The sequence below is a fragment of the Pectinophora gossypiella genome, chromosome 12, assembly GCF_024362695.1.
Source record: "Pectinophora gossypiella chromosome 12, ilPecGoss1.1, whole genome shotgun sequence".
Taxonomy (NCBI): Eukaryota; Metazoa; Arthropoda; class Insecta; order Lepidoptera; family Gelechiidae; genus Pectinophora; species Pectinophora gossypiella.
The window spans coordinates 15154330-15274383 of NC_065415.1; the positions used below are offsets into that span (position 1 = coordinate 15154330).

Consider the following 120054-nt stretch of genomic DNA (forward strand, 5'->3'; position numbering starts at 1 on the left):
ATAGGTCCGTTTTTGGAATACGCATAAGAAAAAAAAAAATATTTATTGGGCTGACTATTTCCCGATTTTCTCATCCTGTTAGTATTGATAGGTAGGTAGGTAGTTCGAAAAAATATTTTTAAAAAATGTTTGTCGGAATGGACACATATGCATGCGTAAATACGACGCCAGTGCTCTCGATTTAAAAATGTAAATTATGATTTTTATGCTAGCATTTTATTTCAAGTTTTTTTTTTGTATAACATGGAAATCCTGTACTGCCTTTAAAAAAACAGTGTTTTCTCACACTAGTGTGCATGTAAATAGTATGTACTCAACGTACAAGCTACATATTTACTTAAGCGAGAATAAAAATGGACAATGAACAGTTAAAAAAAAAATTCACTATAAAATAATTCTCATTATCTATGGTATTCTCTTCAAATTCATAATTTATGACAATTATTGCTTATTCTAAACAGTATATTAACTAAAGCGATTTTTATCAGCTCTATTTTTTCATACAACATTTATGTCTCACAGGGATTGATTATACAATTAAAAATAAAGAAATTAATATAAAAAAAATATTCAAAACATGATTTCATTGTTATAATTCAGGCCGTTATACTTAAGATTAGAATGACGTAATTATACAAAATTACTAATTAAAAAATCGTTTCGTTCCTGCGAGACAATTTGTTTTAAATTTCATGTAATTTTAATTTATTTTATTAAATAAAAATAACATTTGCAATTAAAATAAAAAGTGCAATGAACACGGGTATAAGGATGATTTTAAAAAAAAATATATTAAAATACATGAAACCTTAAAAAAGCTATTTATTTTCCTACTACAGTACAACACATTGTTCATCTATTTTCTAATAATATTTCTAATGATAATCATAAAAGAAATTTTATGTCAGTCTGTCCATTTGAATATGTTGGTAACTTCAACGCGAATCTTCCATTTTGTTTTTGCTAAATTTAATTCACGTAAATGCGAAATAAATACATCCTCAAGACTAGTCGACAAGGTCTTTGGCTATGATTTTTTATTAAAAAATATCTTTTTTATTTTATAAAATATTCTAATGGTTTCAACATTCACTGGTGTTTCAAAGTAAATTTATATTCTATAGATTGGAAGATTTGTTATAAACTTATTTATTAAATCAAATAAGTTTGTTCTTTTAATAAAATTATTAATATTAGATGTTTATTATTAATATTTCATATCAATGAAAAATAATATCTTTGAAACCCAAAGAAATAAGTTGAAAATTCGAAACCATTCAGTATTTTTTAAGAATAACAATATTAAAACATGATAAATTATTAAAATATGTATCATCTAACAAAATTATCAAATGGAACGGATAAAATAATATCAAAAACTGTACTTCGGGAATAAAAATAATTAATTAAAAAAATATCAAAGGATTTTGTATAAAAGTGAAAACTTTGACTAAATGTAAAACTAATAATATTATGTAGGTCTCCAAAGTCGATATTTTCCTTTTAATAAAGCATTATATTTGATATTTTAAAAAATCTCACCTGACTCAAATTCGATTCAGTCGAAATTTCGTAGCGCATACAAAAAATATACGTTGCATAAATTATGCTCGCCTAATAAACTCTATTTTTTCTCATCTACCCTATTTTTCTCACTACGACATAATCGTGCGTTTTATACACTGGTAGAAATTTCAGTTAACCTTAAAACTAAAGGACTTTTTTGACTAATTGTACAATGTGAATCGTACAGTTGCGATGAAAAGTTTTTATCTTTTTTCCCAAGTATTTTTAAGCTCGACTAAAACTTCCTCCAGTTAATAATGTATATCTACAATATTAATTTATAATTATTAGGAATTTATCTTCCCGACACAAGCACCGATATGTCGAAATGGACTAATTACTACACATCTATTCATTTTCTAACTTTTAGAATATCATTTCATTACGTACCTAAGGACAGATGTCATCATTTTACGATAGATTATTTTTATATTATTACATTTAGAGTGTTTTTAGTCTTTGTCAAAATGCATTATCCCCGTTAAAAAAATATTATTTATTTGGTCTGAATATGAATACTTTGTTTCCTGACAGAGGGCAGCAGTAACTGTCAGTACTATTCAGAGGTGGAGCCCTTGTTTTTTTTTTTGCTTCATTTCATTAAGATCGTAAATTATTTAATACGATAAGCACTGGTTGTTAAGGTAGCGTTAACCAACCAGCTGGAGTATTTTTTTTTCGGTTAATAAAAAATAGAAACATATATTTTAATACCTGTTTTTTTCGTTTTCACTTCACGCTGGTCGGGTAATACATTTTGTCAAGGGCCAAAACAAGACGTTTATCAGTAGAATTGACTCAAACCAATTGGGGTTACATCCTACACTTATTGTCATATAAAATTATTCCTACGGCTCACGAAGTCACGAGTGCGAGGTAGTGGAATAAACGCAACCACAGATTGAAAAGTCCTTTTTAAATAAGTAGGGTGCCGGGTGTTTCAAGTTTCAAGGCCAGAGCGAACAGGCATCTTCTGGGCGAGCTCGCTCCATCTTAGGCCTCGTCAATGCCTTCGGGCAAGTCTGGGGCCAAGAGCAAACCCATCAAAGGTAAAAAAAAAGTTTCTTTTATATTCAATCTCAATAGTCTCAAATTCTCAACATATTCAAGGGCCAACGATTACAGATAACATTGCTCAGCGGGCTTAGCACCGTAAGCGCGCGAATCTTTCTCGCCTCGACATACGTCACCCGTCACTCTCTCACAGTACCGCACAGAAAGAGACAGACGATCTCTGTCGCGGCGAGAAAGAGTCGCGTGCTTACTGTGCTAGGCCCGCAGGAAACCATAACTCAAGATTTTTACGGGATTTACATACTTTAAACCAGATAATTTCTACTTTTTACAGTTTTTACTTTATCCGTGATAGCCTTGTTCGGAGCAAAAAGAAAGAAAGAAGATTTTTTGCTTGCTTTCTTTCCTTATTCGGAGAACGCGTGTCTTACGTCTTAGCGTCACGGCTTTGAATCCCGACTTGGATTCTAAACCACTCAATTCGACTTTGTGAGTTCGTATTCATGTTTGGATCATAGATAAAATTCACGTGGTTAACAGGATTTGTAACCGGTTAATGGCCATCAGGGGGGTTAAAATGGCCACATAGGAGCAATTCATCTAAGAAAGCAATATTGCTATTTGACATTTGTTTGCATTGCGCACTTAATTTTATATGCGCAAATGTCAAATTGCAACATTGCTTTCTTAAATGAATTGCTTCGATGTGGCCATTTTAACCCCCCTGGTCGCCATTTACGGGATTTAAACACAGCTAGCGAGGAGTGGCTGTACGGTCACGAGTACTAATATGTATACACTTTGAAACCATGTCACATTAACTTTGTTGACAAATTATACCGTAAGTCTCATTAAATGTCAAATACCTATGATAGTTCGACAGGGTTCTAAAGTGGGTACACGATATTGCTCATGACTGTACATACTATACACCTCTGCCTACCCCTTAGGGGATACTGGCGTGATGCTATGGTTGTCGTTGTTCACCCTTAAATAGTTACATTGATGAATGCTAGGGTGCGTTGCATATAAGGCTTTTCTACTTATTATATATTATCAGAAATCACGTTTATTCCACATGAAATACACTCGCTACGATATACTCAGGGTATAAAATAGATATGTATGTTTGAGGTCTCAAAGCGGGAGAAACTTAAAACTTCAAAATTGTCAAAAATCGGAAAAGAGAGTGCTTATTGGTAGAAGCTCGATAGAATCAAAAGGAGTATGGGGCAAAATCGCAGTATAAAATTGACTTCACATTAAAAAATAACATTTAAAGGCATCCTATAAGCTCACAACACAAATATCCACTATAATTAAAAAAAAAATGTTCTTACATTCAATCAAAATATAAACAAACCAACATACTTAAAAAGCATTTTGGCTTCAACAGTACCTACATGTATAGTTAGGGTGATAAGTGGGTATAACTAAATTAGTAATTCATGTCCTATAAATTCATGGCACGGAGAGGCAAGTTTAAAATCTCATGGTAATGTCAATAAAAATTGGCTTGTTAATCTGAGTTCCCCCAACTATACATAAAAAAATACATTTTAAAAAAATAACACGTAATATTGGAGAACAAATACACGCAGCATACGATTCGCATTAAATACTACATACCCTGGTTTTGGGGACGAAATCCCATACTTGTACAGCCTTCATTCAATATGTTATTGTCCATACCTCCTACATTCTTTTACATCCTAGTGCAATTTGACTTTTACATTCTAGAACATTCGACTTTTACCAAAAGCCTTTTACAACATGACTACAACATTCCATCCTTCGTCTATAAATAACTCAGCTGCCTCTAACGCATAATTTATTAATCATAACTTGTTCTTTACAAATACGGAATTCCGGAGTTCTTCTTTATACTTTAGGGGGTCAGCGCGGAACTCGACGGAATTGACTGCCGTTTATATCCGTACATGTACTATAATAGAGCAACAAATGCCTACGTATTTCAATTTATTCCTAGATATTCCCGATTTTCTCATACGATTTCCACATAATTTAATCTGCTGTTACAAGGCTCCTATAACATAATAACCCACTGTGGTGTGTTGTGGAACTCAGGAGTCACCTTCTTTATACTGTAGTGGTCACCACGGAACTCGACGGATTTTAGCGCCACATGTCCGTACATGTACATAAATGAGCAGCAATAGCTATTCGAACTTTTTCCACATAGTTTAATCTGGTGTTACAAGGCCCCTATGTCAGGATACAAGTGTGGAACTCCGGAATTACCTTCCTTATACTGTAGTGGGTCAGCACGGAACTCTACGGATTTGAGCGCCATATGTCCGTAGATGCTTGCGAAGCGGTCAATGCATGCTGAACGCTGGGACATATGGCCCGCGTCTGCTGACAGCATTTCTGTGTTCGTGCACTCGGGACATTTGAATTTCTTTCTTGGGGTTACCTGCAAATTAGAGAGAAAGGTATTTTTTTAGTTGAGGGTGTTGCTTCTGGAAAAAACCAGATCTGTCAAATCTTCAAAAAAATCCATGACGACTATCTGTTATATTGTTATATATTCGGAGAGAAAGACTAAATTAATACAAGAAAAAATATTTTTTTTAAATGTATATTTACACAAGCCTAAACCAATGATTGTCGAATTTGTTTTCGAATTCATGTTTGGATCATAAATGATTATCACGTGTTCAGCGGTGAAGGAAAACATCGCGAGGAAGTCACATTTCCGAGAAATGCATTTTCGGGAGTAAGTGACCTAATCTGTATTTAGCTGGGTTTCCCTTCGCGGGTTGGAAGGTCAGGCAGGCAGTCGCTTCTGTAGAAAACCGGATCCGTCAAGTTTTCAGGTTAGGTAAGCGGACCCTGTGAAAAACGGGATAATGCTAGGGAGATAATGATGAACTAGTTACCTTAATAGGTGGCTTCCGAGTAATATTGGCGACGAGGAAGTTCATGGCGATATCTTCACAGTTGAAGTTGTCGTCCACCCAGCGATATATGTCGCGCGGCATCTTGTACGTGTAATACCACGACCATATCTTGTGGTGGAACGCTGCGCCGGTTAACACCTGCAAATACATATTTAATCGTGTTTTAAATCAGATCGATGGATGTGGGTACATTCTCGGCAGTAAGTGCTTTAACACTTTCAAGGACAGGACGTCTAATGACGTTCCGATTCCAAGGTGTCATATTATCTATTAAATCATCAGCCCATTAACGTCCCCACTGCTGGGGCACGGGCCTTACCTATGGATGGATAGGGAGATCGGGCCTTAACCATCACGCGGGCCCAGTGCGGATTGATGGTTATTAACGACCGCTAATGCAGCCGGGACCAACGGCTTAACGTGCCTTCCGAAACAAGGAGGAGCTCGAGATGTTTTTTTTTTGTGGTCACCCATCCTGTGAGCGGTCTTTGCGAAAGTTGCTTAACTTCAACAATCGCAGACGGAGCGCGTTTTACCGCTGCGCCACCGAGCTCCTCAGTGAACCATCAATGACCCATGATCTCTGTCCGTGAAAGGGTTAACACCTAGCCTTAAAGCTTTATTTTATTTCGCCAAGGGTTGTGAAACACATGACAAGGCCTGGTTTCTTCATTTAGCCCAAAAGCGGGCTAAGAGGCATAATCAGGGTGGCCACCCAAGTATAGCCGACTCACAATTTGCGTGTCGAAAGTGTGGCCGAGTGTATCGTTCCAGGGTCGGTCTATTTAGCCACGAGCAAATTTTAATTCAAAAATATCTTTATTCAGTAGGTAACATAGATACACTTTGAATCGTCAATTTTTACATAACGAACGTCTCATCCGCCTAAAACTACTGCATTGTATCGCCGCCGGTTGTAATTTCATTTTAGAAAAATGAAACATCCTACTACCGTACCACGGTGTATGTTACCTACTGAATAAAGATATTTTTGAATTTGAATTTGGGGCAAGAGAGGTTATAGATGTCAATGTCAGATTGACAACGACACTGACAGATGCGTTTAACGTTCCATTATGCTGAAGTTTATTATTCTACAAAATACATACCGCTTTCTTTTTTTTTCTTTTTTTTTATTCAAAGTAAAAAATTGTACAAAAAGTTACTTAAAGCTAAATATGTCGCCAAACTGCAGTGCAGTTTGTTGGCGACGTATGCACTCAATTGTGACATTACGCAATTTAACAAAGATGGCGCAGACCACGGAGTCCCACTTACTACGATCCTAATACACCACATTCACTTCCGCCACTTCCCAGCAAGAACGATTTTAATTTTTTTCGAAGTGTCTTCTCAAACGGGAAGCGCCATCTCGAACCCCGGTACCAAACTTGCACCAATGAGTCATTAATTCATCTTAAGTGCAGTTTCCACTAACACAGTTGGCCTCACCCAGCAGGGTCTACATAATACCAGCGTCGTGGTTCACGCCGCGACTTGTGTTGAGTGAGGCCTATTTATCTCAGGACGTCCACCACCACCTTATCACCATTCTAATGAACATCCTCTATGCTTTTTTTACCTAATTGTTTAGTGAAAATTTTTAAGTGATGTTATTGTCTTGTCTTTGTGTGTGGCGTCCTTTTATAATAAACCATTTCTATTCTTTTCTATTCTATTCTACAGTTGGATCGATCATTATAGACGGCGGTACGGCTCACCACCTATCACGTTGGTCTAACAGAAAGCTCGGTGAGATATGTACCTCTGACTGTCTGTATGTGCTGTATGTACGTACCTACCAGCCAATATTTCGTAGCGGTATCAAAATAGCCTGTATTCAAAACAAACGTAACCCACATAGCTCACCTCTGATTGTTTTAATAAAACGATGCGCAAGAGCAACGTTACGCTATACATGTTTAATTGGTCTCAATTGGATACCAATGGACCCGCATTGGCGCATTCGAGTTACATTAAAAACACGTATTGAGTATTGACACGTATTGTATTAACCTCCGTGGCCTAGTGGTTCGAGCATTGGGCTCACGATCTGGAGGTCCGGGTTCGATTCCCGATGGGGACATTGTCGAAATCACTTTGTGAGACTGTCCTATCTTTGCAGTTGTGTGCAAAATATTATTTCTCACTTTTTATTTGACAGATTTTGAAGTCAGTTGTCTTACACTGCAAATGTTGCGTGCACCTATAATTGGCTTATGTAACAGTCTAATTGCTGATGTAACTTTTATTTTATTTAATGTTTTATTATGTAAGCTGTTGGTGTACCTTTTTATAAATAAATAAATAAAGTCGGTTGTTTTTTTTTTAATTAGTTTTTTGTTTTAAAATAGTAAGGTGAACGACATTTGCATCAACATTTGGTACGGCGCCAGAAGATAAGATAATGAAAGTGATTACATACTTCACTCACTGTTATTTTTACCTACATATATCGTCGCATAACATAACATAAGCTCATGGCTATATCTTAAAGTAGCCAGAGATACATTCATCACAAGATGAATAAAGTACTCAGCATTTTTAAATAAAAATAAATAAATAATCATCATCAATAGGGTCCAACCAACTAGTCAAATCAGTTACTTTTTACTAAACGTCAAAACACGAAATTACTATGGAATTTAAATGAAAAAGCAACCTGTGACGTCATAGAAAAACGTGACAAGATGTCACACTTATTATTACATTTTTCTTTATTAAAATTCATAAGTTAAATAGACAAAAGGAAACGTTTTTTGTCACCTTTAGATCTGTCTTTATTTAGTAATCAGAATTTCATGATTGGGTAGTTTCCTAGGTCTAAGATAAATTAAACAAAGAATAAAGAAAATAAAAAATTAAATAAAGAAAAATTTTTATTTTTCTTTATTAAAATTCGTTTCTTTATTAAAAATATTATTAAAAAGTGCGACATTTTTTCGCGTTTTTCTATGACGTCACAGTGTGCTTTTTCGTACAGTCATGAGCAATATAATGTACCCACTTTAGGACTCTGTCGCACTAACATATTTGACATTTAGTGAGACTTACAGTTCAATTTGTCAAAAAAGTTAATGTGATATGGTTCCAAAGTGTATACATATTAATGCTCGTGACCGTACCAATCATAAATAAAAACTAAATAAATAAAAATTGTTTATTTCTTAACCCGTTACACTTTAACAAATATTTTGGTTACTCCTTTTAAGTTAAATAAAACCGTTTAAAAATATACCTGTAGTAGGAGAATCCGCTCTTCCAACAGACATTTTTTAGGACCAGGTGTGACAAAATGAAAAATAGGAAAAGTAAAAATTAAGAAAAGTACCTATTTAAATTAACACAAGTCATTTTTGTGTGTCACTCTCTCTTCCTATTGTGTATGGATGTGCGTGTGTGTATGTGTATGTGAGAGAGAGAGGGAGAGAGTGTGTGTATGTGCATAGTGCGGCGAAATTCCATAGTAATTACGTATTTTGACGTTTAGTAAAAAGTAACTGATTTGGCTAGTAGGAAACCACCCTATTCATCTTTAACCTAGGAAACTACCCAGTTAGATGGTATGTATTGGAATCAGTACCAATATCAGTATAAATACTGATTAGTATACACTGATAACGCCACTAATATTTTATTTTTACTTATATGTACCATAGTATGTATATATCTATAGTATGTGTATAATATAAATATCTAGTATATATTTAGTATATATGATTGTGTATGTATATATAATGAGTCTATTATAATATTTTTTCTTATTTGCGCGCTACACTGCAGCTGTACAAATGTACCATATCCTTTGCCGAAGGTTGTCTGGAAGAGATCGCTCTTATAGCGATAAGGCCGCCTTTGCCCACCTAAGAATAAGTTTATCCTGTAAATGTTTTGTAAATTTGTGTGCAATAAAGTGTTTTATTATTATTATAACGTTACCATGGAGATCTGGTTGGTCCACTCGCTGTGGTAGCGCCACGAGTGGGTGGTGTTATCCCACACATGCAGCCGAGACGGGAATCCCACTATACGGTCCGGGAACTCACGCCATACGTCGAACCTGAAAGGAACATAATACTCGTGTTTAGAACAAAGAACCCGACCGACACCCGACCCCCGACCCGACCCGGTTATTAAACCGACAGAGGGATTGTGTCCTCTAACATGATGGACTAATGTTATGGGCGATATGCTGATCCCTTATCACCATAAGGTTCATCATATCCAGCTTATGACATCGTATCAACAGTGGCTGCAAGTTGTCTTTGATTACTTGTGGCTCTGCCCACCCCATTAGGGATAACGGGCGTGAGTTTATGTATGTATGTATGTATGTAGAACAAAGAATAGAATAGATATAGTTTATTATAAAAGGACGCCACACACAAAAACAAGACAATGGTGCTAATTCCTGTAAACACCATCTAATTTTATTTTAAGTTATATCTGTCATTTTCTTATCCGCCGAAAAGGATGAAGAATTTATGATCACATTTAAAGTTAGTGGGCACGGCCAGAGAAGCAGTATAGGATATTGCTCTTATCAAGGTCAGGGATGCAATGCGTCAAAGGAATTGTGGAATGGAATGAGAATTTCGAAATTTAAAATGATTGACGACAAGAAGGAAAGGCGTTAGGAAAGGATTAAGTAAATTAAATTCATCTTTTTTGGGGTTATGTATATACGTTTTTACAATAAAATACCAGATAATATTTTAATATTGTCAGAAAATAAATTTAAAGCTCATGTGAAGCTTACTTTACTAAATGATAAAAATGTCTGGTATTGAATGTGTTTCTCTAGTTATTAAATAACGCGCTCGGTCTGCGGATGTTGAAGTAAAGCAACTTTCGCAAAGGCCGGTCATAGGATGGGTGACCACAAAAAAAAGCTTTCATCTCGAGCTCCTCCGTGCTTCGGAAGGCACGTTAAGCCGTTGGTCCCGGCTGCATTAGCAGTCGTTAATAACCATCAATGCGCACTGGGCCCGCGTGATGGTTTAAGGCCCGATCTCCCTATCCATCCATAGGGAAGGCCCGTGCCCCAGCAGTGGGGACGTTAATGGGCTGATGATGATGAGCAGAGTTTATACTCTGCTACAAGTTAATATAAAAAGAAGAGAACTCACCCGAACTCCAGTTCATCCGGGGTCAGCATGACGATGTCGTCGTCGATGGTCAGCTGGCACTCCGTCTCGATCTCGTCGTAGGGGAAGAACCGGTTGGACAGCTTGTTCTGCTTCGTGCGGATCACTTTCAACGGCTTGTTGATCACCGGCCATTCTGATGCTGTGGAGAATGGTCAAGATAATGGTCATTCAAAACTCGGTTATCGGTACTCAGCAGGCGTTGGAAAGAAGACGGGAAGATGAGGTGGAATTGGGCCGGCCATGTTTGTTGAGTGCGCCCGGATAGGTGGGCCAAAGCGCTCACGCAGTATACTGTGACATATGGACGTCACAGCAGAGTCAGGCCCAAAAGACGAAAAGACGATATGAAGACGAATGGCGAGACATCTGCCTGGATAAGGAACTGTGGAAGAGGAGAGGAGAGTCCTTTGTTCAGTGGGTCACGATAAGTCAGAGAAAAAAAAATGGTTAATCGATGGAGAATCAGATCACGCATACATCCAGGATGTTAGTGACACCGTAACGACAACTTTGAGGGATGATTCAGACTATGATTCAGAGTTAATATCAAGTAGAACTTTCCATGGCAAAAATACATACATAAACTCACGCCCGTAATCCCTAATGGGGTGGGCAGAGCCACAAGTAATCAAAGACAACTTGCAGCTACTGTTGATACGATGTCGTAAGCTGGATATGATGAACCTTATGGTGATAAGGGATCAGTCTATCGCCCATAACATTAGTCTATCATGTTAGAGGACACAATCCCTCTGTCGGTTTTTACGACAAGCCCGGGAAGACAAGCAGCTGAACGTTTTCTATGTTTTTTATTTGCTCCCAGAACAGCATAGAAGCAAAAATTCCGACAGGATATTCCACTTGATATCAATTCAGAGTCTTTAAGCTGAATCATCTCCCTCAGTATAGTCGTTACGATGTCACTTACACCAACAAGTACGTAGGTACAGGTAGCTGTACGGGTACGTATGGCTGTATAAACCCGACGACCCGATTTCTCTAGCCATAGAGGCGGCCAAACAGCTCGGGACACCAAACACTACAGGACCCCGCTACCGATTTCCCCTAATCAGTGCTTTTCGCTATCGACCCACTAGGGTCGACTAATTCTTTCAAATATTCTTCCTCTCAGACAACGCCCTGAGCCGAGGTTCGCACCCAACTGGGTTCCCTCAGGCCTGTTGTCTTAAACGTTGTACCGGGTGAGAGCCTTCAGCGCTCCCCATTTGTCCGGCCAAGTAGTTAATGCCATCTGCGGCATCTACAATAAGTCACGTCAAAAAAAGGTATCTCGAAACATTCTTTGGCTTCTTGTACCCTCGCCGCCAAACCCTCAACAGAAATAAAATGAAAAAGTAATATAATAATCTTCTTCTTCTATCGTGTGGGTTGTGAGGTGGAGTACCAACCTCATCAACCCTGGTGTCAGGGTCACTATTGAGCCGCCAAAGGCCCCTGACGTGACTCGTGTAACGACTACTTACTTACATCAGTAAGTAGTAACCGGGACCAACGGCTTAACGTGCCTTCCGAAGCACGGATCATCTTACTTTTTGGACAATCACGTCTGATCAGCCTGTAATGTCCTAACCAAACTAGGGATCACAAAGTGAATTTTGTGATATGTCCCCACCGGGATTCGAACCTGGGACCTCCGGATCGTGAGCCCAACGCTCAACCACTGGACCACGGAGGCCGTTGACCAATTAAGGTCACCCTTATAGGACAATATTTAACTATTCCGATACCGTATTCAGGATACATTTAACGCAATTTCCACCACTAACGGTTACGTCAGCCAGTGCACTTATTATTAACCGGTACTATGTCGGTAAACACCGTCATGTTTACCCAAACGATACCGGCAATCAATAGCAGACCTGCCCTAATTTTACCCAATACTTTTTACCCGACTGCGATGAAGCAATAAGGAGGGTTATGTGTTAACCGCTTTTTTTGACGTGATTTATTGTAGATTTGCCGCAGATGGCATTAACTACTTGGCCGGACGTTTAACCGCTATGTATATATAATTGTATCATCATCATCATCAGCCCATTAACGTCCCCACTGCTGGGGCACGGGCCTTCCCTATGGATGGATAGGAAGATCAGGCCTTAAACTATCACGTGGGCCCAGTGCGGATTGATGGTTATTAACGACTGCTAATGCAGCCGGGACCAACGGCTTAGCGTGCCTTCCGAAGCACGGAGGAGCTCGAGATGAAAACTTTTTTTGTGGTCACCCATCCTATGACCGGCCTTTGCGAAAGTTGCTTAAGTTCAACAATCGCAGACCAAGCGCGTTAACCGCTGCGCCACCGAGCTCCTTAATGTATAATTGTATAATGTAATATGTATTATTAAACAGAAGAACCAGTTCAGTATAATTCATTATTGATTATATTTCCATAAGATAACATTTTATAATCGTCTCAATGCGCGGTAAGAATTAGAGCTAGTGTTGTGACGTTCATTAGCATAGTGATGTAGTCGATATTACGTCGAACGAGTCTTTTGTGTCTAACAGTATGAGTGTGTATATTATAATTAAAACACATAATGGTGCTAATTCCTGTAAATACCATCTAATTTTATTTTAAGTTATATCTATCATTTTCTTATCCGCCGAAAAGGAAAGGGACGGGTAATCGACAAGCATAAAATTTATGGAACACACGTCAATTTTAAGCACAAATCTAAACCAACCGTCTAAAAATTTTACATCAGTCAATAACCCGACACATTCATTTACTCATTCTTCCTAAAATTAAGAGCTGTGAATCATCCGTGGCTTTCCTTTTCGACGGATATGAAAATGACGGATATAACTTAAAATAAAATTAGGCGGTGTCTCCAGGAATCGGGGCCAATAACGGGTTCTTACCGCGTTTAAAGCAGGGATATGAGACTCCCGATATTTCGACACTGTCCAATCTCATCAGTCATCCCGGGATCATGGCACTTGCAACAGTGTCGAAATATCGGAAGTCTAATATCCCTGCGGTAAGAACCCGTTATTATGTGTTTTAATTATGATAATAACCGCGTACACTTAAAACAATATGTATATTATGTTGAAATATGCAAATTAAGCCCTTTAATTTGATACCTAACACAGCACTACTGGAAAAAATGTTTTTAATGTCCTCAGTTTACACCCTCTAGAGGGCGCCATATTGAATTTGGCGTGATGTCTTATAGCCTACAACCACCGGACAATCAAGACGCTTCTAGTGACACCTCATTTGTTAAATTCTGACAGGTGGTTTAGAAGTTAGGTTGAAACAGACGTGCATACACACCACACATACGATCACGAGCATTAATATGTATATATCGTGGCCATATCATAGAATTGATCATTTCATGAAATGATCGACCATTTCATGAAATGGTCGTATTTCATGAAATAGAACAACATTCGTTGGCCACATCATGATGTGGTTTGGCCAGATCAATGAACACAAAACGTTTAACGATATGACCAACTAAATGCATGATTACTTCATGATATGGCCAAACGTTAGCGATCATATCGTAAAATAGTAACATTATCCACCGGTAGTGGCGCTGGTGTCGCTTTGTTTATGTTTTGCATAATGGCGGCGGACAATAATTATTCTTGTGTGAACGCGAATAATACGAATAATAATGAGCAAATACAAGATAAAAGTGCATTGAAGCAATGTTTTGACACTAAGGTGAAAAGAAAAACTCGTATTAACAGTAGACAGCAACTTTATTTTTATTTTTAGGTTATATGGCAAGTAATGAAGGTCGAGTGACCACGCTACGTAAATCAATGGACTATTATTGGATTTTAAAATATGATATAATTAAAACTGCGGATGAAGAGATATTAATTTTAAAAAAGAAAAACATAGACGATCCTACTGTCCGTAAAGTTTCTTTTTTTGACGTGACTTATTGTAGATATGCCGCAGATGGCATTAACTACTTGAAACAGGATTCTATTAAAACGCATAAATGTTTTTGTCATAATTTAAATTATCATAATCCTTTTTTTATAATTTTTACAAGGCATAACAGTAGGTTAGGGTGCGGCGGGGGTGGCCCTTGGGCCACCCCTACGCCGCCACTATGTTTATCTTACACACGAAAAGTATACTGAATGATGGCAATGACCAATGGCATGAAATAGTGTCAAAAAATATGACGACGACTTCAAATCGAGATGCAGTTACGGCGTGACATATACGCCGTACATCAACACTCCGTTAATCGAAAATGACTTTTTAATTTTTAATTGACTTTTAAACATTTTTGTACTTTGTACTAGAGTAATACATTATTTCCTACCTTATTTCGCGTTTTTATTACACCACTTATCATGGACACCCTACATTAATGATATGGCCAAACGTGGATGGAAATATCATTAAACGCTGACGTTTAAACGATATGGTCAGTTGAAGTTGGCCATTTCATGAAATACGACCATTTCATGAAATGGTCGATCATTTCATGAAATGGTCAATTCTATGATCTGGCCACGACATATACACTTTGGTACCGTGTCACATTAACTTTTTTGACAAATTGAACTGCAAGTTTCACTAAATGTCAAATATGTTAGTGCGTCAGAGTCCTGAAGTGGGTACATTATAGTGCTCATGACTGTACAGTGTACATACATAGCGGTCAAACACATAACCCTCCTTTTTGCTTCGCCGCAGTCGGGTAAGAAGTATGAAACAAGAAAATGTTTCTCAGAAATTCCTCCGAATAGTCATTTTTAGGAGATAGCCGTGGTCAAATGCCAATATGTCCAAACAGTATCTCCTAAACATCACTATTCTGAAGAATTTCAGAGAAACATTTCCTTGTTTCACACTTTTGGGAGCGTGATTTTTCCGTCGGGTTTTAGTTTCCAAACTTAACTATTTTTTTTTTGCAAATAGCTCCCCTATTACCATAGTTATCTTGCATAAATATCTCACTGGGGTAAAATTAACGCTAATGTTGGAAAACACGTTCGTTTTACTCATAAATGCATGTTAGTTACATTCACTTTATGTTAATTTAGAGTATAGTAAAAAAGGACTGACTTTCGTAGTATTGAAGCCCAAAGATAGAAAATCGCTCTCTCCTTTACTCCTTAGCGGCTTACGACCATTTAAGACTAAAGTAAGATCCAGAGGGGTTAACAACTGAATCATAGTAGGCCCAGTTACCCATTATTTATCAAATTAGAAAAGGGAAAACTAATTGAAAATTAAGAATACTAATTGGGAATTGCTCTAGAGCAATAAGGCCGCCCAAATTGTACTGTATTCATGTGTTATGTCTGATTGTTGAAATTTTAGTTCTGTGCAATAAAGTATAATATGTATTTGATTTGATTTGATTGAAAACTCTCGATTGAGGAGCTCAGTGGCGCAGCGGTAAACGCGCTCGGTCTGCGATTGTTGAAGTTAAGCAACTTTCGCAAAGGCCGGTCATAGGATGGGTGACCACAAAAACAAAAGTTTTCATCTCGAGCTCCTCCGTGCTTCGGAAGGCACGTTAAGCCGTTGGTCCCGGCTGCATTAGCAGTCGTTAATAACAACCAATCCGCACTGGGCCCGCGTGGTGGTTTAAGGCCCGATAGGGAGATCGTATCCATCCGTAGGGAAGGTCCGTGCCCCAGCAGTGGGGACGTTAATGGGCTGGTGATGATGATGATGATTGAAAGCTCGCCCCTGGGCCCAGTTTAAGAGTGGGACGAGATGTCCCCTAAGTCGATACGAATTGAAAGAGTTACCGATCTACACGTTGCATACGAGTATTATCCGTTATTTTATGCTTATAATAAACCTATGCATATTAATTGACAATCAGAAACCCAATTACATTTATCTCGCTGTGTAAATGATTTACGTTCGTTTAATTAATTTAAAGTGAAATGTTAAGCCGACATGATAGTGCGTTTGAAATGAGTTTCACTCTCGACGGTTGCGTGCGTTCAGATAAACATATGTCATAGTATAACGATAACAGAAGCATCAAACAAGAGAGACATAAATCACACATGTGGACAGGACAATAAGGTCTCGTATCCACTAGCAGACATTTGTCGGGGGACATGTGTCTTCGGATGGCGTCACCAGATTTCTTGCTAGACTTCTGTGAAAACGGGATTAGCATTATCCCGTTTTCACAGGTCCGCTTATCTAACGTGAACATTTGACAGATCCGGTTTTTACCAGAAGCGACTGCCTGTCTGTTCGAATTACATACATACATACATAAACTCACGCCTCTTTCCCACTGGGGTAAGCAGAGACTATAGAATTCCATTTGCTTCGATCCTGACACACTTCTCTTGCTTCCTCCACATTCATCAATCGCTTCATACATGCACGCGGGTTCAGAGTAGATCGTATTAAACCTTTTTTAAGGACATCTCCAATTTGGTCAATGTAATCCTTCTAGGCCTTCCTCTGCCAGCCCTACCGTCAACCTTTCGCTCTTTTTGCTTTGTCTGTTCGAATTATAGTATTATAATATGTTCAGTATCAGATAGGTGATGGGCTGGTAACGTATTCCCGATTGGGCTAGACAGGTGTACGTCCAGCGCAAGATGAACTGAGTATCTAAGCTTCATCGAGTATTCTTTTTTTTTTTTTTTTTTTTTCATTTACAAATGTGAAATGTTTTCTCTTTGACAAATGTGATAGGCGCTACGCGGTGAGCCTTAAATAATTATTATACTGACTGGTATTACTGATAAGTGTATTCTGGTAACTTCTGGCGCTGCCTGGAAATACGAGCGTGCTTTATATTGCAAGTAGGGCTAACATGCGCAATGTGATAAAATTTTGTCGCGGTCATTTTATCGATTCTGACGATATAATTATGTCATTTTGTCGATTGGTGCTAATATGTGAACCCAAATTAGTCAAATCGTTCTGTCAAAATACGAACAAAATCACGTGACACGCTTGTTAGGAAAAGAACAACGTTATTGACTTCGACAAAATTTATTGTATCAATCGATAATTTTACAGGCATTTGTTCGAACTCGCCCCACTGTTTTCTTTTGACTACGCTACAATAATTGCACATCTGGTTTTTCATTGAAAGAGTATTTATTATTATAACGATAACGTACTGCTATTAAGTGATCCAGAAATAATTGTGTTTTATATTCACTTCAGTACTCTGTTTTTATTCTTTATGTATACGTTACGTAGAGCCGAATCTAGATTGTTGAACTTTTGGGGTTCTAAACCGCTGAAGTCGACTTTATGAGTTTGAATCAATGTTTGGATCTGTAGGTGCTGACACAGCGCTAGCGAAGGCAGCCCTTCGCCTCATGCCTTCAGTCTCTACGTGCCAGGGCAAAAGGGGGCACGCGTACTAATCCTTCCCACAGACAAACCGAGGAATTGGTTTTGCGGGGTTTTTATTGTACCAACATTTTCTGTATTTTTTACGAAAAGTAAAAATTTTACTTAAAAAACCAAAACCACTTTGGGATCCGTAGTTTGGTTAGGACATTACAGGCTGACCTGATTGTCCGAAAGTAAGATGATCCGTGGTTCGGAAGGCACGTTAAGCCGTTGGTCCCGGTTACTACTTACTGATGTAAGTACGTAGTCGTTACATGAGTCATGGCAGGGACCGTTGGCGGCATAATAGTAACCCAGACACCAGGGTTGATGAGTTTGGTACTCCACCTCACAACTTACACGATAGAAAATCATTCTTCTCTTCTCTATCATTCGTGTGAAAATTTTATATTCAAAATTGTTGTCTACCCTCGAAAGCCTTGTAAAAAGTGCGCGGCGCGTGGGATTTATTTAGGTAAGAAAAGTTTGTGACAAAAATTACGGAAGTTTCCCTGGAAATGACTTGCTAGAACTTTCTCGAAATGGTACCTATTAAAGTGGCACCCTGGCAAGCCGAGGACGTGCTCTACATAGATGTAAGGACCTTCAAGTAAGGCTGAAGACCCATGGAGATGATACATCATATTTTATCTGGTTTTACTGCTTGTCGTCAGTTGTGATTAGGGTAAATCCTCCCACTGACAATGTTTTGAGCAATGGAGGATAATGATGATAAATTACACGGGAACTTTTACGTACCGACTTGCACCAATGGTGCTAATTCCTGTAAATACCATCTAATTTTTTATTTTAAGTTATATCTGTCATTTTCTTATCCGCCGTAAAGGAAAGGGACGGGTAATCGGGCATAAAATTTATGAAACACACGTCAATTTTAAGCACAAATCTAAACCAACCGTCTAAAAATTTTACATCCGTCAATAACCCGACACAGTTAAGTAGACAGCACGTCAAACGGATTGCATACCAGCGACGTACCTTTTGATTCGCCCGGGTTATTCATTCATTCATTCATTCTTCCTAAAATTAAGATCTGTGAATCATCCGTCCCTTTCCTTTTCGACGGATATGAAAATTACGGATATAACTTTAAATAAAATTAGGCGGTGTCTGCAGGAATCGGGGCCAATGAGTTATTAATTTATCTTAAGAGCAGTTCTCACTAACACAGTTCGCTCGACTATTACAGACGGCGATACGGCTCACCGCCTATCACGTTGGTCTAACAAAAACGAAAGCTTGGTGAGGCGTGGGTACCTGCTTAGTTCATCTTGTGATAATTCTACGTCTGACTACCCCGATTAGCATGTAGTCGTGGGTTTATGTTATGTTGAAAACCAATACTAATATATCTATCGACGATTGATGTGGCGATTTAGTGTAACTCCTTTCCTATTTGCAAGACCCCGCAGTCGGGTTACTTATTAATTAATCTGTGGTCTTGGCTGCCACCCAGAAAGTAACCAGAAGCTCTAACGCTGCTTAGCTATAAACCTATGTTACTTTATAGTTAACTAGCTATCCGCCCCGGCTTCGCTCGGGTGCAATGCTGACGAAAAATGAATTTTTTTACGACATCACATTAAAAACCTCAAAAATAACAGTAAATCTCCGCTATTTAATGGATGTTATTATATATATAAACCTTCCTCTTGAATCACTCTATCTATTAAAAAACCGCATCAAAATCCGTTGCGTAGTTTTAAAGATTTAAGCGTACACAGGGACATAGGGACAGAAAAGCGACTTTGTTTCCTTGCATAATATTTTTTTTTTTTATTAATATTTACATGTACTGTGAGGTTAAAAAGGCCACATAGAAGCTATTCATCTAAAAAGCAATATTGCTATTTGTCATTTGCCATATAAAAATTGTGCGCAATTTCAAGAAATGTCAAATAGCAATATTGCTTTTTAGATGAAATGTTTCTATGTGGCCTTTTTAACCTCACAGTACATGTAAATATTAGTAAAAAAAGTTATATTTATTATGCAGCCGTTTTCTCCAACTGTTCCAGCCACGGTAGATATACGGTTACCAAGTCAGACATTCCGAACCAGCCATTATACGTCTATGTTATGTATCTATCTCTACTAATGGCACTCAATCACTCAACGCCCAAGATCCGCGCATATATTGTATCATAACATAACATAACATAACAAATACTTTATTGCACAAACAGGAAAAAACAAAATACAAAACAAAAGAGAAATAGAATTAGTACAATAGGTAGGCGGCCTTATATCTTGTATATCTACCCTCTGACGTTATAACAGTGACGTCAAATTATACGCGAATACACCAATACTACTACTACTGAGGAGCTCGGTGGCGCAACGGTTAACGCGCTCGGTCTGCGATTGTTGAAGTAAAAGCAACTTTCACTTTTGCGAAAAAAAAAAGTTTTCATTTCGAGCTCCTCCGTGCTTCGGAAGGCACGTTAAGCCGTTGGTCCCGGCTGCATTAGCAGTCGTTAATAACCACCTGGAACTGGTAAAGTAAATTGTAGAACACGCATACATACATCACGCTATTTCCCGTTGTGGTAAGCAGAGACCACTTACCACGATCCTGATACACCTCTTTCACTTCTTCCCCTCTCATCAAAGACTTCATGCATGCTCGCCGGTGCAGAGTACTCATGACCTGGCTTTTTTAAACATCCTGGATATTGAAATAGTAGATTAGTATGTATGGTGTACTAACCATGGGGCGGCGGTTTCCTCTGGTTGTTCCAGACGACGAGGATCTTGACGAGGCTGGGCGTGCGCACCAGCTTGCTGACCAGGGTGAACAGGCTGTCCACGCGGTCGTACGTCAGTATCACGGCGGTGAAGCCTGTCGCTTTGGACGCCGTCACAGGTAAGAATAGGGGGTTCGTTGGGCCGTACTGGGGACAAAAAGATCGCTGTTATATTTAAAGCAGGGTACACTTCTCATGCACACACACCTTTTTTATTTTTTAGGAACTTTTGTTTCCAAAACATGCCAGCTCCATCGAACCTTAACGAGTACTACAATCTATTACATATTTAAACAGAACAATTTAATTTATTTAAATTAAATGTTAAATGGATGCGGGCAGCGCAGGACCGATCGTCGTGGAGATCCTTGGGGGAGGCCTATGCCCAGCAGTGGGCGTCGTACGGCTGATGATGATGATGAAATGTTAAATGACAGAGCTTTCCAACGGAGTCCTATGGAGGGTCTGTTAGAATGCTCCGTAATATACCTGTTGGCAACCCCGATGTTGATTAGTCGATTAGCGCCATCTATGGAACGACGAATGAATGACTAGAAAAATGGAGGGGCCGGGTGACGTTCCGAGGTTATAAAACTGGGCGACACTGGCCGGCGGCCTCCTATTTTTCCGACTGAACTGGACTTGAGCTGTGTCTTTCGTGTAATATTAGATTAATAAATAAAAGAGGTCCAAATTATACTGTTTTCTTACTGAATATTACAATAGTTGTTTACATCAGAAGTGTTTCGAATCCTCGCTTACACAATGGGTAAACATAGTAAGCATAATAAAGGAAAAAAATCCCGGAAAAGACCACGCTCGAGCTCTAGCTCTAGTAGCTCGAGTAGTACGACCAGCAGCGGCTCCAGTGGGCGTGGGGCTCGGACTCCGTCACCTCCACCGCCAAGAAGGAAGTCAAAGGTATCACGTAGAGCTGATACCGGTAACGTGAGTGCTAACTCGTTTACTTTAAACAGTATTATTCCGGAGTTTGAACCCTTGAAAGATGACGTGAATGCATGGCTTAGTATTATTCAATCGTACGCTTCTACCTTCGATTGGTCCGACGAAATGACACGCTATCAAGCATTGAACAAGTTGAAAGGTTCCGCCAGGGTCTGGTACGAATCGTTGCTGCGTACCGAAGTGGGCTGGCCTTCGTGGAAATGGCGTGATTGGAAACGAAAAATCTATAGGAGTTTCCAAATTCATCGTAATATGTTTGACCTTTTAAAGGAAATTATCGAGAAAAAACCATCCGAAAACCAATCCCTGTACGAATTTTATTTCGACCAAAAGTGTAAAATCGACCGGTTGTCGTTGAATTTTTCCGAACTGGATATTATTTCGATAATAGTCGGCAATATTGGGGATAACGGCATAGGAGCTTCGATCGAAGCGAGTAATTTCGTATCGTGTGATAATCTTGCCAGTTTTTTGCACGGACGTGTTTATAAATCCAAAACTATAAAACAATTGAACACTAGTGTACGTGATAGTCAAACTAAACCCGTTCAGCAAACACAAAATTCTATACCTCAAACAAGTACGTCATATAGTCTGACAAGTAGTAGTACCAACTCAGTCGCGGCTTCGCGGTCGGTTCCATTCGGTCAAGACACAAGTCAAGTCAATCGTAAACAAATCAAGTGTTATATATGTGGTGGTAATCACAAACGAGCTAATTGTGAGTCTAATAAGTGCAATTTCTGCGGGAAAAGAGGTCATTCAGAAACGGTTTGTTTTCACAAAAAGAATTTGGAGAAACCTGACACCAAAGAAGAAACTAAATTTATAACTTCTTTTTCGGATTCGCGAAAAAAGTTTCTAAAGAAAATATCTTTAAACGAACAGTTTGACAGTGAAGCGTTTATTGATACCGGGAGTAGCTGTTCATTAATATCGGAAGCATTAGTAAACAAACATTGTCTACAAAACGTTTTGCTACCCACCCCCATTGTGTTGCAAGGTTTTTCCAAAGACAGTTGTAAAAACATCACACACAAAATAATTGCTAACTTGAGTTTAGATTCTGTGTTTTTGACTGATGTTGACTTTTATATTATTGATGATTTAGTGGATTGTGACATATTGATCGGAAGAAATGTGACCGAGCGGCCAGATTTGACGTATTCACGGGTAGGTGATAAATTACAATTCGATTATGCCGAATTATTTAATCAGTTTTGTAATACTGTTTCGGAATTGGAGATTGACGCGCAATTATATCAAAACGAGCTGGCGACACTGTTTAGAAAATATCGAGACTGTGTTGCAACAAATGTAAGTGAATTGGGTAAAGTTAAGGGACACTCGATGGAAATTAACTTGTCCACTTCTCAACCTGTACAGTGCAGACCATACAGGTCTTCATATGCCGATAGAAAAACGATTAGGGAAATGATTAGTGAATTGTTAGAGAATGGTATTATACAAGAAAGTAAGTCGCCTTATGCCAGTCCAGCTCTTTTGGTAAATAAAAAGAACGGTGAAAAAAGATTATGTATAGATTATCGATTGTTAAATAAAGTAACGATTAAGGATAAATATCCGATGCCTCGCATAGAAGACCTTGTGGACCGCCTTCAGGGGTATAAGTGTTTTACTAGCCTCGATTTAAAAAGTGGTTATTATCAAATCATGATGCACCCGGACTCTGTAGGAAAAACCGCATTTACCACTGAAGACGGGCACTACGAGTTTTTAAGACTCCCCTTTGGTTTGGCAAATGCTCCATCCTGCTTTCAACAGATGATGAACAAGGCATTAGGGAACTTGAGATTTGAAAATGTTTTACTTTATTTAGACGATGTTTATTTGGCAACCGAAACTGTGGAAGAAAATTTAAAATTGTTAGAACAGGTTTTGCAAATATTTAGAGAAAACGGTTTAACTTTAAACTTAAAGAAATGTCATTTCCTCAAAAGTGAAATTGAATTTTTGGGTTATAAAATAAAGCAGGATTGTGTCATGCCAAATAACACCAAATTGGAGGCTGTTAGGAATTTTCCCAGGCCCAAGACGGTTCACCAACTACGGCAGTTTGTGGGCTTAATAAGCTATTTTCGCAAGTTTATAAAAAATTGTGCTATGCTTTCTGCACCACTCACAAAACTGCTAAAGAAGGAAGCCGTTTGGGCATGGAACGCGACACACGAGGATGCTTTTCACACCTTAAAGGAGAAGCTTACGTCTGAAAGTGTTTTGGCTATATTCGATCCAAATAAAGAAAGTATACTTTATACAGACGCTAGCAGAGAAGGTGTGGCAGGTATACTCATGCAACGTACAGAAGAAGGTGAAAAACCTGTGCACTATTACAGTCGGCAAACGACAGATGATGAGAAAAAATACCATTCTTTCGAACTAGAACTGTTAGCCATCGTGTGTTCCCTACAAAAGTTTCGTTTATATTTGTTGGGTTCTACGTTTAAGATTGTGACAGATTGTAATGCTGTCCGTTATGCCATTTCAAAAAAGGAGATTATTCCTCGAATAGCACGATCAGTTTTGGCAACTCAAGAGTTTTCTTTTGAGATTGTGCACAGGGAAGGCTCACGCATGCTTCATGTAGATGCGCTGAGCCGGAACCCTGTGCCCTCGGGAGAAAAATCTGAGACCGAATTAATAATGACGATCACGGAGGCAGACTGGCTGTTGACGGTACAGTTGCAGGATTGTGACATACAAAACCTTAAAAATATTTTGGAATCAGGACAGGCCGACGATAATAGAGAAATATTTGATAAATATGAACTATTAGGGGGTAAAGTATACAGAAAAACGTCACGAGGTCGTCGATGGGTAGTACCAAAAAGTTGCATATGGCAAATAATCAAGTGTAACCACGACGACATCGGACATTTTTCTGTTGATAAGACGGTGGAACGTATCGGGCTTCTTTACTGGTTTAAACGGATGCGACATGTAGTAAAAAAATATATTCGGAACTGTTTAAATTGCATTTATTTTAAAAATAAAGGTGGACCAAAGGAGGGCGAGTTATATCCGTTGCCAAAATATGCACAACCAATTCATACACTACATATTGATCATTTAGGCCCGTTTGTACAAACTAAAAACAAAAATAAATACTTATTAGTAATAGTAGACGCGTTCACAAAATTTACATTTATATCGGCGGTTAAAACAACTAAAACAAGTGCAGTCATTAAAGAATTAGAAATTATATCTAAAATATTCGGCAATACTAGAAGACTTATATGCGATGCAGGTTCTTGTTTTACTTCTAGTGAATTCACGCAATATTGTCAAAACCGAAATATACGTGTACATACGGTGGCGACGGGTATGCCTCGTTCAAACGGGCAAGTCGAGCGTTTTAATAAAACTATTTTGGAGGCTCTTAAAACTTGTGGTGCTAATACTGACGAAGATAGGTGGGACGAATACGTAAAACCTTTACAACAAGGGTTGAATAGTACAATACATAGGACAACCAAGACAGTACCCAGTGAAGTGTTTTTTGGGTATAGACTAAGAACGGATGGTGATAGTTTGGCACCGGAACTTGATAGTGAAGCGTGTTTATTGGACGTAACAGGGTTGCGTAAGATGGCTAATGATAATATTAAGGCTAGTGCAGAAGTACAGAAGCAATATTTTGACAAATTAAGGACAAAGGCAAAGAAATACTCCGAAGGTGATTTAGTACTAGTCAAAATACAAAGCCAAAATAATGACGGAAAGAGTCGGAAGCTACTTCCTATTTTCAAAGGTCCGTTTCAAGTAAAAAAGGTTCTTGGATTCGATAGATATGAGGTGACGGATGTCAAAGGTAGCAGTAGACGAAAGTACACTGGTATATCAGCCGCAGAAAATATGAAACCATGGATCCGCATTGGTGATTGGGACTCAGAATGACACAAAAAAAAATATATATATGTATACTCCGTGTTGGCAACAGTAGGTATTTTATGCGTAACTTTTTAAACATCTATGTTATGTAAGATTATGAATGTATGCTTATGTATGTAGAAGAATGATGCAGGGAGGTACATAGCGAGTCAAGATAAAATAAGTCGTTCACGTCATGGTAATAATGTGTATAGTTTTGATGAGAACAAACTTGGTACGCTTAAGTGTGGCGAAATGCCCTTTAGGTGCAAGTTGTTCTTAAAATCTGGCTTCAGCAAACTTGGTACGCTTAAGTGTGGCGAAATGCCCTTTAAGTGCACGTTGTTCTTAATATTAGGTCAACTCGGTCTCTTAAGTGCGGCAAGTCCCTTTAAGTGCGAGTGACGGAATATGTAATTATAGGAAATCGTGACGTGAGCTACTGTTATCTGACAAGAGCAGTAAAACGGTAGATAAGTTAGGTATCTAACAAATATTCCATGTTTCAGTATTTTATCCAGACTCGTGGGGTGCTTGGGGCAAGCACCATGCAGAATGGCCGTGTTGGCAACCCCGATGTTGATTAGTCGATTAGCGCCATCTATGGAACGACGAATGAATGACTAGAAAAATGGAGGGGCCGGGTGACGTTCCGAGGTTATAAAACTGGGCGACACTGGCCGGCGGCCTCCTATTTTTCCGACTGAACTGGACTTGAGCTGTGTCTTTCGTGTAATATTAGATTAATAAATAAAAGAGGTCCAAATTATACTGTTTTCTTACTGAATATTACAATAGTTGTTTACATACCTGTGTCCATAATATTGATTTTCAGCATATTCTGAACAATATTCCTTTTATCTTTAATCTTTTGCACTCCATCAGAATATGCTTTACATCATCTAGGGTGCCACACAAATCACAATTGAGCGAGCATATATACCTACTAATGTTTAAAGAAATGTTTTCTCTCTCTCTATTATTGTAAATACGAAAGAAGCTAAAGCATATGTCTACACCTCTAAAATCTCTACATCGCTGATCACCCGATTGTCCGAATGTAAGATGACCCGTGCTTTGGAGGGCACCTTAATTAGTCGCCTACTATTTATTTAAGTATGTAGACTCAATACTAACCCTGATGAAGTCGGTCACTGATCTCACAACCTACACGAGAGAATAGATTCGACACTAATGACATCCTCAATCGTGAGTAGTTGAAAGAATTTAATGTTTTTTTTTACTTCCATAAACTCCCATTTTAGTGGAGAATTGAAAACTAAAACATGACCTTTATAAAAACGTAGTTACTGGAAACTACCCGTAACGCATATCTATGCGTTACGGGGTTACTGGAAATCTTTCCAGACACAATATTTAAACTAAAAATAAAAAATAAAAAAAAATATTCAAAATAATTATAATAATAATTTAAATATAAATATTATTTTAATGTGTGTATATTTTAATGTTGTAAATGTATGTGTTGGTTTTACCTAAATAAACTTTTTTTATATTATTATTTAAATTATGGGGTTTGGATATTAAAAGAACATTCGGTGTACTACCGAAATTCTCAAATAATTGCCGCTTCCGAATAAATCCCGCTCAGGGACGGTACTGAAAATATCGGCACCCGAAGGACGTAATATACGACCCTGACGACCCGATTACTCTAGTCATAGAGGCGGCCAATCAGCTCGCGACAACAAACGCTTTTTCTTTTAAACTTCTATTTTATTGTGCCCGAAAGGGTCTATGATGTCAAACTCATATGTAACTTACAAGCTTGGACACCATCATAGTATGCAAATAAAGAATATTGAACGCTCCAGAACCCCGATACTGGCCGGCGTGGTCGGCGATTTCCTTCATTTAGCGCTTATCGACTTTAAACATAGCTGGCGAGGAGTAGCTTAACTATACACATCTGAATTAAAACACATAATAACGGGTTCTTACCGCGTTTAAAGTAGGGATATGAGACTCCCGATATTTCGACACTGTTGTTGTTGTTTCTGTTGTTGTTGTTGTTGCTGTTTTGGTTGTTGTTGCTGTTTTGGTTGTTGTTGTTGCGTGATCATGGCACTTGCGCCAGTGTCGAAATATCGGGAGTCTCATATCCCCACTTTAAACGCGGTAAGAACCCGTTATTATGTGTTTTAATTATGATAATAACCGCGTAAACTTAAAACGATGTATACACATCTGTGTATCCCTTCGGGGGTAACGTGTATGTATGTATAAAAAACATACTGGTATGGAGCTTTGCTCGCGTAGTTAATCTTGTCGACGTGACAATTCCACGGGGATCCCATCGTTCATCGCAAAATAAAACAAAAAGTATTTTCACTCCACGTCCCATTTTCATAGTTATCACGTACGTACCACGTACTTCACACGACCCGAAGAACATAATACAGGGTGTTAGTGACAACGTACCCAATATTGAGGGGGATGATTCTGAGTCAATATCCTAATATTGACTCAGAATCCACCTGTGGAATATTCCGTCGCAAAAATATGTACCTAACTGAAAATTATTAGAACAAAAAAACAATAACATTTTCATATGTGTCTACACTCAGCGGGATCCCCTGTCTGGGAGACATAAGAGTGATGCAGAGAATTAGATCTGAATTTGTTCTACTGAATTATCCTGAAAACAGAATTTGTTCCGTTAAAAAAATGGAAATACAAAGTTTTCTAACCGACCTCCAGCCGGCGGGATATTTCCCAAAGTTAAGTCTGATGAAGTATAAATTGGTATTAACTTTTAGATCTGTATTTATTCTGTTCAACAAAACAAAAAAAACTACTTCTGACGTCCTTACTTCAGCTACAATCAAGCTGCAATGAAACCTCCAGTCAGCGGGATATTTTCCAAAGTTAAGTCTGATGAACTAAAAATTGATATTAACTTTTAGATCTGTATTTATTCTGTTCAACAAAACAAAAAAACTACTTCTGACGTCCTTACTTCAGCTACAATCAAGCTGCAATGAAACCTCCAGTCAGCGGACTTTTTCTCTCAATGACAATCTTTTGTAACTTTTACACTAAAATAATATCGTTCAAATTCTATACTTTTTAATTTAAGCACTAGATGTACGAATAGGTAATTTAAGTGAAATTATAGTCGTAAATAGGTAAATTTTTATTAGATTAGTGTAAAAGTTACAAAAGAATGTCATTGAGAGAAAAAGTCCGCTGACTGGAGGTTTCATTGCAGCTTGATTGTAGCTGAAGTAAGGACGTCAGAAGTAGTTTTTTTGTTTTGTTGAACAGAATAAATACAGATCTAAAAGTTAATACCAATTTATACTTCATCAGACTTAACTTTGGGAAATATCCCGCTGGCTGGAGGTCGGTTAGAAAACTTTGTATTTCCGTTTTTTTAACGGAACAAATTCTGTTTTTAGGATAATTCAGTAGAACAAATTCAGATCTAATTCTCTGCATCACTCTTATGTCTCCCAGACAGGGGATCCCGCTGAGTGTAGACACATCATTTTCATGAGTTTTGCGACGGATATTGAATCATAGTCACGGTCTGAATCATCCATCTCTGTTTTCCATACGAGTGTCACTAACACCCGTACGTGCCTGTGCGGATGGTGCTCTGGGTGTAGATTGGTTCAAAGTACATACTTATACATACATTCATAAATAGCATCACGCATGTATAGGTAGGCAGCCTTCCAGCGTTAAGCCGTTGGTCCCGGTTACTACTTACTGATGTAAGTACGTAGTCGTCATATGAGTCATGTCAGGGGCCTATGGCGGCTCAATAATAACCCTGACACCAGGGTTGATGCGGTTGGTAATCCACCTCACAACCCACACGATAGAAGAAGAAGGTAGGCAGCGAACCCCCGAAGATGTAAACAGAAGTATCTAGAGGTATATGAACTCCTCGCCAGCTATATTTAAGTCCCATGTAATAGCGGGCGAGCCTATTCCCACAATGAAACGTAACTAACTTTTATTTTTTTATATAATAAATAAAATTCTTTATTTATTATTTAAAAGTACAATTTTAAATAGATTCCTGCACAAGGGTCTACCCTGTATCGTACAAGCTCTATGATATACGGTCACGAGCATTAATATGTATACACTTTGGTACCATGTCACATTAACTTTTTTGACAAATTGAACTGTAAGTCTCACTAAATGTCAAATATGTTAGTGCGACAGAGTCCTAAAGTGGGTACATTATATTGCTCATGACTGTACATTCAGGTGTCATTATAAAGTAACATTATCACATTTGACAATAATTGTTTTTAATATTCTAATGTCCCACACATTAGAATAAGAAGAATTATTGTTAAAGGCGATGATTATAACCCTATAACCCTGGCTCTCTTGTGTAAGTTGTTTTTCTTGCGTGTTTTGATTGTAAGTTATGTGTTATTCCGTGTTTTGTTTTAAATTTGTTGCTCATGATTGTACATTTTTTTTGCTTAAAGATTATACAAACTTTATCCAAAGTATGAGGAAACATCATTTGTTCAGAATAATTAATTAGCCAACTTGCTTTGCACGTCTCGAAACCTGTTCTAATTTCTAAGTTTGGAATTAGGTTAAGCGGAATAGAGTAGTTCGGCTTATGTTCCGAGGGAAGATTGGCTTGAAATAGGCTAGGTCAGGGGTTCCCAACCTTTTCCCAAACGAGATTACGGAACACACCAAATACCTTATACTGCCACAATTCAACAACCCTTTAACCTCAAATCATGTGATTACGAATCAAAAGTAACCAAAGACATTTTAAGCTGAAGGTTATTAGGGCTGGCTGAGGAAGACCTAAAAGGACGTAAACTAGTGATGTCCTTAGAAAACGTTTAGTGAGATCTACTTCGAACCGGCGTGCGTGTACGAAACGTTTGATGAATGTGGACGAAGCGAGAGAGGTACGTCAGTGTCGAAGCAAACGGAATTTACAGTCTCTGCTTACCCCGGTGGGAAATAGGCGTAAGTTTATATATGTCACATGTTTATTATTTACTTATTTAATGTAATAAATGAAATAGGCTAGTTTCCAACTAGTCAAATCAGTTACTTTTTACTAAAAAAAAAAAAAACTAAACGTCAAAACACAAAATTACTATGGAATTTGTATGAAAAAGCACACTGTGACGTCATATAATAACATGATAAAATGTCGGACTTATTATTACGTTTTTGTTGATTAAAATTCATAAATAAGTTAAATAGCAAAAAGAAAATGTTTTTGGTTAGATTTAGATCTGTCTTTATTTAGCAATCAGAAGTTCATAATTTATCTTCAACCTAGTAAACGACTCAATTGTTTCAGTTTTATCAATTAATTGCTTTAGTTCGATGTTATGAGCTCATTTGGGATTTACCACGAGGCATGGGAGGAGCTCGCCGATGATCGAGACCTGTGGAAGAAGCGAGTGCTCGATGGACGCGACACTATGACCACACCTGGTTTGACACACTGTCGAGCAGGAGAATGAAACGCCATCAAACCAACAACAATCCACCAGTTGGAGACTTCTCCTGCAGAGTGTGCGGTAGAGTTTGCCGCTCTAGGATTGGCTTGCACGGCCATGAAAGAAAGTGCATTTATTCGAGGCAATGACGTCATGAATCGTCTGAAACAGACGTATAAGGCCAATGATGTCCAACATACAATAACTTCACGGTTACCCTGGTGACTTTTCTACGGAACCCCAACTTTTTCCCACTTTAAGAATCGCTGGGCTGAATGACTGGAGTTAAAGAATGCTAATCTAGAAGTAGAAGCCAGTCTAAGATGATTAAAAATCAATCCCATTTATCTTTATGACTGATTTACGATTTTTTTTATTAAGAATTACATAATTCATTTAGGACAACAATAAAAAAAAATATAACGCGACCATAAAGAACGAAACAAATTAAGCGCTTTTAAATACCTTCAACCCTAAAAATACATTGTATTAACACGCAAATGCCAATGTATTCGTACAGGTATGAGAAGACAAAGTAAGTCCTAGTTACCTATCTTTACGGTCGATATCTTTCGGACATAAAATCCGGGAACGTTTGAAATTGCTCTTATTGTCGATATGGCTTTATCGATACGGGAATTACAACTTTATCGGTATTCCATTGTTTCACAAGTGGAGCAATAGTGAGGTAGCGTGTCCACTAGAGGGGAATCGGAGCGTAGGGATTTAGAATTTACCAAATGCTATGAATTGTTGTTTTCGAATTCATGTTTGGATCATAAATGATTATCACGCGCTCAGCGGTGAAGGAAAACATCGTGAGGAAACCCACATTCCCGAGAAATGCATTTTCGGACCTAACCTGTATTGGGCTGACTTTCCCTTCGCGGATAGGAGTCAGACAGGCGACTGCCTGACTGCTTGCTTATGTAAAAATCCGGACCTGTCAAACCGACCCATTAGGGTCGATTAATTCTTTCAAATATTTTTCCTCTCAGACGACGCCCTGAGCCGAGGTTCGCGCCCAACCGGGCTCAAGCCTATTGTCTTAAACGTTGTACCGGGTGAGAGCCTTCAGCGCTCCCCATTTGTCCGGCCAAGTAGTTAATGCCATCTGCGGCAAATTTACAATAAGTCACGTCAAAAAAAAAAAAATATAATAAGCTTTTCCTGTACAAATAGGACGATACAGGACACGCTCTTTACTCAAGACCTATTAGCGATATTGAAAGGATCGATCGTCGACATCGCATCAGGAGGGATCGCTCGAGTGAATACCAAACAAAGGCAGCTCTACTTACGTGGTTCGCTTTACTACGTAACATAAACAGTCTATATACGTCCCACTGCTGGGCACAGACCTCCCCCTAATCAACCATACCCCCTGTATAGAGCATACTCAACCACGGTGCTCCACTGCGGGTTGGCGGAGGTGTTCTACGGCCAGGACCAACAGCTTAACATGCCCTCCAAAGCCTGGAATGTCCTTACCAAATAAAAGACAGTCTCACAAAGTGATATCGACAATGTCCCCATCGGGAATCGAACCCGGACCTTCCGATCGTGAGCCTAACGCTCCAACCACTAGACCATGGAGGCTGTTAGGGAAATTACCTGCTCAATTTTGTAGATTCCAAGTTCATAACCGATTTTAGACTGTATTATACTGCCTGTATCTTCCGTTCGGAGTTGTGAGTCTGCTTGCCCTAAAAGGCAATGCGGGCGTGAACCTACTTATGTACGTAGGTACAATATTTTGGGCTACTACTGGTTAAAAAATCCAGGTAAAAATTTTGGTCGAATTGTCACTTCGATTTGCAATAACATTTTTATCTTTGATTTGGCTGTTTTTATTATTTCAATTAGTGGTCCACTTCCTTAGAAATAGGTAAGAAGTAAAATAAAATAATTATAAAGGATAGCGACAAAATGATGATTTCTAAAGTAAGGTACAAAATGTAGAAATAGGTACAAAATGGGACATATTTCCTAAACCGTCAATAATCGCTGAACATAAGTGGGGTTGTTTCTGGTAGCCAATGAGCCGCTCTATCTATATTTTCATTTTGAACGTGAACCTTTGTGTCACCCTGTATATTAAAAGCGAAAGATCACTCGCTCACTCATCTTACTTTCAGAAAATCAGGTGATCAGCCTGTAATATCCTCCTAACCAAACTAGGGATCACAAAGTGATTTTTGTGTTTTTTGAGAGACTCACTCATTGACTGACTCACTCGTCTCGAAATCTCAGAAACTACAAGTACTAGGAGTGTCAAATTTTGCATGGGGGTTCCTTGTAGGTGCTCCCCTAGGCTTTTGCGAAAATCGACCCTTAAAAGGATAAAAAGGGGTTGCATACTTCGTATGAAGCTTTGTCATTTCTAAAGTTAGAAAAAAATTTCGTGGACGAAGTCGCGGGCGGACCAGTCCATAATATGAGTAAGTCATAACGTTTTCTTCTTTTGAATATTATTATATAAGTATGAAGCTCATAATCCCCGTCTTACGAGAGAAGAGGTCGCATTAAGTCAACCTTTCAAGTCAAGAGTCGCTGCCCTTTAGAAACGGAGCAATAAATACAAAAGTAGGTTATTATTCGGACCTATTTATTATAATGAGTCCGATCTTCGCGAATCCTCGCTCCCCTTTGATACTTATAAGTCCCATCGGACGTAACAGAAGTTCTTGAAATTATACGGTTCGGATCCTTAAGGTCAAATACAGGTCAACATCGCATAATGATAATACGAGTATTATATTGAACTTCATTTATATTATCAGATAAATCGCCACGTTCTTGGGACTAGAAAACGAATCAAATAGACAAGGTCATGAGCAATAACTAACTTGTTAACCAGTTTAGAACCCTGTCGCATTTACATTATTCATATTCAATAAGACAATGGTGCTGATTCGTATAGACACCACCAATGTTTATATTAATTATACCTGTCATTTTCTTATCCGCCAAAAAAGAAAAGGACGGATGATCAACAGCTGTTAATTTTAAAACCAATGAATGAAGAGGCAAGGCAAATTAAATAGGCATTTCGCTGGACGTATGCGACCATTTTGACGTGTGCTGTCAACTTAATTCTATCGGGTTATTGGCCAATATAAAATTTTGAAAGGGTTATTAAGATTTGTGTCTAAACTTAACGTGTATTCCATACATTTTATGCTTGTCCATTACCCGTCGCTTTCCTTTTCGGCGGATAAGAAAATGACAGATAAAACAAATTAAAATTTGATGATGTCTTCAGAAATCAACACCACTGAATTCTATTAACTTGGCAAATAACTAACAACTATCGGCGAAATTGGATGATTTAGGGGTAAATAATCGATTACAGATTAATCGGCAACACTACGAGTACCTTATTTGACAAGTTTGGCTTGGAAAACAATCGATTATTAATCGATATTCAGTCGATTATCGGGCATCACTAAAAGGCAATGAGATATGGAATTAAAGTGTATATATCCATACATATTAAGCTCGTGGCCATACTCGCGGGCAAACACCACATTGCCATTAACTATCAGATAACATTGTAGTCAAGCACAAAACTACTTAATTCCAATAAAAAAACAAAACAATATATAAAAGGAGGACGAACTGAGTGACATATTAATTAGCACTCAGCTGAGTAAAGTTGAAATTTTACTCAGAGCTTCCTTGTAAAATGTAGCTAAAATGTTCCGGGAAATTCACCCGCTATGATGCCACGCGGACAAAAAACTATTACCTAATCTGTGACGTGGATGCACTCGCCGGTATGAGCTAGTATGTTACACTGCTTTTATATTCTCGAAGTCCCTCGGCAATAATCGCATTTCTGAATACAAACGAATGCTAATTTCCATGTTCATCAATTATTACACAAGGTGTAATTTACACTGTAACGAATACTCAGGGGAAAAGGATAACGTATACTGGTATTAGCGAGCGAAATCAAAGATGACCAATTCAGTATTAACGTATAATAAAGAGTAAAAGAAAAAAAAGATAAAGAAGAGGTTAAGAGTCTTTTTGTTATTTTTTTTTTATAATAACAGCCTATATACGTCCCACTGCTGGGCACAGGCCTCCCCTCAATCAACCGGGGGGGGTATGGAGCATACTCCACCACGCTGCTCCACTGCAGGTTGGTGGAGGTGTTCTTACGGCTAATAGCCGGGACCAACGGCTTAACGTGCCCTCCGAAGCACGGAATCATCTTACTTTTCTGGACAATTAGGTGATTCAAGCCTGAAAAGTCCTTACCAAACAAAGGACAGTCTCACAAAGTGATTGTATTGTAAAAGAACACAAAATTATAATAAAGTAAAAAACCTTACTTTACACGCCCGTTGCTATGCGCCATTAATCAACAATTTAGGCTACGGGGGTTGCCAAATCTGACGCGAACTTTTGTGAATCATCCCCCTCAGTATTTCGGTGTCACTAGCACCCATACATACCTGTTATGGCGACCTGTACAGTCATGAGCAATATAATGTACCCACTTTAGGACTCTGTCGCAGCAGTGTTGAGACTTACAGTTCAATTTGTCAAAAAACTTAATATGACATGGTTTCAAAGTATACATATTAGTACTCGTGACCGTGCGTACTTGTACGGGGTGTACGTAAGAGACATCGTAAGGAATACTGAGGGGGATGATTCAGCTCATGATTCTGAATTAATATCTTGGTTTTAATATAGAAAATAGAAAAATATTTATTTCAAAAAAAGAGATTTACAAAAGTAATCTGTTACAAAAAACTGCACGGATATCATCAGTGTCCGAATATCATTGTTGTCTTTGAATAAATAAATAATATTATTTATTATTATTTGGTACTCATCTCTTTTATTTTCTGATTATATATTTTATTTGTAGAGCCGACTAAGGATAACAGATTACGAAGGCGGTATATAAAGCGAAGGTTGATGGTAGGGCTGGCAGAGGAAGACCTAAGGTTTAGTACGATCTACTCTGACCCGGCGTGCGTGTATGAAACGATTGATGAATGTGGAAGAAGAGAAGTGCGTCAGGATCGAAGCAAATGAAATTCCATAGTCTCGAATTAGGCTGCGTTTCCATTGACACGGAGCTGTGCGGAGAAAAGCGGAGATGTGCAGGAATCGACCAATCACCGTGAGGGAGAGAGTGACAGAGCGTCTTCGTTTTTCGCTCTCTCGAACGCTATGATTGATCAAATCCGCACATCTCCGCTCTTCTCCGCCCATCTCCGCGTCAATGTAAATCCGGCCTTACCCTGGTGGGAAATAGGCGTGAGTTTATGTATGTATGTATATATTTTTGTAACCTATAATAAGTTACTTAAAAACCTATCTACTCCATGAAGGGTCAGGAGCGTGTACGTTACCTACCTCTGTACGTTAATGACAATAGATTCGGCCGCTATTAAATGGGACAATCACCTGTGCCAACCCCTTCGAGGATACAGTCGTGATGTTGCGTGTGGTCCGAATAAACCTGTACAACAACCGAGTCCCCGCTTAATACAATTCGCAACATTAAACAACTTACAGTGGGAACTCTATTTCCGGACTTTAACTGTGTAAATTGTGTTTAAACAATTGAAGTTCCAATTAAATTGATTCAATTTATTCGGCTGTGTCTGTGTTGCTTTTGTGACAAGTTTTGCATTGTAACTGTCAGGACAATACATTTTCCTGAATATCTCTTTCGCGTATAATCTACAGCCTCCATGGTCTAGTGGTTAGAGCCAGAGCGTTGGGTTCGATTCCTAATGGGGGCATTGTCTAAATCCCTTTGTAACAACCTTTGTTTGGTAAGAACATTGCAGGTGCAACCCGATCGTCCGAAAAAAGATGATTCTGATTCTGATACTATTTATGATCCAAACACGAATTCAAGAATTCAAACTCATTAAGTCCCGGGCTCTGATTTGACTCTTTTTTTATCTTTTTGACGTGACTTATTGTAGATTTGCCGCAAATGGCTTTACCTACTTGGCCGGACAAATGGGGAGCGCTGAAGGCTCTCACCCGGTATAACGTTTAAGACAACAGGCCTGAGGGTGCCCAGTTGGGCGCGAACCTCGACTCAGGGCGTCGTCCGAGAGGAAGAATATTTGAAAGAATTAATCGCCCTAGTGAGTCGATAGCGATAGCGCTGATTGAGGGACCTGATTTGAACCCAACGAAAACATTAAAACTAAAAACCACCAATTAATGTGAACAATGAAAAACGTGTCGATGAAGAAACTGGAATAAAGAGAAGTAATATAAAACATTCTTCTTCTATCTTGAGGGTTGTGAGGTGGATAACCAACCTCATCAACCCTGGTGTCAGGGTTATTATTGAGCCGCCAAAGGCCCCTGACGTGACTCGTGTAACGACTACGTACATACATCACTAAATACTAACCAGGACCAACGGCTTAACGTGCCTTCCGAAGCACGGTTCATCTTACTTTCGGACATTCAGGTGATCAGCCTACAAGGTCCTAACCAAACTGGATCACAAAGTGTTTTTTGTGATATGCCCCCACCGTGCTTCGAACCCGGGACCTTGGGACGTTCCATTAAAAAATAAAGATACACAGCGCTGTACAGAGTTGCCTTAGTTAAGCTTCTAATAACATGGATAACAGACATAATGCATCTTTTATCTTTATTTTTGGGTGTAAATGATGACCCTTTTTATTACACCCAGGCACAATACATCTTCCACCCATTATCATTCTGATCAAAATAAAGAGAAGCAATACAGGTAGCAATATAATTCTATACATAATCTGATCAAAATATCAAACAACAATTATTTTTATATTTATGCTTCTGTCATTAGATTATATTTTTGAATAATTATAATTATGTACTCGAGTAATAGTCTAACAGCCTCCGTGGTCTAGTGGTTAGAGCGTTAGGCTCACGATCTGGAGGTCCGTGTTCGATTCCCGATGGGGACATTGTCGAAATCACTTCGTGAGACTGTCCTTTGTTTGGTAAGGACTTTTCAGGCTTGAATCACCTGATTGTCCGAAAAAGTAAGTTGATTCCGTGCTTCGGAGGGCACGTTAAGACGTTGCTCCCGGCTATTAGCCGTAAAAACACCTCCACCAACCCGCATTGGAGCAGCGTGGTGGAGTATGCTCCATACCCCCTCCGGTTGATTGAGGGGAGGCCTGTGCCCAGCAGTGGGACGTATATAGGCTGTTTATGTATGTACTCGAGTAATGAGAAAATAGGTAATTATCACGTCCGATTTTTAAAGCGCCACCTGTATTGTTTTTGGAGAACCTAGCCTCGAAAGTCCTTCATTGTAAACTACCCTTATGTAGCTTTGACGATAGTTTGAATTCAAAGTATCGATTTTATTACATACCTACAACGATTTACTTCAAACCTTTAACCCGCTGCTATTTTAGTTTAGATAAGGATGACAAGTTAAGTTTAGTCTATATATCACAGAAATAATGTAGGTAGGCTTTAGTTATTGTCTGGTAATAATTAGAAAATGTATATGGCCGTAAGTCTTCATCAAAATAATTAAATAAATAAATATAATACTGGCCCCGATTCCTGCAGACACCTAATTTTACTTTAAATTATATCTGTCATTGTCTTATCCGCCGAAAAGGAAAGGGACGGATGGCAGCTCTTAATTTTAGGAAGAATGAGTAAATGAATGAATAACCCGGACGAATCAAAAAGTTATCGCTGGTATAATGCAAACCGTTTGACGTGTGCTGTCAACTTAATTCTGTCGGGTTATTGGCCAATGTAAACATTTTTAGACGGTTGTTTTAGATTTGTGCTTAAAATTCCTTTTCGGTGGATAAGAAAATGACAGATATAACTTAAAATAAAATTAGATGGTATTTACAGGAATTAGCACCACTGTCGGCCGGTTTTAACGATATTCCCGGAATGATAATCAGTATAGAACGCATTATGTATTATCTTCTTTATAAAGTGTTGTCACAGAATAATAGTGCAGAAAGGTGACTCTTCGTCCCGCACCGCGTGTGTGTGTCTCTGCTTGGTTTAGGCCCGTGCTGAGATTCGAACCTGTTACCTCACAGTGGGAGTCAAGCGTTTTTACAACCGGGCTACCACAACTCTTATTATTGTCGTATTCATTTTATAAATTATAAAAGAAAAAATTAAACATTCTATTGGATATTGCCCTGTGGTAATGTGAATAATTGACGCGAGCAACTGTTCAACCCAGCATGTGCGACTTCAAACGTTCGCTAACTGTAAAAATATATGTGCTATGGTTCAAAATCGAAAAGGTTCTGTGAAACGAACAAGAGAAGCATGAATATTGATATGGGAGCGACCATAAATGCCACTGTATTTTTGTAGGTATGTTAGGAATGTTTTTACGTTGCTCCCGACCGCTGGGACGGGCAAATTAGCGTTATCCATTCTCTGTGACACGGGCATAGGGCAGAGAAAGTTATGGTAGTTTTATTTTATTTATACCGGTAGCCGGTTGATTTAATATAGAATATTCTTCTTCTTTCATGTTGGTTGTGAAGTCAATGAGGGGATTTGAAAAGGTCACATAAAAGCAGTACATCTAGAGAGCAATATTGCCAATTGATTGACATAGGGTAGTTTCCAACTGATCAAATCAGTTTACTTTTTTCTAAACGTCAAAACACGAAATTACTATGGAATTTTAATGATAAAGCAGCTTGTGACGTCATAGAAAAAGTGTCAAAATGTCGCTTATTATTACATTTTTATTTATTAAAATTCATAAATAAGTTAAATTGAAAAAAGAAATCCTTTTTGTCACCTTTACATCTTCTCTTCAGAATTTTATTATTTATCTTTGACGTAGGAAGCTACCCACTTGCGCCTATAAAAATAATTGTGCAATGCATAGACCTCGTATAAGGCCGGGTTTCCAATGATGCGGAGATGGGCGGAGAAGAGCGGAGATGTGCGGATTTGGCCTATTACAGCGTTCGAGAGAGCTAAAAAGGAAGACGCTCTGTCACTCTACTGGCTGGTCGATTCCTGCATCTCCGCTCATCTCCGCACAGCTCCGCAATCCGTTTGACGTGCTATATACTTAAATCTGTCGAATTATTGGCCGATGTAAAATTTTTAGACGGTTGTTTTAGATTTCTGCTTAAAATTGACGTGTATTCCATAAATTTTAAGCCTGTCGATTACCCGTCTCTTTCTTTTTCAACGGATAAGAAAATGACAGGTATAACTTAAAATAAAATTAGATGGCGTCTGCAGGAATTAGCACCACTAAGTAGATAACTTTCGATTAGGATTTTTTTCACAAATTGGTAATACAGCCATTAAAAAGTTACCCCTTCTGGTTTATTTACAGGTGGAAATAAAACCATAGATCAGCGATATCTAATATGGGTTTCGTAGAAAAGTGACCTGGAAACTTACAGACAACAACAGTAACTGTCAGTAGTATTCAGAGGCGGAGGACAAGAGTCCTAGTACGGCTTTGACATTGACTACTCTGGGCGCCATCCCACTCGCGTCAGCGTACTGCGGGGCGGAAGGCAAGAAGGAATCCACTGCCCTATTTTTCCCTAAAAAATAGCATGGAGAATGCTACACCGACAAAAGGGTGGCTCTTAAATTAGTGATGATGTGAAAAGTGGCTACGGTTATGCGACATAATTATTTTCGGATTTACATAATTATTAATTACACTGTCTTTGATTTGTAATCACTAATCATTTAATTTAATTCCCTCTACACCGCCGGCGATAGAGACAGAAAAGATTGTACGAGAGAAAGTGAGGACGTCACGACCCTCAACACGCAATTAATCCAATTAAAAAGTATCTGGTTAGTCTTGCATTATCATAAAAGTTTGGAACCTCAACATGAAGATTTTTTTTTTCTTGATTTAAACTACAATCAGTCCTCTAGACTATAAGCAGTTTCGTTGAGTGGGTAAGTGACGTGTCAGGAGCTACAACCAGTGTCACAGCCTCCCACTTTATACGACATGGCTTCTCTTCAGTGGTTTCACCACATTTACGAGGTCTATAAGCTCTGATGCGAGGGGATTCGGATGATCGGCTAGTCGCTCTAGATGTTTCTTTTGGTGATTTTGGTGATACGCATGAAGGTTGACGAAAGTTAAAGAAAGTATAGTTTTTTATTGACACCCGAGTGATAAGATAATGTAGAACGCACGACATCATACAAAATTATTATCATAAAATCGTGTTGCGTATAGCGTGACTATACGATAACTTATAATTATACAAAAAAAATGCTATAACATGTGCGAAATAAATACGTATATTTCTACGAAAAAAAAAATTACATACTTTTGCCTTCTACACAAAGCTGAGGCAACCCTATACAGAATGTTAGTGACATCGTAACGAAAACTTTGAGGGATGATTCAGACCATGATTCTGAGTTGATATCAAGTGGAATTTTCCGTCGCAAAAGTATAGAACTGAAAGTAATTTAAAAAACCACAAAGACAGGAAATTCCACTTGATATCAACTCAGAATCATCGTCTGAACCATCCCCCTCAGTAGTCGTTATGATGTCACTAACACTGTATTTTTAGAAGGCCTGTTCTATCCAAGAGAACTATAAACTGGTCCCATCTTGCTACTTGATGATGTAGGGTTTGTAACGGTCCACTCTCGAACTACATTCAACTCCCTTAACACAAGGTGTCTATTTATTTCACACAAGTTATACCTTAGTTTACTAGATACTCACCAAATGTACAGGCATATTCCAGTCTTCATACGTCCTCCCTGCTAACGGGAACACTTTCTCATTCAATATCTCTAAGGCAGTAAGTGTTATCTTCTCAATACTCTCAAAATACTTCTCATACACCCAACGCAATTGCCAGTATAACTCACCCCGTCTCTCACTACTAACCGAATGCACAATTTTCACTAAATTTTTAATATTATTCTCAGGTACAAATAACGCAATTCGCTGCCAGTCAATGTGGGAACTGAACGGCATCACTACGGAGTCAGCAATGATCACTGGAATGCATTGAGATGCTATTGCATCCATCAACACAGCTTGAATAAGCCTCTTGCTTCGTACAACTACGCAGAACATTCCCTCCTTCAAAACATCTGGATAGTTAAATATTCTCCCCGTAGTGTATTCACAACGTTTCAAGTGATGAACTGTCCCGTCTTCAGTCTTACATTTGTCTAAAAGTAGTAAATCGTTGGATGACGATGCAATGTTTTGTAATTGGGCTAAATAGTCATGCGGGATATTCAGTTGGCTGGATATTATAAGAAAATTCTTTTGATCGTGTTGTCTATTGTCTATACTGGCTGCGAGTGGGCTGTAAAGAGGCATGGATATGTCGAAGCCATATCGGAAGGACCACGTGTCGAAACCAGCTCCGGCTATAATGGCTTTTCCGGTGTTGAGATCAACAACGGTGTTATAGTTCGGAGCTGAACCGGGCAGCATATTGAATATAAGATGGTTCTCTCCATTGTTCCAGCTGTTGAGAAAAACAAAGATAGCTGTATATATGTATTTTTTTAATGATTTATTAACTTGCAACTTTTAATTGTTAATTATTTGATTAACAGTGCCTATGTATAGAACTTAAACCATCCTAACCTAGCATAACTTAGAGATTTTAATTATGTGATTCCACATTTTGTTTTATTTTTCTTTATACCTATTTATTTGTATTGTGTGCTTATTACAGAAAATAAGAAATACTTACTGTTTGAGTGAGCCCAGAACTTTAGAGACATGTTTGGTGGAGAAAGTCTGTTGGTTGAGGGTGTCAATACTGGGGACTAGCAGGCACGCTTCTTCAGGATCGGCAGTGTAGTACCGACTCCGTCTTATAGTATCAAGGATCACGTAAAACTCCTTAGACAACCGCGATACATGAACCCCCTCCTCGGACCGATAATCCTTCAAAGGGTAAATATAAATCGTTATCTTATCGTGGCCGCCTCTCCCACACCTATACACGTCGAAACACTCCCAATAGGTGCAATTCGGGAAACGGCCCTGCGCCACCGACCACTCATTTGACACTTTTATCACTTCCACACTCTCACTCTCCAAGCTTACTGGCTCGTGGAAGTCTGTCCGAGGAGCACTAGTAGAAAAAGCATTAAACACCACAATAAACACTAAAGACAACACTATAAACAAGAGTAGGCCAACGAAAAACCTATGAAACAAGATTTTTCTATACGACAAATATTTCGATTGCTTGCTCGCTTTTATAAACGACTCCCCGGCCATTTGTGATTTCGATGATTAAATTAATCTTCTTAATTTATGTATGGCACCCATTATTAGAGAAAATCAATTATTTCTCATTCAAAAATTCATGAATCAGTAAAACACTGCTCTTCAGATTTCAGAAGTGATTATATGACAGCCACCAGCTGTCAATCTTTGTGTGACTGCCACAGTTTAAAAAACGTAACGTTCGTTTCAAAATTGTATTTAGTAAAGTAGTTTAAATAAAATAAAAAATAAAGCAGGCCATACAATAAAAAAATATACGCTAATAATTTAAGTAAGAACCGAAGGATTTTTTCATTGTCACCTCATCGCATTTACTCTTGCTTGATAAACGAAATGTTCAGGAAACATTAGTTTAGCATCCGGATAAAATAAAAACCAACAACAACAGGTTTCAACGTTTCAACAGGTTTCGTAATCAAAAGTGGAAGGTGAATTAATAATGCTTATAGATGGGCTATCTACACGGTATTTTGGATGAATTGACATTTATTTCATTTACCTTTCCTGTCCTTCTAATTAGATGGATATCGACATTTTTTACCGAAAATGCCAAGTAGATTGCCCATTTTTAATCATGTGTTTAAAATTGGGCAATCCTATTAAAATCGGCCGCGGTTTTCATCTCCGTAACTTTTGAATTAATAAGTATTTGGTCTATTTACACTGTTAAAGTTTATAATGTTTATTGTTAAGTGTTGGGGACATGACCAATCCCCCGCCGTTTTGAATGGGCCACGACATTTTTATGCAATGCTATGAATGGCGAACAAAATTATGTCGACTACTATAACTGATTGTATTATTAGGTATATCTGTCCGTGAACAGAAAACTTTAAAAAATAAATTCTCATTAAACTATGGGACGAACATACCCTATAGGTGGGAGCGTTCATAACATCAATGTAGTTTCCTATTCATTACTCAGCGATAGTAGCAAAAAAGTATAAATAACTAAGATAACTAATTTATATTTGTTTGAAAAGTATTTTTATTGAGTATAGATAGTTTTTAATATCTTTTTGCAGACTATTTAATTTTCTTTTAACTATGATAAATCATTTTTCTAAATATTTTAGGAATTTGTCGAACATTACGAACAGAACCATGACGACGTAAACTTTCTTGTTTTTCTGTCAGTTTTGTGTTGTGCGTAGTTGTGGTTGAGTTTCTGATGGCTTAATTTAATTTTGTTATTATTTTATTTTCATATTCCGATTATACCTTTCGGTTCGAGCTTGACCAGAAATGGCTTTGCTACCTCCAGATCCAGTTTATACGATTAGAAACGTCGACAATGTGCCCGTTTACTCGTTGGCATTTAGCTTCTTACCGGGCGGTTTGGAGAGGTTACTAGCCGGCTCGAAAAACGGCTATGTTTATGCATACAACCTTCAGGTGAGATCAGATATTCCAAGGATATCGAATTGTTATCTTACTGGTGAATTTAAACTGCGTAGAATATCGATATGACGCCTCGAAACGGTTAAATGCGCACCTCCATGTTCCTTTGTTTACTACCCCCATTTTGTGACCTAGAAAAATAATAATCGGCGTCGGCTTCGCTTGGTGGTCCGTTATAGTAGAGCTGTTTATTGTTTCGTGTGTGGACTCAGCTGGTTGTACTTTTTGTGGTTATTACTCATACAATTTTGATATTCCCATAGCACGTTTTTTCAATAAAACTTTGTGATACCTACCTACTTTCTAAATGTTAAATATGTTTTTTTCAGACTAATCGTGTTCAGCAGAAGATCCAAGTTGGTCAAGCTCCCATTCTCCATCTCATCCATACCAGCAGCCACCTCGTCACCCAGGAAAAAGGCGGAAAGTACAAGGTCTTCAACCTCACCAATAGTGGCTACAAAGAACAAGCCGTCATCGAAACCGACTACCCTGGATTCTGCCGCTTCGCAACCAACACAAAACTCGAAACAATCTACGTACCTGACAAAGAATCCAAAATAAATATGTACAATTTTTCTGGAGAAAAAATGGGATGTCTGGAGCCGGAAGCTACTATGAAACTTGGAGATCCAATGTGTCTGAAATATCTTGAATTTCCAAGTGAGCGGCCATGCCTGCTGGCCGGCTACGAGGCTGGGTGGCTCCTGCTGTGGGATCTCAATACTAGTCAATGCATCAGCAAACTGCAAACAAAGGAATGTCCGATGTCAGTGGACTTCCACCGCGAACAACAAAGAGGCATAATCGGCAATGCCTCTGATGTAATTCAGATATTTAGCATAGGGAAACAAGACTTAAGCTTGGCACACAAGTTGGATGTTACTATTAAGAATCCTGGAATCAATAAGGTGCAGACTCGTATGGATGGAAAGGTGTTCGCTTCTGGTGGCTGGGACGGACACATTCGCATCTTCTCCTGGTTCTCCCTGCGACCACTGGTCGTCCTGACTGAGCACAAGCAAGCCGTGCAAGACGTCGTCTATTCCACTGAGAAGGTGTCACTGTGGAAAGCCCACCTTATGGCAGCTGGAGGTCTGGACGGAGCCATCACTCTTTGGGATTTATACAATGCCAAGCAGTAATGCATTTAAAGACCTACAACTTGTAGAATAGTCTTTCTGAGACAAGCTACTTAAAAAGAAAAAGTATTATAGATTTTTTCTCTTCTAGTGGTCTTACCCAACACGCCATAATTGCCTTTAATTAAATTGTTTATAGATGACGATGCATCTACGATGCTTTAATTTGAAGATATATTTTATTACAATGCAATGTTTCAATTGGATCTCAAGGAATGTACAAGAAAACAATAATAAAGGCACGTCCCAGTGCCCAAGCTGTTAGTTGTAAGGTAAAATGTTGTTAATTATAGCAGTGAATATTTTCCAAGAATGGTTTCTAGCAATGTTTTTTTGAAGGTCGAAACATTAAATCTGTGAAATTTTACAAAATCTTTCATTGCATTTGAAAATTCTTATCTAATTTTTGTATCCTAAGAATTAAAATTATAAGTTGCACATAAGACATCAGATTTTGAAATGGAATAACAGTTTTGGATTGACTGTGATGTTGTCACAAGTGTTATAAGAAAATATTTATGGTTTTGATGATAAAGCATTACTCAAACATACTAAACAAATAACAAGTATAAAGAGCATAAAACACAAGTTTACAGATATAATGATGTGTTTTTACACAAGTTGAAAAAAAAAAGTCTAGGCCATTAATCCTTTTGGGCTGTATATAAACTCTTTGCCTCGTCTGTCATCTTTCTCTTATGAGCTGTTATCATGTATACCAATTGATCCTTTTATTTTGCTGTTTTATTAAAGTATTGCTTGTTTTTATATAAAAAAAAAAAAAACATAAACTTTTTCACAATGAGGTAAGTAATTACATTTGCTTCGATCCTGACACACTTCTCTTGCTTTCTCCACGTTCATCAGTCGTTTTATACGCGCACGCCGGTTCAGAATAGATCGTACTAAACCTTTTCTAAGGACATCTCCAATTTGGTCAATATACGTCCTTCTAGGTCTTCCTCTGCCAGCCTTACCACCGACCTTCGCTTTATATACCGCTTTCGTAATCCTATTATCCTTCATCCGCTCTACGTGTCCAATCCAACTTAACATTTCCTTTTTCAAGCTTAGTCATTTTATCATCTTTTACACCACATCTCCATACCACAAAACTTACTTTATAATTATGCTCAAATGATCATACATTTGTTTTTATTTTTGTCTCTGGTTATTCCTTATATTAAACGTACATACTTATACTCACCCCCGTAATACCTAATGGGGTAGGCATTCACAAGCAAAGACAACTTGCAGGCACTGTTGATACGAAGTCCTAAAATGGATATGAACCTTATGTTGACAAGGGATCAGCCTGTCGCCTATAACAATACCATTCGCCATTCGTTAGATTGAAAATTGGATAAAATTGAAACTAACAAATACACGTCAACATTTTATTCGACATCGAAGTTTATAAGTTACTAATATCACATATATACTTACAGTGCGCGCTAATATACTTATCGGAAACATTTAGATAATAAATCTTACTGCTAGGACTAGCAAGTTTAAAGTAACTGAACTCAGTTCGGATTATCATACTTGTGATATGTATGAAGGATTACCATAAAACGAGAGATAAAAATTTACACTTCTACGATTTTTCGTGTTTTCGGAATGAGCGGGTCGTCTTCTGAGGTTACCTCCACCAGTCTTCGCCGTTTGCGCAGTGGTCTGGTAGATTCTGAGGGCTCTCGAGGCTTTGGGACTATTTTAGCCATTTTGTTACCTAACCTCGTTATTTTAAACTTCGGCAATGTCTGCTCTGGGTTTCCTGTCTCTGTGCCTTCGCCTTCACATCTATCGTCTTCCAATCTCTCATTTACATCGTTTTGTTCAGGGTAGCTGCTTTCTTCAGTGGCTTCAGGTGTGACTGCGATATTTGTATTTTCTGCTTTATTTTTGTCAGCGTTCATTGTAAAGTCTAACGGTCCTTCAGAGTCATCCGTTTTCACTTCATTCTTTACTTTGTTTAGGCAGTGTGCTTGAATGAAGGATGTGATAGGCATCGGGATTGGTATAGGGAAAGGTATGGGTATCACGACTGGGTATGGGACTAGCACTGTGACAGGAGGGGTCTGCCCCATCGCATGGGGGAAGCTCATCGGCGGTGGGAGACGGGGTCTCTCAGGGACCATTCCTGGTCGTGGCATGAAGTGTCTCGGGGGGAACATATTTGGCATTGAGTGTCTTTCTGGGCCATTTTCCATGAACGTTGGAGGCGGCATTCCGAATATTGGATTTGAGAATGGAGGTGGTATAGGGTTTGAGTGAGGAGGCGAATGTATGGTGCTGTTTCCAGCTGTAGACGCAGGCGAAGACCCGTCTGACGGGCTGCATAGTCGCAAGTCGTGCGCTTTGGGGGTCGAAGCGTTTTGCCTCATAGTTTGTGACGTCACTGTAGCTGAACATTTAGAAGTCCTACGTTTCCGCAAGTTCATCTTATTCCTGGTCTCCTTCTTCTCTTTCTGAGGTTTTTCTTCCGTCGGTTTCGGTTTCATCAGCTTCGCTGTTGGCGCTATGGTTATCAGTGGTAACGGGGATTTTCTCTGAGTCTTTGGGGGTTCAGATTTTTCGGTTGATTTCGGATTTTCTGGGTTGGATGACGCTGATTTGTCCGAAGTGGGGGATGCAGATCGGCTTTTGCAGTTCTTGAGCCATAGGTCTGGGGTGATAAGATTGGATGTCGACGCGGCGTTCACCAAGTGTGGGTTGAGATCGAGGTGCGCCTGCGTCTCTCGGCAGAATATGTGCATCTTGTACTGGTTCAGGCATTTGTCCGAGCAGAACTGTAGCTGTGTGGCGCCATCCTGGAACGTATAAAGTAAACATAGTAAAATCTAATTTTCGAAGAACATTATTTTGCTCTGAAATGAAAGAAGCTCTCTGTTTCCTATGTGATATGTTTACCGTAGATGTTAATAAGTACTTAGTGTGGGTATTTAAGTAGGTACATGTTTATCTGCATTTCTTCAAGATGATTAAACACATAAGTTCATGACTTTATCCCAATTGGGGTAACTCAGAGGTACATCAGATGATGAACTAAGTACCCACACCTCACCGAGCTTTCTGTTAGACCAACGTGATAGGTGGTGAGCCGTATCGCCGTCTATAATGGTCGAGCTAACTGTGTACTTATAAGTGAAAACTGTACTTGATAAACTAATAGCTTGTTGGTGGAAGTCCGGTCCGGGGTTGGAACTGGCGCTTCCCGTTTGAGAAGCAACCCGATGTACCATAGGAAGCATACCAGTAGTAGTAAGGTAGATGTGTTAGTAGATTATGTGTAGTAGACAGTAGTCTGTTATGTAATGTACCTAATACTAAAAAAAATGTGTCGTTTTATTTTATAAGTTCAATCTGCACCATTGGCCTAAACCAATGATTGTCCAATTTGTTTTCGAATTCATGTTTGGGTCATAAATTATTACAACGTGCTCAGCGGTGACGGAAAACATCCTGAGGAAACCCACATTCCCGCATTTCCCTTCGCGGGTTGGAGGTCAGACAGGCAGTCGCTTCTGTAAAAAACCGGACCTGTCAAATCGTCAGGTTAGGTAAGCGGACAAAAACATTATATTAAAACGTGTTTGTGTGTAGTGTATACTTACGAAATAATGCATATAAAATAATAAGATAAATAAATAGATAATGGTGCTAATTCCTGTAAATACCATCTAATTTTATTTTAGGTTATATCTGTCATTTTCTTATCCGCCGAAAAGGAAAGGGACGGGTAATCGACAAGCATAAAATTTATGGAACACACGTCAATTTTAAGCACAAATCTAAAACAACCGTCTAAAAATTCGCCCGGGTTATTCATTTATTTACTCATTCTTCCTAAAATTAAGAGCTGTCAATCATCCGTCCCTTTCCTTTTCGGCGGATAAGAAAATGACAGGTATAACTTAAAGTAAAATTAAGAGATGTCTGCAGGAATCGGGGCCAATAGCCCCGATTCCTGCAGACACCTCCTAAATTTACTTTAAGTTATACCTGTCAGAAATCAGAATCATTTATTCAACGTAATTATCATGGATAAACTTGTTGAAGGTCAATGTAACATTTTTGAATTTACGTCATTTCGCAAGGTGTTATGGCTGAGGAGAAGAAATGACAAGAAACTGCAACAGCAACACATCTTTTAAAAACCAATGAGGATATACGTACATTACAAGTTATTTAATAACTAGAGGAACACATTCAATACCAGACATTTTTATCATTTAGGTAGTCATTAATCTTATAATAAGCTTTTTTACATAAAGTAAGCTTCACGTGAGCTTTAAATTTATTTTCTGACAAATTTAAAATATTATCTGGTATTTTATTGTAAAAACGTATACATAACCCCAAAAAAGATGAATTTAATTTACTTAATCTAGAATTTTGAATAGCAATTTTATGTTTATTTCTTGTATTGTAAGTATGCCTTTCACAGTTTCTCGGAAGGAGAGATAAGTTTTTACGTACATACATAATGTTTTCATATATATATTGACTTGCGACCGTCAGTATATTTATATCTTTAAACAGCTCCCTCAAAGAGTCCCGACAACTTCTCCTTCTTCTTTTTTTTCAACTGTCCTTTTCTTATCCGCCGAAAAGGAAAGGGACGGATGATTGTCAACAAGTTAATTTTAAAATGAATGAATAACCCGTGCGAATAAAATAGGCATCTCGCTGGTATGCAATCCGTTTGACGTGCTGTCTTCTGAACTCTGTCGAATTATTGGCCGATGTAAAATTTTTAGACGGTTGTTTTAGATTTCTGTTTAAAATTGACGTGTGTTCCATAAATTTTATGCCTGACAATTTCCCGTGCCTTTCTTTTTCAGCGGATAAGAAAATGACAGGTATAACTTAAAATAAAATCAGATAGTGTTTGCAGGAATTAGCACCATTGTTAGAATGTGTTTTAAATACCGCTGTTCTCACCTGAAAGTCCACATAAGCCACAGTGTGTCTGACATGCCGGCACCAGTCGCAAGTCTTCGCTCGCTTGAAGTTGGCCCTGCGGGACTGACTGAAGCACAACTCAGAGCAGAAGGTGGACCCCGCGTGCGCGATGGCGCCCCCTTCTCGCGTCCTCTTGTTGCACCAGGAACATTCATCTGGAATTATAAAAGATAAATGGGTAAACATGGTTTTATGAGCCAAACTTCTTCTAACGTGTGGGTTGTGAGGTGAATTACCAACCTCATCTACACAATAGGGTTATTATTGAACCGCCAAAGGCCCCTGTCATGGCTCATGTAACGACTTCATGTAATGGCTTAACGTGCCTTCCGAAGCACTTATTATCTTACTTTTTAGACAATCAGGTGTTCAGCCTGTAATGTCCTAACCAAACTAGGGATCGCAAAGTGATTTTTGTGATATGTCCCACCGGGATTCGAACCCGGGACCTCCGGACCGTGAGCCTAACGCTCAACCACTGTACCATGGAGGCCGTTAGGTCGCTGGAATAAAACAACTTACTAAGTAGTTACCTATAATATACCTACCCTTAAGTACCTACAATAATAAACAACATAAACAGACTATACACGTCCCACTGCTGGGCACAGGCCTCAATCAACCGTAGGGGGTATGGAGCATACTCCACCACGCTGCTCCACTGCGGGTTGGTGCAGGTGTTCGGGCTAGTTAGCCCGGGACCAACGGCTTAGCGTGCCTTCCGAAGTACGGACAACCCACATAATACTTAATAAAAAAAAATATGCCATGCCAATGCACTCGACATCAACGGATTCCTGTAAAACAAAATTGGAAACCGGATTTAATTGAAAACGAAATAAAATCCCTTGGAATCGCATTGTATTCTCGAATATCATCTCAATTAATTTGCGAATTATATTCAATGGGAAAAAAGACATTGGAAACAGGTAACTGAATACAGCGCACTCATTATAGATATTCTTAGCTGACACTGAACAATGATAGCTCGTTATTCAGTGGTGGGCTGTTCTCTGGAATGTTCCCGAAGTGTTTCCGTTCAAAAAACTAAGATAAGATAAAAGATAAAGATAAAGATAATTTATTTGCTTAAACATGAGTAATTTAAATACAGATGACAATGTTCACATTATAGGTTCTTCATGTTTGCCTTGCGGCGCACAAAATTTTGAGTACCTAGATTATTATCTATATAAATACATGCATCATTATTACAATTTATCATTCAAAAACTCATCTATCGTATAATAACATCTTTTAGTTAACAACTCATTCAATTTTCTTCTAAATAGACTTAAGTTACACAACCTTATTTCTAGTGGTATTTTATTATATATTTTTGGCGCCATGCCAAATACACTCTTCATCATTAATGCAGTATTTGTGCGTTGCTGGCATAGTTTAGCTAAATCACGTGGACGAAGGCGACTATGAAAGGCTGTAGTTTCTACATTTTTGAAAAATCCTGGATTTTTTTTTACAAATACTGCAGTTTCAATTATGTACAGTGAGGGAAATGTTAAAATGTTATACTTTGTAAAGAAAGGTTTACAACTGTCACTATTTTTAAGACCGAACATTGCCCGTATACATCTCTTCTGGCCTTTAAAAACCGTTTCTCTATCTGATGAATTTCCCCAAAAAGTAACACCGTATCTTAAAATTGAAGCTACAAGACCATGATATGCTGATAGGACAGTGGCAACATCTACTATTTGAGATAACCTGAAAAGAGCATAAGACGATCCGGACAGTCTTGAGCACAGTGTTTGAACATGCTCCTTCCACGTGAGTGATTTATCAATCTTAACTCCCAGAAATTTTGTACTTTCTACTTCTTCTATATTAAAGCCTTGGTAATTGATGTCTAAAACTGGAGTCTGAACACGCTGTCGAAATTGCATTAGTTTTGTCTTAATCAGATTTACTAACAAGTTATTATTTTTCATCCAAGTAACTATACCATTCAGTGTGTTATTAATTTCATGTTGATAAGACATTTCGTTTTGACATTCTATCACTACTGCACAGTCATCAGCGAAAAGTGTCACAGGGTATTGTACATGTCTAGGTAGATCATTTATATAAATTATAAATAGCAACGGTCCCAGAATACTACCCTGTGGCACTCCATACCTGACAACTTTTTGACAAGAATGATAGATTTCTTCCCTTTTGGTACCGATATTAATTTTAGTTAATTCAGTGTACTGTTTTCTTTTTACCAAATAAGATCTAATCAGCTTTAATACATTTCCTCTAAACCCATAATGGTCAAGTTTTCGTAAAAGAATTTCATGGTCCACATAATCAAAAGCCTGGGTCATGTCCATAAATATAGCACTTACATGTTTTCTTATGTCAATATTTGCAGTTATCGTTTTTAATAAATAATATATCGCTAAATTAGTTGATCTATCTTTACGGAAGCCTTGCTGTTCTTCAGAGAATATTTTTTTCTTTTCCATGTATTCATTCATCTGTTTATGAATAAACTTTTCAAAGATTTTTGCAAAAATAGTTAAAAGTGCTATCGGCCTGTAACATGACATATCTTCTCTATCGTCTTTTTTGAAGAGTGGCTTAATGACTGCAATCTTCAGGTTATCCGGAAAAGTACCTGTAGTGATGCTTAGATTTATGATATAGCTTAAATGTGGTGCTATACATTCGGCAACATATTTTACAACCTTTGTTGATATTCCGTCATGGCCTACACTATTTTTATTTTTTAATTTTTTTATAATATTTAGTATATCACTTGGTATACTAGGTGCCATAAACATAGAGTTACAAGTAAAATTTATATTTAAATTGTTAATATTCTTATCTGCTTCTGGTATTGGGTTTATTTTGTTAATGAAAAAGTCGTTGAAGCAATTCACAATTTGTTGCGGGTCAGTAATATAATTGTTATCAACTTTAATTTTACATATTTCAGGTTTTGGTATATTTAATTTGGACCTATTTATGATTCTCCACGCCGATTTGCTGATATTCTCTGATTTTCTTAAGGAATTTATATTATATATGCGTTGAGTTGCCTTTAAAATATTTTTGTACGTTCTAGCGTAATTTCGGTACTTTAATTTATTAACATTGTTTGGTTCAAGTCTGGATTTCCAAAGCAACTTTCTTTTTATTTTGCTACTTCGCTTAATGCTCGGGCTTATCCATTTTGTAGTTTTATGAGTTTTAATTTTAATTTCATGTGTAGGGAAGCATAAATCAAAAAATAGTGTAAAAATGTCAATAAATTCGTTATATGCTTCATTTGGGTCATTTGTTAGATATATTTTATTAAAGGAAAAGTTTTCCATGCAATGTCTAAATTTTTTCATATTTTGTTCACTAAAATCTCTTTTTTTTACATACCAGTAGTCTAAAATACATGTAGTTTTTACAGGCAATTTCAATATTTGCGCAGTATGATCAGACATGGCAAATTCCAAAACGTCACAGTGATATTTTTTTTTAATGTTTATTGCAATATTATCGATACAGGTACCACTACTGACTCTTGTTGGTTGTTGTACTACTAATTTAAGATTATAATTTTTAAGACAGTTTTCAAAATCTTGTTTAATATTGTTATTTTTTAAAATGTCAATATTAAAATCTCCACATACAAGTATGTCGTATGATTTTTTTATGATGATTTTATCTAGGACAGACTCAAGCTTTTCAAAAAATAGATTAAGATATAATTTCGTATATTTCGGTATTCGATATATACACACAATTATTAATTTAAGTTTAGCTAATTCTACAGCACAACATTCAAAAATTCCACATATTGATGTGTTTTCTATTTCGGGTAGTTCTCTATATACATGACCATTTTTTATTAAGATACACGCTCCCCCTCTTCCTTTTTGTCTAGCGTAAGAAGCCACTATTTTATAATTTTGTATCAATACTGCATCTCTACCAGAACTGGCTCGCATGTTATGCTCTGTAATACAGATAACATCGACATTAATGTGTCTTTCTTGTAGTTCTGCCAAACATACCATAAGCTGGTCTGATTTACTACATAGCCCGGCAATGTTTTGATGCATTACATGTATATATTTATGAACGAAAAAGCTCCTCACCAATCGATATAGTTTTCTGATTTCCGATAGGTGTACTTGAAGTACATAAGTTAATATTGTAATCCTCAATTTCTATAAGAAGATCATGTACATCGTTGAATATTTTTCTCCAGCCAAAGTTATTTACTCTACAAGAATGCAAATTAAACATTTTTTGGTCGTAAGTAAGATTTAGATTACTGTCCAATGAAAAAGCATATTCATACTCCTGCAAATCCTTATACAATAAACTATTAAACTGTTCCACTCTCCAATTAAACATATCATTGTTATAGTATCTGAATGTCGGTACGCAAATTACAATATTAGTAAAATTTAATGAAAGCACAGCTTTTCTAATATGTACAACCAGATCCTTGTAATTTTGAGTTTGTTCGAAATCTTTTTCTCCTATAAATATCAAACAGTAGTCATTCCTTGTGAAATCGCGTAACTTTGCTTCTAAGTTGTTTAACATATGTTTAACATCTAATCCTGGAGTTAGGTAATGGCAAATATCAAACTTATCGCTTAAGAAATGCTCTGCAGTTTGTAACATTTTATTACGATTATTAGTACTAAGTATGCAAATTTTATTTTTTGTCATGGAATTACGTATGTTTTGTTCTTGATGCCTATTTCCATATGTTTGCTTCCTCTCATATTTTTTATTAAGCATCTCACCTTTTTTCTGTTGCTTAACGCTATTATCTTCACTACAGCTTAGATTATTCCTGTCTTCTGGTTTGAGACTAGTCTTTTTTGAAACAGACTTTAGAGTTAATTCATGAGAAGAACTACGTACATTTTTTATTTTTTTAGTTTTTCCAGTATACTGTTCTACTGTATTCTTCAGATCAAAGTTTTCCGAAAGTAGCTCTTCTATCATTTGTTCCGCAGAATCCACTTTTCCCTGTAATATATCAACTTTTTTGGTCAGTCGATCAATTTTTTCTTGTAAATCTTCACATAATTCCGGACAGCTCTTATTTGGCGCTGGTGTAGACTGGACAGAAGAGAACTCAAGATCATCTTCATCAAGTGAAGAAAAAGAGTTATGCGTTGTAATGTTTATTTTTTCTTTTTTTCGTATAGTGATGTTCATGGTAGGTGTAGACGATTCACTTTTTGAATTAATGTCAGTTGAGAGTTGTTTATTCCAGCATACTTGACATAGCCAAGTGTCTTTGTGCTCCTTCGTCATAGTGTTAAAAAACCTGCATTCACTGACATTTGCACATTCTAGATCATATGACATCATGCACATACTACATTTTAAATAACGTCTGTGAGTAATCCTAGTCGAACAACGGTTGCAAATAACGTCCGTAGCTTCCATTTTCGATATAATGAAAATCAAATCCTTAGTATTGTCGAAACTTGTATAGTATTCCTTAATAATGAGATTGTTAGCTCTGTTGTCTTTTTGTGTCTTGCTCTGATATAACTATAAGGCGCTAGCTAACACTCGTTAACGTTTCTACGACAATTGACACATTTGCTCGTTAACATTTCTCAGGCGTTCACTTCTAACTATATGACAGCGGGGTCAACGGTCAACGGTCAAAATTATCAAACCGTTACACAGCAAAATTTAAAATAATCACTATTTCACTATGTATATTTTCGTAGATTCGTTAACACACTTATAGTTCGTACTCACTGCATTATGTGTGGTGTGTTTTTTTACTTATTTATCGTATAATTGTAGCATAATTTTCCAAAATAAATATCAACACAGCACACGCACAATTCGTGACAGAAAACTTCACAAACAGTATCACTAGCGAATTGTATTACCGTCTATTGAATGAACAAATAAAAACTTTAGATTGTCAACTTTTAATATTTTTTAAGAAAACAAATAGCGGGAGACTATATGCACTAGTCAGAAAGCGCCTGACTAAAAAAACTCTTTTTTTATTGTTAAATTGGTAAGTACAATTTTATTTCTTACAATATTAGCCAAACTGTTACGTTTGATGGCGAGATGCGCTTTAATTAGCACACTGGCTGCTTTTCTTTTACAAATAATTGTTCTCTAGTCTTATCTGTCTAAAGGTTAAGTGACGAAGCTAATTTTACATTATGCACCTTTTTAGGTTTAAAGATACTTTATTCTAATTAAAGACAATACCACAGATCATATAATACTAACTCCTCTGCTGGACTGGGAGTAAAGAAAAAACATAGAATGCGTTCAGCTGCCTAACTTCCCGTGCATGTCGTAAAAGGCGACAGAGTGACAGCGTCCTGTCGAACATGATGGATCATCTGTAAGAGCGATAGGCTGATCACCTGTCATCATTCGGTTTATCATTATCCACCTTAGGAGTATGTATCAAAAGTGGCTGCAAATAGTTTCTTGATTATTTGTAGTTCTGCCCACCCCCTCGGGGAATACGGGTGTGAGTTTATGTATGTATGTATATAATACTAACCTTACATGAGAAAAGGTCTTAAAAAACTAATTACAAATGTTCGCTCGCACATCACTATCTAATACCTATGAATATTAGATAGATATGCTTATTCAAAAAAGCTAAAAAACAAAAATGGAAAAAACGTAAAAAAATACGAGTACATAACGTACGTAGTAGGTACATAACTAACTTCGAACTTAATTATAATGTAGGTACATAACAAGCTCTCTATAACATGTTTATAATTTAAAATATATTGAGCTAAATTACGCTTAAAAGTATTAAAAGATTCGATACCATAAAAGTTTTTTTTTAGGTTTTAAGTATTAAAACCTTTTTACGGGAAAATTCCTAAATTGGGAATATTCCCGGGAACGGGATATCGTTGCTCGTTATACCCTTATTAATACAGTGAGAGGTAAGATAAGATGGAAAACTAACGATTGAATATCGAGTTTGTCGGGACATTTTGAGAGATTGCTGGCTGGATCTAGACACGCGGTCGCGTGTCAAGCCAAGTTCAAGAAACAGAACTGGCGAGCCGCACCGTGTGTAATATTACACGAACCATTTGGAGCCACTTTTGACCCCCTCATAAATCAAAAACTAACTAGCCAAGACAGACCTTAGGCTACAATACATTATCTCATGTTAAAAGAAGATATTTAATGTTATACTGTTACTTATAAATAAATTCAGGACTGACCATTGAACTTGGCACCCATTTAGATCTCACTTCTTTTGTCGTTGAGGTCAACAACCAAGGCATTTTTCATTGTATTGAACTTGGCTGTCATTTCACATTTATGTTTTTGATTGGTTTCATTTTCATGAAAGTACTTTTAACACACATACGGTCACGAGTACTAATACGTATACAATTTGAAACCATGTCACATTAACTTTTTTGACAAATTAAACCGTAAGTCTCATTAAATGTCAAATAATGATAGTGCGACAGGGTTCTAAAGTGGGTACATTGTTCTAATTTAGCTATAGTGTTTGGGTTTGTTCAAAAGAAATTGTAATTTGTCGCTTAGTTTCTCTGCCCACCCCAGTGGAGATTTCATGTATGATGTTTTGTGTACCTACCTATAATAAGCAAAATTAAAAATTTTGAAAAAAACCCACGACGGTAAAAATCCCATCGAAAAAGAATAAAATAACTCAAAACCCCCGACTTAACCCAATTATTATGTAACGAAATATTATAATAGACTAAAAATACTTTCTAAAAAAGAGTTGATATCTCGAGACATCGGTAATAGATATACATACTTAAGTACCTAAACAATGAATATGGATGTTTACAGTTTTTTCCTAACGTGTCTGTTTCTCGAAGATATACTTAAATGTAGCGATAATAATTTTACCATAATACATAACCGAGGAATATCCGTCGGGGGCTGCCTTTTCTATATGAAATTTCAACAAAAATTTAATCATACTCATAAGTGTATTTTATGTCGTCGTTAAACATCCACAATTATTCAATAATTGTATTCACGTCACTAGAAAAACTTTAGCTAGGTTAATGGCAGCCCCCGACGGATATTCCTCGGTTATGTATTATGGTAAAATTATTATCGCTACATTTAAGTATATCTTCGAGAAACAGACACGTTAGGAAAAAACTGTAAACATCCATATTCATTGTTTAGGTACTTAAGTATGTATATCTATTACCGATGTCTCGAGATATCAACTCTTTTTTAGAAAGTATTTTTAGTCTATTATAATATTTCGTTACATAATAATTGGGTTAAGTCGGGGGTTTTGAGTTATTTTATTCTTTTTCGATGAGATTTTTACCGTCGTGGGTTTTTTTCAAAATTTTTAATTTTGCTTAATTTTATTTCAGACTTTTTAGAGAACATATACGAATTATAATCTATATAATGTGTAGGTAAGATCTCGCAAAACAATAAGTGTGATTCATCCTACCACATAATATTAAGTCCCTTATTATATATTATACAGTTGCTTTCTGTTTAAAGTTACCTCTATAACACTCATCTGAGAACATGCACCAATCACCCACGAACTCATTCCTGAAATCCGCATTGAAATCAGACAATACGTTTTAATTTTAATAATATTGCAATATAAACGTTTCCCGCTAATATAGCAGCGCCTCCTAGTGAGTTAATATCATAAGACTTATCTTAGACCATGCACCATTCAACTATGAATATGAACCCATTGCTGAAAACCGCATTGACATTGGACAATTCGTTTTAATATTATTGCAATACTATTTTTCACTAATATTGTAGCACTAGTGAGTTAAAGACGTAATTTTTATTATTTGGGAACATGCAATAAGCTATCACGTACACATTGCCGAAAACAGAATTGTAATCGGACATTTCGTTTTGATTATATTGCAACATTGTTTTGCACTAATATTGTGGCGCCCCCTAGTGAGTTACAGCCATGACACCTGTCTAAGAACATGAACTCATCAAACACAATCCCGTTATTGAAAACCGCCTCAAAATCGGATCATAAGTTTCAAAGATAGGTGGTAACATTACTTTGCACAAACGCACACACAAACATCTCTCACCCTAAACGCATATACCTGCTCCGTTCCGTCGTGGGTAATAAATGTAATTAAAATTATACTAACCGTAATTAACAACACTTTGCTTTACTTAATACATAACATACATAAACTGCCTATATACGTCCCACTGCTGGGCACAGGCCTCCCCTCAATCAACCGGAGGGGGTATGGAGCATACTCCACCACGCTGCTCCACTGCGGGTTGGTGGAGGTGTTTTTACGGCTAATAGCCGGGACCAACGGCTTAACGTGCCCTCCGAAGCACGGAATCATCTTACTTTTTCGGACAATCAGGTGATTCAAGCCTGAAAAGTCCTTTCCAAACAAAGGACAGTCTCACAAAGTGATTTCGACAATGTCCCCATCGGGAATCGAACCCGGACCACCAGATCGTGAGCCTAACGCTCTAACCACTAGACCACGGAGGCTGTTTACTCAATACTACCTGATTATTGAGTGATGGGTTCAACTTTATGAATTAAATGAGGATTAATTGGATGAATTTGATTCACTTGACCACACAATCCACATGCCACTTATAGTCGATCTTGATTTTTCTTTAATCTTCGCCAATCACTTCGTATTAATTTATCTACAATTTATTGATTGTGATCTTCTCTGAAATCTGGCTCGAAGGACTATGAATATGCCTGATATGCCTTTTTACTGATTTTTAAGGGATTTAGGTAGCAATGAAACAGCACCGTGTTCGACGTAATTACGTGTAATCAATGGAACCGAAAAAAAAAACGCCTGTCAAAAACAATTAACTAATAAAAACTATTGCAAATAAATTGCTATTATAAATTGAAGAGGCGTTTCGAACAAAATTTATTCTAAACACTAATATTGTGGCGCCCCCTAGTGAGTTACAGACATGAAACCTGTCTAATAACATGAACTCATCAAACACAAACCCGTTATTGAAAACCGCATCAAAATCGGATTATTAGTTTAGAAGATAATTAGTAACATTTCTTTGCACAAACGCACACACAAACATCTCTCACCCTAAACGCATATACCTGCTCCGTTCCGTCGTGGGTAAAAAGAGTTTTTATTACTTTTGTTTAGAGGTCGATTTAGTAGCATATAGAAACATACATATATTGTAGTTCCTATAGGCCGTCAAGAGATGTCGCTAGGAGTATATTGAAACGCGGTATTGATGTTTTCGTTTTAAGATATATTTGCCCGATATATATAAATTAAGTTTTTACAGTATGAGTGAAGTGTATGTTATCTCTCAACATTACCATAGGCGACATATTTAAACTCAGTGGCGGCCCCAGCAAAATATTTATATGGTGCGAGACCTCACAATAGTCACAATGGCGCGCCCCTTAAAAATACTTTTTTTTAAAGTAATTTACTGTCACCGAAATATATACCTAAGTACATAAACAGCCTATACATATAAGTCCCACTGCTGGGCACAGGCCTCCCCTCAATCAACCGGAGGGGGTATGGAGCATACTCCACCACGCTGCTCCTATGCGGGTTGGTGGAGGTGTTTTTACGGCTAATAGCCGGGACTAACGGCTCCCCGTGCCCTCCGAAGCACGGAATCATCTTTTTCGGACAATCAGGTGATTCAAGCCTGAAAAGTCCTTACCAAACAAAGGACAGTGTCACAAAGTGATTTCGACAATGTCCCGTCGGGAATCGAACCCGGACCTCCAGATCGTGAGCGCTCTATCCACTAGACCACGGAGGATACCTAATTAAATCTTTTAAAAATTTCGTTTACGGCCACTCATTAAATGTATGAGTTTTATGTGGCCGCTAAGAGGTCTAATTCAGAGCAGGTGTGGCCAATCCAGTTACTCCCCTGTAGATCCGGGGCTGCCAGCCAGGGCGGTGTCCCGTCTTGGTTGATTTTGGTGCCCCCCTAAAACGGCGCCTAAAGCGATCGCACCGTTCGCACCGTCCTATAGCCACCACTGCATACACACGCCTATTTCCTACCGGGGTAAGCAGATACGATGGAATTCCATTTGCGTCGATCCTGACACACTTTTCTGACTTCCTCCACATTCATCAATCATTTCATACACGCACGCCTGTTCAGAGTAAATCGTACTGAATCTTTTCAAAGGACATCTCCACTTCGGTCAATGTACGTCCTTATAGGTCGTCCTCTGCCAGCCCTATCTACTTTCAAAGTTCTTTTTTGCGAAAGATTTATGCATCGTTCTTTATTGGATGCAATAGTTGAGCGTTGGACTCCCGGATCGTGAGTCTAGTTCAAGTCCCTTCAAGTCCCGTTGGGTACATGTCATAAATATCACTTTGTGTAGTTTAGTTAGATTAGAACATCGCTGGCATACGTCACCCGTCACTCTCTCACAGTACTGCACAGAGAGAGACAGATGATGTCTGTCGGGGCGAGAAAGAATCGCGTGCTTATGGTGCTAGGCCCACAGGTGTATGCTCAAAAGTGACAGCTAACATTTCAAGGTTAGCCCAGATGACGTCATCGCGCCCTGCGTTGCCATTTCGTAAAAAATAAATTACCCATAAGTAACCAATGTTTTTATAAGTATTTAAGCTTTTAGAAAGACAAGATTTATGAAATTGTTTTAAGTTTACGCGGTTATTATCATAATTAAAACACATAATAACATCGCTTTAAGCGATAAGGCCGCCATTTGCCATGTACTTAGTTAAGAGACTTTTTGTAATTATTTCTTTTTATTTTGGTGCAATAAAGTGTATTTGTATTGTATTGTATTGTATTGTAATAACGGGCTCTTACCGCGTTTAAATCAGGGATATGAGACTTCCGATATTTCGACACTGTTGCAAGTGCCATGGTCATCCCCTGATCATTTTATTATAAAATAGTTTATTTACATTTTAAAAAACAAAGGAATATAAAAAATGACAAATAATAATAATAAAAAAGCAGATAATACCTAGTTACCCGCGCCCCGCCCGCCTGGGCCCGCGTGATGGTTTAAGGCCCGATCTCCCTATCCATCCATAGGGAAGGCCCGTGCCCCAGCAGTGGGGACGTTAATGGGCTGATGATGATGATTACCTAGTTAATTCAACATTGTACCAGGGATCCCCGCTTAGTCAAAGCTTCACCCGGCTCAAAGGTACCCATGACACTCACCGCGTTGGCAACGGAAATGAAATGAAATTGTCATAAATGTGGTAAATATATCGATGGATCAGCCTTTTCATCAGGTATGATCCGAAGCGAGCATCACATCCCCTCCCGTAACTGATATTATTATCTGCATACACAATGCAGATAAGTAGGTATGCAATAAATTACCGAAATATGTCGAACGAAACACGTCAACGGGACAAGGTCGCGCGGAATTTCGCGAAACCTGACACCGCGCGGGTATCAGATTTCATTTGCTTATTGTAAGAGAAACTTAGAGAAATGGAAACATTATTTTGCTGTTTATGTTGAACAGAAATCAAAATAAAGGACGACCTTTTTGTAATAATAAGCCGAGGTGCTGGGATGTAAAAAAAATACAAACACATGTCATACAAGAGTTGCAGACAAGATTTAGTTATTAAAAATAACACACAATATTTTGTTATTATTGATCTGATCTTCTACATAAAAATAATATGGAAATATGTAGACACGGCATTAATCTAATCGAAGAAGCTACAAACTGTCACGCAGGTACGATTCCTTATTCCATGGTATAAGAAGACCAGCCGGGTCTGCATGACAACCGCGCCGCCCGCGGCTCGAATTATATTGAGCGCTTCGACCAATAGGTAGCCGTTTGACGTCAATTTACGTAGATAGCATTCGTATCGTTTATTGGTCCAAGCGCTCGATATAATTCGCGCCGCAGCGCGGTTGTCATCCAGACCCAGCTGGTTTTTTATACCATGCCTTATTCTATGCTGTCAGTCAGAGAAGTTGTTTGTGGGTAGTTCATTGAACACTGGGGGTCAATCTCATTACCGTTAAGGTAAAAATATCCTACAATTTTTGTTATTTTTGCAAATCCATTTAGAACTTACGTAAGTTGGCGACATACATAAGTACTAACTGGATATTTGCAAAAAGACAAATGATTCTAGGATATAAGCAACGAATAAATAATATTCGTAGGATATAAGTATTTTTGCGTTTACGATAATCTACGACGATAATGAATGATATTGACTTCTGGCGTTCGAAGAACATCCCTTGTATGAAATTCGACTCCGTTCAACTTTATATTTTTTTTTGTTCGAAATAGAGTTGGGAAGTTGTGAGTCATACTAGGCTGGTATTTAATTAGTAGTTATGCGATATTAGTACCTAGTACTTAATCTTGTCTACGAGTATTATGGGAACAATATAAAAAAAATAAACGCAGTAAGGTACTTTGCTTGACGTGAGAAAGCCCACTAGAAACGTTTGACCGTCGTTTGAGTGGACATCTCTGAGGTGGACATAGACAGTCAAAAGAGTTGAGTGAAAGTGAGGTGGTCAGTTTTCCGTCCTGGGCACAGAGCTGGTGCACAGGACTTCGTTCGTGGTTTCCGTGTGCGGCCTGAACCAGGGGAGATAGCCAAGTTGCAAAACATTGATAAAAATGTATGCGATGGACAAGAAATCAGAAATCAGAATCATTTATTCAACGTAATTATTTTATGGATAAACTTGTTGAAGGTCAATGTAACATTTTTGAATTTACATTATTTCGCAAGGTGTTATGGCTGAGGAGAAGAAATGACAAGAAACTGCAACAGCAACACATCTTTTAAAAACCAATGAGGGTATACCTACATTACAAGTTATTTAATAACTAGAGGAACACATCCAATACCAGACATTTTTATCATTTAGGTAGTCATTAATCTTATAATAAGCTTTTTTACATAAAGTAAGCTTCACAAGTCACATTGTGTCAATTCCATACATTCACTGTCGTTTTCCCGTATTTAGTAATTAAATCTTTTGCAACTTAGAGGGTTGGTACGCCAATAATTTTCCACCCCGGGTCTATTCATTATCACTATAAATAACAGGTAATACATCAAACCACCTGAATTTCGCGAATGAAATCAAATATTGCTCCCGTCGCTTATTTCTGTTCATTGGGTAATGGTAAGTATCGTCCACACCACGTACCTACCTAGATGCGAAAATTCGCATTCATTAGGAACAACAGTTCTGTATCAAATTGTAATTTTACATTACAAAATGTCGAAATAGGCGAATACATCGGTATTTTAGTAATAAGTACTTACTAAACACTAGGTATTATGTAAGTATCTACTATAGCTACTTACTGTAAAATATGCACCAGATACCTACTTAATGCAAGCTATTTCCGCGAAACGCCATAATTTTAATAAGAGATGATATGAATTTCGAAGAAAAATATTCTGTATAAAATTTAATAAGCTTATCAAATGGAATCGAAATCAGCTGGGCCCCTTTTTGCCCCGCCATTTTCTTTGAAAACGGCGGGAATTCTGGGGGTACGTTCGTAATAATGACTTCAGAGAAATACAGCTGCATTTATAGATGGGGTGGTATTCTGGGAAACGCTAATAAATTGGAAGCAATACGCATTATTTTAAATAGGTAATTGGAAATAATAAACAACAATATTAAATGCACTACATTTTAGAATTACATAAGCTGCGTTGATATAGATTAGGTGCCTATATGTAATGATAAAAATATTGTAAATAATTATTATTATCTTAAACTAGGGTTGGTTATAATTCGTTGCCTAGAAGAAATTTCTACTTTGCAATTTTTTTGTTTCTCTTTTGGTTTTGTAAGTATCTTGTAATTCTTGTGAGCGTAATATAAGTATTTAAGTAATGTTATGTTATAATCTTGAATAGCATTTTAAGATTACTAAGAGCCAGTGGTTTCAAGACCTTCGTTACAGCTCATACTTTGCGCAGTATGCAATCCACAGACTATGAAAGCTTGGATCAACGTGATTTGGCTGATAACACAGGTAACAGGCAGGCGTACCCAAATAACAATATAAATTTTTGGCGGGCATTTTGACATTATCATGTTTTTTTTTTGTTTTGGTTTTCCCCGAAGGGTAAGGCAAAGGGAACTATGCCCATACAGCCATGTCTGACGTATTTTTTTTCTTGATGATTAATGAAATGATGAAAGGTGATGATGATGAAACCTAAGCCCCCACCCTCGGAGTAGACTCCTACTCCGAACCCCAAACGAATTAACTCAAAAGTCCGCATAAACTTTTGAGTTATGAAGCGGCTTCCCGGCACGAAGCGAAAATAGGCAGATACACTTTGTTCATTGAATACCTACTCCAATATAATAACACTCGCGAATGTCTTCCGACTAACTTAATGCGATCATTAACCACAAAACACCACTTCGTATTAATTATTTAGATTACTCAATGAAGAAAGCAACTGTCCCGTTCCCGTTTCCCGCCGAAAAGCCCACATTATCATGTGTGTGTGATATTTTCAAAACATAAGCTCCCGATTATATTCCAATTGAGGTAGTCAGAGGTACATCCATCGAAGATAAACTAAGTACCCACACCTCAGTGGGCTTTATGTTAGACTAACGTGATAGGTGGTGAGCCGTATCATATCGGGGTTAGAATCGTAAAAGCGTAGGAGTTCGAATCGACGCTTTCCGTTTGAGAAGCAAATCGGTGAATCACAGCCACTAGAGCACAGTGACTTCTTCGTGTGATATTTTCATAAGTACGTCAATATTGTTATTGAATAGGTAGTATTAAACAAAACCCCTTCGGGCGCCATCGCAACCACGTTTCGCAACCAGTTGCAAATGAAGAATTTTACTCCTTTGTTGGCAACTAGGTAGTTGTGAATGAAGAATGTTTTGTCTTAATACGCAACCAGTTGCTAAAATAATTTTATTTTCTGGGTACGCAACCAAGAAGTTATAACTACAATTAGTAGTAGTAGCTCAATACAATTAGTGATTATATTTCAAAATAGCTTCAATGCGCTGCGCTGTAAGAATTAGATCCGTCAATATACGTACCTATCTAAGTGTTGTAACGTTTATTAGCTTAGTGATGTATCAGTCGAGATTTGGCTAATCGATTATTTTCTAAGAGTTCTAGTAGTGTAATGTGTTGAGGGAGGCACTTGCTAGGGTTTTAGATAATAAAACGCCGGGGCAGTTATAAAACGATGAACACTGTAATCTTGTTGCACAAGTTAAAATATTACAATACTTGTTACCACCTTAAAGATATTATTATATTATATAAGATAAGATTATAAAAAAAAAAAAACAATATTTTAGTTGGTGTTGCCAACAGTACGTAGGTAACTTACCTTTCGTCTTATTCTCAGCATTAGGCTCGGGGCTGCCGTCACAGGCACGGGAGGCGGCCCACCGTCTCAACTCTAGACGCTCGTAGCCGTACCATCCCAGCAGCTCGTTCATAGCTGTCTCCGCAAACTCCTGGGAAACAACGTTCTGAAATTAAACAATGGTTTTTGGTTAAAAATCAGAAATTATTTATATAAAATTCATCTAAGTGTTAAATACACTTGGATGTTTATTTTATCTTTCACCTTACTGTTCCTTTATTTATCTATTCGTTTTCCTCTATCTTTAGGTAGGTAAATGTAAAATACATCGTCTGTAGCAAATTCGCAATTCGCGCAAAGCCAAAATTAAAAAAAAAGTGATTGGTGGAGTTCGCACCAAAACCCGCTCGGATTTTAACCTACTGGGCTTTAGCGTAGCGAATACTTACTTATTCAAAATTTTAGAAACAAGTGAATGTCATCAGTGTTTTTGTGGGACGAAGTTCGAAAACAGAAAATCCGAACATTGTATTTTTTTTCTACTTATATCGCAAAAAAATGTTTTTGATTACAAACTCATTTGCAGTATATTATTTGCTAAGATAATCACAGCTTCGGAACACGTCTTGGGGCGCGAGGACACGCACTTGGCCAGATTTTTTGAGTAAGTTTTGCATGTTTACAATGTAAGTACGTAGTTATTTATTATATAACACATAGGTATCCCTATTCTTGTATCTATAAGTACCTAGGTAGTATCTATTTATTTCATTAGTTAGAAATTCATGAGTCAATGCGTATTTTCATCCGCCTCACTCAATGCGTATTCACATCTACTCAAGGCAAAGGTTTTCAGAATGACAAAAAGCATGTTTTAATCTTATAAAATTAATTGGCGTTCGTTGAGAAATATTTTGATTAGTGCATAGTACGAGATTGTCGAGGTCGCGATCTAAATTAACGATATTAATCATAATGACACATCGTTCCTTTGCCCCACGTTTGCGTTTTTTTTTTATAGCTGTGATCAGAAATATAACAGCTATTTTTACTTAAATAAAAAGCTTAATATACAAAATAAATGAAGGAACGAATGACCCCCTTACCGACGACGTTTTATTGCGAGAGATCAGTGTAATAAATTCGTAAGAATATAAAAACGAGACTGAACAGCGCGGGCGTAACTCAAGAAATACATACCTATCTGTGCCGCTAAAAAAAGAAAAAAAAAGGGTTTTAAAAATTGGAATGACGTTCTCCCGCGCATTTATTTGTTGGACTGCAACGTCCAACATACGATAATGAATGAGACTCATTTTTTTATTATAGGTACGTAACATTAGGTATACATCAATGATGTAAGTAAATGACGCTAGCAGAAATAATTCAGTAGTGAAAATGCCAGTAGCATAGAATAAGGAATAGTGAACTACATATTCGTATTTAATAAATGCATCGTGCGATTTGATACAATAATACCGTATGAAATAACAAAATTAAAAAGCATGCCACTAAATAAGCATGCTAGTAATCAGCGTGTATTAGCAACATAATACGTAGCACAAGCCCACGACTACATTCCAATTAGGGTAGTCAGAAGTACATCCGTCGCAAGATGAACTGAGTACCCGCACCTCACCGCGAGCTTTCTGTTAGACCAACGTGATAGGTGGTGAGCCGTATCACCGACTATAATGGTCTTGCGAACTGTGTTAGTGAAAACTGCACTTAAGATAAATTAATATTTGGTGCAAGTCCAGTACGAAGCAATAAGCCGGTGTAGGTACCACAGAACCACAGTTATAAGTCTTCCACTATTCTGAATCCGAAACTTGACTACTTAGTCGTTCGTCGAACTCTCGAAGTATTCGTTTGAATCCGTGATAGCTCTGTTCGTGTTCGGAGAACACGCGTGACTTATATCGTAGTGTCACGGTCGCGAATCCCGACCCGGAGCTCTAAACCACTGAATTCGACTTTCATCACCATCTCCTTTCCACGACCTCTGTGGTCCACTGGTTGAGCGTCGGGCTCAAGATCCGGAGGTCCCGGATTCTATTCCCGGTGGGGACAAATCACAAAAATTACTTTGTAGTCCCTAGTTTGGTTAGGACCTTACTGGCTGATGACCAGATTGTCCGAAAGTGAGATGATCCGTGCTTCGGAAGGCACGTTAAGCTGTTGGTCCCGGTTACTACTTACTGATGTAAGTAAGTAGTCGTTACATGAGCCATGTCAGGGGCCTTTGGCGGCTCAATAGTAACCCTGACACCAGGGTTGATGAGGTTGGTATTCCACCTCACAACCCACACGATAGAAGAAGATCTCCTTTCTAACATTATCCCGTTTTTCACAAGGTCCGCTTACCTAACCTGAAGATATTGACAGGTCCGGTTTATAACAGAAGCGACTGTCTATCTGACCTTCCAACAAGCGAAGGGTAAACCAGCCCAATACAAGTTAGGTTAGGTTACATACCACCGAAAATGCATTTCTCGGGAATGTGGGTTGCCTCACGATGTTTTCCTTCACCGCTGAACACGTGATAATAATTTATGATCCAAACATGAATTTGAAAACAAATTCGACAATCAGGCCTGTGCTGGTTTCCAACCTGCGAAAGAACTTTATGAATTTGAATTTATGTTTGGATCATAAAGAATTTATGTCACGTGGTTTCCGGGATATTTGTGCTTGGTTAATGACAACAGGCTCGCCCCCTATCTTCTTCTATCGTGTGGATTGTGAGGTGGAGTACCAACCTCATCAACCCTGGTGTCAGGGTTATTACTGAGCCGCCATAGGCCCCGACATGACTCATGTAACAACTACGTACTTACATCAGTAAGTAATAACCGGGACCAACGGCCTAACGTGCCCCCTATTAGGTACATGGGACTTAGCTAGCGAGGAGTGGGTGTACCTATATACTGTATCTACACCTCTGCCTACCTCTACGGGGATACAGGCGTGATGCCATGTTGTATTGTTACTTCACTATTTTGTCTAAACAGATTTTCAGTCACGAATTTCCTTGGACTTCACAAGATTTTCTGTAACACAACACCCAATTATGTGGTGGTCATCATGATTTAACACCTCTCTTAATTACACATCGTGGTACGCAACAGACATATATGGTTACTGGATAATAAGGGAATCTTTAAGTAAAGGATGCTCCGGTATTTGATAATGTGCCAAGGTATTTTATAAGGATATTGGTTACCGGGATAAAAGACAAAGAGTCTATTTAAGTACATGACACGTAACATAAATAGCTTAAATTCTCGCTTTGTGAAAATTCTACAAAAATGGGGAGCGGTGAGAGCTCTCACCCAGTACAAAAAATTAAGACAACAGGCCTGAGGGTGCCCGGGAGCCTTGGATAAAGGCATCGTCTAAAAGGATTATAATTGAAAGAATTAATCGACCCTAGTGGACAGAATAGACAGCGATAAGCGCTGAATGAGGGAAATCATCGACCACGCCGGGACAGCTGGCGTATCGATTGACCGCCTCTATGGCTAGAGTGATCGGATCGTCAGGATCGCATATTATGTCATGTACCTACCTATATAATGTAAGTAACTATAAGGTAAGTACTTGCACCGATTAAGGACCGGCTCCTAATAAGGACCATGAGCAGAAACACGCTTTTCATTATCAAAACTGCATCAAATTTCCCTCGCAATATCCTAAACCACCCACAGCCAAAATGCAGTCGCGATATTTTGGTTGAGCACCGCCAATTTGACAGTAGCTTTGGGTTTGTGTCAAGCAGCTGGTTGAAAGACCGTTCTAGTAAATTGATGAATTGGTGCAAGTACCTTACTTACAAAACAACAAAACTGAAACACTGCTTTACCAAACGCCCAAAAAATCCAGCTAGTGTCTGTGAAATTATTAATAGGCAACACTGGAACCCGAGCCGGCGTTTCAATTTACAGTGTTGCCAGCGCGAAGCAATAATTACTGCTAACACGATATGCTGGACGAAAACCAACGCTTATTAGAAAGTCGAGGTGCCTGGCTCGGCTGCCTACGCCAGCGGGTGTCAACAATGTATGGGGGGAGCTCGATACCTACGGGGGCCAAAACAAATGTGGCCATGTATAATCTGAATGACTTTTAGTAAAAGTAGTAGAATTCAGGGCGCATATACCGAAAATTATTACTGAGTTTTTTACTAATATAAAAAATAAAACAAAGTCTTTGTTAGATAAATTAAACATTTATATAATTATCATTTTTTTTTGGTAAGCCAATTATTTAAAAAATACATAAACTTAATTTTTGGAAATAAATATATATTAATATACTGGCAACCCTATCCCTTGATGTCTGTCACTGTCATTTCAAAATGGCGGCGCCTACGCAATTACGCATCGGTGTTGATTTTATTTCGTGAATATTCCTTACCGTATCGTCGAGTTGAGCTGCTGTTCCTCCGATAACGTGCAGAATATCATTATTTTTTAGTGATTTTCGAGACAGCGACTCTTTTTCGTGGTGTTTTGTGAGACAGTGACTCTTTATGTGCTACGATGTCGGATAAGGAGAACAAACGGAAATGTTTTAAATGCGGCTCTTCACCCGCTGAAGACGGCATTAAATTGTTCCGAGCTCTTAAGCCTGGCACCAATGACCTAGTTCGGTAAGTAAACATGTGCTAACACCAATTGATTTCCTTGTTATTTCAATTGTCAGTTATCTAACCTAGTTATTTGTCTGTTGATAACATAATAACACAATGAAATAATGTTATATTTTAATTTATTGTTTCAGTTGTGAGCAATGGGCACAGTACATGTACCCTGGAAGAAATGTTAGCTCTGTAGAATTTCTGAAAAAACTCTACAATGAGCACAGGATGCTTTGTTCAAAAAGAGGATTTTACGGATCTGACTCGAAAATATTTATTAAGGACTGCAGTCCCCAGAGACGTAAGTTATTGTTATTTTATTTTGTATTTTGACATTTTGTAGAACTGCTACTGAAAGGCAGAGGCTATAATATGAAAGTGCTGCCTAAGTGTAAAAATGTGAGCTGTGAGAAAATATATGGATTAAACTCTGATATAAAAATGTATTAGAAATGTAGACAGACCCGGCCTGTACATGTTTGTGTACTTTCTAAGACTATGAAGAAATCATACTTGTTCTTTTCAACTTGCCTGCTAAATGTATGACATATGGCAACCCCTTTACAAAGAAGAGGCCTTCAATGATAAACTGAATTTTTCTATGCCGATTTGGTTCAGTAGATTTTACCCAGTTAAATAGTAAAATAAATAAATAGAATGCTAAAGAAGATAATTATAGTTAAAGTTATAAGGATCTCACTGGTTCGTCTTAGAGAAAAATTAAAAGTTGAAATCATAATTAAAATAAAAAAAATTTCAGATTGAGCAACATGTGCCTATCTTCGTGGCAAGTCAGCCAGGTACTTCCGGAGTACATAGCCAGGTACTAACAAACATCACAAACCAGCCTGCTCATGGAACAGTAAGTAGTTCACAATGTAATTCCTTATTATTAAATGGGTGTACTAATTTTAATGAGATTTGACACAGAGATTCTTTGACGTCCAAGAATGGACTGGACATATTTTTACTATCATCTCCCAAGCCTTTTTCCCATATCTCACTGGGTCGGCTACCTTATCTAGGGGATTTGACGAGGGTACTGGCTTTTACACAGAACGACTGCCATCTGAGATCTACCTCCGTGACCCAGAAGGGAAACCAGACCCAATCCTAGATTAGGTTCCTAGAATAGGCAAACTGGACATATTTTTCGCTTAAGAAAATATTGAAATTCCATACATAATGGAATCTTCATTACCGGGTTCTTGGTACTTTATTTGTCAGCTCATGTTGCTAGTAGGTATTATTTATTTATTGTATAACTTATCCAGTGCTATGAGTTTGGTGTATCATCCAGTTGTATTGTGCCCAATAACTCCACCCAGGGCTCGTCTTGAGTACTCGGGGAAGCCTGCCGGAAAGAAGTGGCTCTATGTGAGTTTTGTCTCCCATTTCATCCAATATTAACTTTAAATTTGTTTCTTTGCAGATCGAGCAACAGGAGCTGGGTCAACCGGGACCATCAAGAAGCACAAATGAGGCTTGCATTGAAGCAGGGTCCAGAAAACCTAAGATGATGAGACGACCAATGAGTATGTGTACGAACGACGAAAATTGAAATTGAATTTTATGTGTAAACATTAAAGACGTGGCATGCGGTAATATCGCACGTTGTTTCTCCGGTGTAAATCAAGCATAATACTGTTTGTTCTGGAATGATTTGATTAAGGAGGCTTTTTCTTTGTGTTGGTCGTAGTGGTCCTAACAGCCAGTACGACCTGGGGCTTATTTCTAGAAACTTACAACTCACAAGTTACAAATGTGTAACCATACTAACCCTTAAATTTCACAATTACTACGCGTGACCATGGTTACACACCTATAATTACAAGACTTGGAGGTTTCGTGAAACAAACCACTGGATTTATTATCTATCTTGACATTTAGTTAGCAATCTTCTGTCCACTACGAAACATATTGTATAGAATAAAATAAGGAAGTAAATCTAAAGGATTGGGACTGCCGCAACTTTTGCGTGAACTATTTGGTATTAATAAAAACTATATAAAAATAAAACAAATAATATTGATGAATGTGGAGGAAGCAAGAAAAGTGTGTCTGGATCGAAGCAAATGGAATTCTATAGTCTCTGCTTACCCCGGTGGGAAATAGGCGTGAGTTTATGTATGTATGTATATAAAAATAATTGTTTGGCCCATGTTTCGTGAGAAAAGTTGTTCAGTTTCATGAATGAAATCCAATCCTTCAGTGTAGGTACTACACCGCATTTCTGTTAATTCATGCAACAGAATCTTTTCACAAGAAGAAAAATGTGATATTTGCACCATTGCTCCTAATTTACGAAAATTCTATTGTTACAAAATATATAGTTTTCATTTAATTCATTATCATCGACACTAAAGAAGAAGAATAAATAAATACATTTATACTTTTCTCAGTACTTGTTGTTTTTATTTATTATCTTGTAAGGAAACTTAATGTACGTTCTTGGATTTTTTTTAAATTCTTGTTTTTTTTTCAAATTTCCAAGAACATACATCGAGTTTTCTTACAAGTGAAAAAAACCTAAATTTTTAAATTAAGGATCAACGTAGAGGCCACGATTCGTAATTCCCGCGCTATTCTGTGTTAGCGTGGGCCAAAACTAGATGGCTCTCGTATCGAACCGCTTTATATGGAGTTGTCATTCTTCTCCGCTAGGAGTAATAGTGTTCTGTGGCCTACGCGTTTTAAAGTCTGCATATTAAATCAATGGCGCTTATTTCTGCAGACGCCATCTAATTTTATTTTAAATTATACATATGTCATTTTCTTATCCGCTGAAGAAAGGGACGGGTAGACGACAGGCAAACAATTTATAGAACACACGTCAATTTTAAGCAGAAATCTAAAACAACCGTATAAAAATTTTACATCAGCCATTAACCCGCCGGAGTTAAGTAATCGGCACGTCAAACGGATTACATACCAGCGAGACGTATATTTTATTCGCCCGGGTTATTCATTCGTTTTAAAATTAACTTGTTGACAATTATTCGACTCTTTTCTTTTCGGCGGATAAGAAAATGACGGGTATAACTTAAAATAAAATTAGGAGGTGTCTGCAGGGATCGGGCCAATAAGTGAATAAGAGAAGTTACAGCATATGGAGACACGCAGCCTATGCTGGATTGGTAACGACAACGATAAAATATAGATGGAGCTATCTAACTCTTTATTTAACTGTGATGTATTTTTATCTTTATTTTTGAGTATAAAACGATTAGCCTTTGTGACACATCTTCCAGCCATTAACACTTTCACGGACAGAACGTCTACATGCGACGTCACGATCCTAATTATCATAATATTAGCTATGAAAGTTCAATGACTGATTGCCGGTGTCCATGAAAGTGTTAAGTACCTACTTACTTATTCTGTTGAAAATAAAACATAATTAAATAACATTTCGTATTTCTCATCCTGGCTCAAGCGCCAGGAATGGCGCTTGATCATAATCAAGATTTGATATTAATCATAATTGTTATCGATAATAAATATTATAATAATGTGTAATCATTGATGGGTTAAGGAGTAATATGTAATAATATTACCCTTGGTATATCGGTGTTTTTGCCTATTGACAATGTTTATCTTTTTTAATTGACTTGTAACGACATGTTATTAATAAAGTTCTGTATTCTGTATTCTGTATTCTGAATGATCCGGGGCTGGCTATTCGAATAATGACGAAGCTTGTTGCTGATTTCGGTTTGTATTTTGACGAAACATTTGTGGATTTATGGTTTATTCTTGTTTTAGTTCCTTTTTGACGAAGCCTGTGGTGGATTTAATGATGTATTTTTTTTCTTTTAAGTATTTAAAAAAATATTTGGTACTAATTATCTTTCTTATTATTATTAAATTATTTTTTTAATTGAATTTGAATAAAATGACAAATATTTATACATACATTAAATAACATAATTAAAACATAATTCTAGATAGGTACAGATCTGATCCAAATATCTGCAACATTTTCTTTTTCTCTAGACCTCTATCTAGCCTACATTTAAGTATATAAAATTGTCTTAACAAAAACCTTCAAATTATTTACCTACTTATTTATGTACTAACATACTATTTTTAAGTATTTTATACTAAAGCTTTCTTTATTATTCATCGAATTTTATTGGAAAACATCGTCAGTTAGCGCGGTATCCATCGTAAGATGAACTAAGTGCCCACAGCTCAAGGAGCTTCCTGTTAGACCAACGTGTTGAATAATTATGTACCGGAGCGATGAGAAAATACATAATAAATCATGTAGGAGTTGTACAGTGCCATTTGTAATTATTAGAACGTAGTCTGAACAATCCCTCATTAGGGATCACGAGCCTGATTTGAGGTATGTATGTGTGTATGAATCACATTCGAACATTGTACTACCAACAATTACATTTCAAAATTGAAGGTAAAACGGATGAACCTGTTACCGGTTTTACCCTATCGGATATTCGCTGTGCGGAGAAAATGCACGCGAAACGCAGTATCCCATATCCCGTATTAATTAAGCCTCCGATAATTATTCGAAAACAAGAATTAATCTTACTTTCAATCCTATTAAAGCATAACACTTAAGCATTATTTTTCATCTATCTATCTGGCATCAATGAAGGACTTTCGAAGTTTCGAGGCTACGTTCACCAAAAACAATACAGATGGCGTTGTACAGCTTTAACGTTATCATTACCTCTCCTCTCCTTCTTTGCGAGTCGATGGCGATCGAAGCTAAATTTTTGCTGACTAATAATTGGCCACGCTTACGGCATTGTCAGTGGCTTCGTACAGGTCTTCAATAGTGCAGGTGTTAGGGCACTTAGGACAGCACAAAAGGTGAGCCATAGTTTGTGGTGATACTCCACACTCGCAATCATCGCAACCATCAACCAGATATCCCCACCTGCAGAGATTATCCTTGCAGCGGCCAACCTGTGTCCGGAGCCTATTTAAAGACTTCCAAGTGGGCCACGCTAGATTGCTTCCAGGCGGGAGACTTTCCGATGGTGCGATAAAAGGGGTGGGAGAACACTTCCGCCGCCAAAGATTTAAACGGGCTTGGCTAGGTTCGGAATCCTCTTTCAGGAAGCTGTGACGACTTTTGAGCCTTTGAGGCACCGAAATGTCACCATGCATCGGATGGCGGCTGTCCTTTATCATTTTTGTCCGTTCTACAGCGCCAGCAACCAACCATAGAACCAACCACCAACCATGAGAATGTTAAACGAAGAAAAATCTGTACAGCGCCATCTATTTGTTTTTTGAAGAACGTAGCCTGGAAAGTCCCTCATTAATATATCAGTCTGGCATTAATTCGTAGAATTTAGCTTGCGTTAACCCTTTCACGGACAAAGGCTGTGGGTCATTGATGGTTCATAATAGGTAGTATGACACCTTGGAATCGGAACGTCATTAGACGTTCTGTCCTTGAAAGTGTTAAAGAACTGGGAACGAAAAACAAGCTGGTCAATACCGAGTCCGACACGCACACCAGATTGTCGAATAATTTGCCGTTCAAAAACTATTGTCTCAAATAGGGAATGCCGCGGCAAATTTAAAATAAGTCACGCCAAAAAAACGTTACTTACATAGCAGTATCCCTGGTTCGAATTTCGATTTGAGCTTGACTGAATTTGACTTTCATGGTCGGATCATAGAGATCTAATATCATCTGATTCTCAAAATTTGTGCCCGGTTAATGGCAATAAACTCGCCTACTATTACATGGGACTTAAACATAGCTTAAGTATTTGTGTTATTCTATTTCCTATTACCACTTTCTGAAATCAGAAAAGGAATCATTTATTCAACGTAATTATTATCATGGATAAACTTGTTGAAGATCAATGTAACATTTTTGAATTTACGTCATTTCGCAAGGTGTTATGGCTGAGAAGAAGAAATGACAAGAAACTGCAACAGCAACACATCTTTTAAATCAATGAGTGAAAAATTGATTGCACTGGAGTGGTTGACTGAAGTGATTCTCTTACTTGCCCAGTAAGAGAAGTAACTAACTCACTAATTTCAAATTCGCGTAAAACTCTGTAGCTAGTTCTAAACATTTTATTCCCATGAAGTGACCGTGTAACCCAACCTGCTCTGTGTCGATCACAGCGCGATATCCAATATAACATAAATGCTTTTAATGGCAGTAGCTGAAGGTAAATTTAGGAGCGCTCGTAACCGTACACCGACTTACGCAGAGTAACACAGAGTACAGAGGCGATACTTGTCTACCTTTAAAACTATAGGCATAGAATAAGGAATAATACTACGTATAGAACGGCTACTTTCCGCTTCCTACCAGCGGCTGAGGTAGGTTTACCTCACCCCCTCTCGGTGTTACTTTAGTCTTTAATCGCATGGGCGTCACTCGGCGTCAGACGTCACACATACAGATGCGCGTGTACGATAACGTCAATGTTGATGTGTTTGTATTGTTAAATAAAATAAAAATAAAAGATAAATAAATAAATGTTATATAAGTAAGTTAGCATGTTATGAACATATGCAATTTTGCAGCGGAGGACTGTGGGAAGCTTTCGGTTTGTTTACATGCGGACTTGAAACATGTTGTAACATAAACCGGCTCAGAATACGTGCAGCTTGCAAACTTACACCGCTTTATTACAAAACGGCCTCCGTGGTTTAGTGGCTTGAGCGTTGGGCTCACGATCCGGAGGTCCCGGGTTCAAATCTCGGTAGGGACATATTACAAAGATCACTTTGTGATCCCTAGTTTGGTTAGGACATTACAGGCTGATCACCTGATTGTCCGAAAGTAAGATGATCCGTGCTTCGGAAGGCACGTTAAGCTGTTGGTCCCGGTTACTACTTCTTGATGTAAGTAAGTAGTCGTTACATGAGCCATGGGTCAGGGGCCTTTGGTGGCTCAATAGTAACCGTGACACCAGGGTTGATGAGGTTGGTAATCCACCTCACAATCCACATGATAGATGAGAAGATTACAAAACGAAGACTACATAACATAAGGTCACGACTATATTCCAATGGGGTAGTCAGAGGTACATTCATTACAAGATGAACAAAGTACTTTAGTAAAGAATTAGTGATTATATATTACTAGGATTGGAGATTATAAATAAAGATACCATTTTACAATGGCTTAGCTTCACTGCGCGGTGCAAATTGGCTAGTGTTGTGACGTTAGAAAAGATCGATCGACTTAATTTCAACTGTTACATCACTATGCTAATGCACTTACATGAGATTAATTCGATCGATTTTTTTCTATATAACGTCACAACACTAGCTGCCGTACTTTGACTTAGATCTAATTCCTGCCGCGCAGTTAAGTTTAGCTACTTATAAAAATGTTATTTTTATTTAAACAAAGGCCACATCGAAGCAATTCATCTAAGAAAGCAATATTGCAATTTGACTTTTGCGCATATATAAAAGTAAGTGCACAATGCAAACAAATGTCAAATAGCAATTTGCTTTCTTAGATGAATTGCTTTGATGTGGCCATTTTAACCCCTGGTTGTTCTATTTAATTAGTACCCACACCCCACCGAGCTTTCTATTAGACCAACGTGATAGTTGGTGAGCCGCATCGCCGGCTATAATGGTCAAAAACACACAGTGATTTTTGTGATATATCCCCACGAGAACCACAAGAAGTGAGGTGTTCAATGTTTATTATAAAGGTGTCCTACTGGCCGGCAAACAAAGCAACTCCCACGCAGTGCTATCATGTCGCACGAGCGTGGATGGATCTCGTCATTCATTACGACAAACTTGAGACGGGACGTAGAGTACAATAATTGCAGGATATCAACAGCAGGACATATCTGCTGCTGCCGTGCTTCGGAAGGCACGTTAAGCCGTTGGTCCCGGTTACTAGTTACTGGTGTGAGTAATCGTTACATGAGCCATGTCAGGGGCCTTTGGCGGCTCAATGATAACCCTGATACCAGGGTTGATGAGGCTGGTATTCCACATCACAACAAGAAGAAGAGAACTGCACACACACACGTTAGATCACGGTTATTCCCGATGGGATAAGCTACGCATTGACCACGAAATTCCCCATACAATGATCCTAACACACCTATTAAATTAATTTCTTATATATATTTTTTAACATAGGCTAAATCTTCTACTCATCATCAACAAAAAAAAGGAAAGGAAAATGCCAAAAAAAAAATGCCAAATGGAAAGGAATTGGCCTTTAATAGACTGGAATGAAAAATGCTACACCGACAAGAGCGTGGCTCTTAAATTGATGAAATCTTCTACTAAGCAATCTAACTTAATTGAATAATAATAATTGCGTTTTTTCTACTCTCATCAAAGCGTCATACATGCTTGCCAGTTAAGAGTACCTCTGCCTACCCTTTCGGGGATAGAGGCGTGATGTGAAGTTGGTATCATCCGATAGCGGGGACTAGTCATCAAATAGATGGCTCTAATAGTCTCAAAGAAATCTAACAGTTCCGTTTTTCCCGTGAGGTCCGTTTCGCCCTAGACTTCCCCATTTAATATATTTGTGAGCTTGCAAAAAATGTAGATTCGATAAACGTATTATTTTTTTTTTTTATTTACTCTCAGCACACCCCGGACACTTCGAACAAAATACCTGGTTTGGTACAAACTCTACACACCGACGTTATCGTACACGCGCATCTGTGTGTGTGACGTCTGACGTCATACGATTGAAAAGTAAAGTAAGACCGAGGGGGTGAGGTAAACGTAACTCAGCCGCTGGTGGGGGGCTGGGAGAAGACACTGGTGGGAGCGGAGAGTTGCCGTTCTATGCGTATAGTATTATTCCTTACTCTATACTCTCAATCAAGTAGAGGAGTGGTTGAAGAGAAGAAAATAATTTAACTAGGTCTGTAGTTTAGCGGCCACCGGGCACTAGCGACCACAGGTGGTTAGAGCGTTAGGCTCACGATCTGGAGGTCCGGGTTCGATTCCCGATGGGGACATTGTCGAAATCACTTTGTGAGACTGTCCTTTGTTTGGTAAGGACTTTTCAGGCTTGAATCACCTGATTGTCCGAAAAAGTAAGATGATTCCGTGCTTCGGAGGGCACGTTAAGACGTTGGTCCCGGCTATTAGCCGTAAAAACACCTCCACCAACCCGCATTGGAGCAGCGTGGTGGAGTATGCTCCATACCCCCTCCGGTTGATTGAGGGGAGGCCTGTGCCCAGCAGTGCGACGTAGGCTGTTTAGTTTATGTTATGTATGTTTGTTATGTTATGTAGTTTAGAACTTATGGATTAGCAGGCGAAACACTAGTTTCATTATAAATCATCTAAATAATAAAAAGCTACCTAATGAAAATAGCCAATGAGTCTCTTTTTAGTTCGTTCCCGTCGTTGGTTCAAGTCATCAGTACCCTGGAGATCCTGACAATCGGAGTTGTACATATTAAGTGGGGAAATAGGTAAACCAGTCTAGAGTAGGTAAGAGCCATGGTAGCCCAGTTGGTAGAACGCTAGCCTCTCATTTTGAGGTCGCAGGATCGAATCCAGCACGTGCCTAAACCAATGATTGTCGAATTTGTTTTCGAATTCATGTTTGGATCATAAATGATTATCACGTGCTCAGCGGTGAAGGATAACATCGTGAGGAAACCCACATTCCCGAGAAATGTGACCTAACCTGTATTGGGCTGGTTTTCCCTTCGCGGCTTGGAAGGTCAGACAGGCAGTCGCTTCTGTAAAAAACCGGAACTCTCAAATCTTCAGGTTAGGTAAGCGGACCCTGTGTAAAACGGGATAATGCTGGCGTGCCATCTAAAAAAATATTTCGTGACAGCGTGTTCGCAAGTCCGCCAGTCGTTTAGCGATTTTCGATTCAAAGGCTTTACGTACTTGAAATATTTTTCGCAGCAGCGTGCGTCGCAATAACGGCATTCGAAACTACATATCAGACCCGGAGATAAGACTTAGGGAAGTACCTAGAACACCTAACCTACTGCATCCTAGTAGACTGTGCCGCGGGAAGCCGAGTCGGGGTCTCGTGCAAACATATCGGGTATCACGACTAGTGGAGCTTATAATTTACCTAATGCCGTGTAAAACGATCGGCTCGCTAATGTACGCGGAAACAAATATGGCGGCCGCAGTTTCTGAATGTTACCTACCCTGTGAACTTTGAGTAGTTACCTAGTTTGAATTTATAACACAACATAAGCAACTATGTCCCAATGAGCTTTCCAGGCTACGTTCACCAAAAACAATATAAGTAGTTGTACATTTAACCAATAAGTAATATAGAATTTAACATAAGTTCCTATTTAATTTATTTATGACATTGTTTTTTTAGACTATACGTAAGTTCTTTCTTGTTTCTTTAGTACGTAATGTCTCATGTTATGTTATTGTTTCCAATTTTTTCATTAATTTTTAATAATTTGTTTGAGAATAAGAATAATTATGAATGTTGAACATATTTTTAATTTTACAACGTATTTTTTATGATTGCTATATATTTAAGATGTTGTCGAATTGGGACCCTACCTGTAATGAACACATTGTATGAGCATGTAAGAATTTAATAAATAAATAAATAAATACATAATACTCGGGTAGATAATTAGTAATTAATCAAAAATTTAACATAAGATAACATAAACAGCCTACGTATATACGTCCCACTGCTGAGCACACGCCTCCCCTCAAGCAACCTGAGGGGGTAATTAGAAATTAATCAAAAAATTGAAAATGAAAAATAAATGATTAATTCGTAATTATTTTATTGTTAATTGGTTCTGTGCAATAAAGTGTATTTGTTTTGATAATGACGTTGAGAAAGATGGCGTTGTACAGCTTTAACATGATAATTACCTATTTTCTCATTACTGGAGTAGGATCATCATCATCAGCCGTACGACGCCCACTGCTGGGCATAGGCCTCCCCCAAGGATCTCCACGACGATCGGTCCTGCGCTGCCCGCATCCAGCGGCTTCCCGCGACCTTCACCAGATCGTCGGTCCACCTTGTAGCGGGCCTACCCACTGAGCGTCGTCCGACACGTGGTCGCCACTCCAGAACCTTTCCGCCCCATCGGCCATCGGTTCTCCTCGCTATGTGTCCTGCCCACTGCCACTTCAGCTTTGCAATTCTCCGAGCTATGTCGGTGACTTTAGTTCTCCTGCGGATCTCCTCATTTAGTAGAGTAGGATAATTATTCCAAAATATAATGTAGAAGACTGACACCCGTATTCTCAGATGTCACTCAAGATTTCCTCCACTCGACTCAACCTCGGTTGAGGATTTTTGGTATTCATAGTTGACATTTACGTCCTCGACTTATGGTTCTTCCTCACTGGAGGTGAGTAAAAATTGAGGAATGAACTGTCAAATGTAAGGTACCTCGTGACCAACCTTAAGGACTACTCAACGCTTGAAATCCGTGCGAACGCTTGTTGTGACGATACTTTTTATATTACAAACTTCGATTTTTGTTATTAAAATGAGTGATAGTGACTTATATAGTGACTTTGAAGAGTTTATGGATTATGTTTATGATAATCCTTACGATTATCCGGCGCGGAAATATATCAGAGACGCTCAAAACCCTTTGGAATGTTACGACGAAGAACAATTTCAAAAACGCTTTCGATTTAGGAAAGATACCGTTGTTCATATGATATTGCCACTGATTGGATTGCAATCAAATGTAACCAACAAAGGGTTACCTTTACCACCCATATTGCAACTACTCATAGCGTTAAGATTTTATGCTACAGGAAACTTCCAGGTAAGTTAGCCATTCAAGCATTTATATAATTACTTATCTACAGTTATAAAAAATATTTACCAAACTATTTCTGTTTCAACAGATTGTTTGCGGAGACCTGCATAAGATCAGTCAGCCAGTTGTATCTAAAATCGTGGCTAAGCTATCGAAAATATTAGCAATGAAAGTAGTTGAGTTTATCAAGTTCCCTGGAGCACACGAGAGAGCCAACGTGAAGAGAGCATTTTACCAACGTGCTCAATTCCCAGGGGTAATCGGGTGCATTGACTGCACTCACGTACCAATTAAAAATCCGAGTCGGGAAAATGGAGAACTTTTCAGAAATAGAAAAGGTGAGTTCTCTATAAATGTACAACTAATATGCGGGCCACAAATGTTGATTTACGACATTGTGGCGAGGTGGCCAGGATCTGCCCATGATTCCCGCATATTCAGCAACAGCCGTTGTAGTATGCGCTTTGAAGAAGGGGATTTAGTAGGTGCTGGCATACTTTTAGGGGACAGTGGATATGCACAGTCGTCTTACACGTATACTCCCGTGCTAAATCCACAAACACCAGATCAGGAGCGCTACAACAGATCCCATATCAGTACTAGAAATATTATAGAAAGGCTGAATGGTGTCCTGAAAAGAAGATTTGCTTGTTTAAGCAGGAAGCTTCAGAACAAAATAAAAAATGTCCCTAACATCATCGTGGCATGTGCTGTATTGCACAATATCAGTGTTAACACTAACCAAGAAATGCCAGAACCCTTGAGGTCAAGGATAGACCCACCAACACCTGTTCCAGACAATGAACGAGGTAGTATTATAAGAGCTAGTTTTATCGCAAGACATTTTAGTTAAGTATAATTTTGTTATGTTAGTTATGTTTCCTCAGCAAAAAGAACGCCTTTTGTACCACTTGCTTCTTGTATTTAAATAATAAAGAGTTCATCATCATCAATTTAAGAGCCACGCTCTTGTCGGTGTAGCATTTTCCATTCCAGTCTATCAAAGGCCAATTCCTTGACTTCCCTATAAGACACGACGTTAACCTAAAGATAATAAAGAGTTACTGTATTGTATTATGTACTAGTTTAGTTTCTATCTAGATGTTAGATATGTATTAAATACCTATAATATTATGTTATAATTCATATAGAAAAAGTACTTAGAAATATTCTTTAAGATTCCATTATTTGTATCATAGTTAAAATTAGTTATTGCTCCAAATACAAGGGATATGCTCAATAAAAAAAAATGTAATAAAAACTATCAATTTATTTCTTTCTTTCCCTAGAAAGATGCAGCTCTGCTAGCTCTCGCTTAGCCCGGCTGCATAGCAGCAACTCCTGCGCACTTTCCTTTTCAAGGCGAGCTTTATGATATGTCTCCTCAGCTGCCTTTACGAGCCACTCCCGCTCTGCTATCCTCAATTTGTGTAGCTCCTCCTCCCTGTCCACTATCACCTGATATCTATCCTTTCGCAAGGTGAACTCCTGATTAATTACATGAGCCCGAATGTTCTTTGAAGCTGAAACGTAACAAGAAGATATGTTAAAACGCACGAAAGTTCACAGGCTTAATAAACACAGTTACTTATAATAAAAATATTTTTTAACCGATCCTTTTTACTACGAAGTGAATACGTTTAACTGGCTAATATAAAAAAAGGTCACCACAAGTGCTGACAGATGGCCATCACATTCACAGATGTGAATGTAAACAAAAGATAAGAAAGCTGTAAAAACTTTTGTGGACGGAGTTGGGTCGCGCAAGATCAGCATGGGGTTTCTAGGAATTTGTTACCAAAAATACATTAGAAATTATTTTAGTTACTTATAAAGCAGATTTTGTTCAACAATATTGCTATAATAAGAATACCTTGAGTTTGAGAAGGTGCTCCATAATCATGTTCTCTCAATCCAGTTGATGGTCGACGAGGTAGCTCTACTTGTGCCACAGGAACAGACTCTACAAATAAAAAAATCCAAATATGTTACTTAAATAAGGTTACATAAGTGTTCATTAAACACACCTCTTTCTTAAAATCTTTAAAATCTTCACACTGGTTTAGATTACTTGTAATAATAATCAAGCCTATAGTTTTGTTTAAATGTACTAGATAATCAACTTAAGAAAATATCTAAGAAAATACCTTGAATTAGAGAAGGTGGCTCATAATCAGAGAGACGAGACCCGGCTGATGGACGATATTGATTATCCATTATTTCAATATCAACTTCCACAGGAATAGCTTCTGCAAAAAAGGCAAAACATAATGTATTCTGCAAAAAAAAAATATGTTGTTTATTGTGTTAGAAATGGCAAAAAATATAGCTTAACTATTATACTTTGTATTTGGGATGGTCCTTCGCCAGGTGAGGTATTAGCGGGTGCTGCAGGGGCTGCAGGTGCAGGGAGATCGGGTACTGGGGCTAACATGCTGTGGTCCAACACCATATCTGGAATGAAAATGTTATCAATTGCTATAATTTTTACTTGCAAGAGCCACTCGGTGAAATTCTATTAACTTTCAACTGAACATAGAAAAGAGATATCAATAAAAACTATTTAGTAAGTGGAATAAGGTATGTATGTACTCACCACTATCACTATCAAACACGCCTTGTAGCTCTATATTTGTGGCATCCAGAAGAGCAGCATCAATAGCCTCCTGGGAGCCTTGAGAGGTACTAGCTGCATACAACCCACCTCCGGTCCTCATGCGTTCCCTTCCAAATTCAAATGAAAAAAAGAGAAGCTTAAAAATAACATTACTTACAGCATTGCACTGTGTTTTGTAACAATAGTAAATAATTAAATATTTACTTTTAAGAAAGTATATGATATTTTACCTTTTTTCTTGTGCTAGAAATTGTTTTCTTCTGGTTTTTAAATTGTCCCAACATTTTTTTAATTGTGCCTCTGTTCGCTAAAAGAAATCAAAGGTTTGTTTGTAAGTTTAATCAAAATCAGGAATGATATTAATATTATGTGCTACATTTAGGTACTTACTTTACTATTGGTCTCAATGGAGTTAAATTCTTGTGTAAGGCGTACCCAAGCCATTTTTTTTACATTTGCATTTCCAGCCCCAATAGTTGCAGCAGAATTTAATTTATATTTCAAAACTAATTCCTGCAGACACACTTTTTCGTGTTCAGTGAAAGTTTGTCTTGTTGATCCGCTCGACATTTTGACTTGATAAACACTTTTACAAATCTAATAAACACTTTCACACTCCACAAAGTAGTTTGGGACGGATGATAACTTGCTCAGTGCAAAGTAGTCTGAAATTTGTGTTTGAAATAAACAAAGCCGGTACCGCGAAATCAACTGTCAAAGTCGATTTGACAATTTGTTTGACGTTTAAATGTTCCCATAAACTACAAACGTGACCACAGCCAACAGAATTCTATCATGCTGCCAACAAAATAATACGAAAACAATGACGTCATACCTCCACTCTTCCTCGCTGGAGGAAACCTCCGTTAAGGTTGAGGTGCCAACTAAGAATACCGATTTCAAGGAGATTTTGAGAATCCCTTAAAGTGGCCTTGGCTGAGGACCGAGTGAAGGCAGTTTTGAGTAAACATCTTAGAATACGGGTGTGAATCACCTGATTGTCCGAAAAAGTAAGATGATTACTACGTGCTTCTGAGGGCACGTTAAGCCGTTGGTCCCGGCTATTAGCCGTAAAACCACCTCCACCAACCTATAGTGGAATAGTGTGTTGGAGTATGCTCTATACTCCTTCCGGTTGAGTGGGGAGAGGTCTGTGCCCAGCTGAGGGACGTATATAGACAGTTTAGGTTATGTTTATTATGTGCCAATGTTAATAAATGAAATCCATAAAAAAAATGAATTGCAATATTGCGTCAATGTGGTCTTTTGAGACCCCACTGTATATCAATGGAATCACAAGACGGATATGATGTAAGTATCGTAGATATGGTGACTTTATCAGTCCATCGTTGGATAGGATACAAATTGATACACAATCCCTTAGTCCACGCATTTTTTTTTTCTATCATCCCAGTACACCTACAGCAAAGAAAAGTAATCATCATCTCCCTAGCATTATCCCGTTTTTCACAGGGTCCGTTTACCTAACCCGAAGATTTGACAGGTCCGGTTTTTAACAGAAGCGACTGCCAGCGAAGTAAAGTAATAACCAAAAAAAAAAAGAAACGAGACAAAAGCAGATCACCACTTTTAAACCTATAAAATAAAAAATATTATAAAATAACACTCAACCCCACTCTATGTGCGTTCGAATGCGCTTTAATTCTCATCCGACATCGAACACCCTATTAAAATCTCCCAACTCACAATATCCTATACGTCGACGTGCGCTGCATAATACACTTCTCATCAAAAAAATCGAAACACCTTGCAAGTTTACGTTTTGTCAGGATTATCAGAAAAATGTGTACATTTAGGAATAAATGTTAAATGTCGTTTAATAGTGAGTAATATGAGCTTATCAAATCTTAATGTTAATGTTCTAAATTTAAATGAATTTTTCATAGGTTTCGTATTTTGTTAAATGAGTCATTTTTATTCCGTATGGAGTATAAAGGAAATGGATAAAACAACACACGTAAATGAAAAAAAAAAGCTAAAAAACGTTTATTTAATAACTTGTATTCCCTCCCCGAGCTCTAATTACTGCTTCCATACGGTTCTTCATCGATCGGATGAGAGTCACGATCACATGCTGTGGTATATTGTCCCATTCCTCTTGGATTGCATCTTGCAGCTGGCTAAGTGTTTCTGGGGCAGGATCTCTTGCTCGAATTCGTCTCTTTAATTCATCCCACAGATGTTCAATGGGATTCATGTCCGGGCTTCTTGCTGGCCATTCCATAATAGAGATATCGACTTCGTTAAGATAATCTCGTACGACGCCCGCGGTGTGAGCCCTAGCATTGTCGTGCATGAATATGAAGCCGTTGCCAATAAAATGTGCATAGGGCATCACATGAGGCTCGAGACACTCTTCGACGTACCGATGACAGTTTAGTGCAGGCAGACGTGGCCCAGACACGAAAGCAAGCTCTGTCTTACCGTCGGCGCTGATTCCTCCCCAAACCGTCCACGAACCGCCACCATAGCTGACCTTTTCTTCAATGCAGCATTGTGCATAGCGTTCTCCGTCTCTTCTGTAGACCTTGTTCCTTCCGTCGTTACCATACAGCATAATTTTACACTCATCAGAAAAGAGAACTTTGCTCCACTGTAGGTATGACCAATTTAGGTGCTCACGTGCAAAGTTCAGGCGCGCTCTTCGATGGTCTGCAGTTAATTTCGGCCCATTTGCTGGCTTATGCGGTACCAGTCCACGATCCTTCAACCTTCTTCTAATTGTAGAGTCACTTACAGCCACCCTTCGTACAACACGAAGCCGCTGCTGCAGTTGAAAAGCGTTAAGGCGTCGATTTCTTAAAGAAGTTGTTACAATAAATCGATCATCTCGCTCAGAAGTGACCCGATTCCTGCCAGATCCTGAACGGCGCGTGAACAAACCAGTCTCCCGATAACGTTTATAGACTCTATGAACAGATGACAGGCTTAGATGCAGTCTTGCAGCCACAACACGCTGACTAAGGCCAGAATCCAGCAATGCCACAACTTGGGCGGCTTCTGTGGGCGAAGTATCCATACGTTTTAGAAAAAAAACCTTTTTTCAGACGTCCCAAAGTCACAGTATTGAAATAAAAAACAAAAAGTTTAAGGATAGGCGCCAATTTTTAGTTTTTAAACGCTAAATGTACTCCAACCCTAAACACACATTTGTCTCAAAACAGTGATTCATTTCGTTTATAAGATAAACAAATGAAATTCTAATTTTGAATTTAGAATTTTCGCTTATTACTGTAATGGCCAAACTGCCAGCTATACATTTATGTATTTTTTTTCATCGTATGAATTCTTTTTTGTGTTAAATTCGGACAGAAACAATGAAAACGGAAGTGTTTCGATTTTTTTGATGAGAAGTGTATTTTCACATGCGATGCAGTTTCCAGGGAGCTATGCAACACAATCGCAAGTAACATGACTCCCTTGCGCGAGTACTACGAAATGGCCCACTAGAAACTGGTAGCGTTGCCTGGATATGTCTAAGTTATTTTTACTTGTTGACGATTCTGCGAATATGAGATGGGTTGCTCAGAGTCTGAGGGAAGTAAAACGAAGGATCACATCAGAATGACGACTAGTATTAAAGTTTTAAAAAATACGATACGATACGATAATTTGCAGCTACTTATTTATACGAAGTATAATTATAGGTTCAAGAACCATAATGAAGACTATAGAGAACCGGAGAGGAATATGATTGGCCACCTGATACGACACGATTCATTTATAACAAACATCATAGAAGGAAAAATTGAAGGGAAGAGAGGAAGGGAACCCTAGGAGAACATTTATGAAACAAATAAAAGAAAAGGTGCAGGTCGTGTCGTATCAAGAGGTGAAGGATTTGGCGGGAAGAAGAGAGGAATGGCGATTACACCCACCGACAAGAGCGCAGCTCTTAAATAAAGAGAGAGATAAGAATAGGTATGATGAACCGTATTGTGACAGGTGACAGAACATACATAAACTAACGCCTATTTCCCACCGGGATAAGCAGATTTGTTTCGATCCTGACATACTTCTCTTGCTTCCTCCACATTCAAAGACAGATCTGACAAAAACCGTTTTTTTTTTGTATTTGTTTATGAATTTGAATAGAGAAACATGGAATAAGTGCGATATTATATCACGTTTTTCTATGACGTTACAAGTTCCAATGTGTAGTTTAGGTAATTGATATATTTTGAATTATTTAGTACTTATGTATTGTTTTTAAGTAAACTTAAGTTTATTAATGTGGCGTAAATATATGTTTTTTTTTTCTTTGTTTCTTTCTTTATTTTGCTTTTTAAACAAATTCCATAGCAATTTCGTGTTTAGTCAAAACTGATTTGACTAGTTGAAAACTCGCCCTCTGTGGTCCAGTGGTTGAGCGTTAGGCTCACGATCGGGAAGCCCGAGTTCGAATCCCGGTGGGGACATATCACAAAAATCACTTTGTGATCCCTAGTTTGGTTAGGACATTACAGGTTGATCACCCGATTGTAAGATGATCCATGATTCGGAAGGCACGTTAAGCCGTTCGTCCCGGTTACTATTTACTGATGTGAGTAATCGTTACATGAGCCATGTCAGGGGCCTTTGGCGGCTCAATCATAATTCTGGCACCAGGGTTGATGAGGATGGTATTCCACCTCACAACCCACACGATAAGAAGAAAAAGAAGTTGGAAACTACCCTATTGTATTCGAGTACAAATATTCGAGCAAAAACCAACACCTCACAAGTCTATGACGCCATTTCAGTTTTGAGTTCAGAACGTGAGCTCAAAATAAACCCCATCCGACTCACAAAGGCGAACAAAATCCGGGGCGTAATATTACGTCTCCGATAACCGGCATCGATTATGTTTCACATGTTTCTCATTATGGCGTCTGGTGCGAAACAAAGAGGTCTCCGGTTCCATGCATGCTGGAGATGTAATGAGGGCCTAAATCTTAGGTGCCTATTGAGACATATTTTTAGGGGCTGTTTGCTATTTGAACGTCTGTCAACATTAGTCTACCGTGAGAAATATTAATATTAAGTACTTATTATTATGTTTTATCAATCCGCACTGGGCCCGCGTGATGGTTCCATCCATAGGGAAGGCCCGTGCCCCAGCAGTGGGGACGTTAATGGGCTGATGATGGTGGAGAAATATTAAGATGAATTTCGTTTTAATTTACCTACATTGTGAGGCTAAAATTGTAAATAAATGAGTCATAGGTAGTAATCTACTTACTTAGTTATTTATTAGTAATAAATAAGTAGGGTTTTCATATTTTTATTTCATTTATTATTTATTTATTATTTTATTATTACTCATTTTTAATAATTCATTTCTTATTTTTATTATTTATTTATTCATTAATCTGGGAAATTAAAATCTTAAAAAAGAAGCTTAGAATATCTAAATAAGTAAGTACCTAAATCATTTTACTTTTGAGTCGACTCGTTTTTTTATTAAAGAAATATAAGTTTTGCATGGTTTAGTAGATCCGCAATAGATCCGTATCTACCTATTTTTTTAATATAATTTATTTTATTAGAACCGAACCACCTAGCTGTATTATCTCTAAATGGGTGACAATGTTTTTTATGGATTATGCGTTTATTATGGATAAATGAAACAAAGAAATGGAATTGTCCCTGTTTTAAAAATGTATCCGATTTTATCTCTTTCCGGTTTCGCTAGTACCAAATTTCAATTCCAAATAAGCTGCAAAAGTATGGAATTGAAAAGAATTAAAAAAAATCACAAAAAGGAAACATTAATTTTGCTGCGGTTCCCTCTTGATATTAACTCAGAAACGTGAGTTGAATCATTCCCAGTATTCGCTACAGTATCACAGCCTGTATAAAATAAACTGGCAAATAAAATCTCATGTTAATCACATGTAAACTGAAAAGCTGAAAAGTGCCTTTACTCATACTGAAACCAAGTGCAGCATGTAACAGTACCTCCACTCAGCATTCCTGCCTCCCTCTCTGGCGAGCAACCTGAGTCTCCAGTGAGCCACACTCTCAGAGACTCGCGTGACTCATGTACATGACTCACGTACGTGGCTCATGTAGATGCCCGGCGATTAGCTCGTTAGTTCTTAGGTTCTTACCTAACTAACATAACATAACGTGAGTTAATACTTATTTACAACAATATTAGGCCAGGTCAAGAGTTCTCTAAGGCCGGGTTTCCACTGACGCGGAGATGGGCGGAGATGTGCGGATTTGACCCGGGACCCCGTTTGTCTTTATTTAGTAATCAGAATTTCATAATTTATCTTGACCCTAGTACACGAACCAATTATCTATCATCCAATCAAGACTAAAGTCCTGCTTAGATTATTTGTTATACTTAGATTAAAGACTGACACAATGACGACTTATGGACCCGAATAGCAAGGGATAGAACCAGATGGTAATCTTTAGAGGAGGCCTTTGTCGAAAGACAAGCTGTCGCAAATCATCAACCGTTCGCCGATACAGTTGATTAAATAACAGATTATTATTATAAAGTATTGGCAATTAGTTTTACAATGTAAGTAACATAAGTAACAGCAATAAAGGCTTATTTATTTTATTTATTTATTCTTCTATCGTGTGGATTGAGAGGTGAATTACCAACCTCATCAACCCTGGTGTCAGGGTTATTATTGAGCCGCCAAAGGCCCCTGACATGGCTCATGTTACGACTACTTACTTACATCAGTAAGTAGTAACCGGGACCAACGGCTTAACGTGCCTTCCGAAGCACGGATCATCTTACTTTTTGGACAATCAGGTGATCAGCCTGTAATGTCCTGACCAAACTAGGGATCACAAAGTGATTTTTGTGATATGTCCCCACCGGGATTCGAACCCGGGACCTCCGGATCGTGAGCCCAACGCTCAACCACTGGACCACGGAGGTCGTCAAAAAATTTATTTATTTTAAGACAGACACTACGCGGCCGGACAAGTGAGTTCAATTAGTAGGTATTATAGCTAAGAGGTATCCATGTCCACGGAGCAAGATACTTAACGTCAGTACACCGACAAAGTAACACGGCACAATCCAGCGAATCCAGTATATTTTTAGAGCTCACCCAACACCCGAGTTCGTTCGCGAGAAAGGGGGAGATTGAGATTGCCCTTGAAAAGTTATGGTATGTTATTACCAGTAACAATTTACCTTTGCTATAAGAACTAGGTACATACATACATACATAAACTCACGCCCATTTCCCACCGGGGTAAGCAGATACTATAGAATTCCATTTGCTTCGATCCTGACACATTTCTCTTGCTTCCTCCACATTCATCAATCGCTTCATACACGCACGCCGGTTCAGAGTAGATCGTATTGAACCTTTTCTAAGGACATCTCCAATTTGATCATCGTAAGTCCTTCTCGGTCTTCCTCTGCCAGCCCTACCATCAACTTTCTAACTCAAGAACTAGGTAATTATGAATATTACGAATACGGGCAAAAGGAAATGGCTCAGCTTGTGCTGTGACGGAGCCATGCTATGGCGCCATCCAGCGCTGGTTTTCAGTCATTTCCTCTTCCTGAGATATTGTGCGGAAGTAATTGTCAACGACGAATATTTGTTTGGTATTCGGCACGAAAGCCGATTTCTGTTCGGTCCCCAGGGGGTGAGGTAAATGAAACTCGCTCCCAGTTCGTAGAGGTGCGGGGCGTAGTGTCCCTCCTGTGATTACATACCACACTATTATCCGTGTAGCATTCTCCATTCAAAAAATAATTGCAAGAGAGGAAGGGGAAGCACGGAAGGAGTGGAATTCTCTGCCGTCTTCTGTATTTTCGAATGCATATAACCCGGGTGCTTTCAAGGCCAGGGTGAACAGGCACCTTTTGGGCGAGCGAGCTCCATCTTAGGCCTCGTCATTGCCTTCGGGCAAGTCTGGGGCCAAGAGCAAACCCATCAAAGGTAAAACAAGGATTCTTACCGCGTTCAAATCAGGGATACGAGACTCCCGATATTTTAACACTGTTGCAAGTGCCATGATCACGGTATGACTGATGAAATTGGCACTTGCAATTGCAACAGCTTACATGGAACAAATTAAAGAGAAGGCGAACGTCGTGTCTTATAAAGGAAGTCAAGAATGAAAGAATGAAGTTGATAGACAAGAATGGAAAATGTGTGTACATACCTACCTACTTAGTAAGTAGGAATTATAATTTAGAGACTCTAGATTCGCAAGAATTTCAAGTTAGTGACTGTAGAGAATAAAGAGCAATAAAGAGTTTTTGTATTGTATTGTATTGTATTGTAGAATTAGGAATATTTGCCCGGCCAAGTAGTTAACGCCATATGCGGCGAATATATGTTAGGTCATGCAAGCATAGAATAGCATATGAGGCTGGCATTGACACTCAGGGTGTTCAAAGCGTCGTTAAAAATTTGAAAAAAAAAAGCATACAATGGTGCTAATTCCTGTAAATACCATCTAATTTTATTTTAAGTTATATCTGTCCTTTTCTTATCCGCCGAAAAGGAAAGGGACGGGTAATCGACAAGCATAAAATTTATGGAACACACGTCAATTTTAAGCACAAATCTAAACCAACCGTCTAAAAATTTTACGTCAGTCAATAACCCGACACATTAATTTACTCATTCTTCCTAAAATTAAGAGCTGTGAATCATCCGTCCCTTTCCTTTTCGACGGATACGAAAATGACGGATATAACCTAAAATAAAATTAGGCGGTGTCTGCAGGAATCGGGGCCAATAAGGAATAATACACGCAAGTCAAAAAAAAAACAAGAATTCCTTCTTAGGACTTTATCAAAAGTAGCTGCAAAGTTGCTTTCTGATTACTTACAGCTCTGCTTTACTTACCCTATTAAAGTTTACAGGTGTGAGTTTATATAGGTAAGTAGGTGTAGGTGTGGTTTAGTAGGAAGAGACACCGTTTTTGATTGTAAAATGTTTATTATTACTTTGAATAAATAAAAAAAAAGTATGTAAGTATGATTCACACGGATATGAAAAACATTAGCATTATTATTTTATCGTATGCCGAGGAATTCACAGTGTTCAAGTAAATATTTGTTTTGTAAATCGATCGACTCTTTCCATAGCCGATTTCGTAAATACGTCCTTACTTGTTCATTTTTAAAGGTGATATAGGTAGGTACCTCGGTGGAGCTCGGTGGCGCAGCGGCAAACGCGCTCGGTCTGCGATTGTTGAAGTTAAGCAACTTTCGCAAAGGCCGGTCATAGGATGGGTGACCACAAAAAAAAAGTTTTCATCTCGAGCTCCTCCGTGCTTCGGAAGGCACGTTAAGCCGTTGGTCCCGGCTGCATTAGCAGTCGTTAATAACCATCAATCCGCACTGGGCCCGCGTGATGGTTTAGGGCCCGATCTCCCTATCCATCCATAGGAAAGGCCCGTGCCCCATCAGTGGGGACGTTAATGGGCTGATGATGATGATAGGTAGGTACCTAAAATGTAAGTAATTAGGAACTTTCCAAGCTACGTTATTCAAACACAATATAGATGGCGCTGTAAAGATTTCCCTTCGTTTAAACTTTTAATTTCATGGATAACAGACATAATGTATCTTTTATCTTTGTTTTTGGGTATAAATGATGACCCTTTTTATTACACCCAGGAACAATACAATTTCCACCCATTATTATTCTGATTAACATAACATAACATAAACTGCCTATATACGTCCCACTGCCGGGCACAGGCCTCCCCTCAATCAACCGGAGGGGGTATGGAGCATACTCCACCACGCTGCTCCACTGCGGGTTGGTGGAGGTGTTTTTACGGCTAATAGCCGGGACCAACGGCTTAACGTGCCCTCCGAAGCACGGAATCATCTTACTTTTTCGGACGATCAGGTGATTCAAGCCTGAAAAGTCCTTACCAAACAAAGGACAGTCTCACAAAGTGATTTCGACAATGTCCCCATCGGGAATCGAATTCTGATTAAAATAAAGAGAAACATATATTATAATAAGAAGCAACATAATTCTATACATGTCATAATGTGATCGAAATATCAAGCAACAATAATTTTTATATATGCTTCTGCCATTATATTGTTTTTTGAATAATTATGCGACTGTGAGTTTTGTCACGATATACATAGGTACCTAATAAATAATGTATGCTCTGCCTACCCCGTGTCGGACAACTTTATAACATAAATTATGGTTCAAATAATCAGAATTCCTTGAAAAATACTTTTCAATGGTATGTTTTAATATTATTCAATTCCAATTTCGAATTCCAAATCAAATGTTTAAAAAACCAAAAGTCACGTTCATAATCGCTACTTAATTTTATTGTTTTATAACCAAACATTGAGGCAAAGGATTCCTACACATACATTCTCTGCGATAAAAAAAATAAAGAGCAACAGTATTAGGTTTCAGGCACATATTTGACGAGTTTGCGGCGGTATCGAATGAACGGATCGAGTTACTAAATGACGACTCTTGTACGTACATATACATAAGTACTGTGTATTAAAATGTTGACGAACTAATTGGTATTGATGAGTTTGTATGTATGTATCGAGGAGCTCGGTGGCGCAGCGGTAAACGCGCTCGGTCTGCGATTGTTGAAGTTAAGCAACTTTCGCAAAGGCCGGTCATAGGATGGGTGACCACAAAAAAAAAGTTTTTATCTCGAGCTCCTCCGTGCTTCGGAAGGCATGTTAAGCCGTTGGTCTCGGCTGCATTAGCAGTCGTTAATAACCACCAACCCGCGTGGTGGTTTATGGCCCGATCTCCCTATCCATCCATAGGGAAGGCCCGTGCCCCAGCAGTGGGGACGTTAATGGGCTGGTGAAGATGAGTTTGTATTTATTAACTTAGGTAAGTACTTGCTTAGTATGAAGTAGCTAATGCGGATTAAAATTTTAGCAAAAAAAAGATATAATAAAAAATAAAGATATAAGTAGGTACCTTCATAGGACGGTTTATTTATTACTTCTGTAGGTATATCCAAAAGTAACGTATCTACTGGAAACATAATTTTATTTAAGTAAGTCTGTCTTTAAATAGTGCGTTATTTCACTTATGACTAGTGCAAGACAGAGATTCCATCATTTTGATTTTAATCTCAACTGTAGCAGCGGCCTCCGAGGTCCAGTGGTTGAGCGTTGGGCTCACGATCCGGAGGTCCTGGGTTCGATTCCCGGTGGGGACATACCGCAAAAAACACTTTGTGATCCATTAAGTAGTTTGGTTAGGACATTACAGGCTGATCACCTGATTGTACGAAAGTAAAAACCGTGCTTAGGAAGACACGTTAAGCCGTTGGTCCCGGTTACTACTTACTGATGTAATCGCTACACGAGGCATGTCAGGAGCCTTTGGCGGCTCAGTAAAAACCCTGACACCAGGGTTGATGAGGTTGGTATTCCACCTCACAACCCACACGATAACAAGAGAAGACTGTAACAGCAATATGTCCTTTTCAAAATTATGATATTGAAAGGGTGGTGGCGGGTCTGGGTTGCTGCTGTGGGGTGTGAAAGTATTTGGTTTTTTTTTTCTATTATGATCCGTATTTCTTCGGAGGCGCTCTCGTCGTTGGTCGTTCCTTAGGGGATCCTTTTTATTATATTTTGGTCATCATCATTATTAATTTAAGAGACACCCTCATGTCGTTACAACACTCTCCGTTCTTGTCTATCAAAGGCCAATTGTTCGACTTCCTTATAAGACACGACGTTCGCCTTCTCTTTAATTTGTTCCATATAAGCTCTTCTTCCCTGATGCCAGGCAGCAGCGGTATCAGTACTGGTTGGAGGCCGAGGAAATGGATTCTGGTAGGGCTCTAGCTAGAACATCACCGATTGAGAAATTGGTCGGTGTACTGCGGAGCGGAAGGCGATTGGGGCAACCACCGTTCTACACGCCGTATCTATGGAGTAATGAAGGCGATTACTCCACCGATAAGAGCGCAGCTCTTAAATAAAGAGAGAGAGAAGCTCTTCTTGGTCTTCCCCTGCCTGTCTTTCCTTCAAGTTTTCCTTCTATGTTTTTAATGAATTCGTCGTGTCTTATTAAGTGTCCAATCACCTTGCCTCTTCTGTCCTCAATAATTGTCAATATTTGTCTCTTTTCCCTTACTCTTACTAGCACTTCTTCATTAGATTTTGACACAGAGCCCTAAACGTTGTAAGCAAATTCAGATCGAATCGCCGGTCTTAAGGACTTATCTACTTAAAAGAAACACAAGACAAGAAAATGTGATAGTAAGAATATTGAACATAATCCCGAGCTGCACCACTATAAAGGAAATTTTAAAATTGAATATCTCACCGATCAATCAATACTTACATTATGTAACCGGAGAATCTAACTTACGAAGCGTCGGCAAAACAGAATCAAGAGATGAAAAAGATACATTTTATATTTTTAATAGAGTTTAAGGGTGGGATTAATAAACTAATCTCGGCTGAGACTGTCCTCAAGATCATGCTCAAGTTCCTGCTTTTATATAAGAACTGTCACATTTATTAATACCTAAGAAGGTAAGCCTTTTACTTCTTTAGGACATTTAAAGGTTACATTTATTAATACCACCATAAGAAGGTACACTTTTTACTTCTTTAGGACATTTAAACTCGTATTCAGGAAAGCTTTTCGTATTTTAGGACATTTAAAAGTCACATTTATTCCACCCTAAGCAGGTAAACTTTTTACTTCTTTAGGACATTTAAAGGTTCTTTTAAAATCCACACCCCATTGTTGAACTATTGTTTCTAGAAATCTCGGCAAGTACTTAATTTTATTGGTATTGATAAGGCGCTAGAATACTGTTATTATTGCCTACTTTAAAACAAGAATATACTAACAATGCATTAATATTATATACTGTTAGATGGAAAAGAATCGATCGACTGATACATCTCTATGCTAATGAACGTCACAACACTACCTTACGTAATTTGACAGATCTAATTCGTATCGCGGCGCATTGAGAATTTGAGACTATTGTAAAATGTTATCTTATTGAAATATAATCACTTATTGTACTGAACTGGTAATTCTGTTTAATAACACCTACCTACTTAGGTACTTTATTCAAATAACGATATTTAGATGAAAAAAAAAAACATAATGTTGCTCGGAAACTAGCAGACTTATAGAAAAGGGTAACCATCCGTCCGAATTTGTCAGGACTTTCAACAATCCATTTAATCAAAGTATTTGCTTTTTTTACATTTTTGCTAACCTGTTTTAACCTGTTTTGTTTGAAATACTTTTTGATATTAACAGTTTGACATCCCACATTACTGGAAACTAAACTTAGGACCTTTAAAAGTTTACTTCCAATAAACAAACAGACCTGCGTGGCGTAGTTTTGAGAATTAAATACTTACAGTTTTTCTGCCGACCATTCAAGTACATTTGGACGGTCGCTTTTAGTCCAGAGTCGGATTACAGCGTATCATGTTACAACGCAAACCGGACACAACAAACTAGTCACATTTAAAAAACATATTTCTCATTTTATTTTTGTTTTAGAAACAGATTTATGGGTCTGATTGTCATCGATGTTTTGACTTTTGGGGAAGTTTCACTTTAAAAACCGGTGAAGTAGTTATAAATAAATAATATACAATACAACACTGATTTATTTTTATCATACACAAGTAATTAGAAGACCACTAGGAGCCAGTTTACGAAATTCTCAGATATAATGATGAACAGTATGGCGACAGCTGATTAGCCCATTGATTGTATAAATATAAAGTCCCGTAGTCGCTTGTATATTATATGTCCTGGAATATAAACAGCGAAATGCTTATAAGTATTTATGAAATTTTCTAAATTACTCGCGCATTCTCTCTTTAATGTTGTTTAATCATCAACCATCTCAACAGAAACCCTTCATTTCCAAAAAGATCGAATTCGAACCGATATATGATCTCACTTTTTCGTAAATTAATTAAAATATTTTTAATTATAACAATTTGATAGCGTGTCTACACTGCCTACACTGTAGGTTTCAATCGCTTTTAATTATTCTAAATCGCGGACACTTGATCCTTCTTCATCGTTAATTTCACTGAAAACTGAGCTGCGTGTTCCTCGGTTCCTCCAATGTTTTCATGCAAAAATAATTCATTTTCTCTACTGTTAATTACTAAAATGTAAAACGAAACTTTATAAGCTACGCTACACCTATATTTCTTCGGGTTGAGCTTTATTAAAGGTTCGGAACTTATTATGTTTGATAGTTTGTTTTGGGCTTTTGTTTTTAGTAATGTTATACTTTTGGGAGTTAAAATATTATAATATCGTCACTGGAAAGGCAAAATTACGTAAGCGCCAAAATAGGTATTTTGGGTTTTTTATATATTCGGAATCAGCGTTTCATTCTGCGTCGATCTGTCTGGGTTTCATTGCGATACGAGCACTTTTTTGGCGCTTACGTAAATTTGAAAATAGTTGACTTTTTTCAATTCCAGTTTCTTAAACGACAAGATTTTGGTGTTTTTTTCGTGACTGGTGTATAAGTAATATTGTGGTCCTATATAATAACTACATATTAACTTTAAGTAAATTTGGCATTCTATAGTTTGAATAGTATCATTTTATTAGTAATTTTGGACTACTGAAAATAAAAAATAGACTATGTATAAGTCATTTTTATTTACAGCTTTTAAAATAAGTAAGGCGTATAAGAAAAAAATGTCTTAGCATGTTTATGCAGTGAATGGCGAATAAGTAATTTTGACTTACAGTATTTAGAATAAGTAAGGCGTGTACGTAAATTTGCCTTCGCATTTTTATGCTGTTATTAAGCAAGTTTGTGGGCTAGCAGTAAGTTTCCCAGGAAGTTATTTTTTAACAATAGATCTAAAAGTAAAACTATTTTAGAATTGATTTTATAATTTATTAGCGACCCGGCTTCGCTCGGATGCAATGCTGAGGAAAAATGAAATTATTTACGACATCACATTATCATCCTCAAAAATAACAGTATTTCTACACTATTTATTGGATGTTATTATACATACCTATAAACTTTCCTCTTGAATCACTCTATCTACTAAAGAAAATTGCATCAAAATCCGTTGCGCAATTTTAAAGATTTAAGCGTACATAGGGATATAGGGACAGAAAAAGCGACTTTGTTATACTTTTTAAGTTCTGTCGTTTGCATATTTAGCGCCAAGTTTGAATTGAGAACTCAAAATTCAAATTTGTTGTAATTTCGAATATCAAAACAATTGAAAGCATTAGGATTAATGCAATTGTTTAGTCACAGCGTTGGTTTGAATCTGTCAGATCATGTCCGAAAATGAATCTTACAAAGAAAAATTTTCTATAACTTTCGAAGAGGCCTACTGCGACTTCAGTGTTTCAAACAGTTAAAATCTCTATTCCACGATGAAGTGCCATGTCTGCGAGCCATCGAACGCTGGTATTTAGAATTCGAGCGTGGACATCCGCCTTCACTGAAGATAATATCGTTGCTGTGAGACAACTAATCCTCAAAAATCGTCATGTGACATACCGAGAATAGAGGCGTTATTAGGCATTTCAGGGACAACCATTTAAACGATATTGAATGAGGCACTTGGTGTGAGAAAACTAGTTTGCCGTTGCATCCCGCATTTTCTGACAATCATAAGGTAGCCCGCGTCAGATGGTGTAAGAAAACTCTTCAGAGGTTCAACCGAGGAGAGTCAAATCACGTGTACGACATCATCAGTGGTGACGAATCTTGGATTTATGCTATTATCCTGATTCCAAACAACAATCCACAGTTTGGGTCTTCCAAAACGAGTCAAAGCCGACTAAAGTTGTTCGCTCTCGAAGCACTTCAAAGAAGATGGTGGCTACCTTCGTGGAGAAAATCGGTCATGTTGCGACAATTATTATTGCACTTGAAGATCGTAGGACGGTTAATGCAGATTGGTATACCACAATTTGTTTACCACAAGTCATCGCCGAACTTCGAAAATCTAACCCAAAGCGACGCATGATGATGCGCAGGAGTGCAGGATGCTGCACCATGACAACGCAAGCTCACACACCGCTCGTCAAACGATTATTTGAAGCAGGAAAACGTAGAAATTCTTGACCATCCTCCATACAGTCCTGACCTAAGCTCCAATGATTTCTTTACATTTCCTAAAATTAAAAAAGAAACTCTTCGCGGTCAAAGGTTCCAGTGAGGAAGAAGCGGCCAACGCTTTCAAGTCAGCCATTTTGAACACTTCTACTTTGGAGTGGAATAAATGTTAAATAATACCTGGTTCGAGCGAATGGAAAAGTGTATTAAACTTCGTGGTAAATACTCTTAAAAACAATAAGGGGAATTATTGAGGAATTAAAAAGACTTGACCCTTCCAGAGACTTGACTCGACTTAGAGCCACGTATGTTTGTCCTAATTCAAACAATTTTGAGCCCAAATATACTACTGCATGGTCGGCTGTGCTGCCCTGCATATGTTATGTTATGTTAGTGGGCTCTGTTTTCCGCATTTAGACTCTAAGGTGGCCCATTATGCGTGTAATTGTTGACTACGTAAGCCAACCTATCTCCTTCCAGAAGCTCAGAAGCCTCCTGGGGATTTCACAGGCTTCGCGGAGCGACCCCACCCAGCGATCCACTGTGCTGCCCTGCATATTATGGACGGTGGATGACAATGACAAAATTAAGGGCAACATCCTTCTTTCAGTCATTTTGTAATATCGTCCATCTTGGATTTGAAATTTTGACATAATGACAGTATTCTACTAGTGTAGTCCTATCTTTGATACCCATATTGAGGGGGTTGTGGAAAAATATGTACCTAGTCCGCTATTTTGGAACGGCGGCAATCTTGGATTTTAAATTTTGACATAATCACAGTATTCTACTTGTGTAGCTATTTCATTTGATACCCATATTGAGGGGGTTTGGAAAAATATGTAATCCCCCATTATGTACCGGCTGCCATCTTAGATTTATAATGTTATTGATTTTATTATATTGTATTGACATCGGAATTAAATGTGCGTACCAAATTTCAGATCAATCTGACAACAGGAAGGTACTTAAATTGCAATATCTAGTTTTGATACAAATATACCGTACGGGTTTAGCTAAATAAAACCGTTTAACCCTTTCACGGACAGACACCATGGGTCATTGGTGGTTCATAATAGGTAGTATGGCACCTTGGAATCGGAACGTCCGTATACGTTCTGTCTTTGAAAGTGTTAAAAAGAAACTTTTACAAACAGATAACGGGTTGTACGCTATTATTTATATTTTATGAAACTTTATTTCTGGCACTTCAGTATTTTAATAGCCATTTTTATAAATCAATTGAAGTAATAAGTAGTTTAAGGAGGTATTAAGAATAATTATTTGTCTTTTACGTCTTTTTACCCATGTAAGATATTACAAAAACTTACTTTAAAGAATTTTTGGTGAACTGACATAATCAATCGATCACTTTTTAGGCAATTTTTACATAATGAGAGCAGATGTGTAAAAGTCGTTACAGTAACTTTTACTCCGCTAACATTACAGTATTATTATATTTAAAGAAATATTGTCGTTCTCGTATGCATTGTCGTAAGAGCTGTAAGTAATTTTGCTTCCAAATAATATTTTAACCAGATGGCGGTTAAGTAAATTTGCTTTACTAGTAAACTGTACAGCTGTAAACTGAAGTCATTTTTACGTAAGCGCCACTATATCCTAAAATAGCAATCCAACAGTTATAATATGTATTGCTGGACATAGAAAATTAAAAAACAATGTAACCTTACTTTGACATCATCTAAATTGGATAATTAGGTTAGTTATGATAAAAAAACGAAAAAATTAAACTTTAAACGGCTTTTTCTCGAAATGGCCTTTTGGCGCTTACGTAATTTTGCCTTTCCAGTGACGATATAAGTCTTTTAGTCCAGGCGCTAGCGGCGTCGGCAATCGAAGTTTATAGAGGGAGCACACACCACTACGATGTTCCACTGTGCGTTTATGGAGAAACTTCTAGAGACAATTCATAATTTAAAAAATAAATGACTTTTACCGTGAAGTGTTTCTACGTACTATAATTTATTGTTTTTTAGTAGTTAGAAACAAATACAACTAACTTGCAGACGAACCTAGTGTTTTAGTAACTATCTAACTTACCTACCTATAATAAATTATCAATGACAAAAAACGATTACCTAAACGATTCTTCCAATTAATTAATATTAGAAAAAAGTTTATTTTGCTTATAACTTTTTAATCAACAACATCGCAACTTTTTATCGCAAGAAGTGAACTAAATAAAATACCCATAACCTGACCTAACCTCAAAAACATCATAAGAGTAGGGTATCCATACCTAACACTGGAAGCTGGGTAGGACAAAATAAAAAGGGGTTGTGTTCCCACTACGACAGGCTGGAGTTCCGAACATGATCCTCGTATAATTAATGCTCGTCTCAACTATACCGGCCGCCGTTATTTGACGCCATTCTGCGTCAGCCTGAGCTGACGTTAATTTTCGTGTAACACGACCCGTCTGGTGGCTCTACCAGTTTTTACACGGATCTATAATCTATGACAAGTTTATTTCGAACACCGTTTTAAATTAATTTTTATTTCGTTATTTATTTATTTTAAAAATTTGTATTTGGAAGTAGTTTGATATACAGGTACTTTTTATTATTGGAACCTTAAAGTTTGAAGAATCATAGCTCCTAAATGATGTAGCTATAAGTAAACAAATGAAGTGATTTCATTTCGAACCCTGTGTTATAAATCTAATTGTATTCACATTGGTGAATCATTACTAATCATTAGTGAATATATACTTATATTTTAAGTAATATTAATTTCATCTAAGCGACAGACAGCTTTGTATGTATACATATATATTGTCTGTATGTATAGTATATATATAAAATTTCATTAGTGCCCTCAGGGGTCCTCATTTGCCTGAACAAGTAGGTAGTGAATAACATAGGAGTCAGAAAAGACTTGAATCCTATATCCAGAAATCTGCAGCTCTATCTAGATTTATCAGGCTAGTGCTATTGTTGTAATCTCAGCCCTATTGCCGGGCAGTAAGAGTGATGTGGCGCCGGACTGGTCACTTGATACCCACGCACGCCTCCCGTGCCAGAGAGGTGGTGTTTATTCACCCCCTGTCCGGCAAAGATTGTGCAACGCAGATTGGACATAATAGTAACATACAAACTTAAGCAATGAATTCAATCGTTGTTGGAGACGTCACAATCTCGACTTCTATGATATATCTGGTATGCTAGTATCCTGAACGCATTCTATTTTTTTTTACTCTCAAACTCTTAATCCAGTTATGGACTACCTCTATTATGGTCCTACTTGATTCTAATGATCCTTTAATATGTATATAAGTTGTTAGCTGCATTAAACTTTAGTTAGGTAAATTTGTGTCTATTTTATACCTTTATAAATATGTAAGTAAGTAAATATTGATAATCCTTACCTTACGATACTTTCTCTAAATTCCCTTCGCCATAAACTTTTCCTAAGTTTTAATTTTTGGCAAATTTGCAAGTTGTATGACAAAGTTGTATGCAAGGAAAAAATACGCCACACAGCAGTGGCAGACAATGTTTATATATATCTCTATTTGTCTATGATAAAATATTATAGTTTGACGTCCATCCTATTTTCCTTATATTTTGAAAAAAAAAGCCAAGACTTGGCTTTGGCCTTAATTTTGAAAACAACCTGATACTTGACTTCGGCCTTAATTTTGTAAAAATACGCCCGACTTGGTTTCGGCCTTCTATGAATTTTATAATCAAAAAATAAATAAAAATAACATATGACTTGGTTGTATGGACTATGATCCCTTTGCCTGTCCTACGGGCAAAATAATAAAAAAGAATCTACAACTGTTTCCCATCGGCTTTTTGGCGGGAAACGGGAACGGGACAGTTGCTTTCTTCATTGAATGATCTAAATAATTAATACGAAGTGGTGTTTTGTGGTTAATGATCGCATTAAGTTAGTCGGAAAACATTCGCGAGTGTTATTATATCGGAGTATTCAATAAACAAAGTGTATCTACCTATTTTCGTTTCGTGCCAACAAGCCGCTTCATAACTCGAAAGTTTATGCGGACTTTTGAGTTATTTCGTTTGGGGTTCGGAGTAGGAGCCTGCTCCGAGGGTGGGGGCTTAGGTTTCATCATCATCACCTTTCATCATTTCATTAATCATCAAGAAAAAAATACGTAAGACATGGCTGTATGGGCATAGTTCCCTTTGCCTTACCCTTCGGGGAAAACCAACACAAAAAAAAAACTGTTTCACATCTCATAAAACAAGCACTTGCCAATCCGCACTGCATACTCTCTGAGCGAAAGATGTACAATGCAGAGGCATCGCATCGCGGTGTCGGTTACAACAGGGTATCGCGTGTCGCTGCCATCACACCCGTGTTCCCTTTCATGTTTGTTGCCGTCACCTTATATTGTTGTAATTATTAGGGTTGTTAGGGTAATCATCGTATCGGTATTCCGTTCGAATAAAAGATTAATTGGCGAATTGTGTAGTATCGCATCGTAAAGCTTAGCGAAGTAGAAACCTAATAACATGAAATCTCCAAAAAGTATTGTATCTGCACATTCTAAAGAGTTTGATATCCCTAACAATTGCTAAAAAGCGGGAAAAGGATAGATATAAGTACCTAACATGAAAATAATCTCAATACACCCAAACACCCACTCCTCGCCAGCTATGTTTAAGCCCAGGGCAAGCCTATTGCCATTAACCGGGCTGAATACTTGGAAACCACGTAATATCATTTATCTACGATCCAAACATGTATATATAATAATAATAATATTTTTTTTATTTAAAAACAACAATGGTGCAGCAAATGTGCTAGTCTTAAAATTATGTTAGCAAAATTAATATAAATAAGTTTAAGTAATTGAAATGATTGTTGTTATGATTCTGTAAATAAAACTAAAAATAAAAATAATTATTTATATTTATGTCAAACTAATAAATCAATTTTATAAAAAAATAAATTCAAATCATAATTATAATAAATTCAATCATAATTTAAATAAAGAAACTCTAAAAACATCAAGTGCTTATTCGTTATTTTTGTTATTAGTTGGATTCGGTTACTTTTTCGGATATCCAACATGTTTTACTTTAGTAAATGGAGCCACAACATCCTTGATAATTATCATGTTATGCTGTGATGTCACCGCTGCCAGTCAGCAACTTTATTGGACGCGAACAAACTTTTTGCTTATGCGACAAAGATGTCTTTGGCTATTTATGTTATACTGAGCTGCTATTTACGGATGCTCCCGTCGGCTGCCCGTTACTCGTATTTAGGTTTCTTGTTGACCAAAAAGGACTTTTTTCTTTTAAAGATTCACGCACTTTACATAATCTGCCGAAATGCCAAGAAAAATTTAATAACAAGTTACCTATTAAAAAACATATAGGTAAGTACCTATATTAGATATTTCTTATCTATCAGGTAAGTATAAACCAGATTTAGTCTAGTATCATATATAGATTTAATTTATTTACAATAAAATACCAGATAATATTTTGAATTTGTCAGAAAATAAATTTAAAGCTCACGTGAAGCTTATTTTATGTAAAAAATCTTATTATAAGATTTATAATGACCTAAATGATAAAAATGTCTAGTATTAAATGTGTTCCTCTAGTTATTATAATATAACTTGTAATGTATACCCTTATTGATTTAAAAGATGTGTCGCTTGCCGGAATATACGGATTGTCTAAGTTCGGTGAGTGCTATTATAGATGAATGCGAAGTGCAACATGTATATATATTGGGGGATTTTAATGCGCATCCAAATAAATTGTTCTACAGTGAGTTAATGGACTTTTGTAATACTTATAATTTGTGTTGTGTTGATACCTTGGACATTCATTTAGGGAAAGTAGTGAATACCTACACCTTTACTTGTCAAGCCACGGGATCTAGACGATGGTTGGATCATTGTGTTACAACGCAGGCAGCAATTGATTCAATTGAAAGTATTTGTGTTAAAAACGATGTAACTTGGTCAGATCATTACCCTCTCATAATTAAGTGTCGTCTTAACTTATTACATACGCTAACGTATAGTCAGAATGTGAGAACCAGCACTAATGTTGTGTGGGGAGAGAGATCTAAGGAACAGATTGATTTATACACTAGGGAGTGTCATAATAGGTTGCGACTAATAGATTTTCCAGCTGAGTTTGAATGTTGCGCCGATAAGCATTGTTATGATGACAGTCATAAGCGAATAATAGATAAATTATATAATGATGTAGTTTTGGCACTAAGCGAAGCTGCTTCATTAAGCCGAGTGACTCAACAACATAAGTGTAAACGACCACATGTAATTGGATGGAATAAGCACGTCAGGGATGCTCATATGGTGGCTAGACAAAAATATAAGGTTTGGATAGATGGTGGTGGACTTAGACGTGGACTCCTTTACGAAGAAATGTGTGAAAGCAGAAAAGTTTTTAAGTCCCGTCTTAAATGGTGTCAGGATCACCAAAACCAGTTAAAAATGGACTTGATAGCCTCACAACATACAAAAAAGGATTTTAGTGCGTTCTGGAAAACCACAAATAAAATGAATATTCGCCCTGGCCGCCCTGTGAGTGTCAATGGTGTGTGTGGCCCCAATGGTATTGCTAATATGTTTCGTGAACATTTCTTTGTACGATCACCTCTCGGGCCGCCCGCGCCGGGGGACTGCGGTGTGGTCGGTGCTGAGGTTGTCACAACGGGGATTAGAGTAACTGCTAAGGATGTGGCACGTGCCATTAAGTCTATATCCAGAGGCAAGTCTCCGGGACATGACGGTCTCAGTATCGAACACTTGCAATATGCCGGCCCACATGTGTGTAGAGTACTTGCTATGTTTATAACCTTCTGTATAAGACATGAATATATACCTGGTGATGTAATGAAAACTGTTGTTGTGCCTGTAGTTAAAAATAAAACTGGAGATTTGAGTGACGTTTGTAATTATAGGCCTATATCGTTAGCCACTGCTATAGCGAAGATATTTGATGGTGTGCTGAATACACAGTTAAATGCACATCTGCGTCCACATTATAATCAGTTCGGATTTCGTCCAGGATTGTCTACAGAGAGTGCGGTGCTGTGCCTAAAGAACACTATCAAGTATTATGTGGACAGAAATACACCTGTTATCTGTTGTTTCCTAGACCTGTCTAGGGCATTTGATCTGGTTTCTTACAATGTCCTGTGGAAAAAGTTAATAGACATTAACTTTAATACTGAGCTTGTCAATATCTTTAGATACTGGTATGGAAATCAGATCAACTGCGTTAGATGGGCGGGCAGTTTGTCGGACCCTTATAAGCTCGAGTGTGGTGTTAGGCAAGGTGGACTGAGCTCCCCTAGTTTATTTAACCTATATATAAATGGGCTGATCGAGGCACTCAGCAGCATGCGCGTCGGATGCCATATAGGTGGAGTCTGCATCAATAATATTAGCTATGCGGACGACATGGTGCTGTTGAGTGCTTCGATCTGTGGTATTCGACAGCTGCTTAAAGTGTGTGAAACGTATGTTAAAGAACACGGGCTTAAATATAACACGCAAAAAAGCCATTATATGTTGTTTGGTAGTGGGTGTAGGAATGACTCAAATTTGCCTGAAATTGTACTTGACGGGATTAAGTTACAGAGAGTAATGCAATTTAAATATTTGGGGCATATACTTGCGCCTAATCTGAATGATGATGTCGATATTGAAAGAGAGCGTAGGGCTCTGTCCATTAGGGCTAACATGATTGCACGTAGGTTTCGTAGGTGTTCTGGAGAGGTGAAGGTAACGCTCTTTAGGGCATACTGCACCTCTCTATACACATGCAGCTTATGGTGTAATTATACGAAAGGGACTTACAGAGCCCTGCGGACTCAATACAATAACGCGTTCCGGGTGTTGATGGGGCTGCCTCGTTTCTGTAGCGCATCTGGGATGTTCGCCGCTGCGGGCGTCGACGGCTTCGACGCCACCCTGCGCAAGCGGGGTGCATCCCTGGTGCGACGCGTACGGGGCAGCCCCAACCTTGCTCTCTGTTCAATTGGGGATGAGAGCCCCTATTTGCGTCGCTGCAGTGGGCTGCACGCGCCCAAATGTAGTATAAGCTTCTGATATTGTGTGTTATTTTTATTTTATGCTAACATTAGAAATAAGTTATTTACTAACACATGAGTCAATGGTTACTTGGAATAAAGTTTTATTTATTTATTTATTTATTATTGCAGTTTCTTGTCATTTCTTCTCCTCAGCCATAACACCTTGCGAAATGACGTAAATTCAAAAATGTTATATTGACCTTCAACAAGTTTATCCATGATAATTACGTTGAATAAATTATTCTGATTTGTGATTTATATGGTCGGGAGCCAAGTAGCTAATGTTTGATATACTTTATTTGTTCATAGGTAATGATAATCATTTCCCATGATCGCACCATCACCACCACCACTACCAAAGGCTGATCATGAGGTGAGATTAAGGTCAAATATTAGCCTGTCTGGTGAAGGTCGCGGGAAGCCGCTGGATGCGGGCAGCGCAGGACCGATCGTCGTGGAGATCCTTGGGGGAGGCCTATGTGGGCGTCGTACGGCTGATGAAGATGATTAGCCTGTCTTTTTAAAAAACGATTCAATATTCATGATAATACCATCAGCCTTTATAGCAACGTTCATCCACACACATGTAATAAATTGTAGGAAATTCTACAGACGACCTCTTAAACCAGTTAAAACTTTCCTAGCCACGTAACTACCGCATTTGTCATGTCAATTTTACTTATTCACGTCAGCGTTTTCTTTTTATTTTAATTAGTTCATATAAAGCGTGTAGTGTATCCGAACAATTTTAAACGAAATCATCAATTTAATAACACAGATAGCCGTTCGTATATGTAATAATAATAATATTATAATAATAATCATTTATTCAAACAAATAATCAACAGAGTGTTACAAAGTTCTTGTTCCAAAAAAGGAAGGTACAATTTTATTTTTATTTGGGAAACTAGGTGAGAACCTGTATTATGTATGTGCACATAGAAACTCTTAACGCCGAGATTTCCAGACACAATAGTTAAAATGGGTTTTGGATTTTAAAAGAACATTCGGTCTTACGACTTTAAACATACATTTATTCATTCTTCATTTTTTTAAATATTTTTTTTCTTCTTTTTAATCTTTAGTGTAATCATCATTATAATAAGAACAGTAAAATTTAATATTAAGACGACATGTCTTTATTTGTTGTAATGCTAAACAACCAGTGATCGATAGGCTGAAGGCGTGCGTTTGCGACGATACATGCAACTGTCACTGATTTATGCACGATCACATCCAAATGTGTAATTGGCCGTGTCCTGACTTGGACCTGATGCTAGACTGGCCGTCTGCGTCTGGTCAACTATTTAACTGTTTTTAATACGAAGCTTAGATTCGTGGTAATAATGGCGAATAAAACATGCATAAAGTAGCCATGATTGTTACTACTAGGTACTTATGTGTAACTAAAAGAAACTTTTGAGAGAAAGATCTGACACAGTCCGTACAAGACCGCTTAAGAATATTCGAAGAGATTTTTGTTAAAAAAGAATCATCTTTCATCGTATTTGTCGCATCATTTTTGTGAGACAAATAAAAAAAGTATTAAAGAATTAAACGGCGAAATACTGCCAATAACATTAAGTGCTTTTCTCGAAATTAAAATAATTCTTTAAAAATTAAGAAGATATAAGTAGTTATACCAAAATCGTGTGCTTCTAACTTGAAGTTTCAATCATGCTATTATCCATTCACGCATGTCATTTCTGCAAAGTAAACAGGATACTTTAATTCAGTAAGAATCTATTCTATAGAATTATATTGCGAAGGAAATTAAATACGAGTAAAATACACGTTTGAAGTGGATGCTTCAGATTCTGCATAACTTTGCAATGAGATAATTCGGTATCATGATCGTTACATGTTGACCTCTGAAATTAAATGGCCAGTACATCAAACGAAGTACGCATGCGTCACATAAATACATGAAGCGACAATCTGACACGGGCAATGTCAAAAACACACTACCGTGCCGTTGTATTAACACCCTTATGTGAAGTAAAGAAGACACATTTGATCCACACTTTGTACGTGATACGGCCTTGGCCCAATAATCTGCGCGAACGCATTCGTTGTACAAGTGCAGTGATGTGCAGTTTCGTAAGCGATTTGCGGAAAAATTCTAGGGCATTGTGTCGTAACGGTTTTCTTTTTGGTGATCGCGTTTCACGTTTCAAATCCTTAATTGGGGTCATCGGAGAAGTCGTATTGTCATTTTCATGAGCGAATGCATTATTTTTTTATAAATTAGTCGCATCATTTTAATCGAAGTTCTATAGTTTTTGTTGTAATTCTTGTTAGTGTACCTAGAAATTTCACGTGGTTTAAAAAGGTTAATCTGAGTTTTATACAGCCTAATCTAAAAATCTTGTCTTAAGTTTCAACAAAAACGTACTTGCCATGCCATGATGCATGTTTTATGTTGATATGTGTGTATGTTTGATGCATGTTGTATGTTGATATAATGTTTTTTTTACGTCTTTGTTGAAACTCTAGACAAAATTTTTAGATTAGGCTGTATAAAACTCAGAACATACCGAGGTAGATTTACCTATAATATGAGTATCAACGGTGCATCGTATTGCTACAAACTTGCATGTTTCGTGAATCGAATTTTTGCCCCACAAATGGCAATTTCGTCAATTTACCTGATATTTCTGACATGACGCTGATGTAAAGACAAATCGTTCGTGTATAGAACGATTTGCAATTTGCATTTAGATCGAAAGCAGGATATGACTCGTGAATTTGACTTATGATTGCAATATCGTCAATTTGTGTAAAGCAATATGCTTCCGCCCCCTATTGTGTGCTCTGTTACCTACGTTTAAATAATTGCTTAATTGTAAAAATACCCCTAATTTAGATTTTTATTGCTTTGAACTGTCTGTTTGCATTGTTTTGTTTGCATCATCTATATTTAGGCATTTTAGTACAATTGCATTTTTCACTGCCCATTTCTCTTCCATTTATGGATTAACTCTACATACACAAAAATACTTTTTAGCAATATGATAATAATTACTTTTTGCAATTTTGTATTTTTTTATTATCTCCACAGCTAAATGAATGGTTGTGAATGTATTAAGAATACAAAATGATTTTACCCCCACTAAGATTATTTATACTGTGTAATGTACCGATTATGCTCCATTACACGTCTACTTGGATTCATATTTACAAGTGGAATACATTTCGCTATTTATGGCAGCATAATAACGGGTTGGAAGCACCGACCACCGGTATCAGATCGTTGTATTGAATTTATTACTGGTAGCAAGTAATTTTAACTGCAAGTTGTTGTTTAATATTTCAATGGACTAATGAAGTCTCGCTACTCGACTTACAAATTGCAAATGCAATGTCGCATTTCTAGTTCAAAGTGCACAGAAAATGTAAAACAATATTCGAAATACTGCGCATTTTGCTATTTTAATTCGATGTGAAACACACAAAAATAAAAAACCATTAGATATCTTCTAACTATTTAGGGCGTCTAGACTCGCAAAACAATAAATTAAATCGACCTCAAATTTTCGCGAGCAAATCGTCGCGTGTGTCCCGTGATGTCAGTATTGCGTGGACAACGCCAATGGGGTTATTGACATGTCAAACTATTTCCGCGGCGCCAAAATAAAAGCTCGCGAGTCAGCGGGGGCGGCGCCATAGACAATTACGCGATTACTCATTACATTACAAATTATACATTCATAAATACGATAATCAGATGAAAACAATAAATTGAAGCGTGTCGGCTTGTGGCCTGGGACGATCTCGAGTTACGTTTTGAGCAAAGGAACGTCTAAAATTACCCCGCACGCACACAGGCTCGCGGCCGGCCGTGTGTACACACTCACACAGCGCCGCCGCCTATATCTATTATCAAAACATCCACCGACTCCGGTTACAGCGATCCGAGCGCGCTTCGGATATCGCATTACACACTTTAATGGCTGGAAAAGGCCTCGAAAACGTGATATTACACGCGTTTTATTGTATATCGCAAAACGTAATTAATATTGTAACCGTATATCGAATAATTTATTCGGCGTAACCCAGCGACTGGATCCTTTGTGGGGCCCCTTGCTATAGCGGGAATAATATCGAATTTAAAAATACGACTCCATATCTCCTGTTACGAGACGAGCTGAACCAGGCTGGTTGCCAATAAGACGAACCCGTAACACGATGATGGTTCCACAACGGAAATTCACGTCAATGTCGGAGAAAAAAATATTCTGTAATTAAATCTTACCTTGATTTCTTCTTCATTTTCCTTTTTAACTTGTGCCTTAGGCGACGTAGAATCTGTGGGGGATTTGCTGCCCATAACGATGTTTAAAGTCCACTGAGTCCACGGGGAATACACATAAATTTTTTGGATAGTTCTCAAAAGTTTTTCTGGCAATAGTGTAACTTCGTTCGCGTAAACATTTGGTTCGCGCGGGAATGTCGTCGCGCGTGGCGTTCCGTCAACGTTCGCGCGGCAACTGTGTCGGTGTGTCGTGATCATCGGCTGTGGAACGGACGTAGGGGAGAAAAAGCTGTTTTTCCCGCGTCTGTGTGGGGCGGAGCTTGCAGTCTGGGCGGGCGGCGACGACGGTGCTTGAAGTTTACACTGCGCATGCAACTGCAACTTATGAAAATTTACATGAATACGGTGATTTTTGGGAAAATCTACTTTTTTATAACCTACCGATATGGGTGCCCACAATCCTTATCAGATAAGGCAAAGTAATATGTCACTAGAAGACAACTGGTAACTTCACTTAGTGATATTAAAATTCCAAGCTAAACTGGTCAGAACAATATGGTACATACAGGTCAATAGCACTACCAAGATCAAAAACACTACCAGAGGCAGGTCTGATACATATTTATGTGGTACTTGATTTTTACTTAGGCAGCAGTCAAAAGTATCTACCTACCAGCTAGCAAAACAATATTATTTTATTATTTTTACTTTGATATTTTATACTAAGACACCAAAACTATTACAATCATAAGTAATTAGCTTTTAATTCGAAAAATACTATTTTTAACTAAAATAATAATGCAACGCTAGTTGTTGCTGCTATAGTTATAAATGTTCAAACTGACCTTAACGCTTATAATATTAATTTTTAGCCAAATTGTATCCATTATATATTTTGTTTTTACATACCTATATACTTAAATACAAGATTTTTCAAAGTCCAGTAAAAGCCAAAATTATGGTCATACGCATCCGGTGCTATAAGTTTTTAAACAGTTTGTATGTAACTAATACACTATAACCGGGTGTATGACTGACCGTTTAAATTATTGTTATTATTATAAATAAATATACGGCGCTACCTGTTCTACTGCCTTTATCCACGGATTTCGTCATTTTCAATGGTGAACTGGGTTAACAACTCGTCCCGTGCTCTACGGCTCTGACAAGAGCAATCTTTTGCACCGCACACGGTTTAATTTTTTTTTTTTTTTTGTAACTTTATGAAACGATGGAATATCTATTAGGGCGGGGTACGTTAGGTATTCATACTCGTTGATACTCGTTTACCACGCATAGAACGAATTTCAGGTGCGTCCGAGATACTGTATACATACTTAAATCACCTGGAAAAGATATACGAAGCCTGACCTAGTATACGTATTATAGATTTGTGGCTCTGCCCGCCTAGTTATGGATTACGGGCGTGAATGGCAACAAAGCAGCAATCAAAGACACGTTCAGAAATAATTACCCATACCTACGCACTATTTAAATACTGTTAACAGACTTAATTTTTTAATAGTTTTTGTATGATATTTTGGACATAGAGCAACAGGGCCTTACGGCGGTTGAATAACAATTTTACTAACATAAAAAATAACTATTATTTCATTATACGAAGACATACTAAAAAAGTTTTAGAACGTAACTCAAACTGTCATTGGTATAAAAATAAAATCAGCTGATTGTCATTTCACGAAAATATCTATTTGCGTTTTTGTATAATACAGCTTATTTATTACATAAAATAATGAATATATCACGATTTTTATGACGAAGAACAACATTGGTGATACATCAAATATTTATATAGCAATTTACGCCAAAAATGTCTTCGAAATTACCGAAACAAGCTTTGAGTTTAAAACAGGTATGTACTAATTTAGTTTTTTATATTATTTTGAAATATTTTAATGTATATTTTACTTACTTGTGGTAAGATTGGTACATCAATTAATCACAATACATTATTATGATATAAAAGAGTTAGAATCAAGGTTATAAATATCTACATACAGACTTAATTCGAAAATTATTTACAAAGTGGCCAGTGTTCAAGTTTATTTTGCTGTAATTCTTATTACTATGTACAATAAGTTGCAATACTCCAATCAGTTTCTTGCAGAGTAATAAATTAACTTGCACTTAAAACCTCCTGGTTAGATGTTGTTTCTGTAATAGGCCAGAAACACCTACAAAAACATAAATTTTATAATTATGACAACTCAGTGCTCAGTGACTGAACATTTGCTCTTTGTACATATCTACCTATGTCAATACTGTAAAACAACTTTCTTTACATTTCAGTTCATGCTCCGGCAAGAAGTGTTGAAGTTGTACAGAGATATATTCCGCACATTACGACTTGTCCCGGATGAGAAGGATCGTCAAGACTTAAAAGTATGGGCCAAAACAGACTTTAGAAATAATATGCATCAAACTGATGAACACAGAATAAAAATGATGCTTCTCCATGGAAGGAAATCTTTAGAAAGCTTACAGAAGACTTTGTATTTGAGCAAAACTTGAGTTTATTAGTGTTAGTTAAAAAAAATAAATCTTTGTAGGCAAAGTTTGTAAAACATGTTCAATTTCAAACTTAATATTTTTATTTTAAATGTTTTGTTTAAACTGTAAATAAAATTTGTCATAAAGGTACTTTTTTCACTTAAAACTACTTTTCTATTGTGTGGGTTGTGAGGTGGAATAGCAACCTCATCAACCTGGTGTCAGTGGTATTGTTGAGCCACCAAAGGCTCCTGACTGTGTTTTGTTATTTGAATTAAAATATTTTATTTATCTTAGTCAGTCTGAGAACACGCTAAGAACAAGCTTACAGGAAAGTAAAATAAAATGTGTAAAATCAGTTTTCATAAAACTTTATTATAAGTATTGCAGAGCCTTAATCCTAAATCCATAAATAGCACACATACGTCCATACATCCTGACATTCAATTCACCTTGGCCTATGAATACATTTTCTTACAGGCAGTTATCAGACTTTCTGTTACCCCTAATCGCTAATTTTTATAGCAAGTAATAACAAAACATTGGTTTTATTATTATTAATAAACCTTAATGGCACTTAAAATTGCCTACAATCATAATTTTCCGTTTTTAAAATTGCTTACCATCAAATATCACAAATAATAATTAGCTCTCTAGCCATAAATGCCTTTTATGTGATCAAATTAGCATTGATTGTTACAAGCATTAATGCAAACATTGGTGCTAATTCCAGCAGACGCCATCTAATTTTATTTTAAGTTATACCTGTCATTTTCTTATCCGTTGAAAAAGAAAGGGACGGATAATCGACAGGCATAAAATTTATGGAATACACGTCAATTTTAGGCAGAAATCTAAACCAACCGTCTAAAAATTTTACATCGGCCAATAACCCGACAGAGTTAAGTAGACAGGACGTCAAAGGAATTACATACCGACGAGATGCCTATTTTATTCGCCCGGGTTATTAATTCGTTTTAAAATTAACTTGTTGACAATCATCCGTCCCTTTCCTTTTCGGCGGATAAGAAAATGACAGGTATATCTTAAAATCGACCGACCGACACTACACTGAAGATATCCCTGACGTCAGCCTGTACGAGATTAGGATGGCCCTCAAACAACTCAAAAACAAAGCGGCAGGAGATGACGGAATCACAGCAGAACTTCTGAGAGCAGGCGGAACGCCAATACTTAAAGTCCTCCAGAGGCTCTTCAATTCCGTCATATTTCAGGGCCAAACGCCGAGGGCATGGAGCGAAAGCGAGGTGATCTTGTTCTTCAAGAAAGGTGATAAAGCCCTACTGAAGAACTACAGACCTATCTCGCTTCTGAGCCATGTCTACAAGTTGTTTTCGAGGGTCATTACGAATCGTCTCGCTTGCAGGTTTGACGACTTCCAGCCTCCCGAACAAGCCGGTTTCCGAAAAGGCTTTAGCACCATAGACCACATCCATACGCTGCGGCAGGTTATACAGAAGACCGAAGAGTATAATCTGCCACTTTGCTTGGCGTTTGTGGACTATGAGAAAGCCTTTGATTCGATCGAGACCTGGGCGGTGTTGCAGTCTCTTCAGAGGTGCCAAGTGGACCATAGGTACATCGAAGTGCTAAGGGACCTCTACTAAAATGCCACTATGTCAGTTCGAGTACAGAACCAGAGCTCTAATCCGATCCAACTGCAGCGAGGAGTGAGACAGGGAGACGTTATCTCTCCGAAACTGTTTTTTTTTTTTTTTTTTTATTTATTTGGATCAACCAACAATGATACAATATGGTTTAATAATTAATATTACAATATTTGACTTGGTAATTGTACCACCAGCGGCGTTGACCGCATTTTACTAAATAAGTAAAGAGGAAGCAGATCGAACCTCACACTATTACAGTAATTAATTAATACAATAAAGAGAAAAATGTAACGAAATGTATCAATACAATAGACAATAAGTTTTAACTATTGCTTATTACTTAGTATTGATGAAGTAGAGTTAATTAGAGTAAATTACAAGATGATAGTATGATACTGCAATACTATGATTGTACCAACGGTTGCGCACCCGCCCAGCCCTACGATAAAGGATTATCTTGGGATCAGTGTAAAACCACTGGACGGGTGCGTTTACCCCGACGACAGCAATTACATGGAAGAAACAATAAAATTGTTACTTTTAAATATTAAGTTGAGTCCCGTTCTCGGAGCCCTTCCAATAACATATGCCTAAAGGTACCAACTCGCAAATTTTGCATATCAAGATGACTGAAATGTATATTGTAAGTATTCACAATACGACATATGGGTGACCTTTTTCCAGAATTAGTACGGCAATGTTTATATGCAAACAGTTTATGAGTATTACGAACATGTGATCGTCGTGGCACATTATAGTGAAGCCCACCAATTAGGTCGATACAGTCATACTTATGATGGCATATATCATACAGCAACATTGTCTCGAGATACAGACGTCTGGATGATAGTGTAAGTAAGTTAAATTTATTCAATTGTACGGGGTACGACATACGACTACGGCAGCACTTGAAAGATGTACGTCGAAAGAACTTTTTTTGTAAGGATTCTAAGATTTTTACATATTTATCATAATAGGGGTTCCAAATGGGTACTGCATATTCGAGTTGTGGTCGAATGAGTGACTTATATATATATAAAAACGTAGATAGGCGGGTAAATTGAGAACATGAACGCATGACAAAGCCATACATTTTATAGGCTTTAGCAGTGATTGTCTCTATATGAGTATCAAGATGCAGCTTAGCGTCAAGTATCACGCCAAGGTCCCTGATAGATTTGACGGAATCCAGATGCACACCACACAACACATAAGAATAGTTGCTTACAATCCTTTTCTTAGTAAAAGTTATACTCTTGCATTTATTTAAGCTGAGGGATAACTTATTTGAAATGCAGTAGATAGAAAAACGATCCAAAT

General features: G+C 37.8%; 7 protein-coding genes across 9 annotated transcripts; 4 read left to right on the top strand and 3 right to left on the bottom strand.

Moving 5' to 3' along the window:
* Positions 1-1361: 1361 nt before the first annotated feature.
* On the bottom strand, positions 1362-43449 carry LOC126371220 (exostosin-2). The gene is made up of 7 exons (XM_050016484.1): positions 42798-43449; positions 41804-42566; positions 20722-20905; positions 10634-10793; positions 9444-9564; positions 5484-5642; positions 1362-5017 (listed from the first exon to the last, which is right to left on the bottom strand). The coding sequence occupies exons 1-7, from the start codon at positions 43331-43333 to the stop codon at positions 4796-4798; spliced, it is 2145 nt and encodes a 714-aa protein (XP_049872441.1). The 5' UTR covers positions 43334-43449; the 3' UTR covers positions 1362-4795.
* Positions 43450-44467: 1018 nt separating this feature from the next.
* Positions 44468-46257, top strand: LOC126371302 (guanine nucleotide-binding protein subunit beta-like protein 1). The gene is made up of 2 exons (XM_050016606.1): positions 44468-44737; positions 45073-46257. Exons 1-2 carry the CDS (start codon positions 44588-44590, stop codon positions 45886-45888), a joined length of 966 nt encoding a protein of 321 aa, XP_049872563.1. The 5' UTR covers positions 44468-44587; the 3' UTR covers positions 45889-46257.
* Positions 46258-47268: 1011 nt separating this feature from the next.
* On the bottom strand, positions 47269-114948 carry LOC126371228 (sine oculis-binding protein homolog). Of its 2 annotated transcripts, none has more exons than XM_050016496.1 (4): positions 114593-114948; positions 67215-67344; positions 50833-51008; positions 47269-48698 (listed from the first exon to the last, which is right to left on the bottom strand). In XM_050016496.1, the coding sequence occupies exons 1-4, from the start codon at positions 114848-114850 to the stop codon at positions 47475-47477; spliced, it is 1788 nt and encodes a 595-aa protein (XP_049872453.1). In that variant the 5' UTR covers positions 114851-114948; the 3' UTR covers positions 47269-47474. The 2 variants fall into 2 exon arrangements, with proteins under 2 accessions (XP_049872453.1, XP_049872452.1); XM_050016495.1 differs by having other exon boundaries at positions 67215-67359.
* On the top strand, positions 71511-74239 carry LOC126371369 (uncharacterized). Of its 2 annotated transcripts, XM_050016677.1 has the most exons (4): positions 71513-71847; positions 71979-72136; positions 72596-72697; positions 73268-74239. In XM_050016677.1, the coding sequence occupies exons 2-4, from the start codon at positions 72053-72055 to the stop codon at positions 73394-73396; spliced, it is 315 nt and encodes a 104-aa protein (XP_049872634.1). In that variant the 5' UTR covers positions 71513-71847; positions 71979-72052; the 3' UTR covers positions 73397-74239. The 2 variants fall into 2 exon arrangements, with proteins under 2 accessions (XP_049872633.1, XP_049872634.1); XM_050016676.1 differs by lacking the exon at positions 72596-72697 and having other exon boundaries at positions 71511-71847.
* On the top strand, positions 83039-84509 carry LOC126371295 (putative nuclease HARBI1). The gene is made up of 2 exons (XM_050016600.1): positions 83039-83579; positions 83662-84509. Exons 1-2 carry the CDS (start codon positions 83292-83294, stop codon positions 84424-84426), a joined length of 1053 nt encoding a protein of 350 aa, XP_049872557.1. The 5' UTR covers positions 83039-83291; the 3' UTR covers positions 84427-84509.
* LOC126371305 (uncharacterized) lies at positions 84829-87107 on the bottom strand. Its single transcript, XM_050016610.1, has 7 exons — positions 86581-87107; positions 86421-86497; positions 86170-86297; positions 85917-86027; positions 85721-85822; positions 85447-85536; positions 84829-85096 (listed from the first exon to the last, which is right to left on the bottom strand). Exons 1-7 carry the CDS (start codon positions 86758-86760, stop codon positions 84843-84845), a joined length of 942 nt encoding a protein of 313 aa, XP_049872567.1. The 5' UTR covers positions 86761-87107; the 3' UTR covers positions 84829-84842.
* A 1326-nt stretch (positions 114949-116274) lies between the features above and the next one.
* On the top strand, positions 116275-117560 carry LOC126371371 (LYR motif-containing protein 2). The gene is made up of 2 exons (XM_050016679.1): positions 116275-116465; positions 116903-117560. Exons 1-2 carry the CDS (start codon positions 116424-116426, stop codon positions 117122-117124), a joined length of 264 nt encoding a protein of 87 aa, XP_049872636.1. The 5' UTR covers positions 116275-116423; the 3' UTR covers positions 117125-117560.
* Positions 117561-120054: the final 2494 nt, after the last annotated feature.

Bases quoted from the DNA above. Each gene is read 5' to 3' on its own strand.
- LOC126371220 (XM_050016484.1), bottom strand. From the start codon at position 43,333: ATGGCCGGGGAGTCGTTTATAAAAGCGAGCAAGCAATCGAAATATTTG. The intron at 20,906-41,803 runs GTGAGTATCTAG...TTTTGTCCCCAG, and splicing joins GGAATATGCCTGTACATTTG to TACGGCCCAACGAACCCCCT. The intron at 5,018-5,483 runs GTAACTAGTTCA...TCTAATTTGCAG, and splicing joins CTCGGAAGCCACCTATTAAG to GTAACCCCAAGAAAGAAATT.
- LOC126371302 (XM_050016606.1), top strand. From the start codon at position 44,588: ATGGCTTTGCTACCTCCAGATCCAGTTTATACGATTAGAAACGTCGAC. The intron at 44,738-45,072 runs GTGAGATCAGAT...TGTTTTTTTCAG, and splicing joins TTTATGCATACAACCTTCAG to ACTAATCGTGTTCAGCAGAA.
- LOC126371369 (XM_050016676.1), top strand. From the start codon at position 71,738: ATGTCGGATAAGGAGAACAAACGGAAATGTTTTAAATGCGGCTCTTCA. The intron at 71,848-71,978 runs GTAAGTAAACAT...TTATTGTTTCAG, and splicing joins GGCACCAATGACCTAGTTCG to TTGTGAGCAATGGGCACAGT. The intron at 72,137-73,267 runs GTAAGTTATTGT...GTTTCTTTGCAG, and splicing joins GGACTGCAGTCCCCAGAGAC to ATCGAGCAACAGGAGCTGGG.
- LOC126371295 (XM_050016600.1), top strand. From the start codon at position 83,292: ATGAGTGATAGTGACTTATATAGTGACTTTGAAGAGTTTATGGATTAT. The intron at 83,580-83,661 runs GTAAGTTAGCCA...CTGTTTCAACAG, and splicing joins ATGCTACAGGAAACTTCCAG to ATTGTTTGCGGAGACCTGCA.
- LOC126371305 (XM_050016610.1), bottom strand. From the start codon at position 86,760: ATGTCGAGCGGATCAACAAGACAAACTTTCACTGAACACGAAAAAGTG. The intron at 86,298-86,420 runs GTAAAATATCAT...TGAATTTGGAAG, and splicing joins TTTCTAGCACAAGAAAAAAG to GGAACGCATGAGGACCGGAG. The intron at 86,028-86,169 runs GTGAGTACATAC...TTTTCATTCCAG, and splicing joins CGTGTTTGATAGTGATAGTG to ATATGGTGTTGGACCACAGC.
- LOC126371228 (XM_050016495.1), bottom strand. From the start codon at position 114,850: ATGATCACGACACACCGACACAGTTGCCGCGCGAACGTTGACGGAACG. The intron at 51,009-67,214 runs GTAAGTTACCTA...TTATAATTCCAG, and splicing joins TGCTGAGAATAAGACGAAAG to ATGAATGTTCCTGGTGCAAC. The intron at 48,699-50,832 runs GTGAGAACAGCG...TATACGTTCCAG, and splicing joins TGGCTTATGTGGACTTTCAG to GATGGCGCCACACAGCTACA.
- LOC126371371 (XM_050016679.1), top strand. From the start codon at position 116,424: ATGTCTTCGAAATTACCGAAACAAGCTTTGAGTTTAAAACAG. The intron at 116,466-116,902 runs GTATGTACTAAT...TTTACATTTCAG, and splicing joins AAGCTTTGAGTTTAAAACAG to TTCATGCTCCGGCAAGAAGT.